This window comes from Magnolia sinica, chromosome 13, assembly GCF_029962835.1.
Source record: "Magnolia sinica isolate HGM2019 chromosome 13, MsV1, whole genome shotgun sequence".
In the NCBI taxonomy this organism is placed as follows: Eukaryota; Viridiplantae; Streptophyta; class Magnoliopsida; order Magnoliales; family Magnoliaceae; genus Magnolia; species Magnolia sinica.
The window spans coordinates 19,954,807-20,078,184 of NC_080585.1; the positions used below are offsets into that span (position 1 = coordinate 19,954,807).

At 39.2% G+C, this 123,378-nt stretch overlaps 4 protein-coding genes and 1 long non-coding RNA gene across 7 annotated transcripts; 2 read left to right on the forward strand and 3 right to left on the reverse strand.

Moving 5' to 3' along the window:
• Positions 1–17,252: 17,252 nt before the first annotated feature.
• On the reverse strand, positions 17,253–24,576 carry LOC131223128 (glucan endo-1,3-beta-glucosidase 14-like). Its single transcript, XM_058218437.1, has 3 exons — positions 24,212–24,576; positions 19,073–20,112; positions 17,253–17,578 (listed from the first exon to the last, which is right to left on the reverse strand). Exons 1-3 carry the CDS (start codon positions 24,321–24,323, stop codon positions 17,498–17,500), a joined length of 1,233 nt encoding a protein of 410 aa, XP_058074420.1. The 5' UTR covers positions 24,324–24,576; the 3' UTR covers positions 17,253–17,497.
• Positions 24,577–32,576: 8,000 nt separating this feature from the next.
• Positions 32,577–45,776, forward strand: LOC131223131 (thylakoid lumenal 16.5 kDa protein, chloroplastic). The gene is made up of 4 exons (XM_058218440.1): positions 32,577–32,984; positions 44,805–44,944; positions 45,054–45,126; positions 45,314–45,776. The coding sequence occupies exons 1-4, from the start codon at positions 32,639–32,641 to the stop codon at positions 45,421–45,423; spliced, it is 669 nt and encodes a 222-aa protein (XP_058074423.1). The 5' UTR covers positions 32,577–32,638; the 3' UTR covers positions 45,424–45,776.
• A 6,090-nt stretch (positions 45,777–51,866) lies between these two features.
• On the reverse strand, positions 51,867–56,828 carry LOC131223129 (methyl-CpG-binding domain-containing protein 11-like). 2 transcript variants are annotated; one of them, XM_058218439.1, is made up of 3 exons: positions 56,627–56,774; positions 55,506–55,584; positions 51,867–52,887 (listed from the first exon to the last, which is right to left on the reverse strand). In XM_058218439.1, exons 2-3 carry the CDS (start codon positions 55,521–55,523, stop codon positions 52,240–52,242), a joined length of 666 nt encoding a protein of 221 aa, XP_058074422.1. In that variant the 5' UTR covers positions 55,524–55,584; positions 56,627–56,774; the 3' UTR covers positions 51,867–52,239. The 2 variants fall into 2 exon arrangements, with proteins under 2 accessions (XP_058074422.1, XP_058074421.1); XM_058218438.1 differs by lacking the exon at positions 55,506–55,584 and having other exon boundaries at positions 56,627–56,828.
• Positions 53,279–53,652, forward strand: LOC131223132 (uncharacterized). The gene is made up of 2 exons (XR_009160302.1): positions 53,279–53,424; positions 53,463–53,652. It is a non-coding gene; the product is annotated as an uncharacterized LOC131223132 (long non-coding RNA).
• Positions 56,829–85,840: 29,012 nt separating the features above from the next.
• Positions 85,841–91,992, reverse strand: LOC131223133 (uncharacterized). 2 transcript variants are annotated; one of them, XM_058218441.1, is made up of 4 exons: positions 91,482–91,991; positions 88,809–88,982; positions 87,241–87,930; positions 85,841–86,943 (listed from the first exon to the last, which is right to left on the reverse strand). In XM_058218441.1, exons 1-4 carry the CDS (start codon positions 91,824–91,826, stop codon positions 85,954–85,956), a joined length of 2,199 nt encoding a protein of 732 aa, XP_058074424.1. In that variant the 5' UTR covers positions 91,827–91,991; the 3' UTR covers positions 85,841–85,953. The 2 variants fall into 2 exon arrangements, with proteins under 2 accessions (XP_058074424.1, XP_058074425.1); XM_058218442.1 differs by lacking the exon at positions 88,809–88,982 and having other exon boundaries at positions 91,482–91,992.
• Between the last annotated feature and the right edge of the window lie 31,386 nt (positions 91,993–123,378).

The window sequence follows — 123,378 nt, forward strand, 5'->3', positions numbered from 1 at the left end:
TTTTCACGAAATAGAGAAGGCCTTTTGAGAATGGGGATGTGGGCTCCAGTAAATCAACGATTATGACTAACCCTTGACTGATTTGATTTGTTCCATTTAATCAAACAACCATGAACTCGCAGTAGGGTCATTTCGAAAAAAATTAGAGTTATTTGTGGCTCACAATTACACTAACACCATGAGTTAATTTTGAATTGTTTCCTCTGTTGTGGTCCATCTAAAATGATTTTTGCCCTCAAACTTGGGCAATGGTATTAAATTAAAAACAATTTCATGTGGATGGCTTGGGTCTACTACAAGATGATTTAGTGGGCCCCACACAAGATGTGAGATGGGTTCAATAGGTGGATCCCTTTCAGGGGAAGGCCATTTAACATTTTCTTTCTATTTCTTCTTCGTTTTTTTTTTTTCATATGAGGGGTTCATTTTGGCCATTAGGACTGTTGCTATCTTCGTAGCACCCACTCCAATGAGCTTTAGGCGTGCATTCTGCATCATTCCCTCTAATCTAGTGATTTTTTTAGTGTTTTTTTTTTAAGATTTAAGGCCACTCTTCGATATAGAATCTATGATCGCTAAAGGTAGGTTTAAGTTAGGATAATAGTGCCTTTCGTGTGTTATTTTATAGGTATCAATGTTGAGAGTTTGTGAAATGGAGGAGGGTGTGGTTGGAAATATTGAAAAACACTTAGAAGCTCGCCGAAATTGATGAAATGATACCGGATGCATACCAGAAGCTTGTCGGAGTGGATTCTACAGAGGTGGCAACAGTCCTAACAATCAAATGGTCTCCTCTCATGAAAAAAAAAAAACACAAACAAAAACAAAAACAAAACAAACAAAAAAAAAAACCAACAACAACAACAAAGAAGAAAGAGAGAAAAGGCTAAATAGCCTTCCTGCTAAAGGGACCGACCTATTAAACTCATCTCACATCCTGTGTGAGGCCCACTGGATTGTCTTGCAACTAATCCATGCGTTCACATGAAAGGGGTTTTAATTTCATGTCATCGGCCCAAGTTTAAGAACAAAACTCCTCACAGATGGACCACACCTGAAGAAATTGTTCGGAATTAACTCACAACGTTAATACAATTGTGAGCTATATATAACTCCTTTTTTTAAAAAAAAAATGACCTTACCGTTGGTTCAAAGTTGTCCGATTAAAGTGAATAGATTAGATCGGCTTAGAGATGGCCCTGCTCTTTGATTTAGTGGGACCCACATCCTATACTCAAAAGGCCCTCTTGACTTACGCAAAAAGTCACCGCAGTACAAGTGGACGTTTTTATCCTGGAAAAGGCCAAATAATGTCCACAAGGCTAAAATAGATATGGATTCAAATTCTAGAGTAAACTGCCTTTACTACGTTATATTTGTGGGCAATTTCAATTAATAACTCCTCCATAGGCGAGTCATCTCCTCACTAGACCAGGGCAATTGGAAGGCAGACTACACGCAGGATATGACACGTGTGTGAGGAGTTTTGATTTGCTATAATATGATAACATGGTATGTCCGGATCTCAGCCCTTGAATCTCGCTAGTCTTCCAATGATCGAAACTGTATATGCGATATGTCTCAACTGATATGGTTGATGGTTGTCGACAAAATTTCTTGAATTGAATTATTTCAACCGTTTAAAAATTGGCTCTGAAAATGGACGCTCACAATGGCGTTTAAAGACTATAGTTGCAGTACCTCTAAGAGTATAAATATCCACAACCGCCATTGTTGGACTCCTAATCAACTGATTCCATACTTAGTAAATCATACATGCCACATCTTGGTAAATACTCGCTTCAATTGTTTGTTCACACATTCGATTGTAGATTATTTTTTTAATTTTCTCTGCTTATTTTATCTTCTCATTGATTATACTAATCTTAATTCGAATCCATAAAATCAATGATCAACCTTTATTTTAAATTTTTAATAATCCATTGTTTCATTATACCTGAGAACAATTATTATTGAAAAAAAAACCCTTATTTCCAGGTAAAAAGATCCCGTTCAACAGGATTAGCCCTCTATTTCTAAATTGCTTAATCATTGTACATTTATAATTAAACAGTCAAGCTAACCTTCACGAGTCTGATTGTACAGTGGATTTGGTGCCTAGGGTTACTAGCGTTCAATCAAACTTAAGTCAAATATGACTTTAGCACACCTAACATTATCTTAATCATGCACATTTGATATAATATAAATTGTTCGTTAATTCATGTGATCTCATGTTTGATTGTAGATTAAACGTCCACTATTGAAACATTCATGGGACAAAAGTTTTGGATAATACTAAAATTTTTGTTTTTCATATCTCCCAATAAGAATGACCTTATGAACATGGTGGACGTCATATACACGCCTACGGAGATATAATCCATGTGATAATGCTAATATATAGTAGGATATATATCAACAGCCTTTTGTTGTTAGATACCTATCAACTGAATTCTTACTTGGGATATCAAACTTTTTAGTCACATTCTTGTTACCATTCGTGTGGATCGTCTGTTCATACTAACAGTTTAAGAATTTATATTTCTTTTTAATTCATTCTCTACTTTATTTGCTACTCTTTTGATTGTAATGAATATTATTTATAAATCAATATTATTTTTAATCTTATGTTATTTTAATGTATTCATCCTTGTTTTTTAAGAAATATATTACCTGCAATTATTGGTGAAAGAATAAGTCTTTAAGACATAAGGCAAAATGAATTCAACGGAAATGCCTAGTCCATATCCATCTGCAAATCGCCTAATCGTCGTTACAACAAGTGACTAACAACGATGGCTAAGTCTTAGAACTTAGTTTTACTTGATATATATCAGCAGAAGGCTACCAATGTTCAATTAAACATTGATTTGAGTGAGTATGGCTTTGGTATGTTCGCACTTTTCTAATTACACACGGTAACTGAATACATGCTTTCATTGACACGTATAGCCGCTTGTTTGATTGAAATGCTAAAACAAAAATGAGTCCGGAGCTCGTTGCACAAGTGTAATACATAGATGACACCATCAAATTGTGGTACGCTATCATCTTTCCGGCTGACATGCAATAGGCCCACCATGAAGATCCCTTGGCAAAAAGCAATAGCCCGTACCTGGAAATCAGATGGCACAAAAATCAGGCCATTCTGCTCATCAGGTGAGCCACACAACTGAAATCAATGGACAACCGGCAGTCTAACTCAACATGCAGGTGTTTCGGACCAAAGAAGCCCATCGGCCTCATTTTCTACAATAGCGACCCTCGTGAACTATGGTTTTCATTGGTGCTGATTCCTGAACGAGTGACTCGTTGGTGGGGAAGATGATATGGTACGGTACCATAAGTTGCCGTACCGTTGCCTTATTACCGTTCATGCAAGTCGCAGTTGGTGGGCCCCGCCTGATGTACGGACTAGATGTTTGAGGAAGCGGATTGCGTACTGAGTAAACTCCGTCGGATGCACCGTGATTTATGTATTTTATCCACGCCGTCCATCCATTTTACCACGGTGTGAATTGAATATGTACCGTTGAAAATTCCTTGGGGGCCATAGAAGTTTTGGATGAAGCTGATATTTGTGTTTTCCCTTCATCCATGTTTATGTGATTTAATGAACAAGTTGGATGACAAATAAACATCACTGTGAGCCCTAGGAAGGCTTCAACAGTGGAAATCATTATTCCAACTGTTTCCTATGGTGTGGTCCACTTGAGCTTTGGATATGCTTCAATTTTGGGATTAGCTCCTAAAATGAGCTGGAAAAACGGATGGACGGCATGGATAACCCACATGCATTCAAGGTGGGCCCAACAGAGTTTACGCAGTACGATAAAAGCTCACGCAATCTGTTTTCGATGTATGTTTGTCACGCGTTTCACGTGCATGCTGGCTGTTAGGTCAAATATCCCCTATCTGCACGGCGATGCGCGTGGACAACTCTACAAAAATCATAAGAATACCAAACGGAACCAGAATGTATACAATAACTGTTTTATGCCGCCCCTAAAATACCCAAGCTATTCGGGCCCACCAAGTTATATACGTGAAATCCACTCCGTCCATCAGGTGGGAAATTTTATATTCACTCTGATGAAAAAAAAAAAAAAAAGAGCCCCATAAAAAAGTAATATTTACCACGCCAATGAGAACAATGTAAAATTACACTTAAAACCTTCAGGTACATTCATCGTGGCTTACCTGAGTATTGGATCAGACTGACTTTTCTATCTTCTCCCCATTCTAATCAGCCACACCTGGTGAACGGATTTGATGAAAGATACACAATATGGTGGTCCAACAGACAGACTGTGCTTTGTGTCCCATTGCCATCGTTCCCTGTAGTGTGGTCCAAATGAGTTGTATATCTACTTTTCTTTTCTTTTCCTTTTTTTGTCACAGGGCCTAAAATAAAGTAGTGTACAAGATGGTTGGAGTGGATTTTACACACACAATATTATGGGCCAAAGAGCTACGTTTTGACTATTCGGTACTCGGGATGGAGATTCAGCGCGGTGGAAGTCTATGGTGACCCCACGTGACAGGATTTTATTAGCTACATTTCACTATCAGATATAAGGCCAAGAAGAAAATTGGTACTATCCTGCCTGTCACCGGCTCGGCACAAGCAAGGGCTCCCGTGGAGTCAACAAGAATATATATATATATATATATATATAGAGGTTTTATCCGCACCATCCATCCAGTTTTTCAGGTAGACCAGGGCTCAGGTGGTGGGGATTAAACGCCCCCATTAAAGCCTTCGTGGGAGCTGCAAAGTTTTGTATCAACGTGATATTTGTGTTTTCCCTTTATTCAGGTCTACGTGACCTTATTAGCAAGTTGAACGGAAACTAAAGATCACATGGGTCCTAAGAAGGTTTCAATGATAGGATCATTATCACTGCTCCTGCCTATGGTGTGCTCTACATGAGCCTTAGATCTACTTTATTTTTTAGCTTATATTGAAAAATGACATGGCAAAATGGATGGACGGTATGGATAAAACCTATACATCATGATGGGCCACTCAAAGCCCCTATCTATGTCTAAGGATTGGCAAGATAGTATTCCATGCCCGTCCTAAGGCCACCAATACGATGCAAATATTAGGCATGTCATGTAAACATATGCATGACGATTGTGTGAGATTTGATTTGATTTGATGGCAGGCCAACGTTAGAAATAAAAGTCCAATCAAACAATTAACGTGCTTTGCATACCAAGCAAATTAGGAACGCCCCACCTCACTCAATGCGACCCTTACTGCAAGACCCACCTTAACACACGTCTTCTATATCTATGCCATCCATTTACATTGCCAGATCATTTTAAAGAATGAGCCCAAAGTGAAGAAGATCGTAATCTCATATACCATCAGGATAGCGCTTTAAAGCATATATGCCTGTGTCATGCTTGGGACATTGGGTAGTACCTAATCCACATCCTTGGAAAGGAGAGCTGAACCTGACAGGCTAGATTTTTTTATTGGGTCACATTTCCCTATCAAAGATACAGCCAAGCAAATCATATTTAAAAGTGGGTCCTCCGGTCCATGCTAAAACTTTATCACATCTGAAGTCACACGAGGCAAACCAATCAAATCTTGCCATGTCAAAGTAATTATCAAAACCTATTATACTAAGTTGGGATGATAATAAGTTTGGTAGTGACTGTGGGCCACCTTGATGTATGTGTTTTATATTCGTGAGGTCCCAAAGTTTTGCTGGGCATGAGCATGAAATGAAGCATGTCTAAATCTCGCACATGTTATCTCTACCTGACCGAATCCGCTGTTGGAAAATGCTTCTGTGGAACATTTCAATTTTTGCCACTGAAAAGGAAAGGTAAGAAAGAATTATGAACGGTCCACATTCACCTGAAAACTGGCCTTAAAATATTGGTGGCTAGAATAATCCAATCCGGTAGGGTTCCCATCATGGTCTTCTCATCAGACCAACGGTCTAGATCGCCTAACCATGGCCCCTCTTTTACAAGGGCAGTGTGCACATCCGACACAGCTCAGAAATTACAGTTGGAGGTGGCCCCCGCAACAAGCCGGTCACTTTCCTCTCTCCACGTGCATATCACGTGCCAATTAACTAGTACGTCGTCGAGCCGTGTGTCATGACTTACTTTAATGGTATATAATAATGATCCCACCTGCAACCAAGTGTGTCACACGTGTGTACATTACAGCAATGCAAAAGGTGGGCCTTATCGTGACGATCGGGCTAAAATTGAGGCCAATCCACCCACCAGATGAACCACATCATAGAAATCAACGGGTCCGCCATTGATATGATCATAGGTACAGTTGTTGCTCACCCAATGAATCGATGAGCCTGATTTTCACAACAAGTGATCTTCATGATGGTTCCCACATATTGGACGGCTGTGTTGCACTGCACAGTTGAGACGGTGGCTGGGAAAATAGTGAAGCACGGTAAGCTTAGTAAGTCGCAGATTGCCTTGAAAAGACCTGATCATCAGATGATCAGCCAGTCAGTGGTATGTCGAAATGGATGGACAAGATTAGAGCCAGGTACGATCCGATTGACCCGATCCAACGGATCCGACCCGATTGAACCGGTCGGATGCGATCCGATCCGAACCAAAGGCCAGGATCAGGTTGGATCGAGTACGCCCACTCAGATCCGACCGTACGTCGAGTAGAGCTCGGGTCAATGGTCATCCGGACCGATCTGATCCAATTCAGTCGGGTCCTTTATAAGTTATTTTTACTTTTTTACTACCATCACCTAAACGAAAGCCTTAATCCTTAATCCATCTTCTCTACCAGAACGAGCGGCATCACACCCACCCATCTCGATTTGCTTGATGATTTTCTTTCCTAGAAAGCTGTGACAACAACATGCTCAACAAACAAAATGCATTCTGCTCATCATATTCCCCTAAATTTCTCAAAGTTCTGCCATCTACTCCAGTAGTAGAAGTGACTTCATCCGTCAAAGAACCCGAAACATCTACATACGACATATCATCTACATTCGAATAAGACTCATGGCCAACGTGTTTGCAGGTATGCCGTCAAAAAATACAGCTCCAATCATGGGCACCTAATCTTCCAAGACCCACTCTCTTTCGACCAATTTGTTTATTATCCAACAAAGGCGTGAAATCGGACTTTTCATTACTTGATTTCCCAATGACCGATTCTGACAAAGCTTCATTTTCCTTCGCCACATTCTGCCAGTACTTGGTTAAATATCCAGCACTAATAGCTGTCACAAAAAACCAAATATCCGAACCGTATCCAATCTGATCCAACTTGGTTTCCTTGATCGAGTTGGACTCGATTCGAATTAGGCCAACAGTGCATCGGATCAGATTGAGTCAAATGACCCAAAATCGGTCCCTAATCAAATCGAGTACAGGTTAGTTCTTGAAAATTTCAGATCAATTCAAGCTGGACCAGATTCGGTCCAACTCAACTCGATGCCCACCTTTAGACAAAATCATTCAAAAGATAGCTCCAGCAAGGAATGATGATTATGGAGTACCATCATATTACAGTGATTTCTAGAGAAAAGCATAAGAAGAGCGGGTCCAGATGCAATTAAGTGTATTGGAAGGCTATTGTAAGTGAACCAACTCTAAATCACATCATGATAATATAAATGAACTAATAATAAATTCCGATCAAATCTTAGGTATTAAAAAATTAGATCCAACACTGTTGATGATCTGTATATTCCGTAGAAGCACGATAAAAGAAGACGTTGGCCTTGCCAACCCCACGGAAGATCCAACCAAACTCAGTCTAGTTCTTGGCTCCATCTGTTGTCATCTTTATGTTAATCTAAAAATGAAAAGAAAATAATAATAATAAAAACCGAGAAAAAGGAGATTTTTTCAAACCTTTACTTAAAAATTCAATACTAAAAATAATAAAAATCAACTCGCGGGGCTCATCTTTCCACAATATATTATAAAAATAAGACCCGGTCAACGTTTCCAATAGTATCAAAATCCCATTTGCGTAAGATGAGGTGTGCCGGCCTCACACCTACTCCACACGTGGCTTTTCGCGCGGTACATGTGATATGCGTGTGAGAAACTTGAGCAGCGCATAAGCGAGGTCCCACCGAGGAGATGTCATCAAGTTGCCACGTGTGCCCCGCAGAGTGGTGCAATCGAGGCTTATGTAATGGTGAAAGCGAGATTTCGAATCCAAACGCACCGATGCCCAACTGGACACGTGTCCAAAAAGAGTCACGGCTGGGATGCTCCGCACGTGTGATATTGCTTTGATAAGAAATTTTTATGTGAACATCCGTGATTAAAGGGAAAGTCAAAGTCAAGGGACGGAAATTAATATACCCTCAAGACTAAGACTTCGGGAACCTTCCTTCAGGACGTCGTCTCGTGCGAGCCATGGCTCGATGGCTTGGGCGACCAACCATAATCATCCGTGGGACCTAAACACGAGCCGTGAGCTTGTATAAGTGGGCCACACGGATCGTTGATCCGGATTGTTGATACGATGGGCCCCACTGTATATGTGGGATTCTAAATTATATAATGAATCTCCAAATGTTGGCCAAGAGATAGACGGTGGATGAATCAATGATGGATGGGCTTGAGGATCCAACCATATCACGGCCCGGGGATCTTAGCATAGAGGAACAACATGGATGGTTCCGATCATCGGAAAACTCAGCATGTGTGCTAGGAGAGCAACAACACATGCTAGATCCTGCATGGGCCATCGTGAGGGCCACAGTATCTATGAACAATGGGTCCTGTTGATCCAAAAATTTGGGATATCTTCACTGAGCTGCCGATCTTCCCCAAGAAGAAGATAAAAGAGACCCGGGCTAGTGCCGAGGACTCTTTGATGTCAAAGTTGGGTTAGGAATATGAGTCTAGAAGTGTAGGATGGGTCTAAGTGAGAGATTCTGTGTACCTGTTTTTGTAAATAAGTTCTTTATTTATACTGTTTGAGGGACGTGATGGTCTATTATTATAGGCACGATCTCAACCATTAGGTGAGATGTGCGCAGTTGGTGATGTTGTCAATTACTCTATGATTGTGTGTAAGATAATTATTATTGTGCGTTACTGAAGGAGATTCAGCTTCCCTGGTCGGTCAAGGATTATCCAAAACCAGCTTGCCTAAACTGAGCTTTATTAATCTATTGAGAACAGCTTGGGTCAAGCTTATCTGGTCCGGGCTTCGTCGGCCGGCTGAGGATGGCACGAGCCGATCTGATCAGAATGAGACTACCTCAGACTTTAGCTTTGGCACAGATCCTTACCCGACCTGCTCATTCTTGGTGACCTTTTAATTCTGACGAACCACTCAGCCTTTAAGGGTCATTCGAGCTGGAACATGGAATTATGTAAGAACTGTACTCAATGGGTTGGATGCAAGCCTTACATTACTTACTCCAGTTGTGAGATCGCCGAGCCGACCTAAGAGTGGTCGGACTACATTCCCCGTAATAGGGCCCACTATTACAAACCGGAAAATCTCCAGATCTACCAGACGTGGTCTAGATTTCAAACCTAAATGAGGCCCAGAAGTAATGGGAAGGGATTAGGATGTGGGCCCAGTTTGAACCAGCCAATTAGACAATCCGAGCAACTCCTCGAGCCACCGCACGGCTCCAATTCGAGAGGAGCCATGCTACAGTAGTACAAAAGAGATACGGTCATACAACGTTGCATGTTAGATTACCATGCAGCGTGTTTATTTTCTGCTCACATGTCACTTTTATATGAAATCCAAACCGTGAAAACGTGGTCCACATGATAAAGATCATTTGGGACGGAAATCAGTATGGTTAACTCTCTACACCATTGAATTCAATGTACAACAGAGGATCTGACTCGGAGTATGTTTGTGGTCCACCTGATGAGTAGATTCTTCCAATTTCCTCTCCACATGGTCTTTACGGTATGATCCACCTTGTCACGGGTTGGATTTTCTACTGAAGAACACAAAATAGGAAAATAGAAACGTTGTATATTCAGTTGACATACAACGTTGTATGTGATCAATAAAATAGAAATTGCCGTACGAGAGATAGTCAATGAAAGCGGCTGCAATGACTTTCCACAGCGCAATGCCTCCTTAATCTATTTTATTTCTTAAAATAGGAATTTTACGGTCCTGATGCATTAGAACGTTACCAGTGTCCTGGATAGCCAGTTTTGCAGGTGGGCCTCATGGTTAACACACAATGGACGGCTGATGTCAAAAGATCTCCTCGACGATTGCGATTCTGGGATCAGTGCGGCCTAAAACATGTTGGGTCAAGGGTCCTAAATAATAGTATTTGATGAGGTGGACCATCCGATCTGGAAAGATTTTGGGGGGCATACTCCTCCGTGGTGGGGCCATCAAATCAACGGTTTAGATCACATAAATTTTATCTCCGCTTGTACGAAATAGAAATGATAAGAAATACCAGGTCTCGTAATCAGTGTCCTGATATGCCCATCCCATCCAACGTGACGTCCATGATTACGTCATCCAAACCTTGACATGATGACTCCATCCTGAATTGGGGGCCCACAAGCTTATTTCACGTTAGAAGATTATAGGAAACGGATTGGCTACTCCCCCTGCCACCAGCGCGGTGGCTGATGGTCGGTGTTCTGTGGGCCCCACCATGATGTATGTATTTCATCCATTCCATTAATCCATTTTTACAGATCAATTTAGGGCTTTATCCAAACAAAAAATAAATCTCAGGTGGACCACACCACATGAAAACAATAATGATTGGATATCCACCATTAAAATCCTCCTAAGGTCCAATGTACCTTTTATTTGAAATTAAATCTGTTTATTAGGTCATATAGACCCAGATGAAGGTAAAAATAAAAATAATAATAAAAAAAAAAGAAGATCGGCTTGATCCAAAACTTTCATGGCCCCAAAAAGTTTTTAATGGTCGACGTTGACGTTCGTTCAACACTGTTTCCTGTCATGTGGTCTACTTGAGATTGGTATGTGTCTCATTTTTAGTCTCATACTATAAAATGATCTAGAAAAACAGATGGATGGCATGGATGAAGCACATACATCATAGTGGGCCCACAGAGCACCTATCATCAGCCATTGGCTGGTAGCAGGGGGAGTAGCCAATCCATTTCTAATATGATAACCCTTCAATCAGAACCTATGATGTGACATTTAAGGAAATAAGTACCAATGTACCATACACCCTATATTTTGATCAGGAAGACTTGCGGTATCACCATCAACGGTGGAGCCCATCAGATCATAGGTGTGGACGACTGTTGCATTGCACCACTTGTGCGGACTGTATGTATCCGGTCACCATCCCATGAGAACCCGATAATTCCACATGACTTGTGAGACGTGACGATGTAATCTTGAAAAACGGGTGCGTTCGTTACCTTTCACATGCAACGCCGTACTAACGCCATTCAAGTCAGTCTTTGTGTTTTTTCTGCGTGGCTTGAAAGGGACGGTTGGGATGATGAGTCTACATCGTCTGCTTTTGTAGGCATTGATCGGATGGCTAAAGTCATCTGATCAAAATGATCTGTAAGAGTAGCGGGGATATCAGAGGTGAAACACAAGATGAATGGTCCAAATTTATGTTCAAGCAATTATTTCACAAATGATCTGGACCATTCATTTTCTTGGTTAGTTGATTGGAGAGCTTGGACCGTCGCATCACAATTAATCCTGAGAGTGACTGTGATGTAAGGTGGGGCCGATAAGATTGACAGACTGGATCCATGATCAAATAGTATTTTTATAAGATATTGATCTTGCACCTCATAATGAATTTGGAAGCCAGCCTGTAATTAATTACATCCAAATACTTCTTTTTCAGGCCTTTTTTTGTCCAAAAATCACAGCGAGGAAGTCATTCTGTCTGAAAATATTTCACTTTCAGAAGCTGTCACCAGATGCACTGGGAAGTTCCCCGAGTTAACTCAGTTTGCCCACCGAGTCCCACCCTATGGGCTGGGCTGGCTGGCTTGAGTCCAGGCCAGTTTGAACCGAGCCACGAGGACCGTTGGCTGGACTTGCATGCACCTGAGATTTAGTCCCAATAATGTAATGGGTATGACTCGGCTTGCATCTGGATGAACGCCCCGCAAGTGGGCTTAAGTTGTTTGACATTGGTGGGCTGAGTAGGTAAGCCTTGCTCAGCCCAAGTCCACATGGTGGGCCATGCATGTGCCACCCTTCCCAACACATTTGAGGCCTGATTCCTCGCTATGAATGCTAAAAACTTCTATCTTTTGTTGCCTCATCCTTGATTAGAGTGAATGACATGTAGATCACGCTTCATACTCATTCTTGGCATAGCTGGACCGAAAGAAGCCCAAAGAGAAGTGGACATAGTCCATAGGATCCGGGCTCATTCCAACATAGGGACTGTGACACCCCATACTTTTAGGTGCTCGGGTGTCACTATTATAAACTAGATTAATATGTTTGTGTGAAGATACAAATAACCTACATTACTCACCATTATTTGATAAATCTCAGCCCACCAATTAATTTCAATAATTAGAATAACAAAAATTTCATATCCAACTCGTAGATCACACCTAAACATTCTTAGGACCACTAGGCTTATCGATGTTTAAATATAAGCCAATTCAACCGTTGGATTGTTGGAATAGTCGGGGATGCCAGGAATTAGTAATTAGACGTTCGCGTGGGATGACCCACTTAACTGTCAAGATTTTTTTTAAGAATTAGGTAAATGACTCATGGGGGTTAATCCACCGCAAGGACGAATCTGTTTTGAAAGTAGGCCCTACCATTTTAACTTAATACAATAGTAATAATAATAAATAAATAAATAAATTATAATATGGGAAACATTATAATAATGACATTTCATAGTATAAGCGGTCCCAATCTTCCGAACGATTTCCATAAGCGTTGAGGTCCAAACTAAAGTCAATTCGACTGCCGGATCAATACAAACCAGAAAAATAAGACGAAATCGCTTGGTGTGACCCAACCAAGCTTCAAATCTGCCTCACCTTTAGTTTTTCATTTTAAAAATATCATTTAAAACAAATAGACGGGATGGATTTCCCAAAGACATCACTGTGGACCCCACTTATGATCCGAGGGTACACCTACCCGGGTGCATCCACAATACACCAAACCAAAAAATCGGGTCAACTGGGTGTTGACCCGATGCTTTCCGAAAAAGGGGAGCTACTTCCCACCTTTTTTAAAAAAAACAGCCAGCGAGCGGGCTGTGTCCCCAAATCTAAATCCAGTGGGCTCCATTTGAGATCATACCATTGATCCAAGCCGTCCATCGTGCTTTTCTGCCAAAAACGTCCAAGCCCTAGATGTCCGTACACGATCACGCATACGCACGTACACATAAACAAGGGCGCAAAGTGCGCTGCGTGCTATTGTTTTTGCCGAAAACAGAAACCACATCAGTTGAGCTGCCAACCTGGCAATCTGAGAAAGCCTGTCTCCACTCACCTCGACCCTCCATTTCGGTGCATCTCAACCTTCCATTCATTCCGTTTATAGGGCTTCATAGCTGTAAAATAAAAGGGCGGAAGTAATCTCGCCTTGCTGGGAGCTAATGTGATTGCACTATCCCAGCCGTTCCTTGGCTTCTGGGAACTTTCGTGGAGCATCCAGAACATCAGATTTAGGGCTTCCTAAAGCCCTTTTTGAGGTGGTTTGGTTATCTCGCAGCCGCGCGAGATGGCACATGAAATACCGCCGCAGCTGAAAATCTCACAAACCATTTGGATTTCATCATAACCTTCCAAAATATGGGTCCCACAATGTTTAGTGGTCCAATCAGAATCATCCATGTGCAGCAGATCACGAGTTTAGCCATTGAACAGCGATCCGCCATTAACGGCTAGATCTTCTTCCACGTTAAGAAGAATGACCCATCTTCTCTAAGTGGGTCCCACCTCCTGATCTGAGACGTTAATCTGGTGGGCCATGTTACCAGAACATCATTTGTAATGTTAGATTACAACTATGCAAGCTAGTTTAAGTTACATCTAAACCGAGATGGGTGTGTTCTTTGTTAATCATTCCGATTTAACCGCAACTAATCCAAAGATTAGTTAGCGCTCGAATCCTCTAGAAGAGGATTAATGCACTCTATAAATGGGTCGGAAAAAAAAAACGCCGTTTCTCCCTCCCACATTAGCCGACTCAGACCGAGTAGCGAGTCTGTCCGAGTCAAGGCGAGTCAAGGTGAGTCTTGTTGAGTCCAGCTGCTGGACATTAGCTGCAAAAGGAAGAAGAAAGCAAGGATGGAAAATGAGAGGAGATCGAAAGAAGGTGAGATCGGCTGACTCCTTGTATCCGGTCGAGTCGAGCCGAGTTGGCTGTTAACAAGTCAGTCCAAGTGTGCTAAATCGGGTTGAGTCTGGTGTGTTGGGCGTGTTTGGGCGGTCCCTGTTTGAGTTAGAAGTTGCTGGCGTCAGGCAGAGTAACAGAAAGAAGAAAAGAAAACGAAAGAAAGACGTAGAGAGGAGAGTATAACCCATTAGGTTGTTACGCCGCCGACTTAACTAGGTCCAGCTAGAATCGAGTCCTGGACTGAGTGGGAATCAGTTATGGGCGTTGTCAGTCGGGGTAGCAGGAGGGAGAAATGATAAAAGGGAAGAAATGGAGGAAGAAAGGAAGGAAGAAAAAGAGAAAAAAGGGGAAAGAAAGGCGGAGGAAGAAGGACAGTTGTGGACTGCCGAGTTGACTCAGTGAATTTCCTGAGTCTAGACTCTGGTTTCACCCAGTAAATTGCTGGATATGTGTTACAGGAACAAGGAAAGAAAGGAGAAGGAAGAGAAAGGCAAGTGGGATTCGGATTACTGTTAAGTCGAGTCGATTTAACTCGCTGTGTTCGAGTCGAGTTCGCGACAAGGGTGCGAACAACTATCTTTAGCATCATCGGGAGACGAACAGACTCTTAAAAGGGGATGATCACCCTTCAAGCTTGTCTATATCTTGATAGTTAGCGTAGTTGTTTATTTCATCTATTGCCTAACATGATACACGGTGAAATTGATGATAAATGTAGCTTTATTTATGTAATTCTTCATAATGATTGATCTTTGGATTTACATTCAAACATAAATATGTGATGGTCTCAAATATCTCACTTTATATGTGTATATGCTTTTAATATTGTGCATGACTTCTTTACCACTTTCGGTTATATATTGTATTTTTGGAAGCCTTTAAACTAGTGGTCATTCTGTCTAATAGATTAAATAAAATTTATTTATGGTGGACTTATCATCTAACGTACCGTTGCGCCTTTGTGGCTTTTGAGGTCAATTCCTTTCACTGTATCCTAAAATGGATCATTTATGCCCATGTGGCTTGTGGGGAATAACCCCTTCTTATCGCACCATTAAATGAAATATTTGGCGCTTGCGACTTTTAAGGAACAATTGCCTCATGTGGCTTTAATTGATTGTCTCTATATAACTTTACGATGATATCCACTTGTTTGTCTACGATTGGCCATTAGTTGAGTAGGTTACCTTTAAAACATCTTGTTTGTTAGTCTAATGAGCTAGGGATGGTAGAATGGGACACTATGCCTGAGCTGTCGGTCTATGCTGGGTGACCAACCCCCCATAGTGACCTTTGAGTTTTCCTAAATTGATTGTTTGAAATTGGAATAATAATGGTTGGGTTAATCATGCATTTTCATGGCATGCGGTCTTTTCCGGGTGACTAGTTTTCCTTGGGCATACCTTGAGTACTTTTTCGGGTGGCTAGATCTCCTTGGGCGATCTATATACTATGGTCTTTTCCGGGTGGTTAGTTCTCCTTAGGCGTACCTTTGTGTACTTTTCCGGATGACTAGTCCTCCTCGGGTGATCTATATATTATTATGATCTTTTCTGGGTGGTTAGTTCTCCTTGGGCGTACCTTTGTGCACTTTTCCGGATGACTAGTCACGATCTATATATCATAGTCTTTTTCGGGTGGCTGGTTCTCCTTAGGCGTACCTTTGAGTACTTTTCCGGGTGGCTAGTTCTCCTTGGGCGACTTTTAACCAGCTGGATATGCATCCACAAGTCTGTGAGCATATGCATGCATCCATGCATTTAAACAAGATTATCTTATGTGATTTATTTAATGAATGCGTATCTAATTTCCATGATAATTATTGTATAATATTTATTACACACAGTCTCTGATAACTATGTTTAATTATCTTGATGATACAACCAACTTGAGGGTTATACCTCACTGTGATAATCATTGACGCTATCAAACCGTAATCAGTGTGCAGGAGACGTAGAGGATGTGCATGTTGATGTTCATGTGGAATAGGAGGAGCCAGACGATCTTGCGACTCCCTGTTATTGATTTCATTTTCATTTTAGTTGTATTGTCATGTATTATTAAACTTAAGACATTGATTTGTATAAGTTTATAGGTAACCACTCGAATATTTGATTTTGTATATTTGGACTCACTCTTATACTTGAATTGTTTTTTTAATTCCGCTTAAATGATTAACTCTGATAAAGAAAAAAAAGATGTACGTGGAATTTGGGATATTTAAAGGTTAACGCTCTGATTTTTGGAAAACGAGTAATGTACTCGGGTTCCAGGAACCGAGCTATTACAGGGACTGACATAATTGGGCCTAAGCACATTTGTATCGAAGAAATTCATTCCAGATAAGGAGAAATTGGTATTTGAAGTGTCAACTGTAAATCGACCATAAGTTTTGATCTAAGTATTGTTATGGGATGCATGACCTATGAATTTTTACTATAACAAGCTATCTGGGTCAATCGACCAGCATATGTGGATCCATTTTGTGAGAAGATGCTTTCTTCCAATTCAAAATCATAATTTTAAGAAAAACTTACTGTTTTTAGTAAGTTTTAATTTGGTTGTACCTCTTTTGTTTTGGAGTTTTAGCTTTTTAGAAATTGCTTCTAATCATGTTAGAAATCATCCGATATGATTTAATTTCGATTCATATTTAGGGTTTTTGCTTTTCTTTGTAAGTAATGTAATCGGGAAGTCTAAGCATTATTGATTAATAAAATTTCTAATTTTCCTTTTAATCTTGTGGATTCGAGAATAACCTTGTGGATTCAAGGCTTTGCATACTTGGTGGTGATATACCCCCTCACATCATTTCCTGCGAATGAATGTTCGCAATTCAATTGACTTGTGCATCCAAATGCATCGTAAATTGTCATCTTTCAGCAGCTAAACCGCTCGAACAAACCTCATATCACACAAACCCAAATGAGAATAACAAAGGTTCTTATTAGTCAATCATTCCTGTGAATTGCTGAAGTAAATAAAACAATCAGCAATTTCTCATCACACGACACATTAATGTACATTTAATCGATGAATGGATGACACATGCAGTGTTACAAAGAGAAGAGATCCAATGACGGATGTCGCCCTTAATCCAAGTACTCCTGGACACACTTTCGGCATTGGATAAAAAATACATAAGAGAGGATGCTCCAAACCTTGATTTGACTATGGTATCAAAACAAGCAGCAGCACGGCGGCACAAGTTGTAAGAACCATCGAATAAGGCAACTGCCAACCTCGGATATCCTGCAATATCACACCCATGAGAAACCCAATTGAAATTTTGCTGAATGATAGAAGGAATGTATCAAAAGCAATCCGAAAGGCTGGGTTCTAAATAGGTAGGGTTCAGGAAGTAGTTGATAACTTAGTCAATGTGGGACCATGTTCCAGCAATCCAAACGGTTGATCGTTTGTCCCAAAACTCTTCACGATTGGAAGATCCCAACCATTTTATTTTTCAACTATTTCCATTGAATGTGGGTTGTTGATAGATTTTCTCCCCAACCTATTTGTAGGCCATTGATTGAGAGAAGGGTTGGGATCTTTGGCTCCAGGATATTTTTGGGGAAACTGCCATCCACAACAAGGTTCATCAGATCAACATTATATATGATCATCAACCCCCCTACATTTTCTGTACCAAATCTTGCAAACATGATTATGGGTCCTTCGTGATCTGGATTGATATTTCTACATTTTCGGAGTTATGATTCTCTATTCTTATAGTTGATTTAGTTGTAATGTAAAGTGTTTGAGGGGTTTTTTGGGGCTTGAGTTTTGGCCTCCTCTTTTGTATAGTGCTCCCTCTTTTGGTACTTTTTTTTTTTAGATTACCCATTAAGAAAAGTAGTAATATAAATTTATATCAAAAATGTTATATATATATATATATATATATATATATATATAGAGAGAGAGAGAGAGAGAGAGAGAGAGAGAGACTCAAGTCCAATTGGTTGGACTGTACAACCACTTCAGTTATTGGTGATTATTCAATGTTATTGCCAATAATAAATACAGTAAAAATAAAGGTAAGGAAAAAAAAAAAAAAAGGATGTTTATAAAGGTAATAATAAATGCAAGCATACAATATTATTTTTCAAGTCATGAAATAACTCCTTTCTACCTAGTATTTATTTATTAGCATTAATTCAAATTAACAAAATCTAAACTGGTTAGACCTAGGTAGTACAACCGAATGGACTAGAGAGTGCAATTATGTACTACTGAGGATTTTCTAATTGTTTTCTTTCTTCTTTTTTTTAATTGCAACCACTTCAATAATCGGAAAATCTAAATACCCATTTCTTATGCCAATAATGTTGATAGTTTGGTTTGGCATTCTACTCAAAAGGATTTCAGAGATGTTCCAAATACATACAACACTTCCATTGTCCAAAATTCCGACATCATTTCATTGAATTAAAGAATGTTCCTATCGACAAAATCAAAGGTAGCAAATGGAGGGAAAAAACAGTAAGCTAACATCATATTAAATTACTGAACCAAAGCAAAACCATCCTATGTTTTACATTGTATCAATATTTGACATTGAAGGATGTTGAAATACATATTCCATGCATAAATTTAGGAAATTCATCATCACTGGCTATTTTGTGAAAAATCAGGTTACTTGTCTTTTTATAATTTCAGATTTGGAGAAAAGAAATATACAAGAAACACGAGTTTTGGATAGAAACTGGAAAACAAGCATGAAATAAGTCAAGAATGCCATACCTTCAGAGACAACAGAGATGAGGATGCAGACGAGGGCTTGAGTCCTGTAAATCCAATATCATATGAAATGCTCCCATCAGCCTTGAACAGTCCGAAGTTCCTCTCAGAGGTTGGTCCTGGCTTCAAATCCTCATTAAACAAGGCAAATACATATGCCTTTACTGCAATCTTTGGCCTGAGTGGAGTACCCTTCTTTTTGGCAAGCCGTTTACGCAGATTGCGGTTATAAATCCTAGCATTCTGAACTGTTGCCCCTCCTTCGTTCTCATCACCTTTAGAAGCCCAACCTGTTTCGGAGACTCGGACTTCCATCTTCCCAAAGCCCAAGGATTCCAAAGCTGCATAAGCTGCGTCTATCTGAGCATCGAACATGTTATCATAGTGAAGCTTAGTCTTCGCATCATAGACTCCTGGATTAGACTGGAAAAGAGCATAGTTGAGATCGATATGCTCGGGGTCGGACTTGTAGGCCAGAAATGGGTAGGCATTGATGTAGAAAGGAGAACCCGTCTGGGAAAAGAATTCCAAAAGCGGCTTCATGTATGGCATAACACTTTCCTTGAAAGTACATGCCGATGGAGGAAAGGAATTCTGAAAAACGCCCTGTGAATGTGGTGATGAGACTTCAATTGTATTCTTCAACTTAAGCCTCTCAACGGAATTGTAAACGTTCTTGACAGCACCCAGTAGGACTTCAGCTATTTCCTGATCTGTTCCTCCCAAAATCTCATTCCCCACAGCAATCCCACGGATATGGGTATCGGGCAGAAATGGCTCAACGTTTTCTTTTAACCAGTCCATTGCACGATCTTCATTCACACTCATGTCTTTCAGATACTCATTACCAATTCCGACCACTATTTCAATTCCAGATCCTTTAAATGCCTTGAGAACGGAGTGCTCAGCATCGTAGATCCGAATATTCTTTATCTTTGCTGCTTTAAGAAGCGTCACTACACTTTCAGGTGGAGGTATGTTATCAGCAATCCGGCCATAGTTTATTCCGTAAGTTCCAGTAAATGCCTGCACAGTAGTAAAGCCTGCAGAGCAGCAGAAACAGCTCTATCAGCCAACTTTATAATCCAGATAAAGATCAAACCGCAACGAATTTTCAGAATCATGTAGCAGAGAGATGAATTTCCATTTATAATGCAGGTATTAGGTAACTCCCAATGGACGCAGAAAAAGAACCACTCCATGAAAGTAGCAATACACATCCACCTTGACCTTTTCTATAATAATAATAATATTATTATTATTATTATTAAACTAACAAGATGATGGAAAAATAACAAACTTTCTGCTTTAGGGTTTCCTCCGTTTGAACACAGTTGAGCGAAAGGGTTTCCAAAGGAGGGTTCAAGCCTGCATTTTTGGTCGAGTCGACGAAAATGAATCTTTGTCGAGTCGGCATTTTAGAACTTATTTTGTCAAGTGGACTGATTAAATGGGGGTTTGCCAAGTGTATCCAAACACACACACACACACACAAAAAAAAACCCAGTTCAGCTCAAAAGGGAATTTATGCCTCAAATCCCCCTTTGAAGGGTGAATCCAATCAAAAGAATCGAACTGCCTCACCCAAGTTTATGGACTCAACCCTTCCTTGGGATGGCAGTTGTTTGTCTTGTAAATCTCCTCTTTGAGAACCAAAGTGTTAGAACCACTTTAAAGAAACATAACACGGAATGTCTGCTTTCAATGATAAAGGAAAGAATCAACACAGTAATTGGAATCTAAAGGCATAGAGCTGCCTTAGCCATGTATAATTTCATACGTGAGCGAAACGTAAACCATCCAAACTTGAAACATAGATGCAAATAGAGAACATGTCACATGCATCTAGTTGTAGATGTGAAAACCAGGTAACTAGATGTGCATGTGTCCCATTTTCATGGTGGGGTAACCATAATGGATGGGTTCAATGCCATATGCCACGGTGGGCCTTGCAGGCCACTAGTTGCACAGTTCTCATCTACAAACTAGTTGTGCATTGGATGTTCTAGTATAATTAATAATGCCTCTTCTTTTTATCAGTAACATAAAATCCTACCTTGGAGGGATATAGAAGAAAACATACAAACATTTTAAGTAGTTGACGAAGAGTGCTGTAAATTTCTGAGTTGAACAGAAATATCGAATTGATCGAGCATATTGAAGAAAATAAGTGACTGATTACTCAAAAAAAAAAAAAAATAATTAAATAATTCCATTTCACATGCAGTGTTAACTATAACTTCTATTGAAATTTCAAAAGAAAAAAGTACATCATGGAAGAGGGGAAGAGGCCACCAAAGCAGAGATCTCACGGCACCTTTCCAGCTAAGGTGTTGGAGATTTACATTTAGATGTTAGAAGTAGAACGGTAGAACTCGAGGTTTTTTTTTTTTTGTTTGGTTGAATTTCTAAAATGTACGAGGCATGCTAGTTTGTTACACTAGTACCACTCTTCTTCGTTCTTTGCCTTTTGGAAGAGGAAAAAGAGAAACGTGTAGACCCAGGTGGCACCTTTGATAGGCACAAGATGACATAAAAATGTTTCTTGCATTTCTCAAAATGGATTGGCCCGAGAGAAGGTTCTAGAAATTTTGGAAAGTTTATTGACCCTTCCAAATGCATTGAAGTAGTTTAAGACAGACCAAAAGAAAATTACTCTGGACAGAAAGTAGCAAATTCCTTCAATCTTATCAATAATCATGGCACCAAAACAAGAAAATCTCATGTATAACTCCAGACCAAACCCTCTGCATCCATCGAAGGAGTTTGGAACAAGAAACCTTATGCTCCATGGAGAGTCTTGCTGTAGATTTACAATCCTTCAATGAAACTTTTCAAAAATCCCTTAAAGTCATCTGTACCCATTGAGTGAAAATAAGAGTTGTATAAAAATCCCAAAACAAACCCCATCCCAAAATGCATCAAACCAATTCAATTCAGAATGTTGTGCTCCAGAGGATACCTTGATATGGATTTACATGTCTTCTATCAAAATACTCTGAATGCATCCAAGTGGTTCTAGTAGGTATAAAAGTAGGTTATTGCAGGGGGAGTGGATTTTTAAATCATTCCATCAAACTTGGAGAAACCATTTGAACCTATTCAGAGAAGCCAAAATGATAAAACCCCTAGAAAAATATCCAATTGGAACTGCCCAATGGTTATCAAAGTAATTTTATTTGGAATTAGATATCTCCAATTAGAACCATTTTATCAAAGTAGATATCTCCAATTAGAACCATTTTATCAAAGTGGAGCCAATGTTAAGAGTATCAGTATCTCCACATGTATCGATGATTGTGGATACGGAAACAAGTATCAGTATCACCGATATTCGGAAAAATATTAGTCTGAGGGAAACAACGCAGAAACGTTAGAAAAAAAATGTGAATGTTTTTAGTGAAACTTCAAAAGATGTTAAAAGGCACATGTTTACAATAATGCAAAAAACAACTATATATAATAAGTTTCCATTTAGAGGAGCCTAAGCCATGTACCGTAGAAAAAAAAAAAATCATTATAAATAAATATATAAAATTTGTAGCCAATCAATAAATCGGCCAACACTAATCAATATATAAAATTTGCAATTAATTAGCAGTAAAAAACATATTTTCCAACATAAAAATGGAAACATTAGGACTTCCCCCCTTTTCCACTTAACTATTAATTTCTCTGCCACAAAATCCAGAATCATTCATAGACATGGATTTCCATTGCAATCCATGCCAAATGAAGTTTCTATGAATTTTTCATCACCTTTGAGCTTCAGCCCGTCTCCACTTCGAGTCGAGATTTCTCCCCCATATCCAAACTTTCAAACAAGAAAAATTAAGAGTGATTGAAATCACTTAAGAAAAAAAAAAGAAGAAGAAAAAGCCCGAAAAATGGAGTTCTGTGGGTTTTTAGATAAGTTCCCAATTTTCTGTTAGTTTTTTACTATTTACAAATGTTTCCCTGGCATCAGGGCTAATATCGCTAGTATCAGGGATATTATCAATGGTCTTGCCAATACCAAGGAACTTTTATAAAGGATTCTTCTCAAAAAATCACTGGTACCAAAAATATCGCCAAATATTGTCAATATTATCGAAAATATTGGTAATGTTTGGAAAATTTTAAATTGCCAGCAATTTTGGTATTGCAGGCTTGGTCTACCGATAATATCGGCGATACTATTTTTAATGACACCAATATTTAGAACAGTTGCTGGAGCCAACCCATTTTCATGGTATGGGTGTACTACATAAGTGGCAGGTTAGATGGGGCCACAAGTCATGGTGCCTCTGTTGCCAGTAGGTGATTAGTTCTCTATAGTCTTACTCTCAAAATTTAAACAGAAATTCTTTGAAATCATGCTAGACGTGTATTACCAAGAAGCCAGACTTCGCTAGCTCTCTTCTTCTTTTTTTGCAAATTCAAGAGCCAAAAACAGAAACCGAAATCATCAATTCCTAAAGATGCATTCTTCTGCAGTCATACATACATAACAAGTAAGCTAATGAATTCAATGGAAGGGAGAAAAATAATCGGTTCTAAAAGGAACAACCCAAGATTCTCTTTCCACCCATTGGATGGAAATTCAAATAGAAATTCTAGACCATGCCAGATCCACTACAAATCTTTGTAGGTTGAGCTCAACAAACAACAGATACGTGGGGCCCAATGTGGTGTGTGAACGATATCCAATCCGCCCATCATGCGCGACCCCCCTCATATTATACTCATCATCAAAAAATCAGGCCCATCCAAAACTCCGGTGGGCCACACTACAGGGAACATTTGGGACAAGGACACCCACCATTGAAAACCTTCCGGACTGTGTGTGGGTCCCACTGTGTTTTGTATATGCCATCCAATCCATACAGAAGATGCATCCGCCTAGAAAGAATGGACCCTCCAAAAAGCATTCCAATTCCAAGACTCGTGTGGGCCACACCACGTGATTATAGCATGATTTCACATGGTATGGTCCACCTCCGTTTTGGGTCCCTCAGAATTTTTTGTGCCAACTAAAACATGAGGCAGCTCACATGATGGACGGATTGGATGGTGGTCGGTACCACTACATCACTTCGTACTGGATCAGACCTCATTCTACATGATAACAGAACCGTAATTCGAAGGAAAAAAGCAACGCACCGTTGGAAGAGAAGATGCAGAGAAGGAAAAAGGAAGCGGAGAAGAGAGAGCAAATGCCCATTGTATTTCTGTTGTTGTTAGAAAGTGTGAGGTCTGGAAGGGAGGATTCCATATGTAGTAAGAGCTGTCTTGAGGATACAAATCCATCGAATTGTAGATTCCAAACACCAAAAAGAGGAAAGGAAGATATATGATCGAGAGCGACTGAGAAATTAAGTAGAATCGATTCTTTGCCTTTTCTTCCTTCCTTTTCTACTCTGATTTTTTATTACTCCGCTGCTCGAGCGGTTGCGTGGTTTGACGTTATGCTTTTCGTGGCTGTGTTAAAGGGAAAGTAGCGAAGGTAGAGAAGCAACAGCGGCTTGAAGGAGGGGAAGGAAGCACGACTCCAGAAATGAGTTCGTTTTTCTCTCCATCGCAACTCACCTTGTCAGCATGTATTGCCACCCACGGAGGCCAACATGCTGAGATGGTCCACTTAATTGAAGGGTCCATATTCTAGTATATATAATAGATAATCAATTATATCTAAGCAAGGATTCAATGATGATCCTGACCTTTGATTTCTGAAATTTTGTTTAGACCATCGAAAATATTCTTTCTAAACCATTCGTTCAGCGTCAGCTTCTTATAATACGTCGCATGGGATAGAATTGAAAAAGATGAACGTTTCAGATCATCGGATCATCTCAGCACTTGGGCCCAACATGGCAACATATGTTCAGATCCTCGGTCCCTCCGGATGCACCCGCTTTTCCGAGATGGGACTATTACTCTGACAGTGTACGACGAGCGGATTGCCTGTGACACTGGGCGAGCCCGGAGCTGTGTGGGGCTCATACAGATTTCAGTGATAAATCCACTCCGTCCATCTATTTTTAAAGACCACAATAGTACAGATTTTAAAAATCAGGCAGATCCAAAACTCACGTCGACCATACCACACGAAAGAGTGTGGATTGAACGCTTTACGGTGACAGAAGCTTTTTTATTAGGATCATATTTGTTCCAGCAGTTTATCTGACTGTTAGTAATTCTAGGAACGGTTTGGATGGCATATAAACATCATGGTCAGCTCCAGCAAGGTTTTAAGTGTGGACACTACTCTTTTGTTGGCATGCCAAGTTTTCGATGTTCTTCATTTTTAGAATCCGGTCCCGTTGTGGTCTTTCAAAACAAATGGGTGTTTTGATACACACGGACTTGACTTGCACACGGTCAAAAGCTAGATGCTGCCCACTAATGTAGAGCCGGTTGCGAGCAGTTTTGTGGCCAAGATGGTTCAGAAAAGGTCGAGAAAAGATTCGGTCGACGATTGAAGTGATCCGAACCGTTAGATCTTAAATCGAGCATCTCACAATTCAAAATGAGTTATTGGACATAAAATATATAATTTTGAGTAGCACGATCTACTTTAGCCACCCAACCCACTATGCTGGATCGTACAAGCCGGATTTATGAAATATCATTGCATGAGCTAAAAATGAGGCTGACCATCCACCGTCTTGACCATCCATATTAGGGCATGGGTTAAAAATGAGGGTGATCCGAAACTCAGGTGGACCACACCATGAAAATCAGTGGGGTTCAGAATACCTACCATTAAAAAATAAAAAAATAAAAAAATGGATGTTACAACCAACCACCGAGTTGGATTTGATTAAGGTCAATCCAAGCCCAGTTCCTATGGCAGTTAAGCTCAAGCCTAGCCTAGACTCATAAATAGTATTTTTTGAAGAGAAAACAGATATGCAATATCTTGCACTCTCTCCCTCTCTCTACAATTCGACTTAGACTCAAATTCTTTTGACCTGACTTAAGCATCGGAGGACCGTGACCAATTGCATATTTTTCAGTTTTAGTTGTCCAATAAATGTCCACCAAGCTGATGCATAGACAATCAAATAATAGCAATTTTTTTGCTCACGATACATCTCAATTGATACTTTTAATTTGGAAAATTGATTTGAATTACTTGAAGTATGTAATGTCTAAGAACTTCTATGGCTTGTGAGCATGTAAGGCTACCAATGTCATGCCCCGAAATTTCGTACTTGAGTTGGTTGGGGCCAAATTCGAATTCCAGGAATTTGAATTATATTTAACTAAATATACATCGCAATTCACATAATTTCCATTTTTAAGACAAACATAGTAACTAAGAGGGATAAACTAATATCATTTTCATTAACAAATGTTCCACTAAATTATCGTCATGTCTTAATTACATTTAAATAAAATGTATTGAATTTTAATTAATTTTCAAATAAACAAGAGGAAAAGTCTTCAATCTTGCCCAATTAATTCTTCATATATAAACACTGCAAAACAATTTATACAAGTGTGAGCGCGACTACTCGTAGGGTCACATAATTCTCAAAATTAAAAATTCTACGATGACACCAATATAACTTAATAAAATAAACAAGATCAATTGCGAGTATTGAATCGGCACTTTACGTGACAATAATAACAATTTGGTATTCATAATAACGAAATAAAATAAGACATCCAAAATCATTTTTTGGTTCAATTCAGGGCAAAATACCCGTGTGTATTGATCTTTTTAGGGAATGACCCTTAACAAAGCACCGGTGTCGATCTTTTAAATAATGACCATTGGCAGAGTGTCAATGAATAAACTTTTAAGGTAATACCCAAGGCAGAGCACCCGTGTGTGCATATCTTTTAGGGAATCACCTTAGGCAAAGCACATGTGCGATCCTTTCGGATATGACCCTGGGCAAGGCATACTGTGCTGATCTTTGTGAAAATGACCCTGGGCAGAGTACCCGTAAAAATACAACGATCCTTTTAGGGCAGAGCATCCATAAATAAATAATATGGTAATCCTTTTGGGGCAGAGCACCCGTAAATTCAAATACATTCTACATCATGTAATACTAAGGAAATAATTGCAATATGACCACGTAACGATAATAAAAATGAAGTCAATTAATAACTCAAATAAATTATAAAATTCATGCTATGATACGATGCTCAAATAAATTTAATGTACGTACTAATTATCAACTAAACTCATTGTAACGTAGGGTTTTCAATTGGGAAGATCATCTGCCTCCTATTAGAGTAATAGATTTGATGTTATGATGAATTCTACGTGTATATGATTTGGGTCCGATTTCGCGTGAACTAAATTCGACGCACTTAAACTAGCAGCACTCGGTAAATATTTTCAATGTAAAATGATTACATCCCTATACAAATCATACATGCTGATTTATTAAGACCTACACTAAGATTTCTAATTATCTAATATTAAAATATAAGAAATATAACACGTTAAATCACTGAGTTGACTCGGTGAGTCAACTTGAATCAAGGCTACCATAATGTATAAAATATAAGGGTGGAGATAGAAACTTAACTGATAAATGACTCGAAGTCGGAATCTGGAATCAGCTCGAAGGATTGGGCCAGGGGTCATCAGGTTGACTCACTGAGTCAACTCGGTGAAACTATCTGCTTCTTTTTCTTCCTTCTTTCTTTCTTCCATGTTAGATGACTGATGCAAGGTGTTGAAGTCGGTGGTGCAACGACTGAACCCGATGGCAATGGGTCAACTCGGATGTTGTATGGAGTGCAACTCGAATGTTGTGTGGAGTGCACTCCATCTCTCCCTCATTCTCAAACTCTTTGGGTGAATTCTCTCTCTCTCTCTGGAGTTTTGGATTTACATTCACAGGCATTTATAAGAGCACGGTTCCAGAGTTTGTACCCCCATTGCACAAGGAGATTGTTGAGTGAATGCGTGAGAAAACTAAAGTTGCACTCAAGGTTTGTCACAACGCTTTGATTCTGGTCGATTCAATGGTTGTATTATGATTAGGTAGGCCTTTTGGGACAATTTATATCTAAATACACAGTGTTAAACTGCTCAAACGATGGCGGATTCCGATTTGGGAAGACATGGCGTGTTAATGGCAGATTCTCCTCCAATGAATTTCTCTTTGAATAAACAGTTGAGGATGATTTATATGGGCCCTATGGAGCTTCTGAAAGTGAAAATCAGAGATAATATAGGTTCTACTTGATGGTTTTTTAGTTTGGAATCCACTAGTTACTGCACACAAATTGTGTTAAATGCGGAGAGAACGTGTAGCGGAGATCCTCTCTAATTGGTTGACGAAAACGGAGTTTGTTGGAGAGATAAAGACCATTGGATGAGAAAGGAGGTAAGGGAATTGAATGGCTAAGATTAGAGTTATGCACGAATTCCAGATGTGGAGAAAGAACGAGTTCCGGTTTGGACGAAACCTCTATAACAATCACTGAAGACGTGGTTTTTTTATTTTTTTTTGGAGTTTAATAAGGCTAAGTGGAGTCCACTGAGGTGGTGCAAGAGGAAATCCAAGCTGTTCCTCAGTTTTGTAGATTCATGTTGGGTCAAGAACTTGAAAATGGAAAGGATCAAGATCTCTAGTGGGTTGCATGGCTAGCAACAACGGTGGAGGTTACTTTAGCTAACAAAGTTTCTCTAGAGTCTGAATCTGATGGACGGTTCAAATCAGTGAGATGGGTCCCATATGCAAGATGGCGTGCAAGACTGGATCGAGTCGTGCGGGTGCTTGGCGTGGCAAAGAAAAAGGAATGATGGAGTGGAGAGAGAAAATCGGGGAGGGAGTTGGGTGTGCAATGTCACATATTTCTTTTCTTTTTCTTTTTCTTTTTAAACTACGGTGGGCCCCACATATGTTGTGAAAAATCTAATCCATCCACTAGTATTGTCCGTCCATATTATTGCATGGGCTAAAAATGAGGCCGACCGTCCACCGTCTTGACCATCCATATTAGGGCATGGGCTAAAAATGAGGTTGATCCAAAACTCAGGTGGACCACACCATGAGAAACAGTGGGGTCCGGAATACCTACCATTAAAAAAAGAAAAAAGAAAAAACTGGATGTTACAACCAACCACCGGCTTGGATTTGATAAAGGTCAATCCAAGCTCAGTTCCTATGGCACTTAAGCTCAAGCCTAGCCCAGACACATAAATGGACAAACCTAAAACGAGGTCGAGACCTATAAATTAGTAACAGCCTAGTTGGAGCCAACCTAGTTCAACTTTTAAGAAAATGTTAATTGCTATTCAAATTAAAATAGTTATGTAAAAGAATGTTAATTGCTAGCTATTAATAAAATTTTTGATATAAATTAATTATTAAATATTTCATTAATATAATTAAAACTTTAAATATATCTTTTAAAATTATAAATGAATTGGACTTAGATTTGCATAGAGCTGATGGGACTTTTTATACTGCGTAAGCCCAAAATGATTAATAAATACCCTTCACTTTTAGGCCCAGGCAAGCCCTAATTTCGGCCCAAAACTGAGCTGAGAGCTTAGCAAGGAAGCTGTCCCGTTGACAACCCTGCCGACCGAGCATCACGATTTTTCTCTTTTACAAAGGCAATTATTTGGTTGGGATATGTTTAAATAACCGCTTAGTCAATGGGCCCCAGCCTAGATGGGACACCCAAAAAAATTCCCCCATTGGCATATTCTAACCCTTTTATCATTTAACTGTCTTCCTCTAAACAGATCTCATTAATATGTTTTTTTTTTGTGGCCCACCCATCCAAGGCAGCCCCAATGAGCCATGATCTCATTAGATCAACGGTTTCGGATTTCGTCCTGCCCTGGAGGGAATGGGTCCATGCAGGGGCTCTGTGGGGCCCACTGTGATGCAAGGGTCTTATCCATGCTGTTCATCCATTTTTCCAGATCATCTTAGTGGAAAAGTTCAAAAATGAGGCAGATCCAATGGTCAAATGAACCACACCATTTCCACCACAAGAAGCGGTGGTTATAACGATGCCCACGGTTGAAACCTTTATAGGGCCTACCGTGATGTTTATTTTCCATCCTAACTGTTCAAAAGATCATATAGACCTGGATTAAGGGAAAACACAAATTTCAGCTTGATTCAAAACTTCCATGGCCCCCAATAAATTTTTAATGATGGGTGTTCAATCCCCCACTGTGTGGTCCACTTGAGACCTGGATCTACCTCTAGTTGGTATTGTACCCTAAAATGATCTTTAAAAATGGATGAACGGCGTGGATAAAACCCATACATCACGGTGGGCCTGACAGAGCCTCTGCCTGGACCGATTCTGTCCGTGCGGGGGCAGGACGCAATCCGCTTCCCAACGGTTTGGACGGTTGGACCATTGAGGTCTTTTCATGTCTCAAAAGATGCGCGTGGTAACAGAATAAACTGAACATCCACCTTGGACATTCGGCTGACGTGTCCTTCTCACATGGCATCCAAGCCGTTGAAACGAGTCAACACCACATATATATTGTTGGACGGAAAAATTAAACCGACCGATTCATCAGGTGGGCCACACCATAGGTATGGTCCAACTGTTGAGTGGATCCGCCTGGTATTTCCACCGAATGCCTTTCAAGCTCCAGCCAACTTTTTCGACGGTTGGGATTCCATATACGCATCACGAATTCGCTGAAAGTGCAAGCTGATGGGACATCGAGGTCCATCGAGCGTATTCGATGGCGTCTCGTTTTCTTTGAAAAACGAAAAGATCGCGTGTCCATCTTACGATTATGTCGGGCATTGAAAATAGTACACATGTGACGCAAGGGAGGATGTGAGGTTAAGCACCCTCTTCCGCCAGATGGTAAATATTTCTAATCCACCCAACTTTTCTAGGCTCCCTACGGAATCTTCTCAAATTCACGAGAAAGAAAAGTAGAAAATAAAAATAAATTTTAATAAATTCAAAGTTTATTAATGAATGAATAAAAACGATTTCACAACTTGTTAAATAGAAATAACAAGTAATGAGGAAGAAATTAGAATCAAACTATAACTAAAACTCCTAAAATTCACGATACTATTTATAGAGTCTACCGGTGCGCAAAGATTTTGGCTAAAAATAATAAGTATCCTACTTGGCTTCACCATACTGTACTCCTAATTTTTCTACGCTCTTTTCACATTGGACGCAACTTTTAAAGCCCAACGGATGAAGAGTTATAATCAATCTAAAACTTACTATTTATAGTAAAAATGAAATTAAAATACGGAAATAACCATTGATCTTGCGGTATTTCGCAAATCCGGCTTGGGCAACCCTGCGTAGCGGGGCTGGTCGGCTAAAGTAGTTCGTTCTACCCTCAAAATCTTATCTTTTATGTCAAATAATTCATTCCGGATTGTGAGATATACCCTCAAAATCTTATCTTTTATGTCAAATAATTCATTCCGGATTGCGAGATACGTCCGATTTAAGGTCCGATGGTCTGGACCAATTCTGTTGTTGACCGGGCCTTTTCTGATCTGATCCATCTTGGCCATGTAACTGTCCGCGACCCGCTCTACATCAACGTAGCATAAGTGCACAATATCTGAACGGTTCATCAGGTGGAAATCTCGGTGGATGGTCAGTAGCTCAAAATTCAAACTAATTCAACAATCCTAACCATTGGACAGTAGAGTTTCACTCGTGGAAACACAAGGTTTCACTCAGCAGACGGTTGGGATCATCTTATCAGTGTGATCTTGAAATGTGGAGCCCCCGTAATACGGCCACCCTAATGAAACTTCTAGATCTTTGTTTCCGTGTACGGTTTTTGGAAGTGGGACATGAGTTCAATGTCCCAACTAAGCAGTCTGGGTGATTATACGATGTACGTGGGCCGCATCTTTACACGGTATACACGGGTTCGATTCTGATAATCCAGACCATTGGCATGTATCTCCTTGATCAGAGGGAGAGAATCTTAACCTTTCAATCTCTGGCCTACCGATAGACAGGTAAGAAGAGAAATGCAACAACGGCCCAGATTCAACTGAAAAGGGATGTATAATATTGGTCGCTGGGATCTTTCCACTCTGTAAAAATTTTCGTGCATCCACAGTCCGACTCAACAAACCAACGGTCTGCGTTTCTTACAGTCAAAAAAATAATAAAAATCAATGGTCTGGATTACCAAATAGTGAGCCCTATTTCGTGTGGATCCAGACCGTCCAAAACTCTGAACCAACTGTGGATGACGAATAACCAGAAAATTGCACTCAGTATCTGATATTTCCTTTTTTTACTTGTAGCCATCGATTCGATATACATTAATCGGAGGGTTTGGATTTACCGATAAGTATAATTATATAAATACGATCCATCAATAACGAGACCTGCAATTTGGATGGTGTGGATTAGCCGTAAATCAATCTCACGCCTGAGTAGAATGAGTCACCACCATTTTCCAAACACAACTCCTTAAATGGCAAGAATACCCTAATGGATTTTAAAAAATGACAATCCTATCGTTTTTCTGACTTGGCGGGTCCGTGATCTCACAATCCCAGGACTCTTATCCGCCCAACTGCCAATACCTATCTCCCTTCCTTCTTCCCACCAAAAACAGGTAATAGAAAAATGGCAACCTCTTCCATTCTAACTAAATCCTTCTTCCCTCCTCTCTCTTCTTCTCCGTCGTCGACGTCGTCTTCAACCACCAGTCTCGCCCCTCCCAGTCCCAACAGAAAGAAACCCAATTCACCTACGGCCGTCCTCTGCAAGGCGGCCCACAATACAGCCCGTCGGAGCCTCACCGTCGGCTTCGCTGCCCTTGCCGCTTCTTTTGCAGGAAAAGGCTTCTTTGATGCCAATGCGGCCGTCTTAGAGGCCGACGATGATGTGGAGCTCTTGGAGAGAGTGAAGAAGGACAGGAAGAAGAGGCTCCAGAGGCAAGAGGTCATCAGTTCTTCCAAGAAAGAGACAGGTCCCATTTCTCATTTCTTTACTAAAGAAAGTAGATAATCTACGATTGAGCATTCGACATGTGGGTCTGATTCAGACTTGCCGTGGGTCCCGTGGCAGATGGGAGATGGGCGATCCCAACCATCCAATTTCACCCCTAAAGCAATCATCCATTTCCATCATTTGAATAGGATCATCTGATGGGGTGTGTATTGAGGCATAACCCATCCCATGATGGGGCCGGCCTATCCAGCCAACAGCTTTGATCAACTAAAGGTGGGCCCTGACTGTTGAATTGCTTGGTTGAACAAAGGGAAGCAGTTTCTTTCAATGAAACATCACATAATACCTCTTTCTTTCCATCCACCATACCATTGAAATTCGAATAGTTGTTATCTTATTTCTTTTTTCCCCTCGACAGGACAGTCGTTTTCTTTTTCTGTTCTCCTTGTTTGGATAGACCCATATCTCATTTTATATGCTTCTTTCATGCTAGCCGAAATTTTTTTTCAATGTATTGTAGCTGCAATGCATTAGTGGTAGATTGCATTTGTTGTGCTTGCGAATTGGGTATTTTGCTTCAATGACTATCTGGTGATTGTTAAGTAGACAAGAAGTGAGTAATATTCAGTATTTATAAGTTTTTGAATGATAATTGTGGAGCATTGATCATGTTCTTGGGTTGTGTCTGAAAATCGAGAGGAGCTGAAAGCTTTTATGTATTTGAGACAACCCAAAGAGGTTGAATATATAGAGATTACAATCATCTATACAAGGAAAATAATAAAATCAGAATCCTCTATGGAAACGAATTATACAAGGTATACTAGCTATATAAGGTATGTGAGCCTGTCTAACACCCCCCTCAAATTAATGTTGGTCATCGACAAGTAATGGTTTGTCAACTAGAAATGAGTAACGTTCAGAAGTGAGGGACTTGGTGAGAATGTCTGCAATCTGATCATGGGATGCAACATGTGGAAGAGAAATGAGCCCAGACTAGAATTTCTCGCGGATAAAGTGACAGTCAATTTCAATATGCTTCATCCGTTCATGAAACACTGGGTTAGAGGCAATCTGAATAGCACTTACATTATCGACATGGAGTGGAGTAAGATTCTGCAAAGGAATACCCAAGTCGGAAAGAAGTCCACGTAACCAGACAAGCTCACTACACGCAGCAGACATTGCCCGATACTTGGCTTCTGTGCTCGATTTGGAAATAGTGGCCTGCTTCTCACACTTCCAAGAAATGAGAGAAGTGTCAAGAAAAACACAGTAGCCAGTGGTAGATCTTCGTGTGAGACCACAACCGGCCCAATCAACATCTGAATAAGCACGAAGGTCCAGAGTCGTCATAGTGATCGATATAAAGTTCTACGTAGGTACCGTATGATGCGCAATACTGCAGTCATATGAAGAGTCTGAGGAGCAGAAACAAACCGACTGACGACCTGGACAGCGTAAGCAATATTAGGGCGAGTCATAGTTAAGTAAACCAGAGTCCCAACCAAACAACGGTATAAGTCGGGCTGTGCAAGGAGATTACCATCGTCACGGCCATATTAAACGTTAAGTTCTAAGGGAGTCTGAACTGTCTTCTGATCCGTCAATTATGCCAAGGCGAGAAGATCCTTAGTATATTTACACTAGCTGACAAGGATCCCACGTTTAGAACGTGAAATTTCAAGCCCAAGAAAGTATGTGAGATGACTGAGGTCTTTAATTTTGAAGAATGATTGCAAAATATCCTTTAAAACCGAGATGTCAGTAGCATCGCTACCAGTCAAAAGTAGGCCATCGACATAAACGAGAACAATGACAATTCCGCGAGCAATGGTGTGCAAAAACAAGGATGGGTCATGACTACTTTGATTCAGGCCAGCACCTGTAACAACATCGTAAAAGCGTTAGAACCATGCCCAATGTGCCTGTTTGAGGTCATGCAGGGCTCTGCGACATACCTTATTATTAGGGATTAAAGAGTCAGGGGGAGGTTTCAAATATACGGTTTCTTGGTGATCTCCATGAAGAAAAATATTTTTCACATCCATCTGAGTAAGTGGCCAAGAGCGAACAGAAGATATTGTTAGAAGAGTACGAACAGTTTTCATCTTAGTCACGGGAGCGAATGTTTCATCATAGTCAATTTTGTATTCCTGTTTGAATCCCTGAGTGACAAGTCGAGCCTTATATCGATCTAATGATCCATCAGACTTGAGCATGACAGAATAAATCCATTTGCTACCAAGTAACTGTTAGTCAGCGGGTCAAGTGACAATGTCCCACATATGATTTTCATCCAATGCCGCAAGTTCTTCTGCTATAGCTTTCTTCCAACAATCATGAGTGGTTGCCTGAGAGTATGAGTAGGAATAGAAACAGTATCCAGAGTAGCATTCATGGCAGACATAGAGCATATCAAGCGATCAGGCGCTCGATGTACACGATCGGAACGACGTATCGAGGTAGGTTCAGGATCTGCAACAGGTACAGTAGGTTCGGGTTGAGTAATAGGTGGTGGAGTTGTACGTGGTCGACGCAAGTAAACCTGTAAGGAACGAGGAAGAATACTCGAGGCAAAAGGAATATCAAAAAAGGTGGTTAGACCAGGAGAATTTGGGGTGAGTGGAGGAGGAAGAGATGAATGAAGGCAATATGTTCAAGAAAAATAACATGTCGTGAAATCCGAACACGACGAGAAACCAGATCATAACATCGAAAACCCTGCTGAGTTTCTCCAAATCCCAAGTACATACATTTGATCGATTTTGGAGATAATTTATTACGGTCACGTGAAGCCAAGGGAACATAACAGATACAACCAAAAACACGAAATGTGAAATATGCAGGAGGTAAGCCGTTAAGAACAAAGTATGGAGATTTACTATTTAGAACGTTGGTTGCCATCCGATTAATCAAGTAGACTGAATGTAACATTGCTTCCACCCAGAAAGAATGAGGAACACTCATAGCTTTCATCAGGGTATTGTCAGTTTCAACAATATGACGATTTTTTCGTTCAGCCACCCCGTTCTGTTGTGGAGTATCAGAACAGGTGGTCTGATGAATAATCCCATGACCCTAAAGAAATGTACGAAAATCTGTTGAGAGATATTCCCCCCTGAGTCAGAGCGGAGAGTTTGAACTGGAACCCGAAATTGAGTCTCCACCATAGAGTGAAATATTTTGAATTTTTCAAAAACCTATGACTTAGAGTGCAGAAAGTAAATCCAGGTGTAACGTGTGAAATCATCAAGGAAGATAACATAGTATCCTAACCCAAAGAGAGACATAATTGGTGAAGGACCCTAGACATCTGTATGAACTAGTCCAAACATAGAAAATAATTTTGTAGTACTTAAAGGAAAAGGAATACACTTACTTTTTAAAAGACAACAAGATAAATAAGAATAATCCAAATCTTTTTTATGAAGAGAAACGTTCTCTAACATACCAGAAGAAAATAACTGAATTAACCGATCGAAATGTGGATGACCTAGGCAAAAGTACCATAGTTTCCACAATTTATTTACCGAACAAATATCTGATGAAGATGGAGAAAAGAAACAGCGAGCCGGAGTAACAAATGGATCAAAATCCAGCACGTACAGATGACCATGCCGCCTACCCATCCCAAGTACCTTCCCCATTGCCAGATCCTGCACAAAACAACAGTTGGGAAGAAATATGATTAAGCAGTTATTGGATGTGAGTTGATCAACTGAAATTAAATTAGAGAAGAGGTTAGGGACATGAAACACATCACGAAGGGTGAACTGACAATGAGAAGAAGGAAAGAAAGTCAATGATCCAACCGACTGAATAGGTAGTCTAGTGTCATCTGCAGTAGAAATAGACTGATTTTTGGTGTAGGGACAAATGCCACGAAGATGGGATACAGTACCAGTCATATGATTGGAAGCACCCGAATCGAAGAGCCATGTAGAAGATGGGGATATACCTGACATACCGGCCGCAGAAAGGGCCTGAATGATTTGCTGGAGCATCTCGGGAGTCAAAGGTGATGAATGACCTTCAGTAGAAATAGTAGATGTAGAATCACTAACAGACGGCTCAGAAGAAATAGTGGCAGCAGTAGTAGAAAGAGGGGTGGTCAGACGAGCAGGGCCGACGTTGTAGGGTGGCCGGACAAGCAGGGACGACGCTATAGGGTGGTCGGAAGACGCAGTAATGGTCGAACGACGCAGCAGGGGTGACCGGACAACGTTGTGGGGTGGTCGAACGACGCAGGGGCGGTCGAGCAGGGATGGTGGTCGAACGCATCAGGGATGGTCGAATCTGACAGGTGGTGCCGGTTTTGGATCAGTGAAGCTCTGATACCATGAAAACCAAGAGGAGCTGAAAGCTTTTGTGTATTTGAGACAACCCAAAGGGGTTGAATATATAGAGATTACAATCATTTATACAAGGAAAATAATAAAATCAGAATCTTCTACATATGGAAACGAACTATACAAGGTATGTGAGCCTGTCTAATAATGCCATTGAGTAGTGTTAATGGTGGAGATTCTTGTTCTTTGTCAATGAGATTCATGATTTCGCATCTAGATTCATTATCTTGTTTTCTCTTGTATTACGAGGGGCCCATTATATCGTTGACTCTTGTAAAAGAGGGATTCAAGATCATCTATATATATGGATGAAATGAATATTTGCCGCTTCCATGATGCGATCTACTTCCTTTTATTCTCATCACTAGAAAGTTGCAAGATTGATCTTGAAAATGGAAAATCTGGGGGAAATTGTCAATTTTGAAAAGATAATACAAATAAGAGTACATACATCAGTGCTGGGTGATTTACATAAAAAAATGAACGGAAAATGTAGTTGTATTTGATGGGTGGATTTGTAAACTGAGAGATGCAGAAGATTTTCTGTGTATTTGAGACAACCCAATGGTGTTGAATATATAGAGATTACAACCATCTATACAAGGAAAGTAGTAAACGCAGAATCCCCTACCTATAGAAATAAGATATACAAGGTATGTGAGGTGTCTAACATCCCCCCTCAAACTAATGCTGGTCATCGACAAGTAATAGTTTGCCAATAAGAAATGAGTGACGAGCAGACGTGAGGGACTTGGTGAGAATGTTAGCAATCTGATCATGAGATGCCACATGTGAAAGAGAAATGAGCCCAGACTGAAATTTCTCACGAATAAAGTGACAGTCAACATCAATATCCTTCGTTCGTTCATAAAAAACTGGGTTAGAGGCGATCTGAATGGCACTGAGATTATCGACATGAAGTGGAGTAGGATTCTGTAGAGGAATGCCCAAGTCTGAAATAAGTCCACGTAACCAGACAAGCTCACTACACGCAGCGGACATCGCCAGATACTCGGCTTCTGTACTCGATTTAGAAATAGTGGCCTGCTTCTTACAACAGAGTAGCCAGTGGTAGATCTTCGCGTGAGAGCACATTCGGCCCAATCAGCATCCGAATAAGCACGAAGGTCTAGAGTCACCGTGGAGGAGAAGAACAGAGATCGATCTAGAGTTCCATGAAGGTACTGTAGGATGCACAACACCACAGTCATATGAAGAGTCCGAGGAGCAAAAACAAACTGACTGATGACTTGGACAGCGTAGGCAATATCAGGGCGAGTCATAGTTAAGTAAACCAGACTTCCAACCAGACGGCGGTATAAATCGGGCTGTGCAAGTAGATCACCATCATCACGACCATAGTGAACGTTAAATTCTAAAGGAGTCTGAACCATCTTCTGATCCGTCAATGATGCTAAGGCGAGAAGATCCTTAGTATATTTATGCTGGCTGACCAGAATCCCACGGTTGGAACGTGAAAATTCAAGTCCAAGAAAATATGTTAGATGGCCGAGGTCTTTCATCTTGAATGATGATTGCAGAACTTCCTTTAAAGTCAAAATGCTAGTAGCATCGCTACCAGTCAGTAGGAGGTCATCAACATAAACCAAAACAATAACAATGTCGTGAGCAGGGGTGCGCAAAAATAAGGATGAGTCATGACCACTTGAGTAAAACCAGCACCCGTAACCACATTGTGAAAGCGTTGGAACCATGCCCGCGGTGCCTGTTTGAGGCCATACAGGGCTTTCTTTAGGCGACATACCTTATTGTCAGAAATTAAAGAGCCAGGAGGAGGTTTCAAATATACGGTTTCTTGGAGGTCATCATGAAGAAATGTATTTTTCACATCCATCTGAGAGAGTGGCCATGAGCGAACAGAAGATATAGCCAGAAGAGTACGAACAGTTTTTATCTTGGCCACAAGAGCGAAAGTCTCATCGTAATCAATTCTGTATTCCTGTTTGTATCCCTGAGCGACAAGTCGAGCCTTGTATCGATCCAATGATCTATCAGACTTGAGCTTTACAGAATAAATCCATTTGCTACCAATTAGCTGTTGGTCAGCGGGTCGAGGGACAATATCCCACGTATGGTTATCATCCAATGTCGCAAGTTCTTCTGTCATACCCTTCGTCCAACAATCATGAGTGGTTGCCTGAGAATATGAAGTAGGAATAAAAACAGTATCCAGAGTAGCATTCATGGCAGACATAGAGCATATCAAGCGATCAGGCACTCGATGTTCACGAGCAAAACAACATATCGAGGTAGGTTCAGGATCCGCAACAGATACAGTAGGTTCAGGTTGAGTAATAGGTGGTGGATCTGTATGTGGTCGACGTGAGTATACCTGCAATGGACGAGGGAGAGTACTCGAGGCAAACGAAATTTCAAGAAAGGTGGTTAAACCAGAAGAGTTTGGAGTGTGCGGAAGAGGAAGAGATGAATAAAAGGCAATATGTTCAAGAAAAATAACATGTTGTGAAACCCGAACACGATGAGAAACATGATTATAACATCGAAAACCCTTTTGAGTTTCCCCAAATCCCAAGTACATACATTTGACCGATTTTGGAGATAGTTTATTACGTTCACGTAAAGCCAGGTGAATATAACAAATACAACCAAACACACGGAGTGTGGAATATGCAGGAGGTAAGCCGGTGAGAACAAAGTAGGGAGATTTACCATTCAGAACTTTGGTTGGCATCCGGTTAATCAAGTAGACTGAATATAACATAGCTTCTGCCCAGAAAGAACGAGGAACACTCATAGCTGTCATCAGAGTGTTGGCAGTTTCAACAATATGACGATTTTTCCGTTCAGCCACCCCATTTTGTTGTAGAGTATCAGAACAGGTGGTCTGATGAATAATCCTATAACCTTGAAGAAATGTACGAAATTTGGTTGAGAGATATTCCCCCCTGAGTCAGAGCGGAGAGTTTGAACTGAAACCCGAAACTGAGTTTCCACCATAGAGTGAAATAACTTGAATTTTTCAAAAACCTGTGACTTTGATTGCAGAAAGTAAATCCAAGTGTACCATGTGAAATCATCAATGAATAAAATATAGTATCGTAACCCAGAGAGAGACATAATTGGTGATGGACCCCAGACATCTATATGCACAAGTTCAAACATAGAAGATTTTGTAGTACTTAAAGAAAAGGGAATACACTTACTTTTTGAAAGACAACAGGAAGAATAAGAATAATCCAAATCATTTTTATTAAGAGAAATATTCCCTAACATGCTAGATAAAATTAACTGAAGTAACCGATCCAAATGTAGATGACCCAGGCGAAAGTGCCACAGTTTCCACATTTTATTTGCTGAAGTAATATCTGATGAAGATGGAGAAAAGAAACAACGAGCCAGAGTGACAGATGGATCAAAGTCAAGCACGTACAGACAACCATGCCGCCTACCCTTCCCAAGTACCTTCCCCGTTACCAGATCCTGCACAAAACAACATTTGGGAAGAAATATGACTAAGCAGTTATTGGAAGTGAGTTGACCAACTGAAATTAAATTGGAGGAGAGGTTAGGGACATGAAACACATCACGAAGAGTGAACTGGCGATGAGCAGAAGGAGAGAAAGTCAATGATTCAACGGACTGAATAGGTAGTCTAGTGCCATCCGCAGTAGAAATAGCCTGATTGCCGGTATAGGGACGAACGTCACGAAGATGGGATACATCACCAGTCATATGATTGGAAGCACCCGAATCGAAGAACCATGTAAAAGATGGGAATATACCTGACATACCGGCGGCAGAAAGGGCCTGAACAATTTGTTGGAGCATCGCAAGAGTCAATGAAGATGAAAGACCTTCAGCAGAAGTATTAGATGCAGACTCACTAACAGATGGCTCGGAAGAAATAGTGGCAGTCATAACAGAAAGAGCACGGCCACGGCCACCACGTCCACGGTCAAAAGAAGATGCATAAGTTCGTGTACGGCAGTCCTGAATACCATGACCAGTCCGTCGACAATAAGCACAACATTCCTTATATTAAGCGACAACATGACCCACCTTCTTGCACCCGCGACAAGTCAAGGGAGAGGAACCAGAACCACGTGTTGGTGGAGTTGTGGACACAGCAAGCACCATATCAGATGAGCCCGGAGTTGAGAGAACTTTCAGTCGTTGTTCCTCAGCTAATAAATCATTAATAACCGAATTCAATGAAGGAGTAGGGTTACGGTTCAAGAGAGCAGCCCGACAATGCTCAAATTTCGGATGTAGCTTCATAAGGAATTAACGAACTTGCACACTCTCGCGCATAGTTTGGAATATTTTAAAGTCATGAGAAAATGTTGGATCCATCATAGCCATCTCTGTCCAAATTGTGACAATTTTGGAGTAAAATGATTGAATACTGTCATTACCCTGAGTAAAGGCAACAAGATCATGTTCCAGACGGTATAACCGGGCCACATTACTCTGTCGATAAATCGACTGGAGATGTTCCCACATCGCCTTAGCAGTGTGATGAGGCGTGAGTCCAACAACAATGGACCGATCGACCGAATCGAGAATTCAGGTAATAATCCGTCCATTGTTTATTTCCCAATCATCTAATTTGGCGGCATCTATGGGGATAGTAACAGATCCATCCAGTAGTCCCCATAAACCACTACCCTTGAGGAAGTTCTTAAAATGGATGGCCCATAGAGAATAGTTGGTACCATCAAAACTACAACGTGGGGCTTCTTTACGTGATGAGTCCTTATCCATTGATTGATCTGAAGTAATGGAATACACAGAAGAAAGTTTCAGATGTACCGTATAGCAAGGGATCGGAACAGAGAGTGTTGAATCTGGATCTGGAACAGAAGGTGGCTGGATCTGGATCTGGATGAGCAGAGATTGAATCTGGACGAACAGGATCTGGACGAGCAGAGTGCGTCGGATCTGAATCTGGATTTAGACGAGCAGAGGCCGAGCAGGGGTTGGCCGGACGAGCAAAGGCTAGCCGGACGAGCAGGGATGAACAGAGGAGCAGAGGGACAGAGGCGGAGAGGTGAGCAAAGGCGAGTAGGGACGACCGGACGACGTAGCAGGGTCGGACGAACAGATCTGAAGCAAAGGGGTCAGGACGACGCAACAGGGACAGCCGGACGACGCATGGGAGGTCGGATGAGCAGGAACAATGACCGAACGCAGCAGGGATGGCCGGACGATACAGCAGGGGCGGTCGGACGGCGTGGGAGAGGGGGCCGGATGACGTGGGAGAGGCGGCCGGACGACGCAGGGGCGGTCGGATGAGCAAAGGCACTTGCCAGACGCAGCAGAGGTGATGAACGGACAACGCAGGGACGGTTTTGGATCAACCTCGCTCTGATACCATGTAAACTGAGAGATGCAGAAGATTTTGTGTATTTGAGACAACCCAATGGGGTTGAATATATAAAGATTACAACCATCTATACAAGAAAAGTAGTAAACGCAGAATCTCCTACCTATAGAAACAAGATATACAAGGTAACAAGATATACAAGGTATGTGAGGTGTCTAACAGGATTATGAAGGCCAGCGCTCATAATGTTGCTGCTTGGGACTTTTGATATCAAAAAGAAGGAATGGATGTCCCTTAGATGATCCCCAACTCCTTGGTGGAAGTTCTTGACCTTTGAAGGATTCGAGAAACATATAGTTGTCCACACTCTCGTGGTAATGAATTTCACTGTCGATGGCTTTGATAACATAGGAGTTCATGCTTCCCCTTTCCTATTTGAGGAACATGCATCGTGTTACGTGTTTGTATTGGTTGGCTTTGTGACCCTCCTTAATTGCAGTAAATTTCCAATACATCAAAGAAAAAAGAGCCCGGCTGAACAAGGCAGGAGTGGACTATGATACTGAGGGAGGGGGAAGAAAAAATTAAAGGTGAAACGCAAGGAAAAAAGAACAATGGAGAGGAGGTAGAGAGGAAGAGAAAGAGAATTAGGGATAAACTCCTAGATTAGTCTCGCACTGTGGAGATTGGTCTATTTATCTATTTAATAACATGTACAAGGAGAAGAATGCCCCCAACAGGACATTATTGCTATAAAATAAAAATAAAAAGCCACAAAAGGACTATAGAGCCCCTTTCAAGAGGAGAAAATGCAACTCAATCTAACAACAGGGATGAGATATCAAAAGCTTAGGAAGATAAGCAAGCACCCAATTTCAATAGATGCTATATTGAGAATATGCCCATATGGTGGACAAGATGCATTAGTAACATATATCAGTTTACTCATTTGAAGGAGAAAATATATAATACAAATGAAACATAGATGTTTGAAGACTTGTGGCAAGAGATCTAGCAAACTTTATTAGCATAGCCTAAAGGCTTGATTTTGTGCCAGAATCGTAAACACGTTTATTTCCACCCTTACAAGAAGTGATCAGAAGGTGGAGGCAATTCAGGAGAGGAAGTGGCAAATGTAGAGAGTAATGCCATATTCTAAATACTTACAGCAGGCCGTCTCATGCTCGCACCTTTTGGTGGACGAGTAAGCCAAATACCCAAGTGTTAGAGCCTGGCTACTCGTAAGGAAGCGAGCATAAAAAAGAGTGAATAAAGATACATCTATTACTCGGCTCAAATACTGACTACTCCCAAGGTGCCTCCCAAATGAGAAGGGTTTACCTATCTATAGGGCTAAGCTACTTTACATCAATGGCTAGGATGAAGCCACATGGCATTCATCCACTGTTCAAGAATTCTAGAGAATTCGAGAACATTCCAAAGATCTCTACATATTTCTACATTCTTCTGGCCTACTTTACAAGTCTATACAGTATGTACAGACCTCATATGTATGAGAAGTGCAAAAAGAAGAAGAAGAAGAAAATAAGGACAGAGCCCCGTTTGGCAGCATCTAAAAATGAATTCAGCTCATTTTGGTTAACCACATTATGTACTAGAGATCTATTGATATATTGATCTCTAATGCATAATTAATGTTAACTGAAATGAGCCTGTTTTTAGGCGTTCTAGCAAACAGGGCCTTAGTCCATGAAATAGCATCTTCGAATTGCATGGTCCATGACAATAAGCTATTTTATAACCAGTCTCAAGGAGTAGCTGGATTCAGAAGAAGATTATGAACTAAGAGTCACATTGACATTCACTTCGAGAAAGTATTTGGGATTATTTCAATGATGTGTTGGCAACCATTTCTTAGCACACCATTCCTCGAATATGGGAGTCGAAGATCAAGTACAATTTTTAGAAACATGTAGCATTTGGATCCCTGAGATAGCAATGTGCCATCTGAAAAAACCATGATTTTTTTGGTTTTGGGGTATGTTTTTCAGACACTGCAGTCGAACCAACATAACAGTATTTTATTGTAGTAGATCAAGTTGGATTGCAGAATGCAGAGAGATGAATTTGGTTTCATCCTATTATATCCATTGACAAGATCTTTTTCATGTACGATTGTTCTATGCAATGATAAATCACTGTGGTGTCGTTGTTGCAGCATATCTCCAAGAGCTTGTATACAAGCTGAGCAAAGTGGGCCAAGCCATAGAAAACAACGATCTCTCAGCCGCAAGTTCTGTTCTTGGTCCAAATACCAATTCCGATTGGGTCAAGAATGTTAATAAAGCTTTTACCAAGGTCATTCCACTTTCTAAAACTGCTCAACAGGAATTCATATATGATTTCATTTTCATGGGAAGTATCTAGTATTTTTTATGCCTTGTTTCTCTGATATTCTTTTGATCAGCTGAGCTCCGGTCCTGAGGAGATGACAGAGGTTGACACATTCAATTCTTCCTTAGCTTCACTGATATCATCAGGTACATTACACTCTTTCCATGGAACCTGTTAGAGTAAACAGTCCTTGATGGGCGCGAGTTGCAGTATATTTCGGTATGAGAGTGCATGTATATTCACTCATTGATTATCATTATAAATAAAGGATTTTTAAAAAGTTTACTAATTTTCAGTTGCTGTAAGATTAAAATTCTCCCTTTTCTTCCTCAGTTACAAAAAAAGATGTCGAATCTTCCAAAAAGGCTTTCGTGTCATCCGCAAGTGCATTGGAGAAATGGACAGCTTTGACAGGATTGATCGCACAGCTCAAAGGCCTCTGATATGGAGGGATGAGATGGATCCATGTTAGCACACCTCAAGTTCATTGCCCTTATGAAGTGGGGTTTTTTGGTTGAGGGTGAATGTTCTCAGTTCCCAGTACCCAGTTCCCAGTTCCATCCCATTTACTTCGCCTTCTTCAGTGTCACGACGCAGTTTTGATGATTTAAGTCTTGAGAATTGACGATTTTAATTGTTTTATTCGGTTTGAGTTTTCGTTTTTTAAATTTGTTTATTGCTTGCTTGACTCATGTTTTGGTTTCTTGGTACTTTCACCTGTGTCAAACAACTGTTCTTGCAGTTACCTGCGGATGGAAATGGAATTCAATTTGAGTTAGGAGATGTTTGTAACAAACACTTGTCCAGTCCATAATCTGCTTTGCTTTTGGGGATAATTTCAAAGGATTAATGAATCATTTATAACTTACACCTTTTGCCTCAACATGGTTTGCACAATCTTCCCTCATCTTTGCAACAAACACTTAGGGTGTATTTGGGTTCACCAACACATTGAAATGCAAGAGTCTAATGAAGCTGGAACAAGTAAATTGTAGTTTCCTTCTTTAGCATTCATATTGAGGGTCTGGACTCCAAATTACAACCGCTTGAATTGAAAGGAAGAAACTGCGATTTGCATGCTTCCCTTCTTTAGCATTCACATTGAGGGTCTGGACTCCGACTTGAAATTACAACCGTGTGAATTAAAAGGAATGCACTGCAATTTGTGGGCTACATCCTCTAAATGAATACCAGGAAACAGCTTTGATTTTATCATGTCCTCTTGTTTCAATCCAATTAACTCACCCAAATGCTGCCTTATCTTACGCTCTCACCGATCACGAGGTTTGTAGCATCATTAAAATGCATAGACATACTGGTAATATGAATGGGAGCTCAGCTTGTGCAAGTTCCGTGATGGTCATGTGTCAGAGCTTGACTGTCTTAGGCTGGTGTGTGAAATTGCTATTAGTTTTCATGACTGCAAAACAGGCCAATCATCAGATGAGCGATACAGAACAGTGCGACAAATATCACAGAGGTTTTGAAATTCTTGTGATATCTTCATTGAAAATAGATCAAAGATCTTGAAATTCTCACGTATTGTCACTGAAAATAGATCAAGCGATATTACGGCACAATGTTGCAAGATTTTCAAATCTCAGCAGTTTATAGTTTTCATGATTTGAATGCAAAACTTATTTAGAATTTAAAATAATTCATCCAATACCTATGTATTTGCATTTTAAAAATTATTTAAACTTGCTTATAATAAATAATTTTAATATTTTATTGTCGGCCAGATTTTCCCAATAATGTTGCAAGAAAATATCAAAATCCAAAAATCTCCTGTGAAATTCCCAGGCCAAGAAATTGCTGAGAATGAGATTTGTCACTATCATAAGGAAGCCAAGCAATTTTGAATGAGGATGGCCAGGCCCTTTTCATGACATTCTCGTATTCCCAAAATTACACCAAAGAGCGGGCCTTCAATGAGTGGTTGCACTCATGAGAAGGCTTTTCCTATGCACCCAATTGGGATTAGCATTCCTCTTATCTACAACAGCAAGAAGCATGGTTTCCTGAGCAGGTTTAGAGGATTACTAAAGTGCATACACAATTAAGGCAGTATATCACCAGTGTTGGGTAGCATACATTTTCAACACTCCACAAGACTATTCATCTTAAGTCCCTTCAATTCAACAGCAGCTTGCATCATGCCTACTTGGGTACTGCATATCCCATGACAATCCAATCATCCACCTGTAAATTACAGCCACTCAGAAAGAATCTACAAGGCAAAAGAGATGTATTCAGAAGCTTGTGTTTTGATCACTCTTGGATTGTCACCTCAATAGCTGCTATCTTAGTATTCACTCCCAACCGGAAAAATGGTCTTCTCACCATCTCTCCTCTACAAGATTCTTTCTCATTTCTCTCTCATTACCAACATGGGTGCATCTCCATTCGACTCGTCCACTTATTTTAGTTTCTCCCCAACTTGGGTTTGTAAGAAAGCAGCTTCTTCCCTTTAAGTTGGACTTCTTTGTCTAGAAAGGCAAAGATGATTTTAATCGTGGATCTTGATGACCACCTATGATTGGAATATGTTATTAATGGCATATTTAATGAGTGGAACGCTTTAAATTATATTGTTCTCAAAAGGGTTAAAGAGAGGTGTTCCTTTATGTGTAGGGTAGATAAGAGTACACACAATGGCCATTGGTCATGAGAGTTGTGGTATGTGGTTCTCAAGTGCTTGTTTGGATTGTGATTCATATTACATTAGTATAAAAGTGCAATGATTACAAATTCCTTTACCTATCTCTTTAATACATTGCATTTTATCAATAATACATATGTTTAGTTTATCATAGTAAAATCATAATGATGATACTTTTACATTACTTTAATGTCAAATCATAAAGAAAAAAATATATTGATGTGCATGTTTGGATAGGAGATTTCCACTACAATATAATATAAAATTGTAATGACTACAAATTCGTTTATTGTCTCCTATTATATCTAGATTTGACCGCCGAATCATGTATTAAACAATCCTAATAAAATCGCATTGATGGCACTTTTACAGTACATTATTGATGTAATTCACAATCCAAATAGAACCTAACTGTTCACGACCACTTTAGTAGATTTGGGCTACTTGTGATCATGTTTTGTGGTCATCTTGTATTATGGGAACCAACGACGAGTTGTGATAAACAGTCCGCATCATCGGACATTATATATCATTGATCTATGCTACATGGGAGTATGAGCGTTCACAATGTCTATAGGCATTCATTGGAGGATCACATCAAGACTTTAACCGAGAGGCCTATCATGTCTAAATCATACCAACTAGAGCATGTACTAGCTTTGATTAATCCCTTGACTTGAAGACAAATGGGGATTTTAGGGTCTTCGTATCATATGTTTTCTTACTGCTAACTACTGTTGCAACAGCTATGTCGAAAACATTCAATAATAAAATCAACGTGGCATCATCATTGAAAATCCCCAGGGACTTTGTCCACAAGCTTAGCAAAGTGAGTGAAGCCATAGAGAACAAGGATCTCTCCACTCTAACTTTTGTTTCTTGTTCCAAATATCGGTTCAGATTGGATCCAAAATGTAACTATGGTTTTCACCATGGTGTCATGGTACTTTTCTAAAACTAATATAAATTTGTGTATGTTGACAGTTCATTTTCATCTAATGCTCTAGTGTTTGTGATACCTTGTTTCTCCTACATTCCTTTTGTCAGCTGAGCTCTAGTTCTGAGGAGAAATTGAGGGGGATACATGCCATTCATCCCTAGCTTCATTGATTTCATCAACTGCATCATAATTCTACAGCAAGATCGACCGTCTCTCTTAGGTGTGTTTGGATGGACAAGTAAGCCATGTTACGGACATTCTGTTCAACGAAGATGAAATGAAAATTAATGACATTCTTCAATAAGCATAGTGAGCATCCCTCAATATGTTTCTTTTAAGTCCAACTGTCCCTCTCAATATGTATGCCAAGGAAAATCACAATTTGCTTATTTCCGCCGTGAGTTTGGTTGCCCCAAACACAATGAAATTTCTTGATATTTTATGGTCAATCAGTCTAATTCGGTGCAAAATATCATGAAATTTCTTGATATTTGGTGCAAACAAACACACCCTAAACTAAATATTGCAGTTCAATTTGAGTTCATCTAAATGCAATCTTAATCTCTTCACCAATTTGCAGTTGTAAGATGAAAATGCTCTTGTTCAAAGTTACTAAAAATGACGTTGAATCATCCAAAGAGGCTTTTGTGACATCTGCAAGTGCATTGGAGAAATGGACTTCCTTGAATGGTTGAGCTTGAGTCATGTCGCTGTGCCCTAATTACAGCTCATGATCTTTTGGAAGGAAATGGGATCTTTTTTAAATTAACGCTTCTCACTTCTTCAATTCCATGCATTTTGTTCCGATTTCTTCCATGCTTTTTTTTTTTGGAAAGGCAAATGATAATTTATTAATAAAAACGCGCTACCAGTGCCAATGACACAAAAGGAGCCCCAACCCAACTAAGAACAGTAATCTGCTTGAATATTCAGATTAGATGCCCACTCTTTTATACAAGACATGCCCTCCCTAATAAAGCCGAAACACCATTGTTCCTAAAAAACGGCTATTTCTTTCACTCTAAATAGACCATAGACCAGCTGACAAGGATAGCCTCCAAAGCCTCTTTCCATCTCTTCCAATTCCACCACCGTGCCAGGTAAGGAAAAGATCATCGATAGTTCCTGACAACACCCAAGAGATCTTAAATGCCTCAAGAAGCCTACCAAATGGTCCTAGCAAACAGGCAATAGATAAACAAGTAGTTTACTGATTCCACAAGAGCACATGTTAGGAATACACATTGCCCTCTTTTGAAGATATTGATAGTGAGCACCCGGTTTCTGAAACCAACCACACAAAAGCCACAAACTTTGGAGAAGCACCATAGCTCCAAGCAAACCCCAACAAACACAGGCCCACAACTACACCCTCAAAGGTGAGAAATCTATAAAAAGATCGGAGAGAGAACTTTCTCGACTTCTCTAGACTCCACACCAAAGAGTATTTCATCTCCGACAACAAGCGGACTCCATGAAGCTTCTCCAAAGCCCTTAAGAATTCCTCCAATTCCTCATTAGAAAGATTTCTTCAACAAGCAGAAACCGCACCATGTTCTCTCTAATAGAAGAAAAACAACGAGTCACATAAGACTTAACCTCTAAGGTTATCCACACCAATCTGAGGAATACGAAAAGAAGAGGCCTTTCACCTTGCCAAACTTCTTCCTAAAAGACCACCCTCTACACGTTTCCTACTGCAAAGCATACTCCGTTTTGGCAAGAAGAGGCCTTTCACCTAGCCAAACTTCTTCCCAAAAGAAAAGAAGAAAAAAAAGAGGGAAAAAAAGGACAATCACCCTTCTCCAAACACTATCTACCTCAAACCTCCACAACCATTTGACCAAAAGAGCCCTATTGAGATCCTCCAATCTCCTAATCACAGCACCTCCTTCCCGAATCGGCCTACATACCTCATCCCACTTCAACAAATGAAATTTATGAGATTCAGATGACCCTTGCCAAAAGAAGTTGTGCCTTAATTTATCCAACCACTCCACCACTGCCTTCAGGTACTTTGAACACAGACAAAGTAAATTAGCATTTTTGGCATAATTGCTTTAATTAAAATCAGCCTCCCCCCATAGATAAATACATATTCTTCCATATAGACAATCATGTTTCCATTGTTTTCGATAACCATATACCAAAAATGCTTCGGCAGCTTATCAATATCGAGGGGAAGACTAAGATAAGTGGTAGGAAAAGAACCAACACCAAATCCAAACACCTAGCCAACAGACCCAACTCTTTCTTAGAAATTCTAATCCCCACAATCTCGCTCTTTGCGGTGTTAACAGCTTGGCCCTCAACCCTGAGACTAGAGCATTTGATGATCTTTCTAATGCTATCCACCATACCCTTCCGGGCTTCACTGAAAATAATCGTATTATCAATGAACTACAACTGGGAGATCTGAAGCCCTCCCCTCTCCACCTCGACGCCCTCGAAGAGACCAATCTCTTCGCTCTTGTCTAACATCCTCCTCTAAGCTTCCACAACCACACTACACTGTAGTTTTGATCATTCATGCATTGAAGGCTTTCATTCTTTTACTCTAATTAGTTGTTATGGCTTTCAACTAAACAAGCTAGTGTGACCACAGATTCGACTAACCTATGTGAGAAGGCTGTCTTGAAATTTCAATTAACCACACAATCAATGGAGCGATAACTTGTCTCAGTCCATAATCTGCAGATAACTAATGTTTGCTACAGCAGCAGTTGAGACATCAACGAGAAATTTACAACTCATCTACACCTTTCACGTGGACATGGCTCTTGGCTACTCTTGCGCTTACCTTATAACATGATAATGCACATACAAACTGGTAATATCAATGGATGATGGTCTGAAAGTTTTGTAACTTAAAACCAAAAATTAGGACCAGTTTCGAGAAGCGCCCAATACACCATTCAGCACTAGTGGTGGGCCATCCACTTCAAAATGCAGCCTCAGTTTTTTTTTACTTATGAGTTTGACACAATCATGTCTTACTGCTCAACTGGGTTTATATGGTTTCATCCAGACCATCAGATCATATGGACACAAGCAAAAAATCAAATAAGGAATGAATGCCCAATTGCATGCATGGGGAAGGATGATTGACCAAAGACACTACTTCGGTCCATCTCACAATATCCTCAAATCCTCAAATCACTCCTGCAAACAGGGCTACTTACGACCAATCATCGCACACATGGGAAGGATTCCACTATTTGTGAGACTCGGGCTAGCATTCCTTATTGATTTCAACAAAAGAGAACACATGAACATGGAATCAATAAAGCAAGTGCAAACATAATTGATACATATATCACCAATGTTGGCTATCACACCAGTCATAACACTCTACAGACTACAATCTAGAGTCACATTGATGCTCTCTACAGAGCACAATCTAAAGTCAATTCAATGCGGCAATGCCTCATCAAAGGCCTACTATTGATGTCCCATGAATAATCAGAGCAATCAACAACCACCTTAAAAAACTACGGTCATCCAAGGGAACCCACAAAGACAACAGAGATAGCAGAAAGGCAGGGTTATGCTTGCAGTAGCTAATAACCTGATTGCTTTGCTAATCTCAACGAAGACAACATAAAGGTGGGTTATGCTTTCAGTAGCTAATAACCTGATTGCTTTGCTAATCTCAACTTAGTGGTTGCTGTTTTCAATCACTTTGTTCTCGGTTTTCGCTCCATCTTCCACCTGCAAAATGGGTTTCTCACCATCCTCACTACGAGCTTCTTTCGCAATTTTTGCTCCCACTACAGATGTAGGTGTGTCTCCATTCGGCTCTTCAAACCCTTCCTGCTTTGTGAGATTCTCCTGCAGATTAACTTCCTTTCCGACTTGGGATTCTACAGGAGCAGCTTGTTCGGCTAATGGGTTACCATCTTCTTGCATTTTAGCTTCCTTCTCATATTGGTTATCTTCAGCAGCAGCTTCTTCTGGTACTTCCTTCTTGGCTGTGTCATTTTCTTGTGTCTGATCCTCTTTCATCTCTTGGGTTTCTTGGGCATCTTCTGTTTCTACACCATCCTTCACGGAATCCGTTGATTTCTTGCTTCGCTTCTTCTTGGGCGGACTTTCTGAAGGTGGGGTTGCTTTTGACTTCTCACTGATCCTTGTTGATCTCCTCGGGGTGTCACCAGTACCCCAGTCAAATTCAGATATTTTGGGGCCGCCAGAGTGGGATTTCAGGAGCTGCTCCAATTGCTTTCTGTTGTTGATCTCCTCCCCAGTGGGTGCAGTAAAAATGATTTCGTTCTTCTTCGGTGTGCCTTCTTTATTGGGTAGGAACTGCAGAGGTTAAATGATGGGTACCGCCAAATCAGGTGGTTGATGATACCAGCCAAACAGCACAACATAGAGGAATTCTATATGCAGAAGTGCATCTGCAAGAACCAACCACTATTGCCCTGCCTCCCAATGTGGCACATATGTGCAAGATGCAGAACGTCCATGGTCCACTCATCAGATGGGCCAGAAGAAATGTATGTTTAACAAAGGATAACCAACTGTCCACATCAAATGTACATAACAACAGCACATCTGATGATTGGACCATTCTGCCTTTGGGGCTAGGACACATTCACCATGGGCCTGCCTGATGAATGGCACAGATCTCCCATCTGTGACAGTTAAGCATGCATGAGGTGGTTGTGATTGGTGTTTGCAAATGTGCCTCTCTCCCAGTAGCATTCCTCAACCAAAGGATGCTCCAAATATAATACCTGGACCTACTTCAGAGAATCCTAATCAAATTCAGATATAGCTGCAAATTTTTTGGTAGTCGGATGTCACTTCAGGTATGTGTTGTGTCTTTACATGGAAAAGGTAAGAGCACCATTCACCACTTGTATTTTGATACAAAGCTTTTTCTTTTCTTTTCTTTTCCTTCTTACAAGCCCATAAAATCCATTAATTCAGAACCAAAGTACAAACTTGTTGGTTCAATACACTGAAGGATTGAATCCAAGCCACAGTGGTGAGATGTCTACATCCTGATGGGCTACGGCTAAGCTAAAAAAAATATGATTCTCTCTCATCTTAACAAAGATTAAAGCAAGAGAGTGATCTCCAAGAAAATCAGTCCCTTGGTTCATGTGAGCTCTGGCCCATCACATATCATAGAGGGAGCTCCCCTCAACCATAGATCTCAAACCTAACAGGTTATAAAACATGAGAATCCCATCAAAACAACACACCTACGATGCAGTAGCAGTAGAATCGTTAGGAAAACACAAATTACCCCTCGTGTCATAGAACACAGATGCCTAGTATAAGATTCCTCCTACTACTGCCATTGGGCTTACGAGCATAATTGGATTGGTGAAATCCAAAAAGCAGATTTTGAAAGAAAAACATCACATATGAGGAAAAGTATGGATAAGGAAATATGTGCAAGAATCGTAAAAAGGTTGTTTGTTTTAGTTCCATCATTTCCATGAAAATGTGGAATGGTAAATCTGTGAAAAAGTGGAATTTGGCGCCCCCAAAAAAATGTGGAAATGAAGATTAGCAAGTTATTTAGGGAAAAAGGAAAGTACCCTTTTCTGAGGAAAACCATGGAAAGAAAAATAATTTTCCACAAGTTACTTCATTGTCACAATCAGCAAATAATATCACATCTATGGAAAGCATTTTCTTTACCATTATTACCTTTTAGATTCCACCTATCCAAACAAACCATAAGCTTGCAGTTCGCCTAGTTAGCAAGGATAGTCCAAAGCAATTGCTTGGGCTATTTGGGCAAGGACGGCAGGAATCACAAATTCCACTTCAAATATCCCACCCTCCCTCCCTCCCTCCCTCCCGAAGTACAAGGCGGGAATCACAAATTCCACTAATTTCAAATCTCCCTCCCTCCCTTGGGATCTACAAATCCATCACTTCCAAAAGTAATTAAAAAATTTACCAAGTCCATGGATTTGTAGTTTGATTCCCAACATATAGATTTAGGAATTTGTCAAATCCAAATCCAACACAAATCCATGAATTTGACATGTTCATGGATTTACCAAATTCACATTCTCATTTGGGCCTTAAAGTCATTTCCATCCATCGCTTGGTTAAATGGTGAGGAAGCTTTTTTTTCAAAGGATAATGGTTGCCAAGGTATTCCCAACAGGTCATGTAACGACCATTACATAACAGTAACGATGGTAACTGTTACATGTTAACACGTTACAGGGTCATAATGGAAAAAAGCATAACGGCCACATTGTGGGGCTGAAATAGATTTCTTAAAAAGAAAAAAAGAAAAACAGAGAGAGAGAGAGAGAGAGAGCCATATTGGCCATTATTGCCCGTAACATAATGGTAATGGTGGTGCCATTATGGAATACCTTGGTGGTTGCCCTATCTCCAACATTCCATTGAACTAGATAACTAGTATTGAAACTTCCGGCAAAGGAAAACTACTAATCATTTTCCACATGGGGGATGACCTTTCCAACAAAACTATTTCCATTCATGCACCTATTTAGATTAGTGGAATCCTATTTTCTACCGTGGAAAAGAAAATGATTTCCGTATGTTATGACATTTTTCGCATATTGCGACAATAAAGTAACCTGTGCAAATAGTTTCCTCTACACGGTTTCCTCAAGAAAGGGTGATTTCCATTTCCTCCAAATAACATGATAATCCTATTTTTCACATTTTTGAGAGACAATAATCAGCTTTTTTACCATTGAAATTTCCACTTTTCCATGAAAATTATTATTACTAAAACAACCAACCTTTTAAGGATTTGCTTCCATGAATTTCCTTATCCACAATTTTCCTCAAATGTGATGTTTTCCTTTCCAATCTACTTTTCAGATTCCACAAATCCAAACAACCCAACTAATCCAGAAAGAGGAAAACCAACTAACTATGCTAGAAAGATTAACAGAAAGAAGAAAAATGAGAACCAAGAACAATAGCTCCATGCATTTTCCTTAAAGCCTTCCATCAAATAATAACTCCCAAGCCATTGTCCTTCAAGAGTACCTTTTACAACACCCAAGAAGAAAACCAGGAGAGACCCATAAATACCAATATCCATGAAAAAAGCAATACAAACCCAAGAATAAAAATAGAAATCAAAGAAATTCGTGACAGATCATCCACCAATTATTTCCCACAAAAAGGAAGTATACAAAATCCTAGCAGCTGAACTATCAATTTCCAAAATACCCACAAGAGAAGCGCAGAAATGAAAATCATTAAATCCGTAAATTAATTAAAAATATATATTTCTTTTGTAATTACTACCCATCTTTTCCTGCAGAAAGGCCGTATGCATAGATGAAAGCATCACCACTCAAGAATTTCCACAACAAACGCACTAAAGACAACTAAAACCAACAAATGCAGATGTATTCACAGAAAAGGATGACAAAAGCCCATTTCTTCTATTGATATTTGTCGCTTTAAGAGGAAAGTAGGGATTTTTCTGTAGTTACCATCTAAAAAGCCATCCTAACTTGAAAATTCTCCCAAAAAGAACACAGAAACAAGAAAAAAAAAAAAAGAGCTCATCCATTTCTACTGCTATTTATATCACCAGCAATTTTCGACAGAAAACAGGGATTTTTTATGCCCAAAATATCACAATTGGAGCAACGCCCACTAATTTTATTTTTTTTTTTTGAAAAAAAAAAACGCTCAAGAAAGTAAAAGCAAACAAACCCAGAAAAAAGAAGAAGAAAGCGATTTGTGTTAACATTCTTTGGTCTTTTCTCAACAAAATCCAGCTGCAAAACCATCAGGACTGGAGCAACTCTCAGTTTCTCACACTACGAAAAAAAAAAAATCCCATAAAAAATCCATCTATTTCTACTGTTATTTTGCGTCGCTACACTTCATTTTCTATAGAAAGAAGGAATTTTGTGGAAGGCTAGCAACCAAAACCATCATAATTCGAGCAATTTCCACAACAAAAACACACAGAAAAGAGCAAAATCAGAGAACCCCAGAAAGATTTACAGAAAAAAAGAAGACAACCCATTTATTCTTTCAGTAATTCAAGCCAAGAGAGTGAGAGAGAGACCTTTTTCTTCCATCCAGGAGGAGCAGGGAGTTCAACGGAGAGAACTTCAGGGCCCTCACTTGCCATTTTAAGCCCTTCCAAGGGAAAGAAGAAGAATAATAAGAACGAAATAGAAAATAGAAAATAGAAAATAGAAATAGAAAATCAAAGAAGGGAAAATATCGCTCTTTGAAATTTGAAATGAAAAGCACAAAAGTAGAGTTGTAGCAGATAAGGCGGTGATAGCGACTGTATTTAGTGGAAAGACGGGAAGCGGATTAGTTGAGAAAATGGTAACCGCTTAGTGGGTGTTTCCCTGACCGTGGGGCCCACCTCGATGTATTCTTGTGTAATCCACGCCGTTCATTCATTTTATTAGATCATTTTAGTGATGGTCCAACAAATTAAAAGTTCCAAATCTTAGGTTGACAACACCACGGGAAAACAGTGGTGATTGAACGCCTACCATTAAAAACATTCCATGGCCCACTAAATTTTGTTTATTTGCCTCAAACATATGGACAAGGTCACCCATGGATAAAGGGCAAAAAACAAATAGCAGCTTGATGTGGCCAAAGAAGTTTTTAACGGTGGGAATTCGATTCCTACTGTGTGGTCCATTTGAGACTGAGATCCACCCCATTTTTTAGACCATCACCTAAACTGAGATGGAGCAACGCATGGAGAGCTTGGATATAAAATATACATACATCGAAGTGGGTAAATGTCAACGCATTACCAATTCCGAGTAAGGAGGAGGGGGCGCGCAGTCCGTTGTGACGCACCACTTCCCTCAGTAGTGGCAGGACTCTGTGGTGCCAGCCTGATGTACGTGTTTTATCAGTGCCGTCCGTCTTTTTGCCAACCTCATTTTAGACTATGATCTCTAATTTTAAGCATATCCAAAACTAAAGTGGACCACACCACAGGAATAACGAAGATAATGATATCCACCGTTGAAACCTTTCCAACGCCTATGATGTTTCCATCCAACCTGTTCATAAGGACTCAGATACCGGGATGAAGGGAAAACACAAATGTCTACTTGATCCACGGTGGGTCGTTTAGAATCCAGCCACCACAGAGATCGATGGTGGCAGGGTCACCGCACAATCCGCGTTTGGTGCGGACTTTGTTGGACACATGCGGGAGTGGATTCGGTGCGGCCTCGGCGTTACTTGACACAGTGCGGCCCTGACGTGGATTCCACATTGATAAATATTTCTTATATCCACGCCGTTAATTAATTTTCTAAGATCGTTTTAGGTTACATTTCAATTAATCAAATAAAACACTCAGATGAGCCACAACATTGGACAGAGTGATGATTGAATGCTCGTTATTAAAAGATTTCCAGGGCCCACCGTAATGTTGATTTACCATCCAAACCGTTAGTAAAATCATATAGACTTAGATTAAGGGAATAAATAAATATCATCTTGATCCAAAACTTTTCTGGCCCAAAAAAGGTTTTTAATGGTCAAAAAATAATGTTTTCTGTGGTGTGATCTATCTTAGATTTGGATCTACTTCGTTGTTAGAATCATGCGATAAAATAACCTGACAAACCATGAAAAGCATGGATATACACTACATACATTAAGGTGGGACCCATGTTCAGGACCGAACTGTGTTATCTACGGCACGGGCCGTACCTAATCCGCTCCCGACACCTGCCCAGAGACTGGAGCGGTTTGGATCACGTTCCACAGGTCGGTCAGTTTAACTGAATTGCAATTTCAGTTTCGTGTCCGGAACGAAAGTCCTGTTGGCATATTCCATCATCCAACTGCCGGACGGGATTGTTTGCAACACCTGTGTAAAACACCCAATATATGTGGGGCTCACCATGTTTTATATGTAAATCTACTCCGTCAATCACGTATAGAATCTTATTAACCACATATATAAAATATCCTCTTAAAAAAATAATTATGGTGGAATACACTAATTGGAACGATGTAAATTTGGTCCTAAAAGATCTAAGCTAGAGCGGTGTGGCCCACATATATTTTTGATCAGCTGATTTTTTGTATCTTCATTTCATGCTGTTATTTTACACCTGATTTATGGATTTGATCAAATGTACAAGCCATGATGAACCCACAAAAACCTATGGCTTTATCCTACTCCAAATGTCCCTTTAGTGTAGCCGACCTGAATAAAGGATCTGGTTTCTTTTCATCGATAGTTTATAAAAATGAGGATAGTGAACTTGACGGACGGAGTGTGTTTAAATAGAAGCATATTGGCTGGTGTACCACCCACCAGCTATATAGCTACTGTAGGTACGTGTCGTGCGAAGATGAGCACTGACGCTCCTCGAGCTCCGAGTTGTACGAACGTTTAAAGGAGATCAAAGTTACATGAGCCCTACAGTGATGTACTGATTATATCTACGCCGTTTATCTAATTTTTAGAGATTATTTTAAAGCATTATCAAAAAAAATAAAACATATCCGAAGATCATCTGGACCACACTACAAATAGCAGCAGAGATAATAACTTTCACCGTTAAACCATTCTTAGCGCCGACCATAACTATTATTTTCCAAACAATCTGCTCATAAGGCCACAAAGATCAAAATTCATAGGATAAACAAATTTCATAATGATCCAAAACTTCCGTGGCCTTGAAAAAGGCTTCGGTGGTGGACGTTCAATCTCTCAGTTCTTTTTGCAGTGTGGTCCACTTGATAGTTAGATTTGTCTTATTTTTCATTGCAATCCTTAAAACTAGCTCGCCAATTGGATGGATAATTTGGATATAACACATATCTCATGACTACACCCACGGCACTTGTCAGACGTTATTATAGCAGCTATATAGCTGGTGTGAGGTACACCAGCCGGTTCTCTTCCTATATAAATATACAACGGGTGGCCCCATAAATATTGGACATGTCAAACTTAATACACCACCAACCTAGCTGGTGTGGGTACGTGTCATGGGAAGACCGTCCACGGATTAGGTACCGGAAACAGATTGGCTACTCCCCCTACCACTAGCCCCGTGGCTGGTGGTTGGTTCCTTGTGGGCCCCACAAAAAATTTTATGGCCTTCAAAAAGTTTTTAATGGTTGACATTTATTCAACACTGTTTCCCATAATGTGGTCCACTTGAGATTGTGATATACCTCATTTTTAGTTTCATATCATAAAATGATATATAAAAATAGATGGACGGCATGGATGAAACATATACATAATAGTGGGGCCCACAGAGGACCGACCCTAGCCAATCTGTTTCCTTAGGTGCTAGTAGGGGTGGACACCGAGTCGAGCCAGCCCCAACTCGACTCGGCTCAGCCACTAGCTGACCTCAACTCGAACTCGGCTCGGCTCGGTCCTCGAGCCTGACTGGCCAGCTCGGCTCAGTTCGATCAACAGTTTGGGCTAGTTTGAGCTAAGATCGATCTGAGTTCGCCATTGCAACATTTCCACAAACACCTAGATTGCACTGTCAAAATCCTTTTGTATGTGAAACAGAAACAATGGTTTTACAGGTATTTTATTAAACACCTTCTACGCAACATAAAAACTAAGAAAAACCAAGAAAAAAGGGTATTTGTTTCATGTACATACCTTCCTTGCCACCAGTCACACTTCACTGAGTCATTTTATCAAACACTTGGTGAGCAACATCAATGGCAAAGTAACCGAGTCACCAAACTAGTTCAATCCGCGTTCGATTCGAGCTGGATTCAATCCGAGTCAAGTCGAGCTGGGGCCTGCTCGAACTCATTTTCGAGCTCAAAAAATCAGCTCAACTCGGCTCGAACTAGAGCTAGGCAAAATAGACCCGATCCGGTGGATCCGACCCGATCAGACCCGATCCGACCCGATCAGAATCGAACCGACGGTCTGAATTTGTGCGGATCGGGTAGCCCCATTCAGATCCGAAACTTTTCAGGTCGAGTTTGGATTGACCCTGATTCAACCCGACCAGACCCGAAAACTGATCCATTCACATCAATTTTGGGTTTAAGTATTAAAATGATCTACAAAAACAAATGGACGGCGTGGATAAATCAAATGCATTCAAGGTGGGCCCCAACAGAGTTACTGTGTACATTAGTAAAAGGATTTGCCGGTGTACCACACCCACAGTAGCTATGTAACTGGCTTACGCACTAGCATAGGTATGTGTCGTGCCAAGAGGATGCTCCTTAAGCTGCGAGTTGCACGAACGATTCAAAGGAGATCAAAGTTATATGGCCCATAGTGATGTATTTATTATATTTACACCGTTCATACATATTTACATATCAATTTACAGCATTATCCAAAAAAATGGATCATATCCAAATATTACCTGGATCATATCCAAATATTACCTGGACCACACCACAAATAGCGACTGAGAATGATTTTCACCTCTAAACAATTTGTAGGGCCCACCATAACGTTTATTTTCCATCCAATCTGTTCATGAGATCACAAAGACCTCAATTAAGAGGAAAAATAAATTTGAAATCATCCAGAACTTCCGTCAGACCGTGATCCCAAAAAGGGTTTCAATGATAAACGTTCATTCTTCACTACTTTTTTCAGTGTGACCCACTTAATAGTTAGATCTATCTTATTTTTCGTCCCAAGCCTTCAAACATGCTCGCCAAATGGATGGACGGTTTTGATATAACACATGCACCATGATATATAACACATGCACCGTGATCAAACCCACCTTAAAATGTACTCGCCACTGACGCCGTTCACAATCACAGCTGTTTTACAGTCGTAGCTTTTAAAAGCCTCACCCTCGAGCTACGAGTTGTACGAACGGCTCAAATGAGTTTAAGATGGGCCCCACAATGATGTATTTATTATATCCATACCGTTTATCTATTTTTCATAATCATTTTAGAGCATTTGGTAAAAAAAAAAAAAGAATCATATCTAAAGTTTAAATGAACCACACTGAAAATAGCAACGAGGATAATGATTTTCACCGTTAAAAAATCTGATCAGGATCAACTCGGTTCGGCAGTTCGGGTCAGACCAACCGTGCATCTGATCGATTCAACTCCGATGGCCTATACTCGTTGCCGGATCGGATCGAATTTGGATCCGGCCGCGTAGATTTCAGATTTGATCGGGTTGGACAGAATCCGATCCGACTCGGTCCGATGCCCAGCTCTAGCTCGAACTCAGCTTCGACCCAAATCGAATCGAGCTTTTTCGAGTCAAGTCGAGCGAGCTAACCGAGTACACCCCTAGGTACGACCCCAGGCTGTTTGGAGCTCAGGACAGGTGGAGGCTCCAAAGGCCATTGAGGGGCCACCGTGATATATAAATTATATCCATATCGTCCATCCATTTTTGCACATCATTTTATATTAATGGACCAAAAATTAGGCAGACCCAAATCGAAAGTGGACCACACCATAGGAAGTAGCGGTGCTCAGGATGGCCACCATTGAAACCATTTTTGATATGGTCATATACACTTGGATGAAGTGGAAAAACAAATCTCATCTTGATTCAAAACTTCTGTATCCTCTAAGAAATTTTTAACGATAGTAATTTAATGGCCACTCTGTGACTCATGTGAGCCTTGAAACTATACTATTTTTGGGTTCAAATAAAAAAAAATGATATTTAAAAATGAATGAACAGTGTGGATAAAATTCATACATCACGTTGGCCTTTTAGTGGCCGTTGGAGCCTTTGCCTATTCCGAGCTTCCAACCAGCGGCGCAGTACCTAATATGCGCCTGTGAAGACTGACGCTCCTCGACCTCCGAATTCTACTAACGAGATTGAAAGGATATCAAAGTTACATGGCCCCACAATGATGTATTTATCGTGTCCACATTGTTCATCCATTTTACCATATCATTTTAGATCTTGATCCCAAAATGTGAAAATGATCTCGATCCCAAAATGAGTCATGTCCAAATCTCAAGTGGACCTTGTCAGTAGGGATAATGGTTCTCACCATTAAAACATTTGTAGGGTCCACCATAAATTCTCAATATTAAAACATTTGTAGAGTCTAGGATAACATTTATTTTCCATCTATCATGTTCATTAGGTCACATAGACATGGATGAAGATGAAAAGAAATATCATATTACTCAGAAGGTCCCGTGAGTTTCACCAGTAGACATTCAATCCCTCACACCTTTTTATAATCTTGTCCATTTGACTTTTAGATCTATCTTATTTTCCGGACTCAAATATTACGAAGCTCACCAAATAGATGAACGGTTTAAATATAACTCATACCTCATGATGGGACCCATGAAACTTGGTGATGTCAACACACCAGCCAGGTCAGTGGTTTGTGGTACACCTGCCAATCCACTTCCGTGCCCCCACTGGTACCGAGACCAATGGTGACGCGATTCTATTAGCCCACAGACGATGGTTCGGATTGAGTAAACAAGTGCTCGCCCATTCCAACTTTGGGCGCTAAGTTCAGTGAATTCCTGACTGCAGGGCCACCATGATGTATGTGCCTTACATCCACTCCATCCATCCGTTTTGACAGCTCATTTAAGTACATTATCCCAAAAAATGAAGTAGATCTAATTATCAGGTGGACCACACTATATAAAATAGCGGTGATTGACCATTAAAAACTTCTTGTGGGCATATATATATATATATATATATATATATATATATATATATATATATATATATATATATATATATATATCTCTGACTCATACATATGAGATGAGTAAAAAACAAGCCGAAAGAGGATGAGTAGATGGACATGATCATCCGCTCTGCAAATCCAGTGGGAAATAGTGCCTCCATATCTTTTTTTCAAGATGTTTGGTTGGGTCACCGTTCTCTCAGCACTAGATGTCCAACCCTCTTTTCTCTCCCCTTTGATCTGAATTGCAAAGCATTTCATTTTTCTTGCTTTCTCTTGTACCAGATCAAGCTCATATCTGTATGGTACCTTCATCCAGGTCTTCGTGACCTTATCAACAGTTTGGATGGAAAATGAATATTCTGATGGCCCCCAAAAAGCTTTTAATGGTGGGTATTAATCACCATTGTTTCTTGTGGTGTGATCCATCTAAGACTTGGATCTGCTTCATTTTTCAGATCATGCTCTAAAATGATTTTTCAAAATGAATGGACAGCATGGATGTAAAGAAAATGCGTCAAGATGGGCCCAGAGTCAAGGATCCACCAACCTAGTAAATCTGGGAATCCACCTGGGCTGCGCCCAAAAACTTTCGAGTGCTTTTGCATGGGTTGTGGGGCCATTTGCTCGACCCACTCTACGGTGGATCCCTAAGTGTGGGGCCTACCTTGATGTATGCATGTCCCTTACATTTATGTAGTCTATTCATTTTGATAAGTTATTTTACAGTATGGCTCAAAAATAAAGCAGATCCAAATCTCCGGTAGAACACACGACAAGATACAGTGCTGAATGACCATTAAAAACTTTTCGTGGGTCACAAAAGTTTTGGATCAAGCTATTATTTGTATAATCCCTTCATCCAGATCTTTGTAACCTTATCAACAAGTTGGATGGAAAATAAGAATTCTGGTAGGCCTAAGAAGTCTTTAATAGTGGGTATTCAATCACCATGGTATGGTCTACCAGAGATTTGGATATGCTTCGTGTTATGGGTAAAAATAGACTGGCCGAAGAAAAGAGGTCGGCTCGGATATTTGCCCTCGTCACATGGTCGGTTAGCACTGTGCATAACCAAGGACCTTGTTAATTACCAGAAAGACAGTAATCCATTCTTGGGAAACGCGCCCGTTCCTCGAAGCCCGACCACCAGAAGATGTAGTATCTCCGCTTCCATTAGACACCAAGCTCTTCCACGGCCTCATATATTTTTGAGCTACCACTCGGTTCATTTCTTATTAAGAGCACCCGAAGCATGACTCACTACATGACAAGACTCCAAGTTGCTACACTCGGGGAAACTCCACACCGTACATTAAGATGAAGAAGATGGTCATCTTCGATTTCGTCTACATCTTACTAAGGAAGAGAAATCAATCTCAGTGCTCCGATACAACATCCGAGAGCAAGTCGGTGGGTCGGTGATCCACTCAACGTTAAGGGGGAAATCTCAACAACGACTCACTAGAGAATCCAAGTCAGAAATTACTCCTTGGGATGACTATGTAAGTCACCTCGGACACTTGACATCGGCATCCTACTACATGTTTCTAGTGGTTTCGACTATTCAGGTCTTACTGAAGAGATCCGTCTGAGGTCTCAGCCGAAGACCCCGGAAGATAACCGCAACACGGATCTATCAGAGATCTCAGCCGAAGATCTCGGAAGATTATCACAACATGCTCGGGATACGATTCCTTCTACGATACACACCCACTAAATAGGAAAATCGGCATCTATGCCACCTCCGCTTTCAACTATAAATAAGAGTCCCTCCAACAGTGAAAGGTACACACAACTCTATGCACAAATCCCAACCAAAAACCTTATGTTCTACTAGACTTACCTTACTTGTCTGACTTTGACATCGGAGGGTCCCCTGTAGCAGCCGGGGTCTCCATCTCTGTCTTCTTTTGCAGGTAGGGGTGTACATCGGGCCGAACCGAGTCGAACTGGGCTCAACCCGGCCTAGCTCGGTCACCAGCCAAAACAGCCCAAACCAGCAATCGGGCGAGTTCGGGCCAGTTTCGGACCCACGATTTGGACGGCCTTGATTTTTTTACTTTGCTTCATCTACTCCATGGGAAGGGCTTTGGCAGGTAACTTGAACGGCTTTGATTTTTAGGAAGGGCTTTTGTCATAAATTTTTGGGACTTTGCTCCATCTACAAAGGGACCCACGATTTGGACAACCTGGATTACTATAAATAGTTAGGGTAACTGAGTAAGAATTTAGGATATATATATATATATATATGTGTGTGTGTGTGTGTGTGTGTGTGTGTGCCGAGTCAGGCCAGGTCGAGTCGGATTTCGGGTCGAACTGGAACCTATTCGAACTTGGCCCGAACTCAGTTTCGGGCTGAAGAAAATGGCCCGTCCCGACCCGAAATTAGTTCTGGGTCGAGCCGAGTCGAGCAAGTTAATCGGGCTAGCCCAGTTCGTGTATAACCCTATTTGCAGGTCTCAAGTGGTCTAAGGAGGACGTCCAGATTTCTACATCAACACTTCATTCAAATGTCATGCCTAAAATGAGCTTCCAAACCGTATGGACGGCGTGGATGTAAGGCACATACATCACGGTGGGGCCCATTCAAGAATCCACCAATCAACAGAAGTTGTGTCCTTTCAATCCGTCACATGGCAACCCGTCTTTGCAGTACCCCTTCTCAGTGGGAACATCCCAATCGGAAGCGCTTTTGGCTGGTGTACGACACACCACCAACCTAGCAGGTGTATGCACGTGTCGTGCAAAGACGAGCCATACGATTCTCTAAGTTTAGGAAAGGTTCAAAGGATATCAAAGATGTATTTATTATATCTTTGATATAATAAATCATGTATTTATTATATCCACACCGTTCATCCATTTGTCAAAATTATTTTAGGGCACGAGCCAAAAACCGTTCATCCATTTGTTAAAAATATTTTTAGAGCATGAGTTAAAAAATGAGTCATCTCCAAAGCTCAAGTGTACAACACCCCATATAGCAATGGGACATTGATTCTCACCATTAAAATATTTGTAAGGCCCACCATAATATTTATTTTCCATTCAATCGGTTCATAAGGTCACAAATACCTAGATGAAGGATAAAAAACCTTCTGTGACCCGGAAGAGTTTCAATAATAGACGTTCAATTCCCTACCGCCTTTTGCAGTGTGGTTCACTTGATTTTTGGATCCATATTATTTTTCGAATCAAGCTTTATGACAAGCCCGCCCAATGAATGAACGGTTGGGATATAACACATACCTCGATATGATCCACAGACCTAGCTGACGTCAACACACCAGCCAAGTTGGTGGTGCGTGGTATACCAGCCAATCCGCTTCCTCCAAGGCCGTTCCCAACCACCCCATGACCTCTGTTTTTCTTTTCGGTAGTTGGTCGGTCGCATGGCTCTTGATACTCAGGCCTCAAAAAATTGCACACGTGTTTATATTAACACACGTTAAACTGTCTAAGTCGTGGAACCCACTCACAACCCCAGAATCATTTGATTGAGCAATTCTAACCTCTGTCCCTGGACTTTTTTTTACCTTGAAATTGGACAACCAATATTTTCATTTTTAACCATCCAAGAAATATCCCCCAATCTAATCGTATCGTAATCACATAAGCACAACTTTTTTACCAATGATACATCTAAATTGGGAACTATAATTTAGACGGTCTAATTTGTCTTTCTTGCGTACAAAACATACAATTTTTAAAGCATAATTTTATAGGGACAACAGTACAGGAAACAATAGTGATTGAACGCCAACCGTTAAAAATTTCTTAGGGGCCACTGGAATGTGTATTTGCCGTCCAACTTATTGATAAGATCAAAAAGACCCTGATAAAAGGACGCAGATATCAGCTTGATTTAAAACTTTTGTAACCCTTGATAAGTTTTAACTGTCATTCACCACTGTTTCCTGTGGCGTGGTCCACTTGAGATTTAGATCTGCTACAATTTTTTCCTCCTACCCTAAAATGATCTGGCTAAATGGATGGACATTATAAATATAAAACAAATGCATTATGGTGGGCCCATAGTCAGGGATCCACCAACTTCCATGGATCATGGTGGGCCCCATGGGATCCACCAACTTCAGTGGATCAAGCCACGCCCCTGTGATGTTTTCATGGCACCTAAACCTTTTAAGAAGGTTTTCAACCCATGAAAGAGAGTTGCTTAAAAAACCGAGCAATACAACCATCATGTGGGCAACCAACATGTGTCGCCCATGAGATATTGGATCGGCTAAGATCTTATATGGGAACCATGAGGCTATAATTCCAATGTCATCGGGTGGAATTATGTTGTCCTCGATCCTATGATAAGCAATAAGTAGGGTGTTGGAACTTCAGAGCTCCTTGTTCAGGGTCCCTCCTCGTGTGGAGGCGAGATTCACGTGTAAGCTTAAATAATTTTATTGTCACGTGAGTACGAGGATATTTTTAGTGTTTTGGGGAAGCAAAGTAAAATAAGAGAAAAAGGGCCTTTTGCGGGGAGAGAGAGAGACAGAGCAACACTAGGGGATTTTTTTCCTTGGAGAAAAAGAGGAAAGAAGAGAAAATGAAGTTTTGTTGAAGAAGAAGATTAAGAACCTTCTATCATTGAAATTTTGGCATCAAGATTTGTGAGGGTCCATTCATAACATCAGTTTCTTCAATTGTCTTATCCAATGATTTTGTTGGGAATTTTTTACAATCCATAGCTGGTGAAAAATTCATTTCTTTTTCATTGTTTCTTATAATCCACCTTTGATGTGGTTTGGATATTTAAAAGAGGCCTCTTGATGATTGTATTTTCATTATTATTATTATAGTGGATTTGTGCCGGATTAAGTCTCATGGTTTTTCTTTAACATCGGAACGTTTTCCACGTAAAAAACCTTGGTGTCTCTTGAATCCTCTATATTTGATGATTTGCTTGTTTGTGTTAAAAGTGATTTTCATCTCCTGAATATTTCATATAATTAATCTCGTTGATTTGTATATGGAAGAGAAATGTGTGTGGTTTTCCAACAAGTGGCATTAGAGATTCAGGTTTGGTTCTAATCATTTCTTGTGTAACTCATGTTGGCAAGAATAAGTCAAATGGTTAGTTGGAATGAAAATAATTGAATGATTTGAAAAGTCAAGATAGAAGATTTATTGTATTGCAAGGACTTATATGTGCCCATTAAACGTGTTGGGTCAAAATTAAAAGATATGGCTGATGATGAGTGAAAAAACTTGACTAAAAGGCCGTTGGGCTTATTCAAAAATGGTTGAATAATGATATCTTTCATTAGGTGTCTATAAAAACTTTGGTACAATTACTTTGAAAGAAACTGAAAGAATTATATGAGAGAAAATTTACAGGCAAGAAGACTTTCATGATTAGGAACTTGTGAATTTGAAGTATAAAAAGAAAGTTCAATTACGGAGCATTTGAATGAAATTCAAAGTATTGTGAATTGGCTCTTTTATGAAGATGGTGCTAGATGATGAGTTACAAGCCTCGTTACAATCAGTTCATTACCCGATAGTTGGGAGACCTTAGTGGTGTCTCTAAGTAATTCTGCTCCAAATAAAGTTATTACCATTAGTCAAATAATAGGAAAATTGTTGAATCAAGAATATTGCATAGTAACCGGCATCCTAAAATGGAATAAAATAAAATAAAATAAAATCCAAAAGAAATAATAAATTTTCATTCAAAATGAAAGAATATACCTCTATCAAGCTTGATAAGAGATTCAATCAACAAAAGGGCAAGATTTTTGCGCTCCATAGCCACACAGATGTGAAAAGGAAGAAATTTGATTTTTCTTTCGTTTAAGATCCAATGATCTTAAAAATGCAGTAGATGGACTTTCTTTCAGGGTTGATTCATCCGCCAAAATATATTTTGAATGGCTTTGTAGATCGAGTATCACGCCCCGAAATCCGGGTACAGAGTGTGCACCCTCAAACCCGAGTTTCAGTTCATAACTCGTACACAAAGTGTACTAATTTAATTCCTTAATCAGTTTAATCAGAGATATAATTATATTCAGCCTAAGTTCCACCATAATCTCAAGCACACATACATAACACTTAGCACCAGTCAACTAGGCATATATAAAATTTAACAACCCTTAAAATAAAATAAACCTTAAAAATTATTCATTTATTATATCATCGTACTACAATTTTGTTTATTCCATACTAACATTGTTTCAATGAAATAAATCTAAATAATTTCTTAAAATCTCAAAATCAATATTGATATGCATTTTACGTTAATCAAACTATACTAACAAATAATCAGAAATGGTCTAATGCGTCACTTCATCTTTAGATAAGTATGGCCATGTTTCACATAGATCGTGTTCAGGTACGGTGCATCATTTCGGTTCTTGCGCCACATCATCTGCTAATGGCTCCTCTATATGGTTTTTCCATCAATAAAAAGGTAGGCTGGCCAGACTTAGTGAAATAACCCAGCATGTTCATAATTATAGCAATTAAAATAACATAAAAATGGATGTACAATGATATGGATACAAATGATGTATGAATGCATCAAATGGGATCATCGTCCATCTGCTTGGATTAGAGGTCGTCAACCCGCATCCACCCGTTGGGTAGGCTTCTACCTTTTGGTAGGCTTAAGCATAGACCGCATCTGGTAACGCTCTACCATGATCGACATTTCTTCCAGGGAGGGCCCTTATGATCGACCATGCATTATGCAAATGCAATGAATGATAGATGATATATAAATGCATATTTTTCATATTTGGCATTGTTGTCTTGATAAGAATATTCACCTATGAATTTAGCATACAATTATCATATCAAAATACTCAAATCAGTAAATCAATCCAACAATCACAAAAGATTTATTTTAATTTTAATAAATTATGAGACAAGTTGGGTTACTCACCTGAGTCTGGTAGTGTTGAATCAACAAGGTAATTAGGTTGGTTTGAATTCAGAGATCCTATCAGTTATATCAACAACATTATTATTTATCTAGTTATTTTACATGGTTTGGTCACCTTTGATATATATCCTAGGTAGTCAAATCTTAAATAATCAAATAATTAAAATTATATGTTTATTAAATTTAAGTATCAAAATTTAGATTTTCTTTTTAAGATCCTAAAATTGAATGTTAAATAATTAATTGAGGTAGCCCACTAGATGATTGGATCATCCAGATTCTTAAGGTGTTACCATGTTTTGCCTCTGCACATTAGATGGATGGGGTGAATCTAACCACACATACACCGATAGCCCATCTCGACCTTCTATGCCAAGTGATACCAACACTTGCGCAAAAATCTAAGATTCTTTTATTAAACACTTATAGATCTGACTAATGTGGCTCATTCAATGGTCAGATTGATCTGAAAATTAGGGCTCTTGTATATTTTGGCCTTAGGGATTATATGATACAGATCTATCTTAACACAATCAGATTTCATCCATTCAATTTATTCCTAAAATATTACTAACCAAATCTGAAATCATAAAAATATCACTTTATTAAAATTGACTCTACATATCTATACAATGATCGTGTGGATGATCCACACCATCCATTTTATAGATTAAGAAGAAATTAACAACATAATAAAAAATTAAAAAGATCTAACGATTAGAACTTACCTGATCGAGCCTTCTTAGAATCTCCTCTCCCTTATTCTCTAGAGCTTCATATTTTTTTTTATTAAGCAAAAACCTCTTTGTATCCTTTTTTTTTTTAAAAAAAAGAAACTTCTCTTGATAAGATAAGCACGTCCTCCTTTATCCTAAATTTAAATTTTTTATGACATTTGATAAAAAATTTATTATTACTACTTCAATAATCAATCCCTAAACCTCTCTCTCAATTAAGAATATCTCTACCAACTCAATTATCAACTTGTTTTTATTTTTTATTTAAAAATAAAATCTTTAAATATTTATTTTAATTTTTTTATTGCACCAAAATTTAGGGTTGTTACATCGAGAGAATCGAAGAGGGATCTGAGATGGAGGGGGGCTTACGTCAGGACATACAAAGTTTTGAAATAGGGGTTTTTGAAAACCCCCTTTAAAAATATTTTGCTTTTAACTTTACATTTTAAATTTACAAGTTTCATTCCCAAGGCCCGATTATCTCATATTTCGCTTTGATACCACTCTTATAACACTCCTATTTTTGTCACTCAAGTATGATGCTCTTGCAACAAAACCTAAGTGTCAAACTTAGGCAATAGTCCATGTGGATATGCTTCCAATATCACATATTTTCATATTTTCATTCGATCAAAATTAAAGGATTATGCTTAGGGATACAATCACATGTGCAAGTATTTCCAATAGTCAAATTATCATCCAATCATAATAAGAGTAGTGTGCATCAAGCAAAGGTATCAATAGAAAAGTAAGAATAATCATACGAGAAATTATCAAGGTTAATATCATCAAAATACAAGTCCAAAAGGGTCCATCCGTGATTATATACAAACAAGTTTAACCAAATGTATGGGATAAAGTTAGCAAAGGAAAAAAAAAACCATAAATCTACTGGTCGAGCTCATATAGCTCGGCTACACTAGGGTAAGGCTTCTCATCTCCTAGCTCCTCTCCATCCACCTCAGGAGTCTCCTCACACTCCCTACCAACCTGCTCTATCTCTGTATCACCCAGTTGGTGCAATGCATATATCAAATGATATGAGTGGCCAGCTCACTGAAAAATTCCCTTAAGATTACACACACAACATATTAGCCAAGTATAATTTTAACTAAAAAGTCATAAACACTCATGAATATCTTGTTAGATGCATGGATACATGAAAATGCATTCAGACATGGGGATATACATCCAGCTGGCAATTGGGGGTATGACCCACCATGCAACTACAACGGCTAGTCACCAGTGAAAGTATAACAAGTATGTGCTCACAATGACTAGCCCTCTAAAATAGATGTTCATACAATGATCTAGTCACCAGTGAAAATACAATAAGTATGCACTCACAATAACTAGCCAACCTATAACGCCCACTCAAAAAGAAGATGACCACACAGTGACTAATCACCAGTGAAAGTATAATAAGTACATGCCCACAATAATTAGACACCTGCTAAAATTCCACACAAAAATGGACGTTTGTACAATGTACTAGCCACAAGTGAAAATACAACAAGTATGTACTCATAATGGCTAGACACCCGATAACACCCATACCAAAAATTAGTATTCATATAATGTATTGGCCACTAGTAAAAATACAACAAGTACATGCTCACAATGGCTAGACACTCGATAACGCCCGTATATCATGTATGCATGATTAGCTAAACTGTTTAGTTTGATTTAAATACAAACCAATTATGACTAACTCCTTCAACTAGTAGCCTTTCCAAATTGATAGTAACATGACAATCGAATAATCATTTCCATCACAACTCTAATTATGGACACCACAAAGAGCTTAATCTAACAAGCCTCTTAGGACAAACAAGTCCATTTAAGAACACAATAGATATTTTAATATATCAAGTCACATAGGGTAAACAAGTCCATTCAAGTGCACAACAATTATCCAATCCACCAAGCTATATAGGGTAATCAAGTCCATTCAAGGACACAACAAATATTTAAATCCATCAAGCCACATAGGGCAACCAAGTCCATTTAAGGACAACAATTATTCCAATCCACCAAGTTAAATAGAGCAATCAAGTCCATTCAAGGACACAACAAAAATTCCAATCCACCAAGACACATAAGACAATCAAGTCCATTCAAGGATACAACCAATATGCCAATCCACTAAGCCACATAGGGCATAATACCAGCAGGATTTATTCTAATTTACAAAACCTTCACGTGATAAAGGCCACTAGTTCTGGTTCATAGCATTAGCTATCCAAATCAAATAAGCAATTCATGAAAGTAGCAGCACAAACAATTTATAATATGGAAATCCCAATCACATAAACAATTCACAGTAGTCCATGAGTTTCATAATTAGATTTTAATTTTCACATTTCCACAATTCTAAGCGCATAAGAGTTAAATAAATGATGTGTACATGTACAAAGTTTTAGAGTCTAAGAAATCTACCAATTATGCTAAAATTAACATGTGCAATGTGAATTACAAGAGTTATCACATGATTCCCAAATCAAATTAACATAACTATTCATATATTAAACTATTAGTAGACTAAACATGTTGTAGGAAAGCTTAAGGGATAAATCATCACCTTTGAGTTATGATTCTTAAATTTGAGCGCACCTTTGGCATAGGATTTGGGGAAACCTCGATACCAACAGATAATTTCAAGTCCAATTTATTTAATCCTAGATTAATTCCTAATTAAATATCAAAATAGTAAGAATTAGGGATGGACTCACCTCTCTCGATTGTCAATTTGATGGCTCGACTCAGTATAAATCAGAGATTCTTACAGAGTTAATCCCACTCACAACACCCACATTCGACTGGGCCGCTCCAGAAGCCAGTCAGGGCCTCGAAACCTAACATGCACAATGATTCGGGTTGATGAGACACAGCAGAACAACATGCGAGCCCAAATTAGGGGTAATGTAACATGCATGCGTAATTAAAAAGGACTCCGGGATGACTTATCAACCCAGACTCGGTGAAGAGCATCCGAGACGACCTAAAGAGGACGCATGCGGCAGTTGGGCTCTGCTAGTAGCTCCTAATCTCAAATTCTTTCATTTTCTTGTCAGGCAATGGAATCCGAACTCGACTCATGATGCTTCGGAGCGACAAGATCTGCTCCTCACTCCCATCTCCCTATCTCTCTCACTCTCCCTATCTCACAAGTTTGGAAGTGTTACAACTGAAAGAAAGAAGAAAAACATATATACAGTGTCTTTAAAAGAAATGATTAAGTGGCTCGCGGGAGTATAACCCGTGGGTGCTTATCAGTTAGACAAACAAGAACCGACAAAACACGGGTTCTACTAGGTGTTCAATTATACTCAGTCGGTCGAATCGACAAGCTAGTCGGTTGAATTGACATAGCACAATTTCGTCTTATAATGGGTTTTTTTCACTACTTTGGGGTCCTAAGGGTTGGTTGGTGTGATTTTATCAGTTAATCTTGAACTAAATAGTCAATTTGGTGCGCCTGATTAAGGATTTTTGTCCGACCAGACTCTAAGAACTCGATAGAGGTGGATTTGAGGGTCCAGGGCCTACAATTGGTTTCGCCTGCAAATCCTAAAAATTTCAAGTCTAAACACATGTGTGAACGTGTGATAACAAAATATATTAAAAAAGTTAATAGTGACACCTGAAGACATCTAACTCCTGAGTATTGGAGGGTCAGAGTGTCACAACTTAGCTTAATGCAAGACAATTATATTATTTATCATGACATTCAGATTATCATCCACCTCGGTAAAAATCCAAGTCTCCATTATTAGGCCAAGCACGTAGATGTAAGATATCACTGGATTCGATATGCGCTTGAAGAATAGTTGTTACAACTTGAAAAGATCCATATTAACAAGAATGGTTTAGATATAATGACCAATGCCTTATCTAGAGACAAGCATGAGTTTTGTAGAGGCATGGAAAGTTTAGGTATGGTGGAACCCTCATGAGTCAGGAGAGGGAGATTGTTGAGAATCCCTCCTCATGTGGAGGTAGGATCTATATGTGTGGGCTTAAGTAATTTTATTGCCACATGTGTGGGGGGTATTTTTGGTCTTTAAACCAAGTTAAGGAAAAAAATAAAAAAAGGGTCTTGTAGAAGAAGAAGATCAAAAGCCTTCTACCACTGAAATCTTCGCATGCAGTTTCGTGAGAGTTCATCTACAACATTGATTTCTTTGATTGTTTTCTTTAAGAGTTGTGTTGGAGATTTTCTACAATCTCTAATTGGTGAGAATTTTTTCCTTTCATTATTGCTTGTAATCCACCTTTGAGTGATGTAGTTTAGGTATCCAATAGAGGTCTCTTGATGATTGTACTTCTATTATTATTATTATTGTTGTTGTTGTTGTGGATTTGTGTTGGACTAGGTTTCATGGTTTTTCCCTTCACATTAGAGAGTTTTTCATGTAAAAAATCTTAGTGGCTCTTGCATCCTACATGTTTGATGATTTACTTGTTTATGTTAGAAGTGATTTTCATCCACTAAAGATTCCATATTATTAATTCCCATTGATTTGCACACCAAAGGGAAAGGTGTGTGGTTTCTTAACACTTCTGATTCCTATAAATGGGATAATGGTTCAATCATCCGGACCATTAATTTATTGGGACCCAAGTTAGATTGACCATGTCCCAAAAATCATGCCAATAGGGCATCCCAACTTTCACTTTTTGGCTCACATAGACAATCAAGAAGAAAAAACATCGGTCGTCAACATTCCATTTACAAAAGGCTCAACATCAAGGATGGGGTCCACAGAAAAATGGTCTAGATATCACCCCACTTGTCCAAGTTGAGGGTGCAGTATACACTATCCATAGTACTTGGCCCCGATCCTAGCTAATAGCACGTTTAGCACCATGTACTTAGAGAGAAATAAAATTGATGACAAATAAAATGTTACTTTTTTCTAAAATGTATTTTGAAATTATTTTGTTTCACAAATTTAATTAGTGAAAAATGCCTTTTTCGGGTCCCTTATTAAAGGTAGGAAAGTTGCACGAGTAGTAAAAGTGTCACTAGGCTACTAATCTTCCATACACGTGACACACTAATGATATATCAAAATAATTTAATTATTGGTTGCATCACTAAAATCATTAATAGAATTATCCAAATTGTACAAATGTTGGCCTACTAAATGGATGGTTAAAAAAAATGACGAGTCACTCATTTGTGATCATAGCATTTATGGCCCTCCCGAAGCTCGAAATTTCCTCATTTTTTGCCTAAGTATATATTTCAATTGGTTTATTATAATCATTCCGTCAAATATGACATACATACACTAATTTTGTATATTAAAGCTAATATAGCTAACCAAATCTAGGTTCCTATAAATATGTTAAGGAATTTTAATGCATTCCAATTGCAACAATTCACACACGTTTCATGTTCTAGTACATTTCAATTACAAGCTATCAAAACACAATTGAGGATTTCTATTCACATTAATTTCATGGTAATTATGATTTGAATTCTAATTTATTCCAAATATAAGCTCTCAAACAAACCCTCAGGTTGGATTAAGAATGGAAAACTCCAACCTGATTTAAAATGGGATTTATTTTAGGTTAGGCCAGGTTGGTATTGGTCACATGTATTTGGGTTCGAATAAGGTTGAGGAGAGAGAAATTTGGGTTAGGCTTAAGTTGGAATTTAGCCTAGTTTGGGTCAGGCTGCAAGTTGGGTGCTCTTAAAGTTGGGCCGAACTCAAGTCAAGGACTAACTTGCGCTCATAGGTACAAGGTTGGGAAGGAAAATAGTGCTTATTTGAAGATTTGGAGTCTCCATTTCACTGGAAAAGTACCTTGCATTTCATATGAAATTGGAATATCAAATAGGCCTTTAGGGATATACGGTTTTTCATGGAAATGCATTTCAATATTTTAATTTCTCAGCTCTAAAACATGGCCTAAATGAATTTTGAAACCTATAACTTCCAGCCTAGATGAACAGGGATTTCTTCATAAAACCACCCATCATTTAGCTCATGTATCTATTCGCTCTGCCAAGAATCAACGGATTACATGGATTTCATATTCTATAAATGCTCTAAAATGGTCCACCATTTGGAAATTTCAGTGCTGCATGCCATGCCTTGGATGGAAAATTGCACTAATGAAAATGAATTCATGTTGGGAATGCGCAGAAGCAAACCTTGAATTCAAATCATATAAGATTAAGTAAACGTAAACAAAGCAATCACAAGTACATATGAATTTTACATGAAAAAGCCCTTGTGAGAAAAAACCACGGCCCAAAGCCACAATGAATCACTATGAAAGTAAAATACAAGATATATAATCACTTACAATGCTAGAAAATTCTCGTCTCTCCACCCCAAACCCTATAAACGTTTAACCCTTGGTTAGAATACCCTAATCCTGCAATTACAACCATACATATAGTGTCACACCCAGAATGGGAAACAATTCATGCAATTAAGTAAAACTATATGCGTCATTGATCTAAGCATCGATTTAAGCATCGATCAAACACACCTTCGATCAATTGAGCACCTATGTTCAAGTAATTGAACATGCTAAAATTATCCAGAGAGTTTACAAGTATTTTCGAATTATGCTGATCGATCAAGCCGAGAATTCGATCAATCAAGAATTCGATCATCTCCGTATCTCACTGGTAATCTACAATCTTTAGGTGGATTTCTCTTGAAAAATGGCTACTTCACATGCTGTTGTACCTATTATTGCGGCTCAGTTTCAACTTGTCTTTCACCTTATCAATTTCAACATCCATCATCGTTAATTTTTTTTGTTCCTTGTATTCTTCCTTACAGAACAAAAAATACAAGAAACAAAAAATCTTCATCAAACATGACGTCACGGCCAATTGTAATCTTCCATATGACCCGGTCATACAACCTGTATCCTTTTATACCATCATCATAGCCAACAAAGATACATTATTCACTCTTTGATCTAGCTTATATCTCTCAACTGACGGTACAAGAGAGTAAGTGTCACAACCAAATACCCGCGGCTCTGAGTAATCAACATCATAACCACTCCACACTTCTTCTGAAATTTTATAATCGATCGAAGTAGATGAAGACCGATTCACTAAGTAACAAGTCATGTTAACAGCCTCAATCCATAGCTCCTTACCTAACTTAGTGTTACTCAACATGCTTTGGGCTCTCTCTTAGATAATCTGATTTATCTGTTCTATTACACCATTCTGCTCTAGTGTGTGCTTGACCGTGTTATGGCGTATGATACCTTTATCTTTATAAAATTAGTTAAACTCATTCAAAGTGAATTCAACACTATTATTTGTCCTCAAAATTTTTAACTTTTACCCTAATTATTTTTTTTACCACAGCCTTCTACAGTTTGAAGGTAACAAAAACGGCTGACTTGTACTTCACAAAGTACACTCAAACCTTTTTAGAATAGTCATCTATCAATGATACAATAAATGATAACGCCTCTCCAGAAACTATTGGTAACGGTCCCCATACATTAAAATGTACACAATCTAAAGTACCCTTATTAATGTGCTTTCCAGATTTAAAAGATAACCGTGATTATTTACCATATATTAAATGCTCACATATATCAAAATCAACACTTTTAAATGCAAGATTCAAGGAACGATCAGAAAGTACATTTATGTCACGCTCACTTATATGGCCTAGACGTGCATGCCATAAATGTGTTAATATAGACTCCACTACAGACGTTGCAGTTCCACCCGATACGGTACTATCGATCAACCTATAAAGCTTACCATTCCGTTATGCCTTCATTACTGCGAGTGCCCCCTTTGAAACCTTTAGGACACGATCAAAACTGGTGAACTTGCACCCAATTACCTCAAGAGCTCCTAGAGAGATCAAATTCTTCCGTAGGTCAGGAACATACCCCACATCTGTCAGAATACGTTCTATCCCGTCAAATATTCTGATGCGCACCGATCTGATTCCAATGACCTTACATGCAATATAGTTGCCCATAAACACGTGGCCACCATCACTTTTGTTGTATTTGGTGAACCAAGCTCGATGCAAGGTCATGTGGTATGATGCCTCCGGATCCAACATTCACTCATTGTTGAGATAGTTGAATTTTGAAGTGGTCAGAATATCACTAGTGTCCACATCCTCACTCGATTCCGCTGCGTTGGTTTCTTTTGGTGCTTCATCTGCCTTATCTCCCTTTTGGACTTTAGGATTTCAGCAATCCTTCTTCATATGCCCATGCCTTCCACAATTCCAACATTTCATCTTTCCATTGCCCTTAAACTTAGACCGTGAACACGACGAATTTTCCTTCTCTCACTCTAAATTCTTTCCCCTAGCTAACAACGCATCTGTAGAGGAACATATATTATTGTCCTTCTTTCTCAACACCCTCGATTAAAGGGCTGAGATGACAGTCCCAACATCAATGGCCTCTCTACTATAGCACATAGTATCTATAAAGCAATCGTAAGAATATAGAAGAAAGTTCAACAGAATTAGAGCTTGATATTCCTCACCCATCTTCACTTACACGCTCATCAATTTGCAAATGATCTGATTGAACGCGCTGATGTGTTCACTAAGATCTGACCCTTCTGCCATCTTCAGATTATAGAATTGTTTTTTCAACTATAAATGATTCAACAATGATTTCATTATGTATAAGTTAACTTCTTCCAAAGTCCTCCGGTGGTATTTTAATCAAGGACATTATAAAGGACATCATCCAACAAACATAGTTGGACCAAGATTTTCGCTCTTTCATCCAACTCTTCCCAGTCTTCATCGCTCATAGATGTTGGATGCTTCTCAATACCAAGGAGTGCATGTTGCAACCCTTGCTAAACTAAAAGGCCTCTTATCTTCACCTTTCATATTTCGAAATTATTTTTCTTGGTGAACTTCTCCGTTTCATACTTCACATTTGATCCTTTAATCGTCATAACGCAAATCCAAACTCAAATCTCAACATTAGCTCTAATACCACTTGTTGGGAATCCGTGGAAGCAAACTCTGAATTCAGATCACACAAGATTAAACAAACATAAACAAAGCAATCACAAGTATACATAAATTTTACATGAAAAAATCCTTGTGGGAAAAAACTATGGCACAAAGCGACAACGAATCACTATGAAAGCAAAAGTATAAGAGATAGAATCACTTACAATGTTGGAAAACCCTCATTTTCTCCTCCCCCGAACCCTAACAACATTTATCCCTTAATTGGAATACCCTAATCTTGCAATTACATCCATATATAGTGTCACATTCGATATAGAAAATAATTTATGCAATTACGCAAAACTGTGCACGCTATCGATACAAGCATCGATCAATTGAATACACCTTCGATCGATCGAGCACCCATGTTCGAGCTATTGAACACGGTCAAAATTGTTCAGAGTTTATAAGTATTTTTTGAATTATGTCAATCGATTGAGTGGAGACTTCGATCGATTGAAACCGTCCAAAATTGTCCAGAGATCAATCTGTATAATTTGGGGCGCGCTCCATTGATCGACCAGGCTAGTCAATCGATAGAACTGCTATTTTATATACACATTTAAGACATCTCATAACAATTCAATACCCTTATGGAAGGTCTACTCCCAAAATAACATAGGCCCCACCATAAAGATCACCCTTCTCGATGATCAGGCTGATCTGCTCACTGTGTGGGCCACAACTAGGGGTGTACATCGAACCGAGTCGAGTTGGCCTCAGCTCAACTAAACTCTGCCACTAGCTAACCTCAGCTCGAACTCGTCTCGACTCGGTCCTCGAGCCTGACTGGCCAGCTCAACTCAATTAGGTCAGCAGCTTAGGTCGATTCGAGCCAAGTTCGCTTGTTCAACATTTTCACAAACACCTAGACTGCACCTTCAAAATCCCACTTTATGTAAAACAAAAGCTACTAAACAACATAAAAGTCAAGAAGAAAAAAAAAGAGTATTTGTTTCATATACATACCTTCCTTGCCACCAGCCACACTTCGTTGAGTCATTTCATCAAACACTTGGTGAGCAACATCAATATCAAAGTAACCGAGTCACCAAACTGGTTCGATTTGAGCTGGGTTCGATCCGAGTCGAGTCGAGCTAGGGCCAGCTCGAACTCGGATCGAACTGATTTTCGAGCTCAAAAAAATCAGCTCAAACTCAGCTTCGAACCAAGTCGAATCAAGCTTTTTGGAATCGAGTCTAGTGAGCTAACCGAGCTAGCTCAGTTCGTGTACACCCCTAGCCACAACAGTATGTTTGGATCAGACCATTGGCTATTCAATAATCCCAATTGCGTTGCCCATCTGAAGATCAGAGTTGCCTAATTTGGTTCAAGGTGATATTCACAGTGGGGCCTATGTTTTCATGGTACGCATTTCCGACATGAATGACACTGTTCTGATGATCTTAAGCGTTGATTATAACAATGGGCCACATTAGATTCAACCAACATTTTAATGACCGCGATTTGCATGGTCAGGATTATTCGATTAGTACGGAAATTTTTATGCTCAATGCAAATAGCACGAGTGGAGATTACAATTTGGTATTACCAAACTTACCCCGAGAAGACAATTATGTCAATGGCTAGCTTCTGATGCAAATAGCATTGGTTGAATGTGTTGATGGATTTCAAGAATAATGCCTGTTGTCGCCTTTCATATGGCAGGAAACAGAGTAATCCAACAAGTTCTGCTCTTTAATTTCATCTACTAAAAATAAATTCGAACTTGGAATGTTTCAGTGGAGCTTCCTTCAATCATGCTAAGACAAGATCAACTCTCATCTTCAAGACTACCCAACCAGATCATATACAAATCTCTAAACACCACCTATAAGGCTGAGATTTTATTTTTATTTATTTTTATTTTTTTTAAAAAGGCCTAGTGTGCACTGCAGCTTCTAATGGCCATAACTTTATGATTGGTAATCGGATTCATGTGTATAAAATGTCAAGAAAACTATCAATAAGGCTTGTGATTTGCCAATGACAAAGTTGGCTGACCCCGGCAGACCTCATGAAAACAAGGTCATTTTTAAGATCAAAGTTCCATTTTGGTTCAAAACTTACTATTTTTCATTCATTTTGAGGTTTCAAGTCATTGTTTATCTAAGATTTCAATATCTATAAAATTTCTAGTTAGTTTTACTATTTCAGGAAGTTTTCTATGTTGAGTTGAATTAGGAATCGTAGACATCTTTGCTCATATGAGCCACATCAAGTGGTTGTAAACAACAATTTTCTCAATAATATCAGCTTAATACTTGATTTTAGAGCTTTTCTTTTCCTCGTGGATTTAAGGTTTTGTATAGGAACAAGATGGTGATCTTTTTCTGCCCTTATCTCCATGCACCTGCTGCATATCTTCTTCTTCTTCTCAGTGATCAAATCTACAAATTCTCAATGATTGAATTTAATTTCCTATGAATATGCTAAATAATTCTATTGCATTCCAATTACAACCATTCAAACATACTTTTCAGACTCTAGTGCATTTCAATTACAAGCTATCAAACAAAACTGAGGATTTTTATTCACATCAATTTCATGGTAATTGTGATTTGTATTTCAATTCATTTCGTATATAAGCTCCCAAACGAGCCCTCCAGGTCAGGTTAAGGCTGAAAAACTCTTAACCCGGTTTGAAATGGGGTTAGCTTTGGTTTAGGTCGGGTTGGGAATAGTCACATGTATTTGGGTCAGGACAAGGTTGAGTAGAGAGAAATTTGGGTTGGGCTCAGGTTGGAATTCGGCTAGGGTTGGGTCGCTGCAAGTTGTTTATTTGAAGGACTGGAGACTGCATTTCACTGGAAAAGTACAATTTATGCTATTGTTAAGTGACATACGGTGTTTCCATGGAAATGCATTTCAGTAATTTAATTTCTCAGCTCCCAAACACAGCCTAAATGAATTCTGAAATCTTCAACTTCTAGCCTAGATGACCTAAGATGTTATTATTTGAAGCCAGAGAAGAAACTGGGCTTTCTTCATAAAATCACCCATACTTTAGCCCATGTATCGATTCGCTCTGCCAAGAATCAATGGACAACTGCTCTAAAATGGTCCACCATAACCTTGTTACAAAGTTGGGAATAAGGACTATCCACAAAAGCTACAGATGATCATCTAATCCAATGGTCCACCATTTAGAAATTTCAGTGCTGCATTTGCCATGCCTTGGATGGAAAATTGCACTAATGACAACGAATTCAATGCCCTCATGGAAGGTCTACTCCTAGCAAAAACATAGGCCCTACCAGGAAGATCACCCTTCTCCATAATCAGGCTGATCCGCTCACTATGTGGGCCACAACAGTATGTTTGGATCAGACCATTGGCTGTTCAATGATCCCAATGGCGTGGCCCATCTGAAGGTCAAACTAGCCTGATTTGGTTCAAGGTATATTCAAGGTGGGGCCCATGTTTCATGGTATGCATTTCCTACACAAGCGACACCGTTCTGATGAACTTAACTATCTGGTTTTAACTGCCGATTTTAGCCAGTGGCTACATTAGGTTCAACCAACATTTTTATGACCACCATTTGCATGGTCAGGATTGTTCGATTAGTGTGAAAATCTATATACTCAATGCAAACAACATGAGTTCCAAGGAGATTAGATTTTGGTATTATTGCAATTGAACACAGTAGCACATCCAAACTTAGCCTCAGAAGACAATCATGTCAATGGCTGGCTTTTGATGTAAATAGTATTGGATGAATGTGTAGATGGATTTCAAGAATAATGCTTGTTGGGCCTTTCATATGGCTGGAAACAGAATGATCCCACAAGTTCTGCTCTTTAATTTCATATTGCCTTTTATCTATTAAAAATAAATTCGAACATGCAATGTTTCAATGGGGCTTCCTCCAATCATGCTAGAGAAGATCAACTCTCATCTTCAAGACTACCCCAACCGGATCATATACAAATCTCTAAATACCACCAACTTTCTTCCTTCTTATTCTGGATGTCAGAGACGGGTCATGGATACTAATTGAGCACTAGGATTGGCAAATTCAACGAATCAAAAGCACCGAGATTGAGGAAAAAGGCCCAACGTGCGCTGCAGCTTATAACTGTCATAACTTTGTGACCAGTTATCAGATTCACGTATATGAAATGTCAGGAAAGCTATAAAGGACACTTTGGTTTGCCGGTGACAGTCGATTGGCCTCAACGGACCTCTTGAAAACAAGGTAATTTTTAAGATCAAAGTTTCATTTTAGTTTAAAAATTACTATTTTTAGCAAAGTTTTGTATGTTTTTCCTTCATTTTGAGGTTTACAAGTCCTTGTTTAAGTTATCTAAGAGTTATTTATGAGTTTGTGAGTTTTGATATCGGAAATATTTTTATTGAGTTTCACTATTTAAGGAATTTTGTATGTTGAGTTGAATTAGGAGTCGGGGACATCTTTGCTCATATGAGATGTTGTAAACAACAATTTGTTCAATAATATCAGTTTAATACTTGTTTTTAGAGCTTTTCTTTTCCTTGTGGGGATTTAAGGTTTCATATAGGAACAAGATGGTGATCTTTTCCTGCCCATTTCTCGCATCCGCTACGCATCTTCTTCTTTTCAATGATCAAATCTACAAATTCTCAAGTTCTCTTCTTCTTCTCAATGATCAAATCTACAAATTCTCAACTAACCTACCATATAAAGCATGCTTATGGAAGGGTGTGGCCAATTACAATTGATGCTACACCCAAACGCATCTTAAAGCCAGTGTTGTCATTGTCGTACGATTCATATCGTATGGCCATATGATGTTGAATCATACGGCCAATCATACAATTCATATCTGAATTGCACGATTAAATGTGAATCATACTATTCCATAAATCACATGCAAAACCTGTAGCATCCTGTTGAAATTTTGATTTTGATTTTTTTTTTTTTTGCAATTTTTTTAGTGCTTTTGGTTTTAAAACATATTTAGGCCCCACCCTCGTTAGAAAAACATATTTTTTGCAACTTTTGAGAGATTTTGAAAACGTTTGGAGTTTGGAGGTTATAGAAAACGTAGAGAAAGAAATCAACATATATTTTTCATTGCTAAACGGAATTGAACGCTGCTTGTTACATTCGATTTCTATGTTAAAATAGGTATGAATACATTTAAAATATTCATTTATTCATTTCTATTTCATTTCTTTCATGTATTGGTGAAAATATGGGTTTTCGAAAAAAAAAGAAAGAATATTTTAAATTTTTGTATTTTTTATTTTCAATTTATTATTATTCTTTTTTAAGGCTTTTGTGTTTAAAAGTTATTTATACCCACATACATTATAAATATCACTTCTTTTCTTTCTTTTGAGTTATAGTGATGAGATTTGGAGTTTATGTGGGCCTAAAATAGTTTTTTTCAAGAGTTTTCTCATTTATTTCAAATTTTCACTAATTTTCTCATTTTTAATGAATTTTTAATCTTCTATATTTGCATGGGACTCAAACAGTTTTTTCTCTTAATATAGTCTTGTCACTTATGTGTTGCTGATTTGCCGTGTTGGTTCGTTTTGAGCATTAAATGAGGATGAGGAAAATATTATTTTTTGAATCATATAGAAAACTTAAATGTCTTTTTTAAACTTGATTATAACATGAATGATACAAGTACAGCACATTGAAAATAAATCAATGATATATCTTTTTGTTTGTTTGCATATTCATGACAAAATAAATAATTGATGTGTTTTTTTATATATAAATTTTATATTTTTTATAATATGTTTTATGAAAATTTGAAAAAATCTTATGATTTAAGATAGGATACGATACTATTCAAACCCTTCTATGATTTACGATATGATAACAATTATGACAACATTGCCTAAAGCTAAAAAACAGAACAATCTCAAGATTGGTAAACTAATTGATGACTACCCATTTGCCAAAAACTCTTGAAAGAATCGGTAACATCATGGGCCTCCATTGGCAGAGTATCCATGCACCAGCAGAGCTCGAAATTTATGATAAAACAATTGTTTTATTTTATTTTCTCATTGATCACATCATTCCTAATCTCAATATTACAACCGTGACCCATCTTCCAAAATCACTGAAACAATCAACTAAATAACTAAGCATTGTTAGTTTCTACAATTACCGCAGTCATCCCAGAAGAAGGACACGACAGTGAGAGGTTAGTCGTTGCAGTGTAGTGGAAATCAATCTGCAACCTTTTTAGGAGAGAGACACCAGACACCATCTCTTTCTTCACTTCCATCTCCAACTCCCTCAATGGGATAGCAGCAAGAAATCTCTTGACAAATTCCCTACAACACTCTCTCCCACTGCAAATTACCTGATCATCGTCTCTGCCAGAGCCTACATTGCCACTTTCTTCCATGGACCCCACCGTTTCCTTCGCTTCCTCTTTACAAACGTCATCCTTCCCACCATCAGCTGCATTCTCCGGCACTCTGCTCATCAATGTGGTGTCATCAAACCGCAAAATGTAGGCCTGGTTACACCCTTCAAAGAGCCGCTCCCCCAGAGTATCGATGATATAATACGCATCGGCATCAACCATCAATACGAAGAAATGGTCATTCCAGCTAACGATATAGACCTGGGGCCCACCATCCTCCACATTGCTACTGATCTCATCCCAGATGCTATCGAATGACATTGCACCCTGCAATAATTCGAAGTTCTCCGGGCCAAAGAAACCAACAAAGGATTTCTCTGAAGAGACTGATATGGGCCTGATCTCAGCTTGTATCACAGTTTCCAGGTCGAAATGCTTATCAGGGAATCGGTCTCGGTAGGTCTCGTTGTCACATAGCTTCCGCCACTCTAATGAGCCGTCTCGGATGAGGCTGTCAAACTCGGATTTTGTCGGTATGGTGCCTTGGTTTGTCTGCAGCCAGTTGGCAATCACCGCGACAAGTGCAGTGCAAGCACTCTCTCCTGCAGCACTCTCGCTCCGCTGGTCAATTGAGGCGAAGAAGACGCTGGCTTTGAGCTTCGATTGGCTGTCTCTGCTGATCAGCTCCTTCTCTTCCCAGCTGCCAATTGCAAAATCTTCGCCTCCAAAGACGGATTCCACCACTTTCCCATTTGCTCTCTGTAAGTAAGAGCATAAGCAAGATCAGATCAGAAAAGAATTGCAGCCTAATCATGTAATATAAACCAAGATTTGGAAATCATGGCTCAGATGAGTTAACTCGATGACTCAGGTGGATAATTCCTTTCTTTGTATTCAACTGATTTGAGGCAATATGGATGGTCTGGATTTCCATAAAAGGGATGAGTTGGACTCGTTCTAGAGACAACCCAAGCAGAATCAAGCAATCCCAAGTCAATCCGTCCATGTTTTCCTGCCCCTGTCATGGAAATTCATAGAAATTCTACATGCACGTACCTTGCTTGACGACCTGGACTCATCCGAGGAAGAACCGAGCTGCCGCCGGGCGAAATCGATGTCATCTCCCCCATCTTCCCCATTGGCCTTATTGAGCAAGGGCTCTTCCTTTCTCCTCCCTGTCCTGAAACTAAGCCTACGTCTCTTCCACGACAGTAAACCGCCGCCCTTGGGAGGCAACCCGGACCGAGCCACTGAGCTCACCGACGATTCTGACTGACTCACCAGACCCACTTCCTCACTCCCACTCCCATGGCTATAATAAACTGCCGATCCGTCCGCCGCAGCCGTGGCTGCCGAAGCAATCGAGCCATAACCCAATTGCTCCACCGGGGCAGGATCTGCCTCGTCGTCAGGGGAGTCTGTGTCAAAGGCAGCAACCGACTCATCGGTGGTGTCGCCAGCCGAAAAGCGGCCGGAGGGGCGGCTGTCGCTTAATTCTTCTGGCTGTTGCTGATCTGGGCCTACCATCGTCGTCTTCTTCTTCTTCTTCTTGACTCGGCCATACGGCGACACATAGCTCGTCATCCTTCGCAGGAAGCTCTCGGGCATGTTGTTATTGCTGTTGTCGTCCCCGTCGTTGTTGCTGCTGCCAATGTCGTTGTTGTTGTCGCTGCCGTTATTGTTGGGTTGCTGAAGTGTTTCAAGGGAGTCTTGGGACATTCTGATCTCGACGAAGCTCAGGGATATCTGGAGAAGAATGGAGAAAAGACGGAACGTTAGAGACCATGGAGTCGTTCTTTTTTTGAAAATGACTAAAATACCCTTGGTTGACCGTTAGACGTCAATGGGCATTGGAGATTGGGTCAAGCCCGCCGCTGTGGGCCCACCCTGTACAAGCATGTAAAATTGGGCCTAGTCCGATACGGCCTAACTTCTTTCTTCCCTTCGAAGGCAGGAAAAAGAGACTGACAGCTGATGGGACCCATGGAGGATTGAACCTCAGCCCTCTCCACCATATGGGGGTGAGCTGTGATCCATTATCCAAACCATTCATCCCATGAACACTTCCCTGGATGGTCGATTTTTTGAAACTCACACAGAATGGTCAATCTTGTGGGCCCCACCACGTCCTGCAAATGGACGGTGAAAAATAAAAAGGCCAATGACTCGCATTTCACGGTTGGCAAAGAAGTTTCACCTCTACACCGCATCAGGCCAACCAGCCATCAGCACCATGAAAATTGTACTGTTCTCCGGTTCACCCCACAGTTTCTGGGGCCCACTATGTCCATGTGAAATCCGCTACATCCATCAGTTTTCGCCAGCTCATCTTAGAACATGAACCCAAAAATGAGTCAGATCCAAAACTTAAGTGGACCACACCATTGGAATTGGCGGGGACGCCCCATGATGTTTTTATGCCATTCAACCCATTCAATCCCCACTGTTTCTTGTGGTGTGTCCCATTTGAGTTTTTTAATCTATCTGAACTTTGGGCTCTCTTTCTAACATGAGATAGCACAACCCATGGGCGGACTGGATATCACATAGACATCACAGTAGCCACACATAACTTATGTTTACAATTACAAGAGGAAAAAGGTAGGGTAAGATGGGAAACTTACGGAAAGAGTAGCCTCGCTAGCAACGCCAGCAATCTGTAAAGGGCAGGACAGGTTTCTTTGTAGCTGAGATTCCGTTTCTCCCTTTTGCATCTGAGAAGCCAACTCCCCAAGGTTCAATGAAACCGTCCCTATTGCCGCCAGCTTGCTTCCTTGCTGTTCCAGAACACCCTCTCCCTGTGGGCATTTTCGTCATTTAGTTAGACACCTTTACCATTTTTATATATACACGTGAAAAGTGATGAATGGGATCCACTACGGGTGGGTGCACACGTTACCAGATGTACCATACAGCGCTCAGGCCAAATTGGGCTCGTGTTTTCTTTGATCCTGACAGTTGATACCATGGCCCCAATGTGGATGGCCCATACAATGAAAACTTCAGTGGGCCGTAAGAATCCTAACCCTTCAATGGATGGTTGACAAACGGATGGTTGTCACTCAATCTGGAAGAAAGTCAGATATACATCTATAATCTTGCGGCTACTTTTCGGGCATGTGCGGACAATGAGTACTGTAGTATCAACGGTTAGAATAAATGAATGATAGGCCCCATTTCCACATCACAACCATTCAGCATGAGCATGATAGGCTACCTCCCTGATAGGGACGTGGGCCCATTTATATTCGCACGGTTTCATGATAAGTGAATAGCATATACAATGGATCTCCCTGCGTATATGCGACGCACACAGCATCATTCCTCTCCTAAGCTTGTTGCTTTACCCACGTTGAAATCTGAGGGCATTATCGTCATTTTAGGTGAATTGAAGACGTCAAACGAGGTTACCGTTAACCTCGTCGTCTTGTATTAAAAACTGATTCTTGTCAGCTAAGAAAACGGGAATGACCAGCCATTTCAGGCATCGAATCATTTTCGTTGGATTCTCCAAATCCCATGTCTTACAAAAAGACACAAACACAGAGACATAGAAAGGCCATGTGGCGGTGCATACACCAAATATCCGGTATTGTTCTATTCTTTTGAACTTCGATTCGATTCTTGTGGTGCGTTTGGCTCATGGCCATTTCAGAGTGGAGAAAATAGCGAAGATGAGTTTTTCTTTATCTTTCTAATTGGGTGGAAAGAATTCGGTGACTCAGACCGACTGATGACTCGGACCAATTCAGTAAATCCTCAGTCAAGACATACCCTACAACTAGAGGAGACCATGCCCCATTGCTTCTATTTCTAATTTGATGGACAGGGACCATGATTCAATAATCTAGATAATTGGTATATTAATTTAGGTCTTGGATAAAACATGTCCAAAAAGATTTTTGATTCAAATGGTTGAAAGATCATTTAATTAGGAGTTTCTCATATAGTCCTGACGTGGACCAATTTAAAAACATCAGATGCACCTGTCAATGAAAATGAGACATTGAAGGGTGACCTTGACAATATAACTAGCCACATGTTGACAGGATTGATTAGGCTATATGTCGCGCCAAAGATAAAGCCAACCCAGTCTATACTTCAGTCTCATTGTTTTCAACTTTCAAATATATTTTGCATGACTCCATTTTCAACCGTAGCACATAGCTGAATAGCTGAATCAAATATGGGCTAGATCAAGTTACCGGGGACACATCTTGTATGGAAGACCAGCATAAAGCTGCAGTGAAAATCAAAGTTCCTCTCCATGGAATAACAACTTTGCCCTGTTTTACTGTGGGTCCCATTGACAAGTTGTTACTGGTCATGTTAGGTATTAAATGCAATGTGTGATGATGTTGTCCAATTACATTGCAGCAACACGTAAGGAATTTTACTTTCTGCAGGCTGAGGATCCCGATTCGTACCTAGAGAGCAATTCACACCCACAATTCAGCAACCTAAGTTGGGACAACCGTTAGTTGAACGTGTACCGTGTGCATATATAGGCCACAAATTAAAATGTTTAGTTTGCCCTATTCATTAAAATATCAAAGCATAGCTTATATATGGCCATAAACAAGATACCAACGGTTTGGATTCCCTGAACCGTTTCAGAATTAAAGCCTGTACAAATTCTTAGCCCAGGGATCACTCGACTAGGACCGTTAGATCAAGCCCGCCCTTGGGTTCTACAAAGAATCGGATCGGGTCGAACCGAGCTCAAGCCGACTTGATTCGGAACCATAGAATCCATTGGTTCATTATTTTTGAAAATTCTCAAATGAGTAGTAAGAATCCCAAAAATCGAAAATTATAAAATATTATTTATTTTTATCAGGAAAGGAGCCAGAGCTGAATTCCAAGATGTACGCGCCCACGGTAAGTTGGACGTGTGGCATGACTGTTTGCAATCCGAACCGTTCATCTCGTGGGCCCCGACGGATGCAATTTCGGACGATCTTAATTGCTGGATCCATGACCTACACATGAACGGTATAAAACAAGAAAAACAAGTAGGGTTTGAATTTGGACGGACAGGAGCGTCCAAATCTATCCGATCTTCTGAAAGGGGATCATCCGCAAGTAGGCCCACCAAATGAACGATCCAGATCACTGAATCACGGCAGCACGTGCCATGTTACCGAAAAAATACCCTTCAATACGGAATTCGTCGGGTTTTTTTTTTTTTTTTTTGGAAAATTAAAATCTTACCCCCTTTTTTCTGAAAATCAGGAAAAAGGATACCAAAAAAATTCGTTTTAGAAGCGAAATAACGAGAATGAGGAAGGACTTACGTATAGAATCGAGAAGGAAACGTCCCAGGCATTGAAGGAATTCTCCTTCTGCGTAGCAGAAAACCCACAGACATTCTCAAACTCGTCTCCGAATTCCACGACGTCCGTTTCAGCAGCGAACCTTCCCTCCTTTGAAACGTTTCGCCTCTCTCTCCTCCTCAAAGAAACCAAACCCACTTTCGGCCCTTTCCATCTCATCTCCACCACCACAACCTTCTTCTTCTTCTTCCCTTTCTCATCAACAGCTCCTTCCAGCCCTTCCAATTTCAGCAGCTTCACCTTCACCTCGAACCGCTTCACCGTCGCCGGCGGCCACGGCGACCATTTCATCATTTTCACCACCATGTGTTATACGGCGAGAATTTGACAGGAATTAGAGGACGGTCGTCAGATTCCGGTCGACGAGGAGGAGTTTGGTCTGTCGGGATTTGTCAGATGCGGTTTTGGGAGGGAGTATTTATAAAGGGAATGGCGGAGAGAGAAAGGCGAGAGAGCTTTGGGTGAGAAAGCTTCATGCTTGGGTTTTTAACTAAAAAAGGAGGGGTTGCTTCTTGTACGTTTGCCCCGGGAAGTAACCGGATTTACGATACTGGGATTTGATGGCACTCGGCCCATCGGGACCGTTGATCTAATTGACATCGTTTGTTTCCAATAGGGGAGATTTTACAGGGCCCCACTTCTCTGGATTTAGAGACGAGGATACGTAGTGTCCAACTAGGACGCGAGTTTCACTAACCCGGGTGGGACCACCGTGATGTTTGTGGGAAATCCACCCCGTCCATCCGCTTTAGGAGATCATTTTAGGACATGCGAGGAAAAATGATACGGATCCAAAACTTAAGTGGACCACGCGAGAGGAGAATTTGGGGAAAGAAATGCCAACCGTTGAAAACTTCCTGAGCTCTGCCTTGATGCAAACCGTTTATAAAGTTATACACACTGGGATGAAGTGAAAACACAAACCTTTGCCTAATACAAAACTTTTTTTTGGTGGCCATTCAAATGTTTCAATGGTGGTCATTGAATGCCCACTATTTGCTCTCGTGTGGCCCATTTGGGTTTTGGATCCACCTCGTTTTTAGCTGCATGTCCTGAAATGAGCTCACAAAACGGATGAAAGGGGTGGATTTCTCAAAAACATCAAAGTGGACCCAATGGCATCCCATTTCCTGCTGAGGGCTCTCCCCCATTCGCGTCCCTGTAACCCTTAGTTACATGCGGGCCACCGTTGTGTTTGTGTCATATCCAAATGTTGGTAACCGTCGGATATTGTCCTTTAATTGAATGGATAGCAACTCGAGAAAATTTTTTATGCTCTTGCAGAGTGTGATGCGGTGACACGCGAGTGGCACACAAGTGATTTAAATTAAACTATCCAAAATCATGGGTCGCAGCTTAGACGTGTCATCATCCAAAATTACACTTAGATCATCTTACTATCAGATTAATGGGGTTCGTCCTTTGAAAATGAGTTACATCTCTATCTTAAAAGATTTTTTTTTTAATACATAAAAAAAAAAAAAAAAAAAATTTACCATTAACTTTGAAGAAAGAATGCCTTTTGGAATGAAAATTTTCTTGATACTCGAACTGAATCTAGCATATAATCTCCGTAGACTCAAATTACAGATAAAGCTAACAACTATTTAATTACTTACTATAGATCCTTACTCTTACTCGGGTGGCAAACTCTCAAGAGTTTTAACACTCGATCAAGGGTTCGAGTATCCATAGGTGATGAAATCCCACTCTGGCAAGAGTGTGTGAGGTGTGTCTGCATGTGTTAAAAAAAAAAAGCTATTTAATTACTTATATAAATTATACTAAGGAATGTAAATGACAAATGATGTTAAGGTTAACAACTACTTGATTACTGTTACAAATTACACTAAGGAATATAAATGATAAATAATATTAAGAAGCATAAAATAATTAAAAAGATAAGTTTGATTTGATTTGGTTGGTATGAGACACATTCTTATACTGAATTTACTTATTGTTTATAGTCTTAAATTGATCATTTGGATGCTTCACACATTCTAGCACTATCGTCCTTCTTGAGCCCTCCTTCTAAGTTTGCTACCTGTCCTAAATAACTACTCCAAGCTTTTTTACCAACTTGACCAAGTTTCACTTGGTCGCCCTTGCTTTGTCGATGACGTGGCATCGCTCGATAGACGCCAGCTATATACTCATAAAATCATGTTCAGGTATCTCTGCAGATCTTAAATACATCACATAACTCTCATAAAATTATGTGTGTCCCTTTCTAATTGATACTCATAGGAATTGACAAAAATAGGGTACAACAAATTGTTGTTCTTATATCCAAAATACCAACAATCAAGCATAATCTAAAGTAGAAAAATAACTAGGAATTGTAAAATGATCAAAAGTAAAAACGTGTGCACCTAATTTGAATAGTAATATAATAATAAAAGAGTAGAAAAACCAACGGTAGCATATAACCAGGTTGATCTCCTGAAGACTATTTGTGCTTATTTTCCAAACCAAATGAATGAGACAAATAAAGTGAGATGGCCACCTTTGGGATACAACCTTCGATCGACTAAAAATCGTCAACTCTAATACCATAGTGGTTGATGCATTTTTTTTGTTAAAAAAATAAAAAAATTAAGTCAATATTTTTTCTTTTTAGGGACCGTAAAGCAGAGAGAGTTTGACAGTGACAACGGAGAGATTCTTTTTACATACTAAGTTTTCAAAGAAAAATTTTATTTATAGAAAACCGGAGAATACAGAAAGCATCCACTTGGTGCTTAAGAGGCGACCAACGTGCAAATGACGATCAAATCACCATTATATGAACGTGAGATATGAAACCAAGATCTTCTCACAAGACTCAATTAAAATACAGAAACAAAAAAAAAAAAAAATCATGTAAATAAGCGTGAACTCGGCACGTACAACATGTCATGGGCACATATGATATTTGGCATACCATATTTAAGAACTTATATAAAATTTATATAAATGACTTTATATATAAAAGGAAAAAAAAAAAAATCTCATTTCAAGTTCCAATGTGGGGCTATTCTAAAAGTATGTAAATAAGTTTTTGTAAGGGCTTCTCCAATAGTCATTTTTTCCCTTTTTATTTTAATTTTAATTTTTTTCTTTTCTTTTGAAAAACAAATTTTAATTACAATGAATCTTTGCATAGCACTTCCACCAACATCCTTCTGAATTTGTGTCCTTTCAGAAATTTCCTTACCTTCTTAGAGCCTTAAACTTATACCAACTCATTAACTGGTAGGATTCTAGTAGGGCTGTACATCGAGCCGAGTCGAGTCGAGGTGGGTCAAGTTTTGCTTGGCTTGTCCGTGCTCTCCTCTAGTTCGAGCTCGAGCTAACCATTGGAGCTTGGCTAGTTTGTCAAACCTTTCGAAGCGAGCTAGTGGATTGAGTTGAGGCAAGCTTACCTTGAGTCGAGTCGAGTCTGCTCCCAACCTGACCCAACCCGCACCTGACTCAACCTAGCAACCCGACCCAACTGACCCAACCCCTAAATCAAATATTCAATTAATACTATGTATAATATAAAATTAGATAGATCTATAGAGGGTACCTTGTTGTTGGTGTTGAGAGAGAGAGAGAGAGAGAGAGAGAGAGAGAGAGAGGATAGCTCGAGCGAGTGTAGGCCGTATGGTTGAGACAAGTCAGGTAGACGTTAAGTCAAGTCGGGCGAGTGGCTGAGAGAGAGAGAGAGAGAGAGAGAGAGCGCGGCGAGTTAGGTAAGGAAGGAAAAGGGTAAGAATGGGATGAACGGGTGGGGTATAGTTTAAGTTTTATTATTATTATTATTATTTTAAATATAGTAATATATTTAATATAATATATATTCGAGTCGAGCTAAGCTGGGTTCGAGGCGAGTAGAGTCAAGTTCTACTATGTTGAACTTGGCTTGTTTTCAAAACGAGCTAGGTCATATAAAGCTTGGTTCGCCTCAGGTCATAATTCAAGTCGAGTCAAGTCGAGCTAGATCGAGCCAAGCCAACCGAGCTTTTCGAGCTAGCTTGGCTCGTGTACAACCTTAGATTCTAGTCTCCCTTATACATTACGGTATCATCTAAGTCTCTCTCTCTCTCTCTCTCTCTCTCTCTCTCTCTCTCTCTCTCTTTCTTTTTTTTTTTTTCTCTTTTTATTATTATTATTGTCTATTAGTACAACTCCTAAATTTCCTTAAATATATTTATTTTTAATTACACCTTTTTCTATTTTGCCACTCAACCATTCCAACATTCTCATTTTAACTAAGTTCATCTTATGAACATGTTGTTTAGTTGCCTAAAATTCCTACAAAACATGGCTAAACTTATAATAATTTTATAGAGTTTTCATTTCAATTTAAGTGGTACACAACTATTCGCATATAATTCTAGGAGTAAATCTCCATTCCTCCCACCCACTTGAAGTCTACAGGTAACATCCTTCAGTCTCTCTACTTATAAATTGTCAATCCAAGATATTCAAAAATAGAGATTTAGAAAACTTTCTTGAGTAATAATTCCTACTTATTCCTTGCTTTCTCTTTTATTACTAATCAACACTCTATAGATTATGTTTAAATTCAATTAGTTAACTTATTGATTGTAATCAACCCATAGCTCAAGAATCATGGGATCGAGTGCTCGGGTGGTGTTAGCTTGTGTAAAAAAAAAAAAAAAAAAAGTATATAAAAGCTATTGAGTAACACCTTATTGTAATAAAGGTATATAATAGCAACCTGTAAGATTTTATGTTTTCATTACCAGTCCTAAATATAAATAAATAAACTTATACCAAAACTTCTAATATAAATCTAAATAACTTCCCACTAATTGAAAGTTGTATCAATAGCATATAGAAAAAAAAAAAAGAGGGTCCCCCTTTCAATATTGGATTAAACTGCTCCCTCGCTGGCTCACTTTTGTGCGACTTCAATCTACGGTTAAAATAAGAAAACCAACGGTTCGAAATCAAAAATCAAATGTCAAGTGTTATTATTTGACCTATCTACAGTGGGTCCCGCTATTTGGATGGTTTGCTTGAGTTACAGGCATAACACCAGTAGAGTTGCTGAATGGAATGTAACTGCATGTGGACCGTTGCAATCATGCAAACAGGAGGTGGGCCATATCTAGAGCGAGGAAATATCGTGGCATTAGGCACATGAAAGGGGTGGAGATGACACGTCATTGCCCGCGCGGAACCGTGTGTACGCTTCGCAATGGATGTTTGAATAAACATCCGCGTTTTATTTCCTGAAGTTAGACGTCTTTTTGCATGATATATCGGCCAAAAACAGAGAAAATTGGCGAATCTCGCTAAATAAAAATGAGTAGTAAGTTGTAATTGGCACATTTCAACGGCTAATCCATGATCTGAGTCTTTTATCAAGTGGGGCCCAGTGATGATGAGAAATTTCCCAGAAATTGACTCTTTTGTGACTTCCCTAACTATCTATTTAGAGGGATTTACCTTTCCGTTGAATGCTAGCCACTGTCGCAAACCACCATTTGGAAGCAAGCAATAAGAGGGTTGTTGTAACTCAATTAGTGTAAATTTTGTAGTAGAGATGACTAACATTAGGGCCCATTGGATGAACGGTATGGATTATTTTTTTGACTTTGTGAAGGAAAATATATGTATTAAAACTATTATAAGAGGCATGAGTTATAAAAACCTTTTTTTTCTCTCATTTTTCATTTTTCCTAAAGCGTGTTTTATCCGAATTCCTAGACACGCAGCACTGGTTTCAACGAAATGGCCAGGAAACGGTGCGATAGCCCCAAACGAACCCTATCCACACGCATCTTTACATCGGGCCCACACGTCAACCGCGTGTGTAAAATCTCATTCGTTCATAACGTAAGCCCATCCGTTCCAGCATAAAGATTATGTCATTTGACTCATTAAGCAGGCCTCTGCTGTACGGAAATAAAGATGGTTGAAAACAAAGTTGCATAAAAGCGTAGTATGATTGATAAAAGGAAGAGCATGAAAAGGCCAAAAGAAAGATCAAAGTCTTCCTCTGGTTATTAAAAACTTGAATTTACAAAATACTTTCTTAAATTTACAAGAAAAAATAAATAGAGAGTGAAAACTCAAATATTTTTATTGAATAATGTATGGTGTGCATGATTTCTTGATTACATTATTAATATAAAAAAATTTAATTTGAAATTACCTAAAATATTAAAATTCTAACATAATTAAAAATTACCCCAAATAATACATCTCATTTAAAGGCTATTTTTTTAAAAAAAATGTGAAAAATCTAAAACTCTAAAAATAAGAAAATATAATATAATTTATAAAATTTTCCTAAAATCTTCCTTTTAAACTTTAAGTGTGTATTTTCTCACAAAATGGACAAACGCGATTCACTATGCCGATTAATTGACCCTAGATGGCTGGTAAAGATTGATAGGTAGTACATCATAACAATACATGGATAAAAAGTTATAATTGATATATGCTTCATACTTCAAATGGCAACTTCTCCTTATTCAAATTGAATTTCTTAGAACTAGATGCACGTGGGCCCAATTACATCATGCCCTATTTAAGATTAGGCTTGAATATTCCGAATTACTTTTACTTCCAATTGACCTTCTTTTAATCCAGCTATACTAAGAATGTATTTGTGCCATATCCTACATCAGTGACATGTCCCACCTTACAAGTAAATCAATGTGTCACATCATCTACCCCACAAAGGTGCATGTGGAGAAAGTCCATCTAGTGTGGACAAATGACATAAACGCCTTTACGGTATGGAAAGTGAGAGTACATAGGCATGCTCATGAAAATTGTACACATGGCATGGATGTCAATTAAATTGGACTATCTAAATCTTGGGTCCAGCCTAAAATCCAAACTTGAGTAGAACTTATATTCTAGTTAGTAAATTTATGGATATCTTATACAATTAAGGGTCACATTAGCAAAAAGTAGAGTGATATCAACATTAGTAAGCAAACCGTTTGAACTTATTTTGTTTTGTAAAAGGAAAGAATATTGAAAAATTGCTTTTGCTTTACATTTAAAAGAGTTGAATTGCAATCCCCCTTAAAAAAAAAAAAAAAACAAATAAACACTTTTAAATGTCACATCAAAACTGAATTCTTTCCTTTCATTTTTTAAAATCTTTTAAAAAAAAGTATTATCTCCTCTTGGGAAGAAAAAAGCAAAGATAAATTGTTTACTCATTTACTGTTTATTCCATCATCTTTTAATTCTCAAACAAATGCAAATGTCTTGTTAACATAAACCCAATATTTCTCTCATTGTCCAAACATACTATAAATGTAAAATAATTAACAATAAGTATCTCAACAAATAAATATTTGACATTCAAGCAATCTAATTATTAGTTCATAACCTATAATGCAAGTAATTTTTCTATCTCTACTTTGACATAAAAGGAAAAAAAAAAAAAAAAAAAACACAATGAGAACTAAATTTATCTTAACATATACAAGGGAATTAATCATCCTTCCTATTTATAGTGGGTACCAAGAACTTGATGTAAGACGAAATGTGGAATAACGGGTTGTCTATGCATCAATTATGGATCATAAAGTGAATAAGTGAATCTTAAAAGCATACCTAAAAGGCTTCAAATTACTTAGACATGGATTCATGAATCAAAGAATCCACGAACTTAGCATTTTTTACATGGCCTTCTATACTTCACACCCTTTATGATAACATTTTCAATTGGACTTGAGTTTTTGATCATATAGACTTGGTGTTGGAGTTTTTGTTTCAAAATAAATAAAATTATTTTTTAAATGGTTTGAAAATTCTACCGAAAAGTTATTTCAAAAGCAACATGAATTTTTTATCTTATAGTAGTGTGGGTTTAGTCCCACATCATATAGGGAAGAGAAAAACTTAAATTTATAAGAAGATAATTTTACATAAGTCTTGAGCCCCATTCAGGGGGCATATGAATTTGGTTGTTTGAAGAGGTTGTGCCATCAACCCACTCTATGCCATGAACCACACACCCACATTGGGTTGGGTCATGAACATTGCATAGTGTGGTGCGCTGTGGTGTGCTTGCGCGAGTATACTTGCAAGCCTTTTTTTTTCCTTTGAAATTTTAGTTTTTCTTTTTATAATAGTTGACCAAACAGTCATTTTTTGAATTTCCAAATAGAGCAAACAATCCAATGATTTTCTCCTCCGAAAACTCAAGCGTAAAACCCATTCAATGTGACCTTTGAAGTCAATAAAAAGACTTCTCTGATTCTGAATTTTCATTCAATTCTTTTGTCAACTCTCTTTGGACTCTGATTATACACATGAAAGAATTTTATTCTCTCTGGTTCGTCTTGGTGTCTTTAAGTTAGACATAGTTTTTTGTTGTTAGTTCGGGTCTTCGTATATCGAGTATGTTGGTGTGACGCGACAATATTCGATGGTATCATGGAAGTTGATTATATTAGATTCCTGTTACACTATGTATAACGTCTAAAGGTTGGCAAATCAACTTTAAGTTGAGTGATTTTCATCGCGCCTTGAATTAAATAAGTTTTATAAATTATTTTTAATTCTAAATTTAATTTTTTATTTTAAGTTTTTTTTATAATTAATTTTTAATCCAATTTTCCATCATTACAATTTTCCAGGTCCAAAATTTCCAACACTTGAAAACTAATATATATATTTATAGAAGATGGATCTAGAATAGCTCAACGTATCACAGCTACTCATCTCTCATGAATCCATGGAATTGAAATACCATAATGGATACCTAGAACTTGATGGTTTAATTTGAGTTATATGCCATGTGTATGATTGATTTCATATATGTTAATCGTCACTTTCTACCTTACAAGTGTCAAGTACCTTGGTAAGCAAATGTGGGTGACATGGTTGATTAGGCAGAATGTATGAGTTAAAATACGACTTTAAAATTAATTTTGGAATTAGTTTATAGCTACTCCATAAGAATTATAACATAGCCATTTGATCAAGATGATGCAAGTAGGGTGAATATAATGAATGACACATGTCAAGTGTAGAACAAAAGTTACTTAATTATCATTGCATACTATGATGTATGGTACAGAAGCACAGAGCTTTCAGTGCCAGAGAGGGATGGAATTAATAGTATTTAATACTTTAATAGTGCATAAAATTCTATAATTAGGTGCTTTGAAATTGTACACATGGCATATATCAGCTCAACCCAACTTTGCATTGAGACAAGCAATCACCTAAGCTATGTTCCCAAATTTAAATTAATTTAATGTTTTTAATCTCTGATTAATAAATAATTTTCCATTGCATGTGGACCATTGACTGTTTCTATTCGCTTATGCACTATCCATCAATTCATGGTTGAAAATAAAATAAATAAAATTATCATATATCTATGTTCAAGCTCTCTTTAAATTAAAGTTCAAAACTTGTATGTTTTGAGTTTATTGTATTTTATTTGGGCAGTTTTTTAATGCTTAAATAATCAACCATGTCGCTCTGTTTATGTGTTTGAGAGTTCGTCTATTTTAAAAAAGCAAGAGAGCTTAAACAAACCGATTGTAGGTCTCACCCACATAACAACATGATTTAAAATACCCTTTTGCTTAAGTAAATCTATCCCAATGCCCTTAAGTGGATCAAAGTACTCTCTCTCTCTCTCTCTCTCTCTCTCTCTCTCTCTCTGAGAGAACGCTCACATGACACTAGTTCTCACTAGAACTCGTGAAAACTTTTTCACAACTCTTCACACGTGATGTTGGCCCAAAATCCGAACCGTTGATGTGATGCATCACCCCATGAAACCCCCATGGCTTGACTTTCATTGTGATCTGAAACTTTGGTGAGACATGGAAAAAGGAAATTGTTTCCTCTCTTGATTTATCTCTCTTTTTCTATGGCTCATCAAAGTTTTGGATATGGGTAAAAGTGCCTTAGGGTTTTATGGGGTGTTGCATCACATGAACGGTTTGAATTTTGAGCCCACATCATGTGTGATGAGTTGTGAAAAAGTTCTCACGAATTATCACGAGAACAGGTGCGCAAGAATTATCTTATATATATATAATGCTCATACACAACTAATTGGACATGCTTTTTCATGGAACTAGCCATGCATTTAATGAAAACAATCTCTCTTAATTAATGTAAGTAAATGCTTCCCACGGCAGACTAATTTCATTTTGGCATGGAAAAGGGGCACAGCTTGGGTGTGCCCCATCGTTGTGTTAATGTAAAATCAAACCCGGCCATCAGGTATGTCACCCCATGTTAGATCAAGGTCTCAAATTTCATCCCTATCCTTAGTTCGAGTTGACCACATGATTGGAAACAATGTACATTGGAAGGTTCACCCACTAAACTATTTCCCTTAGTGTGGGTCACATGAATAATGTATGGACCTGCTTTTTGCAACCCAGGTTTACTTTTGGTGTGACATCTAATGGATGGAATGGATTTCACAGTTTCGTCATGATGGGCCCTGTAGAAATCAAGGGTGGATGTCTCCATCCTAATTGTTCCCATTAGTGTAGCTCTTCTTAATCACTAGTTAACATAATTTCTTGGCTCTGGACATATCACCTTGGATTACACATCTAATGGTCAGGGTGGATCTCACATACATGTCATAGTGGGCCCATTAAATAAAAATAAAAAAAATAAAAAAATAGAGGTAGGAGTCTGTGTACTACCTATTCTGAAAATAATACAGCTTGGCGTAATTTAAGATGGTAATTGATGCTCATAATGCTTGGAAGAGAAGTGGTATTATTTTGATAATTAATCCTCATAATGCCGGTAGAGGAGTGATTTAATTGAACTTTGGAAAAGAGTGGCCCATTGGGATCAACCCACTATGGTGTTAATTTTAAATCTATCCCGAACATCAGATGGGTCACCTCACGTTACACCTAATGCTCAAAAAGCAGGCCCATCCTTGCTTCAGGTGGACCACGCGGCTAAAAGTAGTTGATAAAGAAAAGCTCAACCTCCAAGCTATTTACGTTTGTGTCGCCTACTTGAAAGATGGATGTACTTGAGTTTTGGCCCTAGGTCTAAGTTTTAGTGTGAAATCTAATGATTGGAGTGGATTTGGTATAATCTCCATGGTAGGACCTATAAAAATTGAGGGTTTAATGGCTAGCCTGTACATATCATCCAACCTTTTATATAAATATGACATCCAACCTGCACAATAGGTTGGCTTATCACAAGCATTACTTTTTATAAAACACCACAACATCCATATATACAAGTCAGTTGGCCAAACACAATTTCGTTGACTTTAATGGTGGGACTTTCTATCTTAACAATTTACCATACCATAGTGTAGCCCAATCGAGTATTGAACCAACCTTAGTTTTAAGCCCATGTTCAAACACTAGGTGGCTCACATGATGAGAGGCAGATTTCTTGCGAAAGCCTTCGGTAGAAAGTTTCTGCACAAGGATTCTAGGTGGTGCCCACTGCGCTGTTTGTGAGAAATCCAACCTGTCCTTCCTAAAAGGTCATGCAAACTTTATCCTAGACATTTGCAAAGACGAGACGTGAAGGGAGAGTAAATGTAGGATGGGCTCAACACCTATTATAGATTTGGACCATCCACTCAAAATTAGATCCGTACATTAGATAGACTACATTGTCAAAATGTTATGGACAAAAAAGAATTTGATTATCTTATGATCAATCATATCAAATACAACGATCCAGATTTAACATGCAGATGTACTTTCCTTAGAAGTGTAGTTTCTTAGTTTTCGAAACATAACTTCTCTTCAGTGGGTCTTAACTGATGAATGGCCTATATTTTTGACACGTGTGTCACTTTACATATATATGATACGCATTCTAAAATCCCTCACTGTGAGCATATGTATTATATAAAAGAGAATTTTCTCATTAAATGCATAGCTAGTTGGCCGAAAATGCAATGTCCAACTAATTATGTGTAAGAATTACTCTATGCTCACACATAAATCGTACAACTAGTTGTCCGAATTAATGCTAATAATAAATGTGGCCAATGGAAAAGATACTTTAAAGTGGAAAAGGAGTTACTGGCTTGGGATGGCCCCACCATGATGTTCATATAAAATCCACCTCGTCCATTATTTAATTTACCCAATGTTAAAATCAGGGCCCTAAAATCAGCCCCAACCGTGGTTCAAATAGACCACACGATTAAAAACAGTGTACAAGGAATGCTTACCATGGAAACTGTTTCCCTTGTTATGGCTCCACTTGAATCATCTATGAGACTACATTTTAGTCATTAGACGTGGAATCTGTTTTGGAATCCAATGGTTGGAATGGATCTCAAATTCTCATCACGGTGGGCCAGGTAACAAGCAAGGGTGGATGTCTCTCCCAACTGTTTTTATTGGTATGGCTCAATTTAATTATATATCAGCCTGATTTTTTTACTCTGGACCCTGCACAGGATTATACACCCAATGATCGGAGTAGATCTCACATTACACATCACGGTGGGCCCTGTACAAATATAAAGGGTGGGCGTCCCTCCTGGACGGTTGGTTCCCCGGAAATGTCGGGCGTTCCGAGATTGGTAGGGGAGTGGAACTGTGGGGTCCACCTTCGTTGTATATCCACGCCATCCATCAGTTTTTACACATCATTCCAGTATGTGGTCCCAAAAATGAATTAGATCTAAATTTTAAGTGGACCACACCACAGAAAAGAATAGACATTGAATGTCCACCATTAAAAACTTCCTGATGCCTATTGTAATGTTTTTTAGTCATCCAACCTCTTGATGAGGTCACAGTGACATGGATAAAGGGAAAACACAAATATCAGCTTGATCTAAAACTTTTATAGCCAGCCCCTAAAAAGGTTATAATGGTCCATCACCACTATTTCCTTCGGTGTGGTCCACTTGAGATTTAGATTTTGGGACCATATTCTAAATTAATCTGGAAAAACTAATGAACGTCCTAGATATAGGACACATACATGAAGGTGGGCCTCATGAGTAGTGAAACACCCGCCACGGTGTGACCCAGGTTACACACAAGTGACACGACACCCAGTTATACACCACTCGATTTGCCCAGCGATACAACACCCAGGCCGTATTGTGTTGACGTGGCAAATTCTGTGGGCCTACCATGATGTGTGTGTTATATCCACACCTTCCATTCATTATTTATTTTTATTTTTTTTTCATATTATTTCAGGGGCATAAACTTAGAAATGAGGTAGATCCAAAGCTTAATCGGACCACACCATACAAAGCAGTTGGGACAATGACCCATCATTGAAACCTAGTTCCTACGGCTGACCATGATACGGCTGACCATGATGTTTATTTGCCATCTTACCTGTTCATGAGGTCATATATATACCTAGACGAAGAGAAAATACAATTATAAGCTTGATCCAAAACTTCTATAGCCCCTGATAAGTTTTCAGTGATAAGCCTTTAATCCCATTACTTTTGATAGTGGTGTCCACTTAACTTTGGATGTACAATAAAATTTTCAATGGTAGGTGTTTAATCCCATTGCTTTTGGTAGTGTCTTTAAATTTAATTTATTTTTGGGCTCATGATCTAAATTTATTTGAAAAATGGATGGACAGTATAGATATAATACATTCATCATAATTAGGCCCACCTTACTTTGACTATAAAACCATATCGAACTCGCTACCGCGTCCTACGTATTACTTTTTTGGGGAATGAACTGGACCGTGGTTTATTTTTTTAGAGCTTACTTTGATGTGTTGCTGGTATTCACTCCAATTAGCAGATGTGTAATCACCTGATGGGTCAATCACAAAAATATCAGGCTGACTGGTGATTCAGTGAATTATACCAGTGATAGCAGTTGGAAGAGAGACCTTTATCCTTAAGTTCTACGCGGTTTACTTTGATGAGCATGTGAATCTAACTATTACATGACACATCAAAAGCTAGGGCTGAGTGCTAAAAATCATGTACATACACGAGTCAGGTGGGCCATTCCAAGGAAAACTGTTTGGAGGGTGGGCTTTTGATGTACATTGTTTCCATATGTGAAGGGTGGGCTTTTGATGTACAATGTTTCCAAGCATATAGTCTACTTGAACAATGGATGGAGCTTATTTTCATGCCCTCGGTCTATGATCATGGGGTGACTCACTTAATGGTCGAGTAGATTTCACATTAAGACAGCAATGGAGGCCCTCCAAGTCAATAACTCATTTTCCTCAATGGAGCACGTCAAGTTAATAACTCATTTCCCTCTTTGAAATGACTTTTCATACGTAGTATTTATCAACATTGATTAGCATTAATCTTGACAATTAGCAATAGTTCCAACTTTTATTTTTCCTCTTTTTTTTTTTTTTTTTTTAATCCGGTTAACTTGTTAGTACACTCATTCACACTTCACTATTAGTCACCCCCCTCTAGGGAATCGATACCAAGAGCTCATTGTTGAAACTAGGTATCTTTCTTGGTCTGTACCTGGGTCTTTGAACTAATAGAAAATACTTAGCTGTTTATTCCTCATTATATATATATATATATATATATATATATATATATATATATATATATATATATATATATATATATATATATATATATTTTGACCTCACGAGACTGTCCCATGATGTTAAACTGTGTGGGCCCCACCGTGATGCGTTTCAAACATCTAGCCCATCAGTCAGATGCACCATTCCATCGTGGGCCTAGGTCTCAAAAATCAAGTCAATCTGTGACTTGGGTGGGCCACACCACATACAGAAGTGAGGAGGGGTCGTGCACCATTAAAACATTCATAATCGTTTTTTGGGCCCACCGAGATGTGGTTTGCAAATCCAGCCCATCCATTATGTGTGTCCCACTTGGATGAGGGTTTAGACTAAGTTTCAACAGCATTCAAAACTTAGGTGGGTCCCACCAAGTGTTTTTATATGTTTTAACGGTGTCTTCACATGATTTTAGATGGTATGGCCCACCTAAGTTCCGTATACGGCTGATTTTTGGGATATCTCATAATTTAGAGGGGACCCATCAAATGCACGGTGTTGATGGTCGACACGCATCACGGTGGGGCCCACACAGCTCGACCTCACGGGAGCTTATCGTGAGGTCGAGCGCATAGTACCTTTTCTATATATATATATATATATATATATATATATATATATATGCTACTATGGGGTTGAGCTATGTGGGCCCCATTATGATGTGTGAGGGTCATCCACTCCTTGCATTTGGTAAGCCCCTTCTAGGTTATTTGAGACTCAGGTCAGCCATACTATCTAAAATCATGGAATCATGCCTAAAAATATCTTAAAGCACTTAGAGGGGTCTATTTGAGTTTTGGAATAGCTTAAATTTAGATTGACCCCTCATCCAAGTGGGACACACACAATGAATGTTCTAAATGTCTAAATCGTATCTCACTCCGCCCTATATACAATTAGGAAAGTTTTAATGGGCGGGGATCCACGTGTGGCCCACCTAAGTCATAGATTAGCTTGATTTTTAGGCTCACGGTGCACCATAGAAGGGTGCATCTGATTAATGGGATGGATGACCCTCATGCATCATGATGGGGCCCATAAAGCTCGAACTCATGGTAAACTTCCATGAAGTTGACCTCATTATATATATATAGATATATATAGATTATATAGATATAGATATATATATATATATAGATATATAGATATATCAAAATGAAACCCTCTAAATCATAGCAATAAATATATAGTTGGAAACTTGAACTACTACAAATTTATTGTACCTAATACATAGATTTATAAGAAACTATTTGTTGTAGTAAAATTGTTTATTTGTTTAATGTTGCTATCTGTGAGATCTCAGCTAATTGGTCAGTCATAGTTTAATTATTGCTTTATGTAATACATGAAAATAAATTGAATTTTCTGATAAGGGCTTCTGATTCAGAAGGTTTCTCCAAACATTTCTTTTCTTTCTTTCTTTCTTTCTTCAATAGTTCTCCACTTTAGAAATGATGGTGGGTCATCTTCTTACCTGTAGCACCCATGTAATGTTATCATACCTTGTATATTGTTAGCCCATTGTGGATGGATAGCATCTCTAAAATTAAATTAATTGAGCAATCTTAACTGTCTATCAAGTGATTGATAATTGAAACAAAAAACAGATGATTATTATTGTCTTTCAGTGTAAGTTTGGACTACACATTTATATTTAGGTCAGGAATTTGGACAGTTTGGACCATCATACAACTATGGCAGATATAAAATTGAAAAGCCAATGCCTAACTGCACTAACTGCACTAGGCATGGCAATGGGTGGGCAAAGGGATGGTTCAACCCTAAATTCTAACCGGTTGAATAAGTTCAATTGGGGTAATTTAAAAAATAATAATAATAATAATTTAATTTTGCTTGGCCCTGCCCGAGCCACTGCCTGCCCTAAATGTCATCTATTTGATCTATTCCATTCAGCATCTCTATCATGGTTTTAATTTTACGATTTTAAGAATGAAGATGAATCTTCCACGGAACATATATATGTAGTTGTATGACAATCTGGACTAACCAAATCGGTAACTCAATTATGATGGCGTTTAAGCAAAAAGGCATACCATGTAGTTGATAAGGATCATTTGTTTTTGTGATGTAGGACGAGCTATGGACAATTCAATGGAACACCGAGATTGAATGAATTTCGGCAGAAATTACCTGATTAGGCAAATACGTCATAAACATGTAATATTATTTTCAATAGTCATAATATTTCTATTGATTATTTATTTTGCATGAATAATATGTCATTAAAAAGTTATTATTCACTAGCTTTACGTCCTCACTAATCAAATAAGATTCTTTAGCTTTTAAGTTTTAAGTTAAAATTTATTATTTTTAGAAAGTTATATTTTTATTATTTTTAAAGTTTAAAGAGTTACGTTTCAATTCAAAGACTTTGTTTCCTCTAAGAGTTGCTTATCGAGTTTAGTAAAATTACATGACTTTTACCACTTTTAATAATTTGAAAAAAAAATAAAAAATTCCTAATTTAAGTTTGGTAGGATTAGATGACTTTTACTATTTTTAATAATTTGAAAGAAAAAAAATACTAATTTAAGTTAAACTAGAAATTTTAGGGCATTTTCTACTTATATTAAGCCACCTGTAAATGATATTTTTTTTTATTATTAATGATTATCAGTTTTAAATCTTGTTTTAGATTATTTATTTATTTATTTTTTTTCTCTCTCTCTCTCTCATTATGGATTCCATGTCTATTTTTATTTATACAAGGCTACTCACTATTTCACTTTTAACCATATATTTTATGACCATCAATCAGACAGTTAAGATTATTTAAACTACGTCTTATATGCTGAGATATGCTACATCACATTCTGCCCCATGAATCTAATGGTTTCAAACCCAAAACCATTTAAAGCATATGTCAGGTGTGTAATTTCCGAGATCCTGAGCATCATCCTTAGACTCTGCCAGAGTATCAACGCTTTTCCCAATTGCAAAGATATAAAGCCAGCTCATTTCCCTTCGAAGCAATGGTCGGAATCTCACAAACCATGTGGGAGGGTGATGATACGTCAGCGTCCCACGTGCAGTTTGCGTGGCTGGGCGGATCCCTCCCCACCAGGAAGAACCTTCCGTTGGGAACACTTCAAAGCCGCGAATGGAAGACAATCATTTAAGACGAAAATGTTGCTGAAATTACGAAATTAGACAGGTAGCTCGTTTTGTTCTGTCGAAATTACGAAATTGGACATGGGTTCGTTTTTCCTCTGTCGCGGATCAGGTTCGACTGTGTGTCACCGCTCACTGGGCCTACTTGCTAACATGATACGATGGTTTAAACCGTCCATATTCTAGATATTGCCATTGAAAATCTGTTATCTATCATCCCTTAATGAAATTTTTTTATGATCCTTATATGATTTTTATAGTTAGAATATATCCATTGAAATTGTTGCGATCAAAATTTATTCCTAACGTCTCTTTTCACAAATATTTTGTGGAATGGACGGTTTTGATCATTTGAATGCTCAGAATTTGTGTGGCAGTGGGCTACGACATACGCTGGATTACGGCTCGCGACAGAGGAAAAACTAACTCATTACGCAGCGGCTCGGTTTTCTCTCTTTCATAACGCACCAAGCAAGTGGGACTTGTCAACGCGGAAAGTGGTCCACACTTTTCCCATCCGCGACGCGTACTCACGTGTGAAGTTTTTAGACCACTCAACCGAAAAGGCGAGCTTGATATTTTTGGACCACTCAACCGAATGGACGAGCTTAATGCAACCCACGTGTCACCGTACACTTGTGTCCGTGTGCGTGGGAAATGGTACTATGAGGTCAGTCATGTGTGTGGAACATCAACGCCCGTGCATTTGGTGGGCCCCCTTTACGTTATGGGATATTCCAAAAATCAGCCTAAACGGAGCTCAGGTGAGTCATACCATCTAAAACCATGTGCAGACATACCTAAAACATATAAAAGAACTAGGTGGAGCCCACCTGAGTCTTGAATGAGGCTGAAACTTGGTCTGACCCCTCGTCCAAGTGAGACACATACAATGGATCGTCTGGATTTATGAACCACATCTCAGTGTGCTCAATAAATAATTATAAATGTTTTAATGGGAGGGTAACAGCTCGACCTCGTAGGCACACACACACATTTGGTGCGGCTTTAGAGAGAAAGGCATTTCATACGGGTGAACGGTTCTGATCCATTGGAGTCCATGAAAGTAATGGTCCAGATGATTGGTCTGCGTTATGGTCGGCAGACAACGAGACAGGTGTCCCGAGCACAAAGGTTGGTGTACGACAGGATTAAATAGCCACCAACCTCACTCCCTACACAGGATTGGTTAGTAGGGAGATGGTGGATCGCGACCGTCCATCTACAGGGCCTGTGGTAGATGGCCCACGGTTCAAAAAACCAAACTGGCTGGAAGATCTACGGATCTTATTGGTCTGTACAAATTGATGGTCCAGAGAAAAGTTGGTTGGTGGTTATGATCCTTCAATTAGAGGGATGTTTTAAATGTGAACCATCGACTGTATGGGCCACTAGATGAACGGTCTGGATCCTCTATCCCTCTTTCCACAAGTACAGCAAGGGTTGAGTGTTTGGGAAGTTTGAGTGGAGGCAATGTTGTATCATTTCACGTTGACATTACGAAAAGGATACCGTTCGAAGCACTTCTCTCCCTCTCGATGATTTAAATTACATATATGTGGCGCACGCTTATCAGATCCAAATCGTTCATCTAGCAGTCCCCACCGTTGATAGGCTGTGGACCAAAAGTTACATAGATTCGACACTTCTAGCCATTAGATCAGAGGGCATTTTATGCTTTGAATTTAGACCATGTTGTAACATTTTTAACTGTACATTTATGTTTCTCTAAAGTACTCCATATGATAACTAAGTCCACAAAAATGCCTGCTGGATGAAGGGTCAGGATCTTGTATGATGGGGAGAGGGAAAGCAAGTGTCCATCTCCTATATCACGTGATACATGTCGTGAGATCTAAGCTTTCTATCATATTCAGATCTTATAGATAAAAACAAAGTCATTTCACACCTTTTGTGGCCTACATAATATCAAAACAAATGAATGGCTAGAAAAAAAAAAAAAAAAAACCGTCAATTTCCTTGGTATACAGTGGTCCACTTCAAGAGTGGAACTGTCCATTTTTTAGGCATTAGATCTAAAGCATCATTTCCAACCTTACCAAAAGCTCTGATTCTACACACGTGTTTCATATCTGCACATGCACCTGCGTGTGGATGCATACGGTTCTACTTGCATGTGGAATTGCAAACCTCTGGAATGATTTGGCATAAAACAGCCAAAGGGAAAATTTAATATGAGTGAACTTTACCACCATCGATCATGATGATCAGTTACACGAGAGATGTTCCCACCTGCTTACACTATTAGGAGGCCTCGATCAAGTGGACCCAACTTCCGTTACAGGATACTGCTCCTGCCTCGGTTGAGCTCCTCCACCTATGATGAGGATGCGGTTGGATATGAGTCGGGAGTAGGCTGATGATGTAGATGGCTTTGTGTAAAGCATGTTTGAAAATTATTTAATCGGGTAGGTTTCATCTCTAATAACAGTCTGCTTTTCAATTAAATTTCATTATCAAGCGGAGACAGCTCAATCTAAGAAATATGCAATCTCTATCACCATGAAATTTTAGGTCGTGATGCCCAAAGCCCATTTATTCATCACCTATGTGGGCCACAGAGATGATGGGACTACAAAATTATGGCAATTAAATAACTCAGGTGAGCCCTGTGGTGTGGTCCACCTACGTTTTGGATCCACCCAATAAATGGGATGCATATGAACATGAGAAGTCTCCCTTGATGCATGGCTTGGATTTCACACGCACAGGTGGGTCCCACATAAGTTCAAATATATGGGAACTTAAAGAGAAAAACTGCATGGATAAGATCACCAAATTTGTGTTGCTTTCAACCAATCAAAGTCCACCCATGGTGTGGTCCACTAGGTGAACTGTCCTAATCCAACTGACACATGTACACTACAGAGATGGCTAAGAAAGAAAATGAAATAAAAAATTAATCCAAATAGGACAGCATCATCCCCTTGTTTATCCCTCATATTCCCTTGAATATATACAACAGCCTTTCAAAGAAGGCTGCTGATAGACAAATTTCTTTTTTTACACAAGCACACACACCCCTACACACACGCCACCACCGAGGTGTTAAAACTCTTGAGAGTCTACAGTTGGAGCAAGAGTAAGGGCCCAAGGTGCTGATAGACATGGTTTGGTTGGTGCTTGATTTTCGGCTATTTTATAGGGGCTTGTTAGAATTGGATTTGCAATAGGAATCAAACCCATTAACTCTGACTTCAAGCACTGAAATAGGCAAATATGCAGCATGACCGAGATCTAATGAGATTGGCTGTTTATTTAGCTACTTGTTTAATATGTAAAAAAATATAAGATGATATTCAAAAAGTAGGATTCATACCATGATGATAGGTTTCACGTAACTTGCTCTGGATGATTCTCATAAAAAAAATGATGACGATAGGCCCATATAAAGCATTTTTTAAATTTATTTAATCAGGTATGGCCCACCTATAACAACAACCTGCTTTCCAATCAAATTCCACTATTGGGAAGATGGAGCTCGGTCCAAGTTAGAGCAATACGCAGCTTATGGCTTCAATATATGCATTTAACACTAGATGTGGAGTCTCTATCACATTGAAATTTTAGGTCGTGAGGCAATCTATTCATCACCTGTGGACCACAAGGATTATAGCACTGCAAAATTATGGCAATTAAATAACTCAGGTGAGCCCTACGGTGTGGTCCACCTACGTTTTGGATCCACCCAATAAATGGGATGCATGTGAACGATGAGAAGTCCCTCTTGATGCATGGCAAGGATTACACACGCACAGGTGGGTCCCACATAAACTTAAATAGCCAAACTGCATGGGTAAGATCACCAAGTTTGTGTCGCTTTCAACCAATCATAGTCCACCCATGGTGTGGTCCACTAGGTGAACTGTCCTAATCCAACTGACACGTGTACACTACGGATAGGGCTAAGAAAGAAAATGAAATAAAAAAATCAAAACAGGACAGCATCATCCCCTTGTTTATCTCTCATATTCCCTTGATATGTACAACAGCCTTTTGTCATCAAATGGACTTCCTTAGACCTCTTCCCCCAAATATGACTAACTTAATAGCTACAGATCTTAGAAAATTTCCAAACAAATAATTTTAAAAAATAAAATAAAATTATTTCCATGTAGCATTTAGTGGGCCATGCTGTCACGATCATAAGCGTTCAAAATTTTAATTAGATGTCCCCGTCACACGTCGTCCGTCCATGATGTGGCCCATTTGTTTTTTTGGCATTGTTTTTCTCATACGCTAATTCCACACCATAAAAGTTACTTTGATTTGTTTTAGAAGCATGGATGGTTCCAAATACAACCTAATTCATCATTGTTCACATTGAGAGTGCACCGAGGCTGATCGATGAGTCTGCAGGTGGTCCACACCAACCAAAGCAGAAGACGTGTTCAAGATCTAGACCGTTCATTAGACAATGCATGTGTGCCTTGGCCGAAAAATTGTGTATGTGATCTGAAAATAAGATCTGAACCGTTCATCAGAAGATGTATGGCCTTGGCCTAAAAATTGTGTGTGCACCATGAAAATCGAAAATCAGGCCCAGTTTTCGTTGCCAAATTAGAAGGAGAGAATGTCATTAGAGCCGCCGTGGATCTGATCTTGGGTCTTTTTTTGTTTTCTCCCGTCAATCCATCGTCTTAACGGTCGGATCTTCAATACCCAAGTGCCATTTTAGATTATAAACCCAAAAATGAAGCAGATCCGAAGCCCAAGTGGCCCATACAACAGGAAATAGTGGTGATTGAACGCCCACCATTAAAAACCCACTGTTTCCTGTGGTGTGGTCCACTTGAGCTTCGGATCTACTTCATTTTTGGGCTCATGACCTAAAATTATCTGGAAAAAATGGATGGACAGCATGGATATAAAATACATATATCAAGTTGGGCCCCACAGCGCCCAACGCATCAAAACACCATTAGCTTTAAACAGAGGTGGTAGCAATGCTACACCGTCCAAAAGGTTGGATCTAAACATCTAATTACTCAAACAGGTAATGGCTATTTTCAGAAAGGAGTGTATATAGGATCCTCGGCCCTGGTTACTACACAATATACTATAGGGGCCATCGTTCCTTGATCCAGGCCATCGGTCTGTTACAAACCACCATAGATGAACCACATATCAAAACTCTCGGTCTAGGATTTCCTAACCACCCAACATGCCGGACTTAATGGACCATTCCTTTGTTTCTATGGGTTAGGTTCATCCTATCAAAGCAATTTTGGCAGCATGGTCCATCAAAGGTGAGAGGAGAAGGTCTAATGGTATGGATTACCAAACCATGAGGCCCACTAGCCATATTTGAAAACCCAGCAAGGTGGCCATCCTGACAGTAGAAGGATAAAGATGGACCATCACCGTCCACATAAAATACATTTTTTTTTCTTTTATTTTATTCAACCACTACTTGCTCATTCATACGTGGATGGTACCATTAAATATTTTTAACTTTAGGCGTGTGGAGCCGTACACATTCACACGCAGGCACACGTTTAAATTCGAAAAATGTGTGGGAGATCTTAGCCTTCCATAAGGTTGGAAATAATGCTTAGATCTTCAATCTAAAAGGATCATACAACTTTATTCTTCAAGTGGGCCACAATGTACAAAAAAAAAACTGATGGTTACGAGTTTCTTTCTAGCCGTTCATTTGTTTTGATACACTGTGGCCCTGCTGAGGTATGAAATGGACTATTTTGGTTTAGGTCACGTGATGGAAACCTCAGATCTCATACATGTGTTGCATTGCGACACATGCACCTGCATGTGGATATGAAGGGCTCCCACACGCGCGTGGAGTTAAGGAAACCACTATTGCTTTGTCTTTGCATGAGAAACAGTCAAATGGTCAAACCACAAAGGCCATGGAAAGTGGGCCACGATCAATATGCTACACGGTTGGATTTGACCCAGTGTTGTAGCTTTAGGAGTTTATTAGCATTTATCTTCCGCCACAGCATTTGGAAGTTATTGACGTTTCTAAAGCATAAAGGCATGGTCTGTGAGCCGTTGATTACACTACCCTTTTGTAGGGAACTTAGTCGTCTAGCAAGCAATAATTCCAGTGGAGTTCGATCCGACGGTCCACAACGTTCAGGATAGCTTTTTGGTCAATGGACTACAATCGCAATATACTTTGACTACCCCTTTAAGAGGGACAATAGACCAGGCTAGGGTCAGGCTGATACTGGCCTTATCCGTCTCAAAGCCACTAAAGGGGAGCTGTTAGGTGCGCTACAGCCTCACCCAAGACAGTGCTGGCACCCTTTTGTACGTATGACATGATGGGAACTTAGTCGTCTAGCACGCAATAATTTTAGTGGCATTCGATCCGACTGTCCACAACGTTTAGATAGTTTTTTGGTCAATGGACCACAATCCCCCTTTGAGAGGGGCAATAGACCAGACTAAGGTCAGGTTGATATTGGCCTTAACCATCTCTAAGCCACTAAAGGGGAGCAGTTGGGTGCGGCCCCGGCCTCACCTAAGGCAGTGCTGGCACCCTTTTGTACGTATGACATGATGGGAACTTAGTCACACTAATTTTAGTGGCGTTCGATTCAGCGGTCTGCAACACGGTCCTCACTGTTCAGATATATTCCAGTCGTGGTTTTGACTTGAGGTAGGCCATGTCTTAAAGGCATAGCTTTTTTATCAATGGACCACAATCGCAATAGACTTTGACTGCCCCTTTACGAGGGGCAATAGACCAGACTAAGGCCGGGCTGAGATTGGCCCTAACCGTCTCAAAGCCAGACTAAAGGAGAGTGGTTAGGTACGGCCCTAGCCTCACCCAAGACAGTGCGTGGTCTTTGAGCCATTGATTGCACCCTTATGTACGTATGCAATTATGGGAACTTAGTCACCTAACACAATAATTTTAGTGGCGTTCGATTCAACAGTCCACAACACCGTCCACGATGTTCAGATATTCTAGTCGTGGCTTTGAGTTGAGGTGGGCCATGTTTTAAAGGCATAGCTTTTTGATCAATGGGCCATAATCATAATAGACTTTGACTCTCCCTTTAAGAGGGGCAATAGACCATACTGAGGCTGGGCTGAAATTGGCCCTAACTCAGTCTCAAGGCCACTAAAGGGGAGCGGTTAGGTGCAGCCCTGCCTCACCCAAGATAGCACGGCCCTTTCCATCGGTCCACCCTATGCATTTATTCTACATTCATGCCATTTACCTGTCTTTACGAGTCATTTTAGGGCATTAGCTAAAGTTTTTTTTTTAAAAAAATTAAGTAAAATCTAAATCTCAAGTTCATGCCCTACCATTAAAAGCTTTTTATGGGCTGTCGTATAATGTTTGGCAATGTGTATTTGCCCTCCAACCTGTTGATAAGGTTACATAAACCCAGTTGAAAGGAAAATAAATAAATTCTGCTTGATATAAAAACTTCCATGGCCCGTTAACTGTCAACACCACTATTTCTTATTGAATGGTCTACTTGAGAATTGGGTCTACTTCATTTTTAGGCTCATGCCATAAAATGATCCGGCAAAACGTATATATGAACATGTGAATATAGATTACATACATCAAGGTGGGACCCGAGGTAACATCTAGGATGAGGTTGGGGTTGCACCTAAGCTGCTCCCTGCTAAAGAAGCCCGGCTTGGGGTCTCTTTAAACTATATATGCTAGTGTATAATTAATAAACTTATAAACTATATTTCAAATTCTGTTTTTAGCATACTTGTATTAAATAAGGTCATTCATCGGCCAATCATATGTCCACCCAATAATTCACAATATTTATAAATTTAAGTGCATTAATATATTATTCACCATTTAGAGTAAGGTTTACAATTTGACAGTTCATGAGTGCTGGTGTATCACCTATTGCACTCAACTAGAGTATTAAAGTTTTTCATATCATTTCATGGCACTAATATACACTAATCTAACCAATACACTGTAGTATACACTATAAGAAAACGAGCTGACAGTGCTATCCATCATCAGCCCTGGCCTAGTTAAGCTCAAATAGCGACTTAAATTTTAAGCCCTAACCTAACCTTCAGGCCAAGTTTAATGAGCCAAGCCCAAGCCCTTCAAGATTGGGTCACCTGGCCTAAGCCAGGCAGCTGCACGTCCGAAGCTTGATACAATATTATTCTGAAGTTGTAATATATGTTCATGGGAACCGTTGATTAAATGATTTGGTTTAGGGAGTATACCAAATTGGGGATTGTGAATAATCAGTTGGGCTCAATCCAGGGCCATAGCAGCCCGAGCATGGGATTGTGAACCGTTGATTAAAAAAAAAGAGTTAAACGATCTAGGGTCAGAATATTCCATTCCGAAAGTTCTTTTAGGGTATCCCATCTAAAGTGAGGCCCATCGTATAGATGGTTTGGATCACTCAAAAACGACGCTAGATCCAACCGCTATCAAAGCGAAGTTGCATTGTAGCAGACGTGTTTTGAATCCTTTTGATCACGTGATTCACGTTGCGTGTAGGACTTTGGACCTTTGCCAATCCCGCACGCGTGGTATAAAAAGCCAACCATCTAGACGCAAGTGGTCGCATGGCCAGGGTGTGCAAGATCCAAGCCGTCCATCGGGTGCGTAACGCCTCATATAGGACCGTGCCCAAAATTTAGTCCGTCTACCTGTCTGGCTTACACATGCGCCAGGCGAAACATTGTCACGTGCGGTAGCGTCATACACGCGTGTGGGATTAGCAAACCTGTAGCTTCGGTGGAAAGAATCAATGGAAGAGTAATTCGGGACCGTTGGCACAGTTGTCAAAAGGGGATAGCTTGTAGGAGTATCAATCCTGGAATAAGGTGGGTCAGGATTGTTGGCAATATAGCACACGTGTGAGAGAGATCCGGTATATTCATGAGGTGGGCCATCCCAGGCATGCCTTAGCCAAAAAGATTAAATTAGTCCACTCATCAGGTGGTCTACACAAGCATGAGGAAATGGATGGCTAGAGAAAATTCAACCCAGACCCAAAATTGAAAGTTTCTCCTCTGCGCCGTAGCCCAGTTAGACTGCAGCACGTTGCATTGTCCTAGAATTCTTTTTCTTTGAACCATGGATTTCATTTCCAAGGCTTTCAACGTTCCCAAACACTGCCTAGAGAGCGTGAGTCAAATGCTGCTCGGAAAACATTCCATGTCTTGGTCTTTCATTGCATTTGTTCTTTTGGCCATCACATCATTTTCCTCAGGTTTGTTTTCATGAATATTTAGACGTAGATTGTCCGTCCTCACTTCTTTGAATCGGGTGTTTGGGGACGTTAAATTCCTTAGAAATGAAAGGTGTTGTCCACAAATTGTGCTTAAAATCCACAAATTTCCATTTTTTTGGGATTCCACGTCTAAGTTTTAGGTTTTATCCATCTAAGATACCGTCCGTGTTTAAAAATCAGTATCACTATTGGCCCGTTTGGATAACACCAAGTAAGTTACTTTTTCTACTTACAACACTGTATGAGTAACTTATTTAAGATAAGTAAGTTTCTTTTTCTTTTTTTATTATGCACACATCCACACCCACCCATACACACCACAATGGGTATTCAACAAAGAGGTCATAGGTTCCAGTAAGTTTGGTAGTTTGGTTTAAGATTAATTATAAATAACTTTTTTTACTTAAAATTACTTAATCACTTCAAATTAATAAGTAGAAAGAAAAATAAACTACTTAATATGTCTCTATGAATCAAATACACATATTTTAAGTAACTTGCCATCCGAATGCCCTCTTTAAAAATTCGCTAGATAGAGATGCTACAATACAAGTATTTGCATGCATGTCTAAGAATCAAATAATAATGAAGAAATTATGTATTTACAAATTTAGAAATCAAATAATAAATTTACCTTTAATCAAGCTTAAATGCATGTATCACTTACTAGGGGTGCACATGGAACCGATACACGGGCCAGAATCGACCAAACCATGCAGTTGTCTGGTTATGAAGCGCACCGGTTTCAATTCCGAAAATCAAAGAACCGGTTAGTTCGGTTTAGTTCTCGGTTTAGAGTTATGTAGAATCAAACCATACTGTGAAACGGACCGTAGAGCCGAACTTGGAATCAGATTGTAGAACCGAACTTGGAACTGGACCGTAGAACCAAACTTGGAATCGGACCATGATTATCATACTATTATTATGCTTAATTAGACTTGTCTTAAAGCTATTTTATGAGTTTATGATGTATTTTTGTTATCTATTTGACTTATGATTTATGGCTTACAATAGGCCTTTTGATTGTTCCATAAATGTCTTTTTCATACCTTATACAATATCTATACATTCATCAAATGGATCACAACACAAATGGACATGGGCTGGATTATTAAAAAAATGCAATTAGGTTGAATTATAAAAAGCTCATAACTATAGAACTGAACTAGCTTTTACGGTCCGATTTTGATTTGGTTCTAGGGTGCAAATGATCTGGTTAAGGTTCCAATTTTCTTAGAACCGTTAGAAATGGTTCGATTTTGGTTTCACCTTAGAATGAATCGGACCGAACCAAACCGTGTGCACCTCTATCACTGACTCAAGAAAATACTAAGAATTGTAGAGAAAATGGTGGATCCATCCAACTGTCTAACTATGTATGCACACACATACATACAAATACATGCATGATCTGTCTATCTATGCATGCACTCACACATACATCCATCTATTCATCCAATTAACCATCCAACCATCCATCCATCCACACACTCGTGAGCGCGCACATACAAATATACATTCATCATACAATCACGTGCTTATTAACAAAATTGAAATGATTTTTTTAATGAACAATTTTTGGAGATATCGATACATTAATGATACAATGGTAATATCATCAAAATATCACTAATACACTAACAATACAAGCATCACTTGAAATTTACACAATCGAAAATATTAACAATATATTAGTTGTATCAATACATTGGTGATACAAGACACTTGGAATTTATATGATAAAAAATATTTATGATACATGGGCGATATAAATACATTGGTGATATTAGGGAGTGTTTGGATGATAAGTTACTTAAGATTAGCTACTTATGCCTCGAGTAACTTATCTTAATTTCTACATATTAAACAGATAAATATGTTTGGCAAACAACACATTTATTAACTTCTTCTCTTTTTCATATCTTTTGATTCTCTCTTCAACTTATGAAAAATAGAAAAGCTAAAAAAACTTATCCGAAATAAGTTACTTATCTACCGTTATAAGTAGAAAAAGCAACTTATTTGGTGGTATCCAAATGGGCACTTAGTGCTGTACCGTTGATATGAATACTTTTTAATACTATTAGTGTTATTGATATTGCCAACGGCAGATATAGATAATATCAGGGATACTTTGAATAATGGATACCCTATGTTTTTTTTTTATTTAAAATTTTTTAAAAAGATAAACCTTAAATTTTGGCCAAAGCATCGATTCACCTGTGCAACTCACCCCTTCTACTCCACCATGTGGTGGCCCACCCTTTCTAAGGTTTGGATTCTCATTACAGGATCCTTTCTAGTTGTTCAAAAGTGCATCGGTTCTGCAATTCATACGATCTTCTTTTATTTGACTGTCCATTTTGGTCATGCATGTGCGGCGCACTTGATGTGTGGACCAATCTCAATTTTGGTCCAGGGCATGCCAATGTGGACCCCATCTATAAATGGCCTGGATACCGTGCACCTGTGCATCAAATCACCTCTTTGGTCGTCTTTCCTGGCTTGAATTGCGTAGCATTTCTCGAGGACGATGGTGTAGACTTGACCGTGTACAGAAGGTTTCTCTTGGGTGTTCAATAGCGTGTGCTGATTGGCCCACCTAAGCAAGGGTCGATGAAGATACCCCTAGTGAGCTTGTTTAGGTGGGTCCCATCCCGTGCCTCGGCAGATCTCAATCAGTCGTAAGCAACCGTTTCCAAAGTTCCTATGTTAGCATCAGCTCAGCTACAACTATTGCTGTTAATGGGCTGTGCCGGGAAGGCCCAGTTGGCGGATACGGTGCAACCAGCTTTAAGGGGTGCAAACGGTTCGGTTCAGTTCTAGGGTGAAATCGGAACTGAACCATTCCTAACGGTTCCAGGAAAATCGGAACCAGAACCGGACCGTTTGCACCCTAGAACCAAATTGAAACCGGATTGTAAAAACCGGTTTAGTTTGGGTTTGGCTCTATAGTTCTGGGCTTGTTATTATCCATTCCAATTGCATGAGTTTTTTTTTTTTTTTTTTAAATTATAACGCAGCTCATGTCCATTCGTATTGTGATCCATTTGATGAATGGTATAGATATTGTATAAGGTGTGCAAACAGACATTTATGAGAATAATCAAATGGTGCATTGTAAACCATAAATCATGAGTCAAATAGTCAATTAAAATACATTGTAAACTCACAAAATATCTTTAAGACAAAGTCCAATTAAGCATGATATAGCTTGATAATCACAGTCCTTACTTCCGTGGTAGATTCGGAGGAGTTTCAACATGAGGTCTTGGGTTCGAGACCCATAGGTGGTGAAATCCCACTACGGCGTGCATGGGTGGTGTGTGTTGGGTGCGTGTGTAAATAAAAAAATATCATGATAATCACAGTTCCCTTCCGGTTCGGTTTTATGGTCCAATTCACGGTCCGTTCTGATCCGGTTTGCAATCAAAGGCCCATGTCAGCCGATCCCTGGCTGGGATGATAGCCCATGCTACAAGGATGTTCTTCGAGCCACTGTCGTCTTGGGCCTTTCCCCCAAGTAAGAAAACCATGTGATGTTTTGTATAAAAGAAAAAAAATAAAAAAGTTTCTTCATGTTGGACCGCACAATGCTACAGGTGAGGCCCACCTTTCAGTAGTATAAGCCATTGATCTCACAGGAAGATGGAATGAGCCATGCTCCAGAGATCTCCCTCAAGACAATCCTAGACATCTGGGGTAAATGGACAATTAAGCCAATGGCTTACATTTACAGCGAATCGATTGAATGGTAATGATCATCTGATAGAAAAGATTTTTGGGTACCTCCAATCCACTAGTAGGCCCATCTTACGTATTGTTCAGATCAGCAAGAGGCAGGGCCTCACCTACACAATCGATCAGCTCTAGCAAGTGCTGGGATGCACATTTTCAACTGTAAAAGAAGTTCACATGGATGAAAACAGGCAAGGACAGCATTGGTGCTCCCTTCTCAAGAGTACAGTAGGAATATGTAGTCACATTTCCAAACATATGGAGAGAAATTCAGTCCTTTGTACATTTGTGGGTGTGTTTAGATGCTCAATTGAAATGAAATGCAATAACTCAATTCAATGCACACGTCATTTTAACTCATAATAACAACCAAAACACCCAATTCAATGACAGATAAGTAGTGAAGTTCCCTACGTTCAATAACAAAGAAGTAGCTCTGAAATTAAAGTTATGTCCGTTCAGGTCGAACTTAGAAAGTAATGTGACTGCAATTTGAAGTGCAGACAGTTTGAATGCTAAGGAAATCACAATATGAAAATCTTGGCATTAATAGTTGCAATTGGATAGTTCATTCAAAAGCAGACTCGGAATGAATTAGCTTATTAGGAGGTGTTTGATTTTTCAAATTTATTGTAAATATTTATAAATAAATCATTATTACATCATAAAAAATCGGAATGAAAAGAGTTTACTTAAATCTATAGGCCCCACCATAATGTATGCTACTTATCCACACTGTTTATCTGATTTACCAGAACATTTTAGTACAAAAGTAAAAACTTAGACTGATTCGAAGCTCAAATAGACCACAACACATGAAAAAGTGTTCGTAGAGATGTCCTATCCTTCTTGAGTCTCACATTGATCCTTCTTGAGTCCCACATTGATGTTTGTTTGTCATCTATTCTGTTCATGAGACCATAGAGACAATGGATAAAAGGGAAAACACAAATATTAATTTGATCCCGAACTTCAGGCCTCCATATAGCTTTTCAATAATAGGCATTTAGTTTCCACTGTTTTCCTATGGTGTGGTCCACTTGAGCTTTGAATTTGCCTAATTTTTTGATGCCCTAAAATCAACCGGTGGAAAGGACGGATTGTGTGGATAACTGACATACATCACGGTGGACTATACATAAACCCATAACCTCAGCGTTGAAATCCATCCCCGATCTATACCATCTCAATGGGTTGCATCCCAGCATCCATTGACTTAAATTAAACTGATTAAATTGTGGAACCCACTTTCACTA

Excerpts from the sequence above, each read along its gene's own strand:
- LOC131223128 (XM_058218437.1), bottom strand. The coding sequence starts at position 24,323 with ATGGAATCCTCCCTTCCAGACCTCACACTTTCTAACAACAACAGAAAT. Across the intron at positions 20,113-24,211 it reads CTGCATCTTCTCTTCCAACG|GCTTTACTACTGTGCAGGCA; the intron begins GTGCGTTGCTTT and ends GCTGCTCTGCAG. Across the intron at positions 17,579-19,072 it reads CATCTCTGTTGTCTCTGAAG|GATATCCGAGGTTGGCAGTT; the intron begins GTATGGCATTCT and ends GTGATATTGCAG.
- LOC131223131 (XM_058218440.1), top strand. The coding sequence starts at position 32,639 with ATGGCAACCTCTTCCATTCTAACTAAATCCTTCTTCCCTCCTCTCTCT. Across the intron at positions 32,985-44,804 it reads TTCTTCCAAGAAAGAGACAG|CATATCTCCAAGAGCTTGTA; the intron begins GTCCCATTTCTC and ends TCGTTGTTGCAG. Across the intron at positions 45,127-45,313 it reads AGCTTCACTGATATCATCAG|TTACAAAAAAAGATGTCGAA; the intron begins GTACATTACACT and ends TTTCTTCCTCAG.
- LOC131223129 (XM_058218438.1), bottom strand. The coding sequence starts at position 56,692 with ATGGCAAGTGAGGGCCCTGAAGTTCTCTCCGTTGAACTCCCTGCTCCT. Across the intron at positions 52,888-56,626 it reads CTCCTGGATGGAAGAAAAAG|TTCCTACCCAATAAAGAAGG; the intron begins GTCTCTCTCTCA and ends TAACCTCTGCAG.
- LOC131223133 (XM_058218441.1), bottom strand. The coding sequence starts at position 91,826 with ATGGTGGTGAAAATGATGAAATGGTCGCCGTGGCCGCCGGCGACGGTG. Across the intron at positions 87,931-88,808 it reads CTAGCGAGGCTACTCTTTCC|ATATCCCTGAGCTTCGTCGA; the intron begins GTAAGTTTCCCA and ends ATTCTTCTCCAG. Across the intron at positions 86,944-87,240 it reads AGTCCAGGTCGTCAAGCAAG|AGAGCAAATGGGAAAGTGGT; the intron begins GTACGTGCATGT and ends TCTTACTTACAG.